Source organism: Crassostrea angulata, chromosome 6, assembly GCF_025612915.1.
Source record: "Crassostrea angulata isolate pt1a10 chromosome 6, ASM2561291v2, whole genome shotgun sequence".
NCBI classification, from domain to species: domain Eukaryota; kingdom Metazoa; phylum Mollusca; class Bivalvia; order Ostreida; family Ostreidae; genus Magallana; species Magallana angulata.
The window spans coordinates 30306501-30450679 of NC_069116.1; the positions used below are offsets into that span (position 1 = coordinate 30306501).

At 33.7% G+C, this 144179-nt stretch overlaps 13 protein-coding genes and 1 long non-coding RNA gene across 17 annotated transcripts in view; 4 read left to right on the forward strand and 10 right to left on the reverse strand.

The window, feature by feature from the left end:
• The window catches only part of LOC128189507 (opsin-5-like), a 14470-nt gene extending 4686 nt beyond the window's left edge, over nt 1-9784 (reverse strand). Inside the window, exons 1-3 of the mRNA XM_052861143.1 lie at nt 9528-9784; nt 7289-7471; nt 6356-6463 (exon numbers count right to left, since the gene is read on the reverse strand). Of these exons, the coding sequence (XP_052717103.1) occupies nt 6356-6463; nt 7289-7471; nt 9528-9681 (445 nt within the window). The 5' untranslated portion in view covers nt 9682-9784. The remainder of the gene's footprint in view (nt 1-6355; nt 6464-7288; nt 7472-9527) is intronic.
• Nucleotides 9785-27658: 17874 nt separating this feature from the next.
• LOC128186484 (uncharacterized) lies at nt 27659-35062 on the reverse strand. The gene is made up of 5 exons (XM_052856261.1): nt 34924-35062; nt 34067-34208; nt 33704-33777; nt 32707-32851; nt 27659-28197 (listed from the first exon to the last, which is right to left on the reverse strand). Exons 1-5 carry the CDS (start codon nt 34945-34947, stop codon nt 27788-27790), a joined length of 795 nt encoding a protein of 264 aa, XP_052712221.1. The 5' UTR covers nt 34948-35062; the 3' UTR covers nt 27659-27787.
• A 1306-nt stretch (nt 35063-36368) lies between these two features.
• On the reverse strand, nt 36369-45116 carry LOC128189062 (sialin-like). The gene is made up of 11 exons (XM_052860492.1): nt 45000-45116; nt 43857-44080; nt 43275-43508; nt 42826-42913; nt 42551-42646; nt 41394-41524; nt 41076-41225; nt 38932-39064; nt 38572-38722; nt 37590-37680; nt 36369-37023 (listed from the first exon to the last, which is right to left on the reverse strand). The coding sequence occupies exons 1-11, from the start codon at nt 45028-45030 to the stop codon at nt 36721-36723; spliced, it is 1632 nt and encodes a 543-aa protein (XP_052716452.1). The 5' UTR covers nt 45031-45116; the 3' UTR covers nt 36369-36720.
• A 7837-nt stretch (nt 45117-52953) lies between these two features.
• Nucleotides 52954-76889, reverse strand: LOC128187713 (26S proteasome regulatory subunit 7). Of its 2 annotated transcripts, none has more exons than XM_052858200.1 (11): nt 76739-76889; nt 69468-69505; nt 68982-69063; nt 68368-68442; nt 67686-67842; nt 67108-67276; nt 64495-64659; nt 64232-64319; nt 63210-63412; nt 62547-62643; nt 52954-53311 (listed from the first exon to the last, which is right to left on the reverse strand). In XM_052858200.1, exons 1-11 carry the CDS (start codon nt 76806-76808, stop codon nt 53154-53156), a joined length of 1302 nt encoding a protein of 433 aa, XP_052714160.1. In that variant the 5' UTR covers nt 76809-76889; the 3' UTR covers nt 52954-53153. The 2 variants fall into 2 exon arrangements, with proteins under 2 accessions (XP_052714160.1, XP_052714159.1); XM_052858199.1 differs by lacking the exon at nt 52954-53311 and adding an exon at nt 61829-62181 and having other exon boundaries at nt 76739-76888.
• Nucleotides 56951-58681, reverse strand: LOC128187714 (26S proteasome regulatory subunit 7-like). Its single transcript, XM_052858201.1, has 3 exons — nt 58326-58681; nt 57828-57996; nt 56951-57110 (listed from the first exon to the last, which is right to left on the reverse strand). Exons 1-3 carry the CDS (start codon nt 58334-58336, stop codon nt 56955-56957), a joined length of 336 nt encoding a protein of 111 aa, XP_052714161.1. The 5' UTR covers nt 58337-58681; the 3' UTR covers nt 56951-56954.
• Nucleotides 76890-77033: 144 nt separating the features above from the next.
• Nucleotides 77034-87536, forward strand: LOC128187712 (uncharacterized). Its single transcript, XM_052858197.1, has 16 exons — nt 77034-77174; nt 78441-78653; nt 79535-79678; nt 79785-79939; nt 80320-80413; nt 80836-80979; nt 81087-81163; nt 81270-81359; nt 81599-81698; nt 82567-82715; nt 83116-83243; nt 84035-84144; nt 84988-85092; nt 85478-85608; nt 86072-86163; nt 86622-87536. The coding sequence occupies exons 1-16, from the start codon at nt 77142-77144 to the stop codon at nt 86801-86803; spliced, it is 1947 nt and encodes a 648-aa protein (XP_052714157.1). The 5' UTR covers nt 77034-77141; the 3' UTR covers nt 86804-87536.
• A 412-nt stretch (nt 87537-87948) lies between these two features.
• On the reverse strand, nt 87949-91284 carry LOC128188409 (protein-S-isoprenylcysteine O-methyltransferase-like). The gene is made up of 4 exons (XM_052859449.1): nt 91020-91284; nt 90601-90859; nt 89979-90196; nt 87949-89271 (listed from the first exon to the last, which is right to left on the reverse strand). The coding sequence occupies exons 1-4, from the start codon at nt 91239-91241 to the stop codon at nt 89083-89085; spliced, it is 888 nt and encodes a 295-aa protein (XP_052715409.1). The 5' UTR covers nt 91242-91284; the 3' UTR covers nt 87949-89082.
• Nucleotides 91285-104926: 13642 nt separating this feature from the next.
• On the forward strand, nt 104927-117142 carry LOC128187353 (ficolin-1-like). Of its 2 annotated transcripts, none has more exons than XM_052857769.1 (5): nt 104927-105051; nt 107360-108151; nt 113912-114034; nt 114235-114372; nt 115901-117142. In XM_052857769.1, exons 2-5 carry the CDS (start codon nt 107695-107697, stop codon nt 116326-116328), a joined length of 1146 nt encoding a protein of 381 aa, XP_052713729.1. In that variant the 5' UTR covers nt 104927-105051; nt 107360-107694; the 3' UTR covers nt 116329-117142. The 2 variants fall into 2 exon arrangements, with proteins under 2 accessions (XP_052713729.1, XP_052713728.1); XM_052857768.1 differs by lacking the exon at nt 104927-105051 and adding an exon at nt 105763-105979.
• On the reverse strand, nt 114361-124368 carry LOC128187354 (uncharacterized). 2 transcript variants are annotated; one of them, XM_052857770.1, is made up of 3 exons: nt 124221-124368; nt 114734-115436; nt 114361-114652 (listed from the first exon to the last, which is right to left on the reverse strand). In XM_052857770.1, the coding sequence occupies exons 2-3, from the start codon at nt 115404-115406 to the stop codon at nt 114546-114548; spliced, it is 780 nt and encodes a 259-aa protein (XP_052713730.1). In that variant the 5' UTR covers nt 115407-115436; nt 124221-124368; the 3' UTR covers nt 114361-114545. The 2 variants fall into 2 exon arrangements, with proteins under 2 accessions (XP_052713730.1, XP_052713731.1); XM_052857771.1 differs by lacking the exon at nt 124221-124368 and adding an exon at nt 115525-115860.
• Nucleotides 124369-124792: 424 nt separating this feature from the next.
• LOC128187361 (uncharacterized) lies at nt 124793-136598 on the forward strand. The gene is made up of 2 exons (XR_008244068.1): nt 124793-124927; nt 136399-136598. It is a non-coding gene; the product is annotated as an uncharacterized LOC128187361 (long non-coding RNA).
• Nucleotides 124980-127488, reverse strand: LOC128187349 (myb-like protein AA). Its single transcript, XM_052857761.1, has 2 exons — nt 125459-127488; nt 124980-125235 (listed from the first exon to the last, which is right to left on the reverse strand). The coding sequence occupies exons 1-2, from the start codon at nt 127248-127250 to the stop codon at nt 125039-125041; spliced, it is 1989 nt and encodes a 662-aa protein (XP_052713721.1). The 5' UTR covers nt 127251-127488; the 3' UTR covers nt 124980-125038.
• Nucleotides 130543-139431, reverse strand: LOC128187357 (NADH dehydrogenase [ubiquinone] 1 beta subcomplex subunit 5, mitochondrial-like). Its single transcript, XM_052857773.1, has 6 exons — nt 139217-139431; nt 136851-136978; nt 136599-136662; nt 135796-135857; nt 132707-132813; nt 130543-130773 (listed from the first exon to the last, which is right to left on the reverse strand). The coding sequence occupies exons 1-6, from the start codon at nt 139335-139337 to the stop codon at nt 130581-130583; spliced, it is 675 nt and encodes a 224-aa protein (XP_052713733.1). The 5' UTR covers nt 139338-139431; the 3' UTR covers nt 130543-130580.
• A 187-nt stretch (nt 139432-139618) lies between these two features.
• On the forward strand, nt 139619-144018 carry LOC128187356 (sperm-associated antigen 7 homolog). Its single transcript, XM_052857772.1, has 7 exons — nt 139619-139808; nt 139943-140010; nt 140238-140326; nt 141472-141556; nt 141976-142065; nt 142382-142535; nt 143307-144018. Exons 1-7 carry the CDS (start codon nt 139730-139732, stop codon nt 143492-143494), a joined length of 753 nt encoding a protein of 250 aa, XP_052713732.1. The 5' UTR covers nt 139619-139729; the 3' UTR covers nt 143495-144018.
• A 44-nt stretch (nt 144019-144062) lies between these two features.
• The window catches only part of LOC128187360 (uncharacterized), a 1402-nt gene continuing 1285 nt past the window's right edge, over nt 144063-144179 (reverse strand). The window contains exon 3 of the mRNA XM_052857777.1: nt 144063-144179. This exon is cut by the window's right edge and continues 127 nt beyond it. Coding sequence (XP_052713737.1) covers nt 144086-144179 — 94 coding nt within the window. The 3' untranslated portion in view covers nt 144063-144085.

Genomic DNA, 144179 nt, shown 5'->3' on the forward strand with positions numbered 1-144179 from the left:
ATACAAGTACCCTTCTCTACAGCTAATAGATGATTTTAAGACATCAAACGCTACAGGTTTCTTTACACATATATATTAGCGAAGATTTGGATTTCTGGGCATACAATTACATGTAGCTGTAAGTTAACATATTTTTTTTTTTGCATCGATGTCTCGTTGTTATAAAAACTTTGAGTAATTGAAAAAAAAATTTGTTACTTTTTACTTTTTATCGCTGCAAGATAATTTTTTAGCCTTTTTCTGAAAACCAGCTGCTTTCCTCTTGTATAAAGCAAGCCGAGGTTAGCATTGTTGAGAAGCCCGATGTCTATCACACAATGTATACGTAGATAAATCTAACTACGACCGAGCTATTTTTCAAAAATAAGTCTTCATTTTCATGATAATTCAAGTGAAAAAAAAAATTCCAAGCAATCAACAAAATTATTCATGAATTGTTAAAATCATCATTTGCATCCACATTTCCACACATATACTAACAAATATTTTCGGTAACGAAATTTGAATTTATTTCCATATTTTTTCCTTCCGCTCTAGAGAAACGAAAAAAAAGTGTCAGTTGACATTAAATGGAGCGTTTTTATGAAGATGGAATGGTCTTTTTTTTTCCAAACAACTTAAAGAGCTGACGCATTTAGAAACAATTGACAAAATTTTTTCATAAACTATGAAACAGAACATTGCATGTTAACGCCCCCCCCCCCTCCCCCTTCTCGTCTGTCTTGATCTTTTAATCTTTAGAAGAATGTTTATCACAGAATTCTATCAGTCTGATGCTCCTAAGCATGCGTCACCTTAGTGATTCATAATTTCTAATTCCCTTGCGAATTATAAATTGCGTGTCCTCATAATTCATTCAATTACCTTAGTTTTAGCCCAGTAATAAACTCGGTTTCTTTTTATTATAACCAACTGATCGAGTTACCTTTAAAGCAGAGTTTGTTGAACGTGTAAAGATTAAGCACAGTTCAAGGTGGATTGTACATGTAGTAATTCTGTGTAATCATAATTCCTGAAATAATCATTCGCCCCCCCCCCCCAAAAAAATTGCCACCCTTTATTTTAACGATTACACAGTAAGTATGCCTTTTGTCGGGGGTATGAATAATAGATGGAACACCAATAAAACATACCATTCACAGCACTTCTGTCGTTAAACATATGGCGCCAGAAACTTTGCCGGGAAGGTACGATATACTAATACATGTATAATGATTTAACGGTTGTTTTTGATAAGTACAAATCAAATTGCATGGTCAGGTAGGTTTAAACGTGACATAAAACCTGACGGTAACATAATTGTGCTTCCGTATATGAACCTATGGAAAAGCAAAACGTTCAATGGACGTTTAAGTTTTTAAAATAGCTATAACGTTCAATTCTATGCGAACATTTCCATGACGTCACAATGACTAACGCAACCGCTTATCGCTTGACGGTTGCATTATTGTAAACATCAAAACACGGTTATTTTAATAATTCTAAACGGTTTGCCTTTTTCAAACGTAAATATACGTAATAAACAGCAAAGTTAAATAGGTGATCAAATATTCCGTGAAGCCCTTCGATCGGGCTTCGCATGATTTTATCACGTGAGCAACCAAGTTCATATCCCAGTGAACTTTCTGACTTGCTGTTCAAGGTTCTTAAAAGATTCTTTTTAATCTACAGTGTATTAATTTCGAAGGTGAACTTTAAACTCAAACGGGACCCTTCCTGACGCCTGGTCACTATTGTATTTGCTGTATGTGGGATTTATACTCGGTCCCAGGATATCCTCATTCTACATTTTGCTTAATAACTCAATATTTATAAAAACATCAGAGTTCAAGCGATGTTCATTCAAAAGTATGAACAATTTATTAGATTTCTTCTTTAAAACGCCCCCATTTGCTTATAAAATTAAATACACGACTAATAAGGAAGCCTACAGGGGTGACACATTACTAAGGAGGATTGAACAATTCTTATTGATAACAATCGATGTTTAACGAATGTTAAGATTCTTATAATAAAGACTTTCGATACAACTTATTGTTGCTCTCAGGCACAAACTTGACTTTTTATGATCTGTCTCCTTTCTTTTGATATTTATGTACATACATGTAACTTATTTTACTTTGTACATGTTTTTTATAGTGCCTTTTGTTCATTGTCATTTATTGCATCATTCAATAAATGACCATTTCTATTCTCTAAAGAGGAGTTATGTTTTATATCGATGGTGGTGGTAAGGCAAGCAGACATAAAGACACGTTAAAATTAGAATCGGAGCATTGTTCGTAGACTCACTAAATTGAGCATTTTCCACTGGACACTTTCTACAACCGTTTTAACAAGAGTTTGGACTTTCGGTGGGAAGTAACCTCCTAGTTTGCATGTCAAAACAAGCTGTCAAATGTTGACCTTCTTTCTTCTTATTCACTTAGAGAACTAAGGGCGGCTCATTAATATTCATATTTGACTGTCAAAATTGAAAGGTTATCTGCTCTAAACACTTCACCATGAGTAGACTCCACCCTCATCAAATCGGAGTTTGACACGTACATGAACTGTCTAAACGTCATACTCTTTTTTATAAACGGTTCTAGTTTTTTTTTGGACATTCTAAACACAGATATTCACTGCAAGGAAATCAATTTATTAAGGAACGATTTTTTTGTTTGGAAAACCACACATATTTAGAAAATATGCTTCCTATTTATCTGCAATGTGAACTTCATTTGCTTTAATAAAAGAAAATTAAAATGTTAAATTCTAATCTTTTAAAACCCTTAAAATTCAGATGAAGATTTTTGCAACCAAATACATGAACCATTGTAGCTAAACATGTCCTTGTGTATTACCGTCTTTATTACTGACGATGAAAACCCTTTCACTTCATTAAGGGCCGGTTGATTTGTAGCAAGTTTGGTTGACATTGGCTAAGGTGTCAAAGAGAAGTAGATAATAAAAAGCTTACGAGAACTGTCACCAGTTGTTTAAGTAATGTTTTATCTTAAGGTGTATAGTGTTGACGTTACGTCATCAAATTTTAAGGAAAGCTAAAGACTGGAGGAGGTAAACAACGCGCCATTAATGGATGTTAATTTGTTGAAAACTTTGTAGCCTATCCTTGTTGATAATTAATGAATAAATTATTTTTCATAACATACACACCCTGAAAAACACACGCCAACCATCACCTTTTAGCACAAATAAAAACCAAAATAAAAGAATACATAATGTAATCTTTTCATCTCAACATAGTTTATTGTGTGCAAGACATAACTGGACTATTTAGGTAGCAAGACTAGTGATCTATTCGCCTTAGAACCATTTTAACAAGAGCTTGGACTTTGGGTAGTTGTGTCAAACAGCACTGTGACGTAGGCCTGTCTATTTCTTTGCTGGCCATTCAGCTATGGCTCCTTGAAATCAACAAGATTTGTCTGGCTCTTGAGCAAATACTACGCAATCTGTGTATATTTCACTTGAAACCAGCGTCATTTTCAACTTGTTTTGACGCAAAAAAGATAGTTACATCCTACCGAAAGTCCAAGGTCTTGTTAAAATGGTTCTAAAACGATTCTATCTTTACCATAGGGATGTCATTTATTTTTTTCAAGTCGTCTGTTGTAAATGCACGTATAATAAACAACAAAGCGTGGAATACTAGGGCAATTGATTTGACATAGAGCTTTATCATTTACTTGTTATTTGATATTTCGATTTTGATAGTAAAATTACATTACTAGTATTACCAAGCACTTAATTTGAAAGGGTTGGCAATCACACGAACATGTTGACCTATCATCAAAACTATAATTTTGAAATTTGATATAACAATTTCCTTAAGTCCTTACAAAGAATTTAATTTGTTTAAAACATTTTGAAGGATTCGTCCTCACGAACAAGCTGTTTATTTCGTTATGACGATTTACAAAGAACACAAATTCTTCCACATTCATCAAGATTGCATTTTTTGTTCGCAGGCATACTATGGTCTGTCCCATATTATTGTTTCCGTCATTTTTCACGTTTTTTAATGAAAATACACATACCTGTCAAAGATGTACAATTAAAAACGATAAAAGGGATGAGTTCTAAGATTTCTTCATTGACAACTAAATCAATTTTCACTCAGAGAAATTCATGTGAAAGAAAAAACAAATCCCCTTACGGGTATTTACAATAGTCCTCGTCAAATGTCATTCAGAAATCACTCGGAACATCTCGCACAATTTTTTAAACGTTTTTTTATGTCGCTTGCAATGCAAAATCCCAAAAGACTGTTTATTTTTAGCTGAGTATTAAAATCTGACACAGTGACTCTCTAGAGGGGTCGTTTCAAAGGGAAAAATCTAGGGATTTTTCGATAGTATTGAATGAACGTTGTTTGAACCCTGAGACATCAATGAATATTGAATAATTTAAGAAAATGCGCTGCATGAATGTCTTGAGACAGAACACAGGACTATACCATTAATTTGCATTCTTTTTTTAAATCGAAATGTCAATTTTAAAACTGGCCTTTCTAAATCTAATAGTTGGTCTTTCCAGCTCCACTCTAGATATTTCCAGTTTAAACTTTCCGACGCTTTATCTACTTAGTTTTGTTACAAGCGTCTTCATTAAAATTTCTCTTAATTATACTTAATACATAACAAATATACTATAATTAAAGACATTAAAAATCATAATAAATTTCAATGGACAATAGTATTTGGAATAAAACGTTCTCTAACGTTATTTTTGCAACACATATTGTTTAACGAATGATTGGAGTTGTCAAACATTTTTAATTTTGTGACGTTGGTTGTCTCTCGAAATTATGAACGAAATAAATTATAATAACACTGCGTCTGTTTTCTTTCTTAATATAGTCGTCTGACACCATTGCTACAACTGTTGCGATTTGTGGTTAATGACTTATTAAATTTGTATTGGGTTTTTCCAACTTATACCTTTACAAAAAAAAAAATTATTGCATTTTTTTTTAAGTCGAACAAAAATAGTTTTCAAAACGGTGATTTATATCTTTTATAAAATGTTTTAATAAATTTTCAAAGTGTTCGATCCAAACCAAAGAAAAATTTGAGACTCGTTAGAAATATGTTAGGAGATTCAATTTACCTAGGTTGTCGAGATTACATCATGTAAATAAAGTTGGGAGTTCTTTACAAATGACCATGCCGAAGTTAGTCACTATGCCTAATATTTAAAAGTTTGTGATGGGGAGGGGGGCAACTTACAATAAATATTGACCCCACAACAAAAAAGCAAAGAAAAACACCAGACCTCTCATGTAAAAATCATCATCATCATTCTTATTCTCGGCAGGATGGGGATGTGCCAATCTTTTAAAGTTTAGCCGATGTTTTTACTTTTGGTTGAATCAAACTTTCCTTATACAGCTTTACACTGCCAGATCAAAAGTGAAGAAGGCTAGGGAGATAGGGGGTGATTCAGGATAGCAAAAATAAAAAATTAGAAACCCAAAGATTTCGAAATAAGTACATTTATTATAGTATTAGCGAATAGATTTTGTAAATGAATAATATGGTGATATACATGAAACAGTTTTGTTCCATAATCAATTCATTTCTTGCGGACAAAGATTTATTTACCTATGATTTGAATTATTTTGATCCCGACCACCAAAGACAAAAATAAGCCGAAAATAAAATAACATGGGATTAAAACTGATAAACTAAAGCAACGTAAGCACTTTTTCAGTTCCTACATGTATATATCATTGCATGAAGTATAATGACGTAATTCGCACGGGGCCATATAAGGAAATAACATTTTTAAAAAAACCTAAAAAGTGTTCTTCAACTAATACTCGTATATTGATTTAATATTTTATCAACCTGGGACCAATTGCAAATTTAAATTTTTCATTGATATTTAAGCGTACGATTTTGGTCTCTGGGCTGAGGATTGCAAAGTGCGAGTGAGTGGTAAATATTCACTGATTAATTCAACTCTAGTTTAATTCATATGCACCGTAAAGTAGCACAGAGCATACAGATGACAAAACAGCTAGCCCCCCCCCCCCCCCCCCCCAAAAAAAAAGAAAAAAACACGAACACTCCTGACAAAAGCTCATACACATTTTTTTATGTAACATGCATGAAATCAACCTTTATCTCTTTAACCACATCTTTGCTAATACAGTCGATCATTAGATATTTTTTTAAAAAATGCCTTTTTTATAATTCTTATCATTCATTTTTTTAAAGAAATATACACGGGAAAAAATGTTTTCATACCAAGAGTAACATTTGCGTGTAAAAAATGTAAAATTTACTACCACAACGAGAATGCGCGACACAAATTCGGATCTAAATATTAGAAAAAAAGCCCTTACATTTACTGGACTTGCACACATGGATATATCTTGAAAAACTCATTAAGGCTAGGGTGGAAATACTGACTACCCCACAGAAGAATCCGAGACATCCGTATATTCTACAGCCTAGAAACAAGATGGAAGCCATTAAGGGAGTTCAACCAGTTTTCGTTCAGCACCAACTTTCGTGGATTTCGTTGTTAGGTCGATCCGCGTTATACGCTTTTTTAATGATATAAGCTTCATGATGGAAAAAGCCGATAAAAATGGACTCTTGTTTTCTTTTATATATCGTCTTAGGAGGACTGGATGGTCGCCGTCATTTTTTAAAAGTATATTTTTTTCCTTGATAATTAAAAAAAAAGAGTTTCCTCTACACATTTAGAATAAAATTTTCAAACCTGAAATTTATGAAAACTTTCTGTACAAAAATAGTCTCCGATGGTAAGTTTGTTAGCCATTTAGCCCCCTGATCTGCGAGTTTTACCAAATCCATGAAAATCGATGCTGACGTGGAATTAAAAGTTCACATACATGAAATACAGGTACATCATTGCAAAGCCTGGTTATTGCATTATATTCAGATTAAAACAAAACAATATGAAACATCAGTACAGTTTAAAGTTTTACACTTTTATCAGATTTTAGCAATAGCAATGAGCTGTTTTCTATGGTGTTTTCTTTTTTCTTAATCCCATTATTATTAGTACAAGTACGGTGTAAATCTATATTTATTTATAAAGAATAAAGCAACTTTGGAATAACTTGGCTCTCGTCAAAGGAAAAGTCTTGATGAGAGTACCAAGGAACTTAGATGAAGAAATTTAATATTAAGAAAAAAAGATGCTCACTGACAAGAAAAAAATAATAGCCCAAACAAATAATGCTAAACATCCTTACCCTCAACCCCCCCCCCCCCCCCTCCAAAATAAAAGACATTTTCAGGCTTACCGCCAGAACCAAACGTCCATCGATGTAAAAAAGACGAGGATATTCCGAAAGGAAGCCCAACAACGGACAGAATTAAATCACTCACTGCAAGGTTCACTATGAAATAGTCAGCGGGAACCAGGCTGCTGCGTTTTCGCACACAAACGATGATAACGAAGATATTCAGAACGAATGCTGAAAAGGCTGAAAAGAATCAAAGTAGTGAAAGTAGTGATGGGAGCCTGTTTTTTGGTTAATGTTTTTTTGCAGGATTATTGTTTGACCAATTTCTGAAATAAATAATCGAAACAATCTTCTAAATTTGTCAAAGAACTACTTTATGTTGCGGATTCATGAATCTAGTAAGTTAGAGACACGCACAATTTCCGGTTAGAGTGATTTCATAAAGGAGTTAGTCAATCAACTCCCAAACGCTTATATTTTGTTTTAAAAACGTTATTTTGGTACTGTAATGGTTTTGACCCTGGTTCATACAAATTTCTCTGGTTTGAATAACAACAATTTACATTGTATGTTGAAAACTTTGCATATATACTTGTGTTAATAAAAAATTGAATTAGCCCTTTCTCATTGGCTTTCTTATTTTTTTTTTTACACAACACTCAAAGTTTGTACAATTTCCTATAAACTAGGATGTTATAGCTATAAAAATCGTTGTATTTAATATAAGTTGTATATACACGCAACATCTCATGTGATAATATTTGTACTATTGTTTGTATTAAATAAAATAATTACTATAATGACTTGTGGTTTGGCTAGTTACAAACCAAATATAAATACAAAAATATGTATTTTGATTGAATTAATTGTACCTGCTCATACTTTTGTACTTATAATCTACACTTTTATTGATTTTTACTAAGGAGGCCTTAGCTATTGAAAATATTATCTTTTAAAATTCATTTTTGACCACGACTATGCTTGAGACCAAACTTGAGACCACACAGTGGCTTTCCTAGTTGACTAGGTAAACACGTAATAATTGAAAATGACTGAAGAAATTTTGATACCGCATCCCGTTCAACTTCATACTTATGAAATGTAAATTAATCATATAAAAGCATCGCGTGTCTTTTGATCGTCTTGTCTTCCATGAATCCAAAGACAGGAACGCCGCGGGAAAAAAAGCTCGATCGAAGGTAACGTATATATTCAAAGCCAGTGTCAATAGGCTTTTTATTTATTCACGTACTTGTATAAGCTTTAAATGAAATGTTGATAAATTTGATAATGAAATCTGTTTTCTTTTGAACCTCTTGAACACCACATGCAAACATAATATGAATTTTTTTTTATCTATATCTGTTCTTAACCCAACCCCTCCTCATCCTTGCTCCAACCCCCGGAGAAAATTTCGTTCATCAAGTCGGATCAATCTCTTATAGATTTACACATTTGCTCCCCCATTTTCAACTCATGGGTATTCGTAGTAATCACTGTCGATCTTTTTGTAGTCATTGATATTTATTCCGGAAATTATCATCATATCAGTGAAGAACAGCTTCATAAACTTAGATGCTCTATCAAGTCTACCATTATAAATGCACAATTTAACAAAAGCGACTCACAACTGAAATCTACAGTTATAATCACGAGTTTTTTTATGTTTGCAATATGTTCAACATTCCTCGAAGCAATTAATTAAAGCAGTCTACCTGTAACGCCATTTTATACGTATTCAAATTTATTGTTTTGTACATACCGGCTGCTCAAAACGACGGTGTCAACAATCAATCCATGATTCATTGAATTTGCTTTTAAATTTCATATTTTAGACGAAATGCTTTGTTTTTTAACGATATCCAGCGTGTTTTAAGGGGGCTTGATGGCTGTGGTAAATTTTTTACACTATATTGATCTCCTTGAGAAGAAGAGCTCTGTATAAGAAATATAAAAAATACTCAATTTTAACGGCCAAAATGTTTAGCTTTTTTAGTTACTGAGTAACAATTTATAAGTTAATAAATCATACCTTAAATCTTAGGTAGATCGGATTGGCAATTTTACATCTTATGTCAACAAAAAAAAAATTTAACTCGTCCACAAATAATTCAATTCACAATTCAACTCAAACCAGTTTTCGCTAACATAATACCTTTATGCAATTCATCCATCGTTTAGAATACCATGAATTGTTTTTTACATTAATTTTAAAACAAATCAATTAAAGCATTTTACATTTGGAAATTCTTAAAATCATTTTGCATGTCGTTAACATAAAATTTCCAAATCTTACCTGTAAGAAGTAACTGAATTCCAACAAGATAATCTTCCCACACCGTTAACTTCGAATCAAATATGTCGAGTTTGCGAAACTCTGTAAAATTGTCCAAATGCAACGAAGTTTTAATTGAGAATTCACTCTTGTACGTTGTGTGTACCTGTGTCATCGAAGAAACAGAAACCTTGCCTCCGTAAAATGTAGCAGAAGTTGTAGCCGTCGAAGCAAAACATGGGAAACTAATAATAAAACGTCAGCCTGCATTCACTTTTATTCCGGTCATTGTCCAGAATTTTCTATAAATATATGTATATATTTTTTTTCCCACCTGACTAGCGCCATGTGACTGTATGCATCTTGCCAGTTGTAAATTGAGGAACGAAACGAGAAGTTCTCTGTTTGTATACCCACTCTGATCTCTGTGAATGATAAAATCAATATAACTATACAGTCACGTCATAGAGTCAAAACATTGCTGATTAAATGAAGACATTTAATTAACGCTCCTCCTATCATGAACTTTAAGTAAAGTCTTGTCTAAAGCTTGTAGTCTGGGTGACCTCCCCACCCCACCCAAAAGATTAAAATTTCCCCGTTGACACGTGCCGGTAAATAACGATAAAAATCAAAATAATTTATCCACACTTTTTACAGATTAGTTAAGCAAAATGATGCACTTATTTTCTACACAGTGTTTGTAAAGTATATTTCAACAGCTGGATTAAATAATTCAATCATTATTATTTTTAATTCAAAATGCAGAGATTTTAGCATTAAAAGCGGAATATATTTTATTGAAAACTGAAGCGATGAGGATGTCAGGGTCATCAAGTACGAAGTTGGACTGTGTTAATCCAGGCCACATGGACCAAGTCCGTTTAAACATTAATTTCAATGTAACTATAAATAAAGAAAGGGGTCGAACTCTGACCCAGATAAAATCTACCAGCTCGCTTCAAAAGCCTAATAAATCGGTTAATTTTTAAAACATTCACAATATGCATCTAGTTTTCATAAAAGTGATGTCTAAGATATACTCATGCCGAATTTCAAATTAATGGGTCTTAAAATAGCGGAGATATACGTCATTATTCTCTTGAAGTCGCCAGTTTATTTTTATTCGGACATTTACCGGTCCAGGTCTCACGATGGGATTTTGCCTATGACAACAACAGTTTTCCAACAAGTCGAGAAACATTCCCACTAATCTTTAAAAATCACACATCAGCCACACGCTACTTACATTCTCAAATTCCGATAAAATTCCTAAAATACTCTCCAAACTGAACTTTTATTCTTCAGCCACATCAACTTCTGACCAGGTCGGCCATTGTGATAGCTAATGTTAAACTCAATTTCATTGGTTAGTATTCCTGATGGTCCAATGAGAATCAGTCTTTCTCGAAGCCGTCAAAATGGCTGGCCCTGTAAGAAGTCAATGTGGTTGCTGAATAAAAGTTCAGTAGGGGAGTATTTAAGGAATTTTATCTGAGAAAAATAAAACATTTTACTTAAAAAAAAACCACATGCAATTTAATTTTTATTTCAAAAAATACAATCTCGCTTAGTAATTGATTGAGTTAAAAGAGAGCGTTTTGGTCTTGCTTAGAAGATCGAAGACGTCTGAATGGTGGGAGAGACGTTATGCAGAGGCACACCTAATTAGTAGTGTAATATTATATTAGTACCCGGTTTAAACCGTAGAATTCGTATGTCACTCGATATAATTCACAATGAGCGACGCTCTAAAAGAGCCAGAGCCACAACACCATAAACGAATGACCCTCTGTACAAAACATATTATATTTTGACAATAGATCCTATCGACATTAAGCTTCTAATAGCCGTTTTTCTCTTTTTTGGTATTTATATATATTTTTTTGGTATATAGATTTTTTTTCTAAAAATTATATTATGCTGTATTGAAAGAAAATTAACGTCACCAAAGGATAAAAGAACACATGAATTGATTTTGAAACAGTTGAGACAAGTCATCGTGCCTCAATTACGAACAAATAACTAAAATATTTTTCAAGTCTATTATATGTACACTGTTGTTTAAGAGAATTTTTTTTCTATGTCAGTGCTATTAATGCCAAACTACAAAATAGGTTTCCATTAGGCTGTTCAAAGTTAATTCTATGTTTAACGTTACCCGTACGCGTAGGTTCAGGAGAAATTGGCCTAAAAATATACCTCCTTACTCGATAGGATTATCAGGAAAGATCACTATTAAAATGTACCCTATATGTAGTTTGTTTGAATACTAACCGTATTTGTATTAATGTAAATGAACACAAATCATATGTTAGAATATTATGTTTCTTTTAGTTTTTTTTCGCCCTCTGTCATAGGTTTGGTATTTTGAACTTACGTTAAACGTAGAATTAATTTTGGGTGGCCTTAAAGAATGAATACGATACACGTATCTGATAACTGTCAGAAATAATTCAAATTAACGGGCTGATGTACAAAGATTTTCAAATGTATCTACATGTATAATGTTAAACAAATTAATGATATAAACAGACCAATTTCAAATGTCTTTTACGCGCAAAGATAATATCAAGATGAAAAATATTATACAATCATCATTTTCGAATCAAGAAGTAGTTAGATCAGGAAATGAATTCGGCTGCTTTCAATGTATATTCTCTATTATAATAGTCTATACACACAGTTAGTGCAATTTATTTGCACTTGATTTGAGTAAGACTTAGCCTTATATGACTGGTCCCACCATCGCAAACTTTCCTCACGTCAATACTCAACCTCAAGTCTGAGATTTTACCTCAAATGTTTATACTTTCTTTTAAGAATTTGAGTTGAGGACTGAGTTGAGTGCCTTGAAAATGTTTGTGACGGTGACAGTGGCTGGACTCATTCTTTTAGCATTTTAAGGGGATAATTTTGGTCGGGAAGCCGTCAAATAAAATAAAGTGGTTAATGATAGATTTGATCACGCCCCTACAAAAATTATCACCTCAAAATATTCAAAGAATGGTTCCTTATTACGTATATTTATATAATTTTTAGCAGTTGTACGAATTAATATTAGAATATTACTTATATAAGTCCTGCTTGCGCACAAACAATACGCTATTTGAGTTTATTGGACTGCACATTACAAAATCGATTCGTACTTAGTCTGTTAGTCTTAGTATCACAGGCAAAAACGTTGGAATATGTAAATATATAGTGTTTATTTCCACATTTTGTGATATTTTAGTCTTTGGTGAAAATTTATCGTCTTCGGATTATTCGTGGTCTTTTCAAACTATCTCTAATTTATTAATTCAGCAAAGTTATAAAATACAACCGCGGTGTTTTAACATTGATATCAATTGTTTAAGTTGCTGTATTTTCGAATGCTTACTTCTTTTGTCTTGTTTTCGAACAATACAATCAGAGAAATATGTCAGGTAGAGTAAAGAGATACGGTAATTATATTATCAAACAAATAAAGAGATAACGAGTATCGAATAAATAAACTTCTGCAAAATTTATTGGGTATGGGTGTTTTATCCAGGTTTTGCACGATGACATTTGACCACTTTAATATCAACAAGATATTGAAATTATTTTTTTTTTCAATGAAGGCTTTACATTAATGTGTGACGTCACAATCGATATAAGAATGTTTGTGACGTCACTTGATTGGTCGCTTTGTGACGACATCATAATTCCCAAACAAAAAATCAGAACGGCACGATGATTGTGGCAAGTCATCTAGTCTTTTTAACTGTGAAGTGGGCATACAACCGGTTAACGGAAAAGTTCATGGGTAAGACGTCTTAGATTTTTACTAAATTATATCGATCTTTGGATTTTTTAACACAGTCAAATATGGTAAAAAGATACTATTTATTCGTATTTTCAGGCCTTGCACCACCAGGCATGCAACATCAACCTCCCTTTCCTCCTCCCCCTCCAGCGCCTGCACCCGGACTGATAATAAACCCTCATGACGCGGGTAGTTCGGTCGACCCCCCAAATTATCACGCTCAGCAACCTGCCTCTCGATCCTCGGTCCGACGACTACGTTTAAGCAGCGGGGACCAAATAAATGCTGGTCGGTTGTGATGCCGGGCTAGAGTTTGGAAAAGCAAAGGGTAAGTGTAAGTTTTTATTTTATTTCGGGGGGGGGGGGGTTGTTTGTCCATTTGTTTTCGATACTAGGTGCTGGTGACCGAGCTTGATCAAATTTTACGCAATAGGAGACAATGCATTTTATGCATCAGCTATGAATATAAAAAATGCAGTCCTTATTTTCATGATTTTGGTCATAAAGCACTTCATCTTAATTTCTATGCAAAACTTCATTCACAATTTTCCTTTATTAAAAAAACAATCCCATTAAATGATGAATATATGTCTTATCATTATGATTGATCCTGTTTGGAACGAAAATGCTACGTTTTTGTTGTTTAGACCTTCAACGCAATGACAATGCAGTTTGGTCCTTGTATTCTGAAAGGAAACATGGCTCAATACATGAGAAGATAAAGCGACAACCCCGTCTAGTACCACCTTATATATATATATATATATAAGAAGAGCGCAAAAGCTTCAGGCAAGCCTCCGTATGTTTATACGGGTGTGCAAATGCCTTGGCCTTGCTATTCACGAATAATAACCCAAAATAAATTGTTTATAAAATGTTTGTACAAATTTGCGTGCATTTTTTATAATGGAGCTTTTTTCTGAATACATGTATTTTGTAAAGGTCATTTACCTGTAAACTTGTATACTAGTATTTTCCGGGGGGGGGGGGATAGAATATGATTTAAAAAACATTTAATATCTCAGTTGTTTCATGGTGAGATGGCAAGGGGGTGTAATATGACACGGAATCAAAATGATTTGAACATATATTTATTGTTTGCTAGTATGAACAAAAGGATTGGGCACAAGTTCTTCAAAATTAAAACGCCTTTAAAAGGCTTCCCTACATTGTTAAATTATTGCTGACACAAAATGATATTCATTAAAAATCACATGTGTCAAAGGTCAGATATATATATACGTTATAATGGTTGAAATTATAACAGTTTATATATATATATATATATATATATATATATATATATATCAGGCTTGGGGCGAATTACATTGTAAAGTAATGCATTACATTACCATTACTTCATGAATTTGGGCATTAAATTACCATTACCATTACTTGATTTTCTTGAAGTAATGCATTACATTACCATTACATGAGTAAAGTAATGCATTACCATTACTTTTTTTTAAAAGTAAAGCTAATAAAGAGTTTTTGCAAATGTTTCAAATAAATACAACACTCTTTAACATATCTACAGCTTCATGCTCAGTATCAGGTTCAAATTCAATGAATAAACAAGAGTCATTCTTTATTTGCTCAATATATAATCATATTGTGGCAATATGAACAACATATTACATAAGTAAAATGATATTTATAGACATTTGGCATGATACAATATCAGATATGAAATAGAGACACAGGATAACATGCGTAACAAAAAACAATTTATGAAATAATGTTGCGGTTTTTAAAAGCTAAATATAGATATATCCCCAGATTACACAAATCTTTATAATTTTGGACACTTAATTTTATTAATTTATAAACAGATGATTTTTCCCAGTTATATTTCTTAATATATTTTAATTGTATTTCTTTTTATTGAGGACACTTTAAGACAAAAGATTGCTGTTGCACTTATGATCGAAGTTTCAAATGGTTCATCTTTTAAATGCATCCTGTTAGTTTGAAAATCTTCTGAGCTATACTAAATAAATGTTTTACAGGAAAAGTCGAAGCTTGGACTGAAAAGTACTGTTTGACGATCTTTATCTTTGGATATATTAAGTGCAATAATAGAAAAAATACATAAATCTTGTATTTTCTATCAGTCCAGACTAATGTACAGTGTAATTAATATACAAGAGAGAGAGAGAGAGACAGAGAGAAAGAGAGAGAAAATAAGTAAGATTATTTTCAAATTGGTTATTTTATTGGAAGTGATATTGATTTTCATCATGGATGGACAGTGCATTCATTTTGCTTTTAAAGGTGCATGTCTGTCTCCTATTCTATTGTGACATAGCGAAGGGAAGGGGATTGGGGTGTTTAGCACTTCTTATAACAATAGATTGTTTTGATACTTAGATTATCCTGGGGGCATATAGTGTGTTGTTGACACATTTCTTATTGAAGTGCAAACTAATTGGAGTAAATTGTTTAAATGATTAAAAACTCTTAATAACAACACTCTTAAAAATGTTATGAAATTGTGCTGTTATCTTTAGTAATATAAACAATTCAAAAATGAATTTTAAAAAACCTTTTTTAATAAAACATGTACAATTAAAACATTTTTTTCTTAATTAGAATTATTTCTTTCTTCTTTAAAAATAAATTTAATCAAATTCAATTTCAACTATTCATTTATTCATCACATTTTTTAAAGTGAACATGCATAAATATGCATAGTAATGCAAAGTAATGCCATGTAATGCCAGCATTACACTAGATTTTGGAAAGTAATGCATTGCATTAGCATTACTTGTAATGCTAATTTTGAGGCATTACACATTACTAGCATTACTTTGAAAACATGTAATGCATTGCAATGCATTACCATTACAATTAGCATTACCCCAAGCCTGATATATATATATATATATATATATATATATATATATATAGCCCAAGACATAATTCCAATAGCGTTCACCAAAAGAAAAATAAGATGATCGTGAAGTTCTCGTATGGGAGAAACTTTTACGAGCTTAAAGATGGGGACTTCCTAATTTCTATGGGTATTGCGTTCCATGTATCAATGGCTGTTGGTAGGAAAGATGATTTGTAAATATTAAGTGTACACTTAGAAAAGTTATAATTATGAGACTGTCTGGTAACATAATTAGATTCAAGCAAGCGATTATTAGGAAATATATGTGTAAGATGAGTAGGTACCATATTGTGATAATTTTCATACATACGTGTATGTAATTTTTCGTTTCTTCTATCATCAAGTGTTTCCCATTCAGTTTCATAATGTAAAGTCGTGTGATGCTAACACAGTCATAGAGAATCTAAATCTATGTAAAAGTACTGATGTCTATTTGTATGAAATATCGTGTATCGCCGCTATAAAGCCATTATTTGCGCTCGTAGTCAGGGATATGAAAAACGGGCACGTAGCATCAGGGGGGACCCGGGGGGGGGGGGGGGGTGGCTGGCCTCCCCACTTTTTTGCGCAGCAAAGATTTCTCTTAAATTTACATACAACAATGGAATTAACATGGAGTTGCCCCCCCCCTTTTATGGGACCATGTTGAAAATAAGGAACTAAACGTTAAAGGTATACTTGCCCCCCCCCCCCCCCTTCCCCCGGAATAGGATTTTCAGGATTTTGCAAAGTAACATTTTTTTTTCGCTTGTCAAGATTTTTTGGTTGAGTCTGCCCCCCCCTTTCAAAAATGATGCTACGTGCCTGAAACATACATGGAACAGCCATATTAACATATTATTTATTAAGCTTTCGCGACGAAAATATAGTGCCAGAGACTTTGTGGAGAAAAATTAGATTTTTTCTTTAGGAGTAGATATATATTTTAATGATTGTTTTTCAAAAGTACATATCAAATTGGTTATGTAAGATTGGAAGTTTAATTTAATCTTATAAAAATAAATACACCGGCTCAAAACACGGGAAGACGTTTGTATCTGTGCTCATGGCGCATAAGTGTATTCATAGAAAATTGAACGTCGCAGATTTCCAATGCAAACATAAGGGGAAATATACACTGAATGTAAATATATAGGTGTGGTGTGGTATATATAAACAATTGAGATCGAGGGCCTTTAATGACATTGCAAGTTAACATGTAACTATATTTCGACATACTGCCAGATTTTGCGGAAAGAGAAAACAGATTTTTGACGTACGGAAAATTATTATTTTGTAAATCAAAACTTCTGTACTAGTATAAATGTAAAATGCTATTTTATATATTACAAATATTTAAAGACATAGATTTGTGTCTATGTCTTAAAGATGACAGACCTAACTGCGCAACGCAGTTTAGTTCAGATTTTGTTAAGCAGACCCTGTGACGTCACCATGACATTGGTTATGGCCAATTCTTGACTTTTTGAAGATGGGGGAACAAGATGGCGCAATTGTCCATTTGGTTTAGTCGTAAAATGAAATATCAAATTTGATTTTTTCCAACTAAATTAACTAAAGTTTTGAATATTTTAAATGTCTTTCTTATTCAAATGGACAAGAAACACGAGGAAAATGAGACCACTTCTTACAATCTCTGTAAATCACGAAAACCCAGAAGGCTTGATCGAGATTCGAAATTCCTAAAAAAAATAATCGAAATCCCGCATTTTGAATTTTGAATCTTGAATCAACCTTCTAGGCTTTCATATTAAATAAGTAATGAAGTTTAAACAAAAAAACCCAGAAACGTTTAAAGGAATATAGTAAATATTTATATATCTAAATCTTTAAAACACATGTTAAAACGCCAAATTATTCTCAAAATTCTCCCTAAAGGTATAGAGAGGCATTGTCAAGATTTGGTCAAATTTTGTTTTTCTGTTCTTTAGTCTTTACAATAAATACCTTAGTAATGCAATTCTGATAATCAACCAAAATTTGAGTGTTAGTCGCAGAGTTATTAGTCAGCCTGCGAATTGACTAATAAGTTGAGATGAAACTTGCGTAAATTGGAATTCTGGGAAGGAAAGAAATTCGAAGAAGTTATGTAATTTCTTAATAAAAGTTATGGTCAGTTTCTAGGTCAAACTGCGCATCCTCGTATTGGAAAACTGTCCATTGGAATCGTCTGCAGACACGACCAGGAGTCGGCATATATATCTTCCCGACTCTTAACGAGGCTGGAGAGGAAATATATTGGCATGGCAGAGGTTTGCGACGGGACCATGACATTCGGAGAGCATAAAATCAATTTAAAACAGCATGCACAGATGATGTTGATTATAATAAGCAGGTTTTCAGCCATACATTGTGTAAAAGTACATCGCTACACACTTGTTTCGTTCATGTACAGCCATAGAAATAAATGTACATCCGCATATTATTATTGACATGGAAACCACATTGTATATATACATATACATTGTATCTTGTAAAATCATAAATTGTGAACTCTCTTAAAATAGTAACCTTAAATCAATGATCCACTAGCTGACTTTCTAAGCTTTTAAAAAAAAAAAGCTAACCTTGTAAGCAATATACAGAGCTTTATTTTCTATGTTACAAAGACAAGACTCAAATTATTTGTATAATATATTGTTGACATCGGTTCAATATACCGGTAAAATCTCCTTTTCAAGCAGATTTTACTCTCTGCTATTATAATATAATATTTAACATTAATAAACAGTTTCTAACGTTTGTTACTTTCAACTTGACACTGATTTGTATTCATCAATATTCTTATCTGGTACATGTCGTTGCTTATTTTGCTTTGCAAGATAACAACGGCAATCCCAGGCTTATTCATTGATCATTACCGTCTTCCTTGGAAGACGGTATAAAGAGTTGAAATAATTTACAGTCTCCGGGTTGTGCACTTCCTTTCCTTTGTGATTGGTTGAAAATACATGATGTGAAAATTTACATTTATTTCATTGGTTGAAATACTATTCGGCGCAAGGGAGATAATTTTCTGATGATCTTTTCCACGTACGACTTAACAAATTTCGTAGATTTCAAATCTTAAAAAGTGAGAAAACGAAAAAGCAATACAAATTGCTATGAATGAAATTCAGCCTTTGGTTTTCAGGTCCAACTAGTTGAAAGTAATATATATAATATCTATAATATCTATTGAAATTATTTGTTTTTCTTTTAGAATTGTTTATTCAAATATTTTATACAAAAATGTAAAAAAAATAAATAAATTGATGCGGTATGCCTAATATCGGTAAAGTTATTTGCACCTTACATAGATAAATGCTGTAGTATAACTTTGATTTTATCAAAATATACGAGTCTACGACCCTACCTAAGATCTCTTTCACCCTAAAGTCGATCTCAACTTACAAGCTCGGGTACACAGTTCTCAATTTTAGACACGCAGGCTTAAACGACACATGACACAAAAATGTTTGGATAAATCCACTCGCCATGCTATGTAGAGGAAGGTGACATTTATATAAAAAAGAGTTAAACTGTCTTTGATGACTAACAGTTGTTAGGGTTTGTTCTAAAGACGGTAAGCTTTTTAAAAAAAAGCTAAACTTGTTCTTCCTAAGAGGCCATTCGTTAACTAACTACATATGTAGCTATAGCAATCGCTTACTAACTAGCTATAGCAATATATTTCCACATTGAATTGCTATCCTATTACCAGGCATGTTAAATGACACCTCCAAAAACCCCACTCATTAAAATAGGGGTACATTCCACCCTTGCCTTTCTAATGAGGAGCAAAGACTATTGGCAAAACTGTAACTGAAGAGTCACTCAAGGTATTTTTGTCCACACTGTACGCAATCTATGCATTTTTTCTAATAATACAGAAGTTTGATACCCCTCTTTCACTGCTACGTGTATGCATCACTCGCTTCTCAAGGGTAGACACGATCAAAGTATAATGAATCAAGAGGCAATAAAATTTCTATAATCCAAGGACTGTCACTACATTAAACACAAACGTGTATATGACCGAAACATGTTCGATACCTATGGTTCATTTCTCGCAGCCCCAGCCAGGTATTGGGTTATTCACTGCCATGTTTTTTTTTGTGCGGGTACATGTATGAAAACATCCAGCATTACAGAAAAAAAGACACGTGAAAGCGGTTTTTTTTTAAATTACAATAATCGCCGACTTCATAGATCGTGTTCGCCACTGAAGCATTATTCTGTTATTTTTTTCCTATTGTCCTTTGGGTAAGATGGTCTTTTGTCTTTAAGGTTATTGACAAATTATCAACACGTATTTTATGAACCATACCACCGACTTTTATGAAAAACGAGAAACAAGAAATCGTGAAATTTTTATTAGTTTGACGAGATATTGACGCCTCTATTTCTTTGATACCTGCAACAATTAATTTTTTCTACCGGATCTACCTATCTCTACTGTTTCGATTTAACGAATCAAAAGCAATCGCGTGTATTTTTCTTTCGTTTTAAATTCAGCGGGTTTAGGTTTAAACTTTCTATTGTGTTTTATTCTTTAAATTCAGCTCAATAGCTCTGCATCAGCTGAAAGCACATCCATTTTAAATATATTGTTGCTGTTATTGTTTTGTTCTCATACGCACCCCTTCAGTTACATTATTTATATTTTTGATCAATGACACTTCACGTTTTATGATTTGAAAATGTTTTATTAAATGTTAAGAAATAAATTTAATGAACCTTCTGTTATTGATCGACTTATCAAAAGAAAAGTTGACCGGAAAACTTCATAAATACCCATAGCGCACTGATAGTGCGTTGAAAGTTCGGGAACAGTTCGTATCCTTTGCTAAGAGATGTTGTAAAATTGTAAAGCTTATGTGTATGCCTAAGGGAGCTCTAGTACGCTAAAGTGGACGTCTAACAAAAAAATAATAAAAACAATGAAAAATCCATTAACTTTAAAAAAAAATCTTTTTTGTTTGAAAGACTTGTACTACTATGTAGTAATGTAATATTATCTAGATCACTCTTAAAAGTTTTCTTAAAATGTGATTCTTTATTGTGTCGATCGGCCGGGAGTCTTGGCAAATACTGAGTACCTGTTTTAGTATTTGGTTTTGATTTGGAACCAAATCGCTACGTGCATTCTTTTCCTTTGAACTTATGTTGCTGATTAAAATGCAAAATGATATGTAAATTCGTTCTGCCAAAAAATAAGTCTTTTCTTAGATTTTCATTTTTTCACTATTTCCCCAGGAATAACGAAGTGTTTAAAACCTTGAATCAATGTAAAGCATTGCTATACTTAGTTTATCGTTATCAACTTCAGACATTATAATCATCTTTATTCCTCTTTTCCACTACAATACAGAATTGGGGGTTTTAAGTATATATTTTATATCATAAAGGTACTAAAGATAAACAACGGTCACCTATTGAAAAGGAATCTGAAATATGCTATTTGCCAGCTTTACGATATTCAAATGTCTTCACTTGGAAGTTTTATTAAGGCTGTGCCAACGCAAATCAATAACTACGCAATCTGTATAAATATTTCAACAAGAAAAATGAAATGTGGTCCCATTTTTACCACCAATTTCAAAAAAAACCCCGATCATTTCTAACACAAAACCGATTAATTTTCACAACTATGAATGATAACCTGTGAAAATATCAACCATCAGAGAAAAAAAAAAGATGTTCTGCTCTACGCTACAAATATTTCACTATTATTAAGAAATGCCAAACTCTGCTTTTTAAATTCGAATCACCTGATACCGAACTATCAAACATGAATCATATTTTTAAAAAACCCTAGTAATTATGTACACGTTTTGAAAATTATCAAAAAGGCGAATGCACATATATATGGTTGAAGTCTATAGAATCTCGTTGCGTTCACTTTTGGCCTGATTGGTATCATTAAAGTACATGTAATCGTTTGTCTTTTTTTAAGAAACTGTGACGAATGAATACCGGAGCCCACCTGGTGATGATGTCGTGGTGTGTGCTTAATTTTATTTACCTTAATAATCTACAAAAAAAATTAATACTGGTTTAATTCAATTTTACGTACCAATGAGATATACATGTACATGTATGGAAGTTGTATAATGGTGCATTTCAAATACACGTTGCAAGGTGGTTAATTGTCAATGAAAACAAATTACACATGGAATCATTATTCGTTAATCTGTTTTTGGCTTAACGCAAACTTTATTGCTTGAATCAATTTTTGTTGCATGACTCGACGGTCTGGAATTGAAAAAATGCACATTTTTAACGATTATTTCATTTGAGTTTGAATTTCATTTATTTCGATTATTTTAAATGTTCTGTGTGTGTGTGTGTGTGTGTGTGTGTGTGTGTGTGTGTGTGTGTGTGTGTGTGTGTATATATATATATATATATATATATATATATATATATATATATATATATATATATATATATATATATATATATATATATATATATATATATATATATATATATATATATATATATAATTTGTTATTCCTTAAAAGATGTATGACTACAAAAATATGATATTAGTTATTGCCAATCTTGTTAAGGTTAAGATGGCAGATGAACTCTCCATATCAATGCGTATATACAGTGTATATGTAAGGTCTATTCCTGCGAATGGTCTAAAACTTTGCTGCATAGTAATTTATTAGTCACAATTATATGGATACCTATGTGTGATATTAATAATGTTTTTGTATACATGTTGTTCCTAGAGTTATCGTCATTTTTTTTAAAGAAAAGGCGTATTTTTGACTTGTCCAAACACATCACATATTCTTTATGAGTTATATTGTGACTTTGACTATGGCATTATGTTTTGTGCAACGTTTTCAATAAATGACCTGTTCTATTCTCTATGAAAGAGTCGAGTTTTTCCTGTAATTGTATAAAAGTGGACAGTCCGGCAAAAAATACATATATATTTATGGGTTATTTTGTTGAATCTAATGTTACCATTGAACACGAATCCCTTTTCTTGGTCAAAGAGCGTTGAGAGGTTTTAACACTTGTTTTTCGAAATGGTCTCTCAATCAAATTCGCTTTTTGCTCTCACTTTTCTATAACTGGTGTTCTCAATGAATCAAAAACCTTTCAACACAATTGCCACTTTTTTTTTAAAAGCTATGATTAAATATTCATCAACTTGATAGCAACAAGCAAGGTGTTTGTGACAATGACTCAAATGCTGAAATGCTGGGAATTTTTAATCAACCTTTTTAAAACGTACACCAAATGGTACACTTGCTGGGGGTCATATTATATTTATAGTGATTACTTTTTCTATAGTTTGGAGCTGTTGACTTAGATACGTAATTGTTTTTTAGTTCAACTCCAGACTGACGAACTGACAATCAAATTAAGACATTGATACGTCAGACCGGTACCTCTAGTTATTTACATTCGGATTTGAGGTTCTTTTTTTTTCTTCTCCAGGATTTGCAAACGTCAATGAGTTTGAAATCCAGTTGCTACAATACATATAGGTTCTTTTTCCTCGAATACTTTCTACTAGTTTGAACCCGAATTGCTTCGAGCTGTTGAAATGATGTTAAGTTTGTTTTTTATAAGATTGGAACCTCAGATTTGCCTTTCCTTAATTAGTGTTTATGAAGCGTAATCTATTGTAAAATGTTCTCTCATGGCGTTTATCTTCGATAATTTGTCATTTCTAAAGTAATCCGTGGGATGAGTTATAGTTTTGCTTCCCGAGTAACTACTGTCGTGTGGAATCCCTTGATGATTTTAACTGAAAAGTAAATTACAACATTTTGAAAAATTGTTTATAATTTAAAATTCCAATTATTTTAATATCAACAAGTTATCAATTTGTCAGTTGAGAAAAAGATTATGGTTGTGCGGGTTTTCCAGTGTCTTAATAAAACGTTTTCAGAATGCACGTGTCTGTACAAACGTTTTGATTGACAATTAAATAAATGGAATTGTGAAAATTATCTTTAATAACCAAAAGGTCACAATAAGTGCAAAGTGAAAGTGCGAGTTTGGCGTGAAATAACAGCATGCAGACACTTGTCCAGAAGTGCATGCCAGTGGCTGAAAATATGGCGCTGTGATTTATTTATCACTCGCCGTTATTTGACTAGAGTGTCAATCCAGAGTATGGAATTGGACCCCATGACTCCATGGGTAGCTACATGCACTGAGACGGGTGGCCTTATCCGTTGGCAGCTTAATCATTTAATTCATAATTCTGTTTTCACGAAAGTATGCGATTTAGTCTCCATTATGACACCGGCCTGTAACAATGTACTCTGACTTACATGACTTGCACAATTTTTGTTCGCACGTGTTATAATAAATATTACATATCAACATGAAGATATCCATAATATGCTTAAAATAAAGAAAATGATAAAGCAAAGTCTATATTTCTTGAAATACATGCAAGTAGATTGTATACAGTAAAATGATATGAGTGTAAAATTGTATAATATCATACAAACATGTGTATATATGTGTAAATAATTTTTAAATCAAAGCTTTAACACATTGTTAAAGTAAAAATAGATTTTTTTTGAAAAGCAACTCCTGCTTTATTAGGAAATACCACTTCAGGTGTCGCCTATTGAAGTGCTTCATTAATTCACTCAATTTCAACTTGGGTTTAAATTGAGATTTTAGAGGGTCTCTGTAATTATCAATCATCATTATTTATTCCCTATTTTCATTTTCAAAAATGCATAAATAATGATAACAAAAATTTGAAGAAAAAAAATGAAAATTCTATCACGCACTTAAAAATCAAATTTGATCCCCTTGACATTGAATCATTAGATTCAAAAACTGTCTGTTTATGTCAGGACACTATTCTATATAACATTAAATGACAGAATTCTAACAGTAACGAATATTTAAACATTAGAACATCTCTTTAAAACCTGCTCCTGATTCCGGGGGAATCTGAGTGATAATTACATCAACGAATCAAATAGGTGCTACAGTGTAAAAGGAACACGGAAACAATATTGAATTCTGAAAAATAAATGTAACTCATGTAATTTTACCCTTAATCTTTATAGCGAGCGAAGCGAGCTTTAAGAATCAGTGTGCGCGGGAAAAGGAATGAGCTAAACCTACAGTTCATCAAACAAAATTTTTTGTCTACGTCCCATAATGCTCTCTAATGTTTTCGCCCGTGGTGCTATGCCAAAAATGGCCGACTTTTAACTCGTAATTTACAGTGACTTAAAGTTTGAAGACACGTTTTGAGTACCGCATATGCTTTGGCGAGACTCAAAAGATTCGTTACATGCTTCCATACCTCCGTATTGAGTCGAGAAACGTAAACACATACAAATTGAGTAACGCCCTATTGCGCGTTACTCAATAATCTAAAGTTTACAGCGTTCAACGTTTATGACGTCATAATAAAATTCGTCATTTTAATTTTAAATTTGTATGCAAACATCGCTGCAGTTATGAGACTGTATACTTCAAAAGTTCATGATTTAATGCTTAAATTTACATTATTTTAACTTCATGCCTTGTCTGCAAATGTGATTTATACCTTAATATTCCTATCTTATCCTAAGGGTAAGTTCATATTAATGGAAGAGCCACAGTAACAGCCGCAAGCGTGAACTTTGATTTTCGCTCGTGACGTTGCAGTTAACAGCGTTCAATGTTTGTGACGTCATAATAAAACTCATCATTTTAACCTTTGAGTACCCCGTGTGCATTACAGTGTTATAACTGCCGTAGTTTTCAACATACTTTACAAGCAAAAAATATGTGGAATGTAAATATAAGACCATAACACACACAGGGTACTCAAAGGTTAAAATAACGAGTTTTATTATGACGTCTCAAACGTTGTACGCTGTAAACTGCAACATCACAAGCGAAAATCATACTTCACGCTTGTGGCTGTTACAGTGGCTCTTCCATTTTGAACTTACCCTTCGGATAAAATAGGAATTTAAAGGTATACATCACATTTGCAGACGAGGCATTTTAAAAGTTGAATCAGGATACAAAATGATCTGTTGAAATGTGAGCTAGACTTCCTAAAAGTCAATGATATACCCTAGATACACCATAGAAGCGACATACAAGACTGTCCAGCTGATACTTATTTTAATGGAATGCGACTCCAATTTGTATAAAATTCTAACATCCGGTAATGTTAATACTTTTGAGGTGTTTTTCTGAGCACTGCGGAAAAATTCCGAGAAGCTGCGATTGTTCGGTATACCGTCTACCGGCCTCCATGAGACGGTATAACCGACTGCCTTCTGGCGGCCGGTAATAAACTGTTAAACAGAGGCAGATTCAGCAATTTGGAAAAGGGGGGGAAGGTTCTAACTGATGATAATCAATACATGCAAAATTCATTATTCATCAATAAACAAGGCCTTTTGAACGTTTTCCTTGCGTAAATTTAATTAACAGTTATCTGGTCAATATCTACATGTATTTCATACCTATTTTAATATCGAAGTGCTCTGCATTTATTAAGCGTTTTGGGTTAGGTAAGGAAGATTTACACAATTTCTAGCCTTAGAAAAAAACCCAAGTCTACAGCAATGAGAACGTGCGTCTATGCTCAATAGAAAGAAACACTAAAAAAATGATTCAGACTTATTACGACAAGCTATTATAAATATGAATTTTTTGGTAATTTTTTTTATGTCTTTGATGTTTAAATTCTGAACTATTTATCAATTTTTGATTTCTATCGATTGCCTTCTTAGATAAAGGTCTAAATGATATGATATGACAAAAAATGGGGATACTTTATCTGCTGAAAAGATGGTACGTGTGTAATACAATGGTACAAACAAGTCGCCCCAGGGAACTTGATGTGACCTCTGTAATGGGTGCGCAACATCACCCGGCACTAACTAGTACAGATGCGATCATATTCAAGAAAGTTTTGAAAAGTTGTGCATTTACATAATGGTTTACATATAAACCTCTTACACGGTATTTTTGTAACGTAATTTCCGATTCTTGGAAACAAAAAAAAAAAGGCTTCTTTCGTGATTCAGGTATGAAGGTAGCTAGCATTCCAAAAAAAATGGCATAACCCGCATAAGAAATTCTTTAAATGAGCAATTTTAAAAGCATTTATTTGAGATAATTAAAATATTTATAGTATAAATGGGAAAAATTGCCTTTAAATAGGCATTACAAGTTTTCCAAAAAATTCATATGTCCCAGAGAAAGGGGGGGGGGGCGTTCCGACTCCCGGAACCCCCCCCCCCCCCCCCCCCCGGATCCGCCAATGTTAAACCTAATGCTATGGGGGAAAGTCCTTTAGTACATGCACTAGAATGTTGAGCAAAACTCGTCTGAAATCAGTCGTAAAAATAAATAAATCAAAAACCAATCTTGTATTCCAACTGGATTTCAAAGTTAGAAACGTATAAAAAGTTAAAAAAAAAGCATCGCTTTACTGATGAGTCACACACTACACACACACGAAGTTATAAATGCTGTAAAATTGTTTAATAGACAAATAAAACAATCATAACAAGTTCAAAATACAAGATAATTCGACAGATTAGCAAATTTTGATTAAGATTTCATGTCACATATTGTACTACTCTGGTAGATCTCGTTTTACTGCTCTGCTTCGGTTTCATTGAATAATGCTTTGGAGGCTTCGACCACTTCTTTAAATGTTCGCTCTGTGTGTCTCTTTATGGTCCTTAGACTATTGTTCATTTTCCTCAGTTTGTGTATATTCTCATTACAAGCCTTCATTGTTTCTGGTCCGTCAGTTCCCGCCAAATCAGCTTTCGTCACTTCCTTCCTCATGTTATCCTCGTCGTCGATAAGAATTTTGGCCGAATTTTCCACTTCCGGTGCTCTTTCTAGAATTTTTTGAATGTTTTTATTGAAAGAATTAAACAATTGTAAACAATCCAGGACTTGTTGGGGATTTGTTGTGCTATTGCGCATGACATCTTGGTTTTCGTACCCTATGAGAACGCTATATTTTCGTCTTTCAACCTTGAGTTTGCAGCTTCCTGTAAAGATATAAAACAATAGTCCCTGTTTAAGAGCTTTATTCCGAAATATAAGGAGGTCTATTGATCAGCGAAACATACTATCTTATTAATATAAAACCTTCAGTTCTTCAAACAGTAAGGACATTGTAAATCATAAGGATGATTGATTGCATTAATATATAAAAGTAAGGATGTAAACGAGTAACTATTCTTTTGAAGAGATACAGTGACAATTATTTGATAGTGAATGTACAAATGTTTGACAAATTTGCATTTATATTTTTTTAAACAGATTTTTATCTTCAAAGTTAAATAATTTATTTGCAATTTGACATAGATGTTCATATGTATTAAATTTTATTAATTTCAATACTAATACTCGTATTGCTAATACGAGGAAAGTACGTTGTTTACTTTCATAATCTAAAGATATTCAGAAAATTAAAACTGCAGAGACATTCATCCGAGAAATATCGCTCAAAGCTTACTGTCATTTGATCTGGGTAGTGCAATTGGAGTTAACTCAAGCTGTGCTTTAAACATCGACTATCCTTAAAGATTAGGACCAATGTGAATTGATGGAATCTAATACATATATGTAGTTAACTGATAGCACGTTTCGTTGAGAGATTTAGACACAAACGAAGAAGAGGTCAAACAACGGTAAAACAATTATTACTGCATACAATCGCCATCATTACATGATGTGCAGCTAATGTCGTGATGCATTAGAAAATGCATGGCTTCTCTTCCATTTACCTCCCTCTTTTTTTTTTTTTTAAATATAACCGTTTCTTAAAATTTCTCAGTTGTTTGGCCTACAAATCAGATTCATTTATGAAAACATAACTCTCTATATATATGGCTTCTGGTGATTGCATTTATCTGCTTTGAAGAATTCAACTTTCATGAAAACAAAGCTATATACAACTCTTTGTTACTGCAAAATAAATCTAGATATATGAACGCATTTGAACTCATTATCCGCTTTGTATCATCAAACACTGTAATGACATATGATAGAAACTTCGTTACGTATCAAAGATGTAATTGGACGAGGCTCAACGAATGACGTCATAGAACGATTATGATTGGTTTATTTTTCAAATATTTTTTGTTCTATCAAACTTCGTCAGCTAATTAAAAATTTACACTCAAACCAGATTTCATTTTGTGGTATTCTTTTGGACAAACTCTTGTTTTATTTTTTACCCTCATACTGGATTTGTTTGTTACTCATTCTCTTTAACTGTTGTTACTTGGTAATTCAATTTTCGGGGACATTTGACAAGCCTTGAAAGTTAACCCTCAACATTTTTTTTTTTATTTATAAAAACGATAGCTTTAGAAAACTTGCTATTTTTTCAGTAAACGCGAGAGCACCGTGTCTGCTGAGTTTATCTCAAAAATTAAAACAAACAAACAGAATAAAAATTGATGACAAAACAAATTAACACCCTCCCCTAAACCCTCTAACAAACAGGAACCCCCCCCCCCCCCTCAAAGAAACACGTATTCCTTTTTAGAGCAATGGTCAGCATTTGATATCAGTTTTGAAAAAAAAAATTATGTGATAAATAGCGCTTTTTTGTTGCATTCTGAAATAGCAAGGAACGAATTAACTTTATGTTAACTTAAGGTGGCACGGGACAGTTTTTTTTTATATACATTTCATTGTAGCCAGGGGATGTGTGTCTTCAGAACTCTGTAACTAGAATTTCCTCGGTTCCCATCCAGCACAAATACCTTTAATTCACTCTTTATAAGGCCAATCACCAATTTCTGAAGAAAATTACCAGTCAAAACCTGTAAAATTTTCTACATACTGGTTTTTATGAAATTTTGACCCTTTCATATTTTGCTAATTTTTCATGATTTTTGAGCTTTTTAAACCTCCCCAAGCCAATTTCCTGCAGAGGGTTGACCTTCCGTACCGTGTGCATGTTGCACCATCACATGTCAGAAACTTACCGGTGTATATAGTTTACAATGTCCCATCCACCTACTTTTCGTGTTATTTACCCTCCTGTCTGTAACTTGCAATTTCACTGTGTAAAGTCAACACAACAGTCATAGCCGCATTTTTGCATTTTACTTCTGATTCTCATGTACCTAACATAAGGGACCTCCATATTGCATATTAATTTCAACAAGAGACATCCCTCTAACTAATGATAATCATTAAAAATAATTTCATGAATTTTAGCAACACTCATAAGCTTTAAAGAACAACAACTCTCAAGTTTACAAAAATATTGACGGTAATTTATGCGAAACTGTTCCTTGCTACCTTAGCAGGCGAAGTATACTTCCGATCGAAATTCTTGCGCATGTAAAGATAAACAAAACAGGAGGCAAAACTTCAGTTTCAGTTTTCATTGCGCATGATTTTGCGCAGTCAAATAAAATATAGCGGATTTGTACATTTTATGATTTTTTTTCGATACCATTCATTAAATTGAACTCAATAAACAAAATACGGATGAAAACTTTACATTTTTAAAGATGGTATCGGACGTATGTCGATATAATGTGAATTAACGTATAATGTTATTAAAAACTTTCACCGGTTTAGAATTTTCATATTTTACGACATTTAACCAATATTACGTTTTGCTATAATCGTAGTTTTTATGCAAAAAAACCAAATACTCCAAAGAGTGCGCTTCTGACCTTTATTCTGTGGTGTCATAATGACACGTTTATAGCGGCATCTGATATCATAAATCTTTCCTGTAATAAATAACTACATCGTTTGGAGATTAGTATATCTAATACATGTAATTACATGTAATTACATGTATATACATGAAATTACATGTATACCAAAAATAGGTAAAACTTATAGCAAGAAAGTGTCTGTAAGTAGTGTAACAAGAGGCCCAGGGGCCACATCGCTCACCTGAGCAATAATTGCCTTAATTCTGATCAAATTAGCATTACAGTATCAAAATATCTTGACAACTGAGTACAGTAGATCTTGCTAAAAAAAAAATTGAAAATCTGCCAATTTTTATCCACCTCTATTTTTTGGTAAATACCAAACCCCTTTTGTTGTTGTACCTGTAAGAAGATTTTTCTCTATTCCTATAAACCCCCCCCCCTCCCCATTTCGTGGCCCCACTATTCTCTAGGGAATCATGGTTTCATCAAACTTAAATCTACCTTTAATCTCATAACCTGTGCTTTCACACTAAGTACTGAGTTTTGGACCGAAAACTTTCCCAGAATATTTTTAAAGATTGTAAAACTTGATCCCCCAATTGTGGCCTCACCCTACCCCTGGGGACCATGATTTGAACAAACTTGAATCTACACTTCCTGAGGATGCTTCCACTCAAATTTGAGCTTTTCTGGCCTAATAGGTTTTGAGAAGAAGATTTTTAAAGATTTTCTCTATATATTCCTATGTAAAACTTGATCCCCCAATTGTGGCCCCATCCTACCCCCGGGGGCCATGATTTGAACAAACTTGAATCTACACTACATGAGGATGCTTCCACTCAAATGTTAGCTTTTCTGGCCTGATAGTTTTTGAGAAGAATATTTTTAAAGATTTTCTCTATATATTCCTATGTAAAACTTGATCCCCCTATTGTGCCCCCACCCTACCCCCGGGGACCATGATTTGAACAAACTTGAATCTTCCTTTTCTGATGATGCCTCCACTCAAAGTTGAGCTTTCCTGGCCGAATAGGTTTTGAGAAGAAAATTTTTAAAGATTTTCTCTATATATTCCTATGTAAAACTTGATCCCCCAATTGTGCCCCCACCCTACCCCCGGAGACCATGATTTGAACAAACTTGAATCTACACTACATGAGGATGCTCCCATTTTAATTTGAGTCTTTCTGGCCTGATAGTTTTTGAGAAGAAGATTTTTAAAGATGTTCTCTATATATTCCTATAAAAAACTTGATCCCCCTCTTGTGGCCCTTCCCTACCCCCGGGGACCATGATAAGAACAAACTTGAATCTACACTACCTGATGATGCCTCCACACAAGTTTAAGCTTTACCGGCCTAATAGTTTTTGAGAAGAAGATTTTTGAAAAATACCAACAAATTTTCAATAATTCTCAATTATCTCCCCTTTAAAAAGGGTGTGGCCCTTCATTTGAACAAACTTGAATTCTCTTCACCTAGTGGTGCTTTGTGCCAAATTTGGTTGAAATCTGCTCAGTGGTTCTTGAGAAGAAGATGAAAATGTGAAAAGTTTACAACGACGACGACGACGACAACGACAACGACGACGACGACAGATAACGGACAAATTGTGATCAGAAAAGCTCACTTGAGCCTTTGGTTCAGGTGAGCTAAAAATAAAAAGGTCACGATGTGATATCCAAAATGATATTGTCATAAACTACTCCAACCCCCCCCCCCCCCCCCCCCCAGAATAGTGAATAGTGTTAAAAAGCATGATCGTTTTCATCGTCAACTGTTTCTATTTTTTCGAAGGGAAATGCATGATTGATCTTTCAAATCAGCCCTGCTACAAGTTGTTCCCTGCTTTCCAATCACTCACCGCATCTGGTCGAGAGCAGCTGCATGCATTTTGACAGAACAGGGACACCTTCGGTCTCCATCGTGAAATGAGATTTGAAATCGTTGAGGCTTTCCTTCATCTCTTGGAATTGTCGAAAGATTTCGTCAAACACTTTTCCTTGGTCCTAATCCAAATACAATAGGATGATAATCTTTTGGAACAATGTCAGTTTTTTTTTTAAATCATTGTAATATTGCACATACATATAAATAGTTAATTCATATGCATAAAAGTTATCATTCATCTTTTATTTAATAAAATTTATGTATTATGTACATGTATGTAGGAACGTATGTGAAATAAATTGTCTAAATATTTTGGATTTTTCTTCCATACTACACGTATTTTTAAAAAAATATCCGTACACTTAAAACCGTTTTAATAGGAGCTTGGACTTTCGAAGGGGTGTTTCAATCTTATTTGCTCATCAAAACAAGTTGTCAAATATTGACCTCCTTTCTTCTCATTCGCTAAGAAAAACACATTAATATTCATAAACCGTCAAAAATTGTTCTAAGACCTAATCTGTTATGTGAAATTGATACTATTTCAAATGAAATATACAATCATCCCTGGATAAAATCGGACAAGTGTCATGATTACTTAGTATTTTTAATGTATTCATATTCATTAGCCAATCACAGGACAGTAAATCGTGGATAGACGCCGCCTTCCTCAAATTGGTCCTAAACACCGTCACATTGCCCAAAGTCCAAGCTTTTGTTAAAACGGTACATATATATAAAAAAGTGGTATAGGGTAAAAAATCTAAATCTACTTCCTTGCATGGTTAGGTACTTGTATATTTCTTGATTATTAAATAAATGCAAAACTTGGTTTAAGAGTGTTTACTTACATTTAAATCAACTATCAAGGTGTGAGTCAATTAATTTAATTTGCGGTTAGCAGCATTTTGTTTTGATAGAACGCTTAGTTCCAGTTTTTGTATTTTGTAAGATTAATAACTGTGATAAACCTGAAATGTCTTATTCAGCGAGGGAATCTTGATGTTTTTCATATCAGCTGTGGTCAACAAATCGACAGATGTTACTGCAAATACACGTACACTCATTTTTCACTGGCAAATACAATGCATAATTCTGGATCAAACCTTAAGTCTGTTGTAATCAAAAGGAAAGATATCGATATTATTTTCTTTAAACTGTCGAAGCACAGACACCCAATGTTTAAAACATTTCTGTTTTATATAATATGCTCACTAAATATTTTAATTTCCTGTACTGAAATACAATTAAGAATATTCTTACTACAAATAGAGAATTATTCTTTAAGTCAAGTGCATTTGTGTCAAATGTCTGCGTGCTTAAGTTGTATTTACAGAAATCCTTGTTTGGTGGCGGATCCAACGATTTTTGTTTCCTTGCGGACTGTGTTACGGTTTGCGTTGAATCAGAAGTGTACTGGGATCCGCCCGTAGCATTCCCCTTGATGAGTGGTGTCTTTGGGCTGGATTCCTCATTCTGAATAATTAACATTCTCTCATTAATTATTGGGAATGGGCTAGCTGGTGATAACCTTCCCGGTTTTAATAAAAAAAAAAAAAAAAAAAAAAAGAAGAAGAGGGAAGTAGAATACGTTAAACAGTAAATAAAACGACCCATTGTTTAAAATGTATATACATGATTGTATGAACCCAACATAATTTTCATTGAAGAACTTAACATCACGATTTTGATAGATTTTGTTTCTAAGATTATCAACTGCTGCTGTGCATACCAAAGAATTCATACACATTGGATTCTGATAAATCAAATAAATGTTCAGCTATTTACACTGTCTTTATATATATAGATCTATATATATTATTTGAAGAAGTCCAGAGATTGTGCGCCTTTTCTTTACCCCCCCCCCCCCCCCCCCGGGTAAAGAAATTTTAGGTAAAGTCTACCCTCCTCCCATTTAGATTTTTTTTTTACATGTTTTCATTACCGGTACATGTATATCAATACAGAAATTTATCTATATTTCTTTTAAAGAGGGGGTCACGATAAAAGATTTTTTTTTTTTATTCATCGATTATCTTCAGAATACTGGGGCCGGTTGGTAAGAACGATAATTACGATCTTTTGCCTTGTACATGTATGCATAGCGGCGTTTGTAAACAAAACAGGTGAAATCTCACCATTAAAATAAATAAACATAACAGTGAGGGTGTACACATTATAAGTTACTCACCTCGCCAGAGAAACAGCATCCCATCCTCGTGCATGTACCTACCTTACGCGATCGCAAGTCATGGATAGCCCACCTAGTGAAATTCGTCACATGATGGGGTACAATGTAAATCTATTTATAGACTCCGTTCAATGTCAACAATCCAAATACGGAAGGCCATTTCAGAGTTCGTGATTTACATTCGTGACTTATGTTCCATTTTTCTCCAGATTTTAATCAATGTAAAGGAAAAAGGTACAATAAAGAAAAAAACATATTTGATTTCTTAAAATTTTTTCAAGTCTTTTTTTATACTTTTATATTTAAAAATTGATTTACTACTGCAATATTATGAAATACATGTAACTGATTGCAGTGCAACGGGCAGCTTTCCATAGCTTTCTCATCACGTGTCTCATTATTGACCCTCGGTTTTTTTTCAATCCAATCCACTGTCAATGTACATGTATATATATAAATCCATGTAAGTCTCAAGACTCGTGAAAGACCTGGCTATATCCAAGGACATCTAAATTAGAATGATCAGTCCCATTATATAACTTTAAGGCTGTAACATGTCTAAATCATTTTATTTTATCTTCGGTTTTCAACAAAAGACTTGCGCTTCTGATTCGCAACTCCCCAGTCTTCATCATTGTTATAAAACGCTATTATTTTATGGGAATTTCACTCACTTTCCCTGTTTACTGTAATTTCTCAAGTATCTATTCTAATATCTTTTTTTTTTTAATTTTCGCGTAAATACATATTAATAGTGTTACATGAAAGCTTTGGCCTAGATTTTGAAGAATTCAAAACTATATCCATAACAATCTAAGAAAAGTACATGACTGTAAAAACAGGTGACGATGCATATGCAAATCCAGATTTTCTCCGGTGGATGGGAGTGGGTGGGTGATCAAGGGATATCTAAGTTTTTCGGGAGGACACCTATTTTTGATAATTTCACTATGTAAATTTTAGAAATTTGAATATTCCAAGAGAGAGAGAGGGGGATTCTAGACACCCCCTCCGACCTCCTTCAAGATTTGCGCATGCGTTGGGACCAGAAACTTAATCGTTTCATCGAATTCCTTTACAGATTCCTTTACAAAACAAATTCCAGCAAATTGAGATCGCGAGTTACGTGAAGGCCCAGAGAAAGAAATCGTTTCCAGCATCTATCTAATACATGTAAATTTAATGAAAAAGCCACATAGTTTAATATTTCAAAATATTGACGACACCATCTCCCCATTCTTGTGACAATCTCTTGGTCTATGATTGCAGTCAATGTAAAGTAAAATTTATCTATTTGTTTTTTAATTTTTGGTTCAACAAGTCTTTTATTTTTAATTTGAAAAAAAAAACTAATCTAAAATTTATGATCAAAATAAACAACAAATCGCAAACTATTTTTTTAAAAAAAGACAAAATTCTAAGGCAAATAATTTTTTTTTGTATTTTATTAAATTATGCCAAAAACACATCATGCAAGGTTTTAATCTAGAAAAATTAAAAGATATTCACTTAGTCACCACATTTCACTGATTTTTAACAGAAAAATAAAAAAAAAATATTTATGCTGTACACAACTGAGCAACATATTCATATGATGATTTTTAGTGAAATTTTCATTTTCAAATTCATCACATCTACAAAAATTACTATATCAAAATATAAAAACTGGAGGAATGGGTGCCTTTACAAGTCATTTTTCTTCTTAACAATTATTAAAAGTGATATATTAAGCAAATAAAACCAACATTTATTATCAAACTTAAAATCTTATTTACAGAATGTATCGAATTTTTGTGTTTAAAATTGAACCATCTTGACCATCTCATCAGAGGGATCTAAATCAACATGACGCTTTACGACAGTACTATACGTAACTTCTGGTTCCACGGACACCAACGTCTTTTCATTTTCAGCCTGTACCATTTCCATTTTCTTATCAGAATTAACTTCTACCTCTTTAGGTATTTTGACCTCAATTTCCACTTCGTCGCGAGCCCAATCTTGAATGGTTCCACTTGCAAACAAGCCAAACACAATGGCGCCAAACAGATCAAATCCGGCACACACGAAGAAAACGTATCGCCACTCCATTTGAGATTTCTAAAGCAAATATCACATGTTGATTTACATCTTTGTGAATAAATCGAGTCATTCCGAAATGCAGTAGAGTTAAAAAAGAAAAAAAACCAATAACATTAGAACCATTTTAACAAGACCTTTTAGTTTCAGTAGGATGTATTTCTTGCACCAAGACAAGTTAAAAATGACGCTGGGGCGTCGAGTGAAATAAGCATAGATTGCGTAGCCAGACAAATCTTGTTGATTTCAAAGAGCCATGACTGAGTAATCAGCAATGGAATTGACAGGTCTACGTTACATTGCTGTTTGACACAACTACCTTAAGTCCATACTCTCGTTGAAATGGTTCTATCAAGTTTTCAATAATTGCAAAGTTGAACGACAAAAAACAAACAGCCTATCAAATGATGCCTGTTTCTGAGTATTCGTGCAAAATGAAAAAAAAAAGTTCTTTGTGTATAATTATGTATATGGAAATTCTAAGTCTAACAGGCTACGTTTACAAACAGATTTTGTTTTTATATCATTTTCATGTACCAAGTGGTAAACTATTGGGATTAATAGTTGGTTCAAATGAAGTTGCTCACATTTGGAGTGAGTGCTCCTGCAACAATCGGCGCAACCATGCCAGGTACAGTAGCAAGAGTGTTGGTGATTCCATACAAAACCCCAGCATACCTAAACAAAGGTTTGGAAAAAAAAACAGAAAATTATAGATTCAATTGCTCAATTGCTTCAAATATAAAACAAATCAACGTAGAAAAGTGTTAAGAAGTCGAAATACAATGTACTTATATAGCCAGACTAAATTTTTCATCTACTTTAGAGTAGAAGCGTTTAGTATACATGTTTGTTATACTTTCATGTTAAATACTGAAATCTGATTGGTTAAGACGCAGTTAATAATATTTACTATTACCCTCAGCGTTAGCAACGCACTTGGCAACGGGTAACATTAAAAAATGTTACATGCGCGAAAATTATGCGCGTACGGTTCGCTGTAGAATTCACGTTATTCCTATATAAAAGCAGTAAAATTTTCTTAAAAATTTTAAAAAAGACATTCAGTATAACAAAATAAATAGTGCCTGTTTGGGAGGATAACAGTTGAAATTGACACCCCTCGAAAACCATTGTCAACCTCCGCTTCGCGTCGGTTGACAATGGTTTTCTCGGGGTGTCAATTTCAACTGTTACCCTCCCAAACAGGCACTATTTATATAAAGTCGAAATGTATCCGGTTATTTCGCGATGGTCTAATCTTCGCTTTTTTTGCAATCTCTTTAAAATCGCAAACTATTGAATACGCAGAAATTATATCCTTTATTGTTTTCTAATAGGAAGCTTTTGAAATAGTAAAAAATGACTCACGCAAATTAAAAATATTACACATTTTCCCCATTTTCGCAAATTTTGTGACACGCGAAAAACCGGATATAGTCGGTGTAGCGTATTTATTGTGACTATCAGACTGAATTTTACATCTACATACAGTAGTACAATATCTTTTGGTTTATGTTAGTTGAAACATAATGTTATATGTACTAATATGTTTAAACTGAAATTTACCTTGGAGCAAAGTCTATGTGATTAACGATATAACCAGCCCTAGAGAGACCAGTAAACATGACAGCTAGGGACAACAATACCACGGCCACGTCTCGTTTGTCACAAGTGCTGTACCCTACCGCTACCAGAAGGGCTCCGGCTCCGAGAAACGCTGAAAAACAAAACCTCCAATAGCAATATGTTCGCAACTTCTCGGGTCTTAAAAGTTTCCGCAAATCGAACAAAATTATTCCGAGCTCTACCGGAAAAACCCGAGAAGTTGTGGTTGCGTTCAATTGCCAAAATTGTAAAGAAACCAATTTATGGATTTTCAATGGTTTTAATTATTAAGACTGCAATAATTGTTTGATTTCTTCATACACGACACTTGGTAAAGTTTTCTTGTGTGTGTGGTATTAAGGACCCTTTTTGATCGAAGGATGTCCGCTGTTTGACCGGCAAGGAATCCAGACACCGCTTGACAGATGTAAGGAACTGCAGACAGTGCTCCATTCTAAATGAAATAACGATGAGAATCAAAACGTTGATGGGCAATTTGATTCGGAAAATGCATGATTTTACTTTATTCATTCTACACATGTGCACATACATAAAAAGCATGCCCCGTTCTTGTACATAGATTTTACACGTGAAGTCGCAGTTTGTACGTTGTGAGAGAAGGCAGTTATTGATGCAAAAGCCTGTTAAACACCTCCCTTTTTGATAACTTAAAAAAATAATAATAACTTTAATAACTTTATTAACTTTTTAATAATCGTGGTGCTATAAACTTTTTTTGTTTACTGCACGTATATACACATTGTAGCATATATGAAACCGGAAAACGTCCAGCCTATACGAAAGGCAATAAATAACAATAAATACAATAAATAACATAATACGAAACGATTTATCCAAGCTTTGAAAGAGTTAATATAATGTTTTTTTGGGAATGGTATTCAAGTACTGATAAATGGCAGAGCCCAAAACATTCCTTGAAGCATATCTTCTTCCTGACAAGTCCTTTTTAATCAAGGAAAAAGAAAAAAGTCACGGGGGGGGGGGGGGGGCAACTCAGTTGAGTAGGGAGGATAGGGCTGATCATGAGCCTTTTCTTTTTCCAAAAATGATCTCACAATCTGGGGTTTATATGCTGGGGCGTTGTCATGAAGAAGTCGAATGTTGCGAATTCCAGATTTAAGTCTCTTCCTTTCGTAATGTTTCTGGGCTTTCTTCAGCACATTTTGTATATATGTCCGGTGATTGATCGGCCTTTTGGAATAGCAACTTGAACTACAGGACCTTCATTATTAAAATAAAATTGCGTATTATGATAATACTTTCCTTGTACTTTGGCATCGTTTTGCTATAACGGGCGTTTTGCCTTTCTTAGTCAACCACATCTTGTTATCAATTTTCTTCTGAGGTTCAAAATAATATATCCATGTTTCATCACCTGTGACAATTTCCGATAAACGTCGTTCACTGCAATTTTTGTAGATTTTAAGTACTGTAGTTGCAACATATTTCAACCTGCACCCGTTTTTTAATTTGTTTTTCTGTTCATAGATGAGGTATCCTTCTTGCACTAACCTTTCGAAGGCCAATGTATTTCTTTAAATTCATATTTTTATATTTGCTATTTGTTAAATGGATAATCGACCATTATTAGTACGGATATCGGTTATTTTTACAAATATTGCATCCGTTGAAGCCATACGAGGTGCTCCATGACTTTGCTTGTCCATAAGGTCTGTTTGGTCAGTTTTTGAATATGCTGACCCACTTGGAAACTTGTCTCAATGACACACACTTGTTTCTGTGCACATCACACAGTTCTTTGAAAATTTCTTTCGAATCTCTACATAATCTGTCACATGCTTTTATGAGCCTCTAATTTCAGCTTGATTGGATGATTACTTACCAGTCATACAAGTATTTTCGTACAGTGTCTCGAGCAGGGGTTATTTATCTGCTTCTCAAGGAGTACTAGTATTCGATAATGAAATGTGGTAAGATAAACGGCCATAAATAGAAAATGAACCAAATCATACGTGAAAATAAATTCAAAGGTTAATTGAACCTTGTATTTTATGTTATCTGATTAGTGACATTATTAATTGAACGCCCCACGTATTGTGAAAAAAAATTATTGAAAAATTAAGTAGTACAGGTATGTACTACTTACGTTTTCAATTTATTTAATTTCTTTGGTCATTTAATATAGGTATTTTAATGGGTTAAATTGCGTTTATCGGGTTATGAGCGCAACTGGTGTTTATAAAGAAAATGTATGCAATTGTTCGTGTTTATCTGCAGGGCTTGTCAAAGTCATGTGCGCTATTTATCAAGATATTTTGATAAAAAGGATTCCTAATGTTACGTTTATGTGGTTTCGGTTAGCATAATGGACACGTGACTTCCGGTTTTTCACTCTGAATGAATGATTTCTAATGAAATAGAACCAGCATACCTATATGATGACCATATACCAATTTTTCTTTTACCTTGATTGAAACACTTACGTTTTTAATATTAAACTTGAGGACTTCTTTCATGAATGTCGGCAGACTTGTCAACAGAGTATAGTTAGTCCAGTTGTTGCACACGTGCGCAGTCAAACAGGCCCATACAGCAGACGACATTGCAATGGATTTCCAAGGTGTCTTCAATGTCTAATTTGAAGAAAATGTTCACAAGCTACATCCTTACAGATGTTTTTCGAAAGTTATCTTTTTTTGTTTTTGTTTAATTGATTCTCTTTAGAATTTAGATTTTTCATACAATTAATGCACTTGATATCAATGTAAACTATAAATGACTTGGATAAACCGAGGGAATACCCTCATATTGGTGTTGTATTCAATCGACGAAGTAATGTACTTTCTCTCCGCCTCTGTAATCCGGGGGTGTTGGTCTGGGGTATCGGCTGTTATGTAAAACCACGCACAAACCCACAGAAGTGTGAGGCCACCTACCAGCAAAACAGATCACATATACAGTGACGCAGATATCACGTGACACGCTCTATACGTCATAAAATGCGATACTGTTCTGATTGAAGGAGCGAATCATGTGCAAGGGATACACGTTTTTGGTCTACCCATTTATGTAATGAGTATTAGTGTAAACTGTTAGGTATTTAAGTTATTAAGTGCCAAATTGTTTTAATTTTAACCAAAATGATACAATGTAGGAGTTTTCTTACATAAAATCCATGCAAAACAAACGTGATAGTTAACAACTCTAACGTTTTACATGATAACTTATGACACTGTTTCGGATAATAATGCCAGTGCCAAGGTGAATTTTTTGCACCCGCTTAAGAGGCAGTTTCGGAAAAATTCATACATACAATATCATAGACCATTGTCTAGAAAGTATATAACCACTTTTTTTTAGTGTGTTTCACCTGACAGGTGAGATATTTACCTTTAAAAATTAATATCCCATAGGAAAATTATAATTCCCATAGAAGAAATGATTCTCCTACAGAAAATATTGACAATCCTATAGGATTTTCTAAAAATCCTAGAGGAATTATATTTCCTGTAGGAGAATTGTATTTCCTGTTGAAATTTGATTCAGACAGGCAGTTTTCCTATAGGAAACTAATATCTCCTATCGGATTTAATCAAATCCTGTCGGAATTGAAATTCCTGTAGTAAGTTCTTGTATTCCGATAGGAAATTTCAAATTTCCTGTAGGAATATTGTTTTTTCTATGGAAAAAATTGTTTCTGTAGGAATTTATTTTTGAAAGGTAAATATCTCACCTGACAGGTGAATTACGATGATTACAAAGGTGGTTGTAAACTCTTTAAGCAATGATATATCATGTGGCATATTTGAATTGTTCGATATATGCAGCTTAGACGGGTGCAAAAATGCCACCTTGGTACTGGCATAAATATCCGGCACAGTGTTTTATATTTAAGTTTTTTGTTCGTAAAGATAAATGATGATGAGAAGAAAAATAAATAGTGATCAAACAAAATAACCAGTGATGTAGAATATGGATCCCCATCCGTTGTCAAACCCGTACTGACACAAGAGACCTGACGTAGAAAACGTTCCCACCATTCCAAACATGGTCCCTGCAAGAACAGTAAAAAATACAATATGTGTTAATATGTAAAAAAAAAAAACCCAACATATTTCTATTAAAATACAAACCCTAAATACTGTGCTTATATGTAAACAAAAAAGAAAACATATTTCGATCAGAATGTTGGAAAAGGCGTAAGTCTATAATGAGGAGTAATTACAAGTGTACCTAAATAGGTAAAGGAAACCAGTTTGCTTCTTTCTAATGGAGGCGCCCATCTGCCCCATAATGACTGCACCGCGGGAAAAGAAACTGCCTGCAAAAAAGTTACGTGACATTCCGAAAAGCGTAAGAAAAACAACCTCAGATGTATTACGTAAGCATCTATGACAACCCCATCTTTTAATGAAACTTGGCTTAAGTAAAAAACAGTGTCTATTATATTTTAATTGATGGGAAGCTAGTTATTCATTTTGAGTCATCTTCTAAAATTCGGTTATGTTGATTCATTACATTCGAGTTGTTTATTCGAGCTTTGCGGGAAAGGCCGAAGATGTGTCTAACTCGTGTTTAAACTCTTTATAATTGTTTTTATTTTGGGGAGGGGGGAGAAATAGTTTATTTTATATTTTTAATTTTATTTGATGATATTTTGATATAATAATTTTTTTTCTTACTGTTGATAGTCCAAGAAGAACTCGCAAAGCGTACACCAAGTTTACCGAAATGCGTGCGCATACCGGAAATACAAGTGTGCAAATGGATGCAATAAGCATTCCAATACCAAACACCCTTCTTCCACCAAATCTGTCGGCCAGCCAGCCAGCAGGGATTTGTGTGACGATATAACCATAGAAAAATGATGCCAAAATGGTAGATTGTGTCGTTTTAGACCAGTCAAACTCCGCATGCTGAAAATAGTTTAAAAATAATATAAACTGATGGTACACGAAGTTCCAACGAAATGATTTAATTGTAAAATATGTAAACAGTTACATCTTCATTTTAGATGTTCTTGATAATAATTGTACAGTCATCGGATCTATTCATGTCTGATTTTTAAAAGTCGTCACTTTTCGGTCATTTATGTACATTAGATAAATGTACTTTTTGAATGTGAAAAATAACATTAAATCTTGGTTAAAAAATAAAAAGATGACTGTATCAAATGATGTGTATGTGTATCAGTTTGTTCCACCTATCCCTATGAAGATTCTGACAGAAAGACACATGAGACGTGACACTGCCCCTCAGTTTACCTCGTATACAGAGCTACTCTCAGCTTCCGCCCTGCAGGGGCCCTGATAGATGATGGTGCCATTTTCCTCGGTACCGCCGGTCGTCAAGTTCTGGGATTTCACCATACATACGATGGCCACGCTCAGATTCACGCGCACGGCGTACACACAAATGAAGCCAAAGAATCCGACGTACGCCGTCTTCCATCGTTGCGAAAGGCAACATGGCACCTCGTCATCAATTTCTATTCATAGAATAGTTTCATTGTACATCTACATGTATTATTTCAAATTGTAGATCTCTTTCGTCCGTATATAGTTTCATTTTGATAACACCCCTCCCTTTTTAGGACTGAATTCGCTTATTTTCTGCAGTTTAGTACGTTCGGGGTTTTTTTTTTTTTGTGTGGGTGATGTGTCAAGTTTCGTTTATTTTGAAGATTAATTAAGCAGAGCACATTTTATGCCTAAAGTCACTGAGTTCAACTTGTTGCAATATTTCATTTTACTGAATAGAACCAATTAGCGTAGGTGGTGAATAAAAAAAGTAAAACCAAACTCAGTTTATCTTCAATGTAAAATCATTAGGAAATTTTTCTTCGAACAATGGATACTAAATATTGCAAATGACTGCTTTCAGTGAATGAAAAGTAGTCACTCCCGAAATAATTGAAATTTCATTTATTTTTCTGCTTTTCTTGTAACAAAAAAAGAATTAAGAAGACAAATGACAAAATTCGTTTGATGTTCCATGTTTTTTTTTAAATCTTGACAATTGTAGCCTTTATTTGTTCTTCTTTCATTCAGATAGAATGACAGAAATTCAAATCAAAATACGGATTTCTCTGTGTCGTCAAAACAATTCACATTTGACTTTTTGCGATGTGACACATATTTGATTTATGCACGTAGTGATGTGACATCGATCATTTCATATTATAATCAAGACTGGAATATACAAATATATGCATCTTATATAATTGTGTGAAGTATAAAAAGTAAAACTATCATTATCGCACCTCAGAAATGGGTTTTTTTTTATTACAGGACATGTATCAATTAATCTAGCTTCTCAATTTCCCAATTATATATATTTTACCAAAATTGGGAATCGTGGTTTTAGTAACGATAAAAAAAAATCTGCTGTTAAAAACAAAATCTTACCTTCTTCTGGCTGGATATTCTTTTCCTTCATTTTGCCATAACTGTTACCCAGGCCTAGTGACCTTCGCCCCCACCATCCGTGGTTAATGGGGTCCCTATCTCCCCTGGAATCCTCTCCTACTCAGAGATGTAATACAAACATGCAGGTAGAATAAATAACCGTCCCAATTCCATGGTTTCTACATGCTAAACAATTGTGCCTGTTTTACTACTTGTGATTTACGTGATATGCATTTTGTTTATCTATTTCCTAAAATAACGAATAAGAATTTTGATTTTTCGTGGGTTTTTTTCTTCAAAATATATTTAACGAAATTAACTGCTGGAATTTTTGTTGTCATCATTTGGATGAAGGTCACGGAGCCAAGAAACTCTCAGTGCATTATCAAAACAAGGGATTCACCAGTTAGGATGGAATAAAACTGCATATGGTATTTGAAATAAACTTATTGGTCTAGTCAATTTATTATTCCTCAGTCGTCGTCAAACAAATTGCAACTTAAATTATTTTATGGAAAAACTAACAAAATATATGTGATAGCAAGAAACCGACTAGGAACGAAAAAAAAAAAATTTTTGTTATTATTGATATTAGGAAGAATATTTTATTACATTTCTACCTTAAAATTTGGAGGTTAGATATTATATTCAGAATTGCAGTTATAAGATTATAAGAAATTCATTCAGATGGGACCTTTTTTGGAACGTGTTCCTAATCTAAAAGAAATAAAAAATTCATTGCCAGAGGTTTACAGATAATAGGTCAAGGCCCTCGAAAATAAGTCAAGGTCATCCTTTAAAAAAACGGTTAAGGTCCTCCTCAAGAATCATTCAAGGTGCTCGTTTTTATTCACCCCATATTAATAGTTTGAGTCTAGGCCTAAAATTTTGTCAGATTGATTAAAATAAATCCTACTTAAAATCAATCTATTTAACTTCGCCAAACTATGCAACAATCCTCTTCATCAGGACAACGCTTATGGACGTTTTACAACTGTATGAATACTTTCAAGATTTAAAGAAACCTCTGTCAACATACAAGATTTTAACATGTTTTGGTTTAAATTCCAACTGATAAGATGTCCCCCATGTTGACTGGAGGGGTGAATTGAGTTAGCATCATACCCCCGCCTGACAACATGGTTGATAGTGCTTCAATAATTAAAATTGAAGAATTTGATAAAGTCTTGATGACCTTGGCATTTGAATTTTTTTTCAAAACAAATGGCCAAATCGATCGGTTTATTGAACGATTCTCTCTATTTTTCATTTTTGCATAAGTTAGAAATTATTCATTTTAATTGGTTATACTTATGGTCATTTTTAGACATGACTTTTACTGCTATTTATATAATAGTGGAAACAAAAGAATTTAGAAAAAAGAAATGTATTTCTGTACTAAAGTCGTGTGATTGTAATGATGTAGAACAATAAAATGTTTTCTTTGGGGATTCATGCGGGTATGAAGGTAATGACATTGCAAAACAATTAAAATCTCGTTAGCAGTTTGCATGGCATTTTTAAAAACGGTAGGGGTTGTTTGAAGTTCAAGTAGCCGTGCCCTGAGTGAAATGAGGATACGAAACTCAGACCACTACCATGGGTTGTAAAAAAAAATCATCTTGCTATTTATTTGTGGAAATTCGCTCATTTCAGGATAAAGCATTTTTTTTTTGGGGGGGGGGGGGTCACCTCTTATTAAAGCTTGAACATCTGAAGGACCGAATGGGTCAACAACAATGGGTTAAACTGAGATTATTCAAGACAATAGACATGTATGTACAACATTAATGAGACGACATGCGCACCAACGGAAAACTCTAAATTATCTCCTTTTTGTGGCTATTTCTGAGTGTAAATACTTTAATAGTAAGAAAAAAAATATCCAAAGTATGATAGAATGAAGACATTTTAGCTATCAAAATGTCTTTCAGTAATATCTCAAAGAAATAAATATCTCGATATGATAATATTGATGTTGTTTAGGGAGAAAAACCTTGGGCATACCTCAATTTTATCCTTAAGCTTATTCAACTGATAAAAATTCCCGTTGGCTTACATATGTGTCAAGTTAAAGCAAACGCAGCATTTTAAAAATATACGTCAAATACAATGTAAATTTGATAAGACATGAATGTTTGCGCCCAGTAACAAGAGGCCCATGGGCCTTGACGGTCACCTGAGTACCATAGCCCTTCTTTGCATTTTAAACTTCATTTTGAGTCTAAACCCAAATCCGAGACTCCACTGACTTACACCCTCTTTTATTATTTGATATTTGCAAACATTAATTTATATTTACATTTACTGTCTTAGTCTGTGATAAAACTACAAATCGATATTGTAATGAATATTCCAATACGTTTCATCAATACTTTTTAGTACATAAAAAGTAATCTTCATTTTTTGAATACTAGTATTATGTGATGATCAAATACGGTCGTGTTGATCAAATCTATCATAAAGCCTTTCAAGCTTTCTTGGATTAGAGCATCCCCGAAAGTATATGATCAACTCATAATACTCAAAGATTGATTCCATTTTCCTTAATGAAAAGGGAGGGGGAGGAGCAAGAGTCAGAGGAATCTTGGATTAACTATACCCTAGGTCCAGGGGCCTAAAATTGTAAACTTTTGGTAAAAAGGGACCTGAAAGCCTTTTAAAATATTCGGACCCAATCCCCCCTCCCGTTGGGTATGGTATTTTAGTATGTATTCGATTTAAGAAAATGACAGGGGAAAATACACCTTTGGGTAAAATCATAATTTCAAAACATTTGTGCAATGCATGTATACAAAACAAACCCGGGATCTGCGTTTCAAAAAAACAAATTATGATCATGACATATCGATATACACTATGCTACACAGTTTGATGAGTAGCAGATGTCGATATAAAAAATTTGCCAATGTATTATTGAATCTAAATGTTGTGACTTACTTTCATAAAAGTATCTATAATTCAGTTTCATTTACATGTAACAAACAAATGAAAAGCATGTTATTACGTCAGAATTCCTTTTATGGATGCAGTACTTTATTCGAAAAAAAACTCAATTGTCAATTAATGTAACCTATTTATTGACAACATTGCCATACCGTGAATATTACACGGTTTTTTTTTTACTTTATAAGAATAATCTTTTTTAAAAAGCACAAAACTTAATTTTATGTTTTAAAATTTTTTTTAACTTGTAATGATATTCTCACTTGAATTTTGAGCATCGGATGCAAATTTTAACACATACGGAACTGTAGTAGCCAAGTCGTCTATCTGATTTTTTTTTCAGGTCGAAAGCTACAGACCTGCAGCTTCAAATTACCATCAGAGCTCTCTTAATTTTTAAGATACTATTTTTACGATATGATTTTTTATGCTATAAACTATAATGTAGTAAAGAAAATGTTCTACCCTTTAAATTTGGGTTGTTTCCTATATTTCTATGGAGCTCCTTTTTTAAAGGAGATCAATACAGTCTAAAAATGGCCACTTTGATTGAATCCTCTTAAGAAATAGACGAGAAAATATTCGGTATATGTATATATGCCTCGTTAACTTATACTTCGTCTAGAACTAAATTATTATTAAATAAAGCCAAAAAAAAAAAATGAAATTACGCAATAAAACGTGTTTTAGCGTTCTTCACCATAGAACGTTTCCAAAAAAACCCGTCCCAGACACTGGCTAAGAAGATACAACAATACGAGCAATTAGAGGTCTTGCTACCTTATTTTTAATTTTTTTTGTTTTTGTTTACGGTGAGTCACAGAATGTATAGCAGCTTGCTTAATAATGTATACAATTTGGTCAGCCAGCTATCACAATTAGGTCTGTATTTAGGTCATGTGATTACTTAGGTATGACGTCATTAAAGTGAACTATTTCTAGTGTAAACACTTGTACTTTGACATTATACTTTTCACCACTTCTCCTGAAAACTACCGACCCATTACGTTACTAAGTTGTTTGGGTAAATTATTTACGTCCATTTTAAGTAAGCGTTTAGAATTGTATTCGGAAGAGATAGAACTGATCCATAATAACCAAGCGGGTTTCAGGAAAGGTTTTTCTACTTTAGACCACATTCTTACTTTACAATTTTTATCCAATACGTTGATGAAATGTAAGAAAAAACTGTTCTGTGCTTTTATAGATTTCAAACAGGCGTTTGACACAGTTTGGAGAAATGGTTTATGGTGCAAGCTCTTAAATTATGGTATTAATGGTAAATGTTTTAAATATATTACAGATATGTATAAAGGTATTAAATCACTCATCAAGATGAATGGCACGGTATCCGACTTTTTGTTGTTGTACTGTTGGAGTCCGCCAAGGCGAAAATTTGTCACCATTTTTGTTTTCATTATACATAAATGATTTAGAAAATTATCTTGTTGAAAAAAATATTGCTGGTCTGCAAAGTTTTACCACATCAATAGAAAATAAAATTATATATATATATATATATATATATATATATATATATATATATATATATATATATATATATATATATATATATATATATATAATCCAAAATAAGTAAAGTTAATCCACACAAGTAATAAATAATAAAAAATAACAGAAAGCCGATTCAAAACTCTACCGGTTTCATTAAAATCTTCAGGAGTTTTTTTTTTTTTTTTTTTTTTTTTTTTTTTTTTTTTTTTTTTTGAAGATTTTAATGAAACCGGTAGAGTTTTGAATCGGCTTTCTGTTATTTTTTATTATATATATATATATATATATATAAAAAACTGCTTGTACTTCTTTATGCAGACGATACTGTTATCTTGGCAGAATCTGGCGTTGATTAGCAAAACGCACTGAATGAGTTTGAATGTTATTGTAAAGAGTGGAAATTAAATGTTAATATAGATAAAACAAAAGTATTAATTTTTTCCAAAGGACGAATGTGTAAAGGAGTTTTTTATTTTAACGATAGAGTTTTAGAAATTGTTAAAGAATTTAAGTACCTTGGCATTATATTCTCAAGAACTGGCTCTTTTTTAAAAGCTAAAAAACATTTATGTGACCAAGCCCAAAAGGCAATGTATGGTGTCATTAGAAAAATTAGACAATTTAATTTACCAGTTACATGTCAGTTAGAACTCTTTGATAAAATGGTTGTACCTTTATTGCTGTATGGTTGCGAGCGAAGTATGGGGTTTTGAAAAACTTAATAGTATTGAACGTGTTCACCGAAAGTTTTTAAAGCACATTTTATGTTTAAAAAGTAGTACTCCAAACTATATGGTTTACGGAGAAACAGTTCGTTTTCCTTTATCTGTAATTGTATTTACTAGAATGGTATCATACTGGTGTAAATTAATTTCTAGGACTAATTCTAGCATTACAAATATATTATACCGGTACTTGTTGAATCAGACTGAAAATACACCCAGTACTAACCCTTGGATTGATTGTATTCGTCATGTTTTTAACTCATGTGGTTTATCAAATGTTTGGCAAAGTCAGTTTTTAAATATTGTTAACCAAAAATGGGTTTCAACGGCAGTTAAACAGAGATTACAAGATCAATTTATTCAAAAGTGGCATGCTGATATAAATAATTCATCAAAAGGAGTAATATATAAAAATTTTAAAACAAATTTTGGATATGAAAAATATTTAGATATTTTACCCATGAAACTCAGAAAAATTCTTGGTAAATTTCGTACTTCAAATCACCATCTACCAGTTGAACTGGGAAGATGGGAGGGTATCCCATTAAATGAAAGATTTTGTCCTCTCTGTAATACAAAACGTATAGCCGATGAATTTCATTATATTTTAGAATGTGATGCAATATCACAAGTCCGGAACAAGTTTATAGACAAAAGATTTTCAGCTAGACCTAATGTGTTAAAATTTTCGTATCAACATGAAATTGCTGAGAAAATTGTGCATTTTTATAACAAAGATATACGAGGTAGTCTGTCCTCCATGAGTTTCACTTTGTATAACTTTTCCTAACTCTATAACCTTTATATTAAAGCTGACATGAATTGATAAAAGCATTTGGTCGCCATATTAGTTTCGATCGCTCCTCTACTGCCACTTGGGTATATATATCGGTTGAGAAAGTTACGGTCGGTTGCTTTCCGATCGAGGCATTCAGGTTGCACGGACTTATAAATGCATGAACTACACATTGTAGTAAAGAATAAAGAAAACAACAATCAATGAAATACAAAATATGTTCATTCTGTGAAATCCATACGATCATTGACATTGCTCGATCTGCCGCAGTGTGTTGTTTGCGCATGTGCGATGTTATAACATACACAGGAAAACGGTCCACAAGTATCGAGGAATTTTATAACTATCTGCGCCTGGATTTCAGCCTGTCTTGTTTCATCGTGTATTGGATATATCTTGCCAGTGCAGTGGTTGTCATTTTATTTTTCTACAAAACGCGTTTCTACACGTCTTTTCGTCCAAGGCAACGTGTTCGGGTGCATGAAATACCTGAATGCGGTGAAGCATGAATAGTGCTCTCAGCTTATACAGGGGGTGTGTAGCGATGAGCAGAACAATAGAATTCGACAACAAATATGGCGGTAGTCGGAGATAAAAGGGAAATAATGCGTATTTATGAATTCATGTCAGCTTTAATATATCTTTACCTCTGACCAGTTTATATGTATATTTTAATGTTATTTTTGTCCTCATGTACCATATGTTTGAAATGGTTTTGAGCGAATAAATGAACTTGAACCATATTTTAGAACCATTTTAACAAGACCTTGGGCTTTTAGTAGAGCGTAGCGATCTATTTATTGCGTCAAAAAAAGTTAAAATGACGCGGTTTCAAGCAAAATATGCACATATTGCATAGTCGTAGTTCAAAAGCCAGACAAATGTTGTTGATTTCAAAGAGCCGTGGCTGAGTGACCAGCCCTGAAATAGATAGGCCTACGTCACAGTGCTGTTTGACACAACTACCCAAAGCTCTTGTAAAAAAAATTTCCATCAAACATTGTTGCTATAGTTTCTATCAAACATTGTTGCTATAGTCCAAGCTCTTGTAAAAAATTTTCCATCAAACATTGTTGCTATAGTTACTATCAAACATTGTTGCTATAGTTTGAACTTAGTCTATTAAAAAGTAACAGCTCAAAAATAAATGTATCATTATACTTGTGATGTATGTCGCATTAGGAATTGAAGAAACCACAAAGCCTTCTCAAAGGGCAATGACTTTGTACGTTCTAGGATCATATAGTATCATTACCTTAATAACCAGTTAATTAAAGTTTTAATTGTTTGGATGAATCTAATAACAAAAAAGTCACCCAAGGAGAAAAATAGAAAAAATGAGAAGAATAACAAGAGGCCCATGGGCCACAGTGCTCATCGGAGCAACAATAGCCATAATGAAATCAGATATATGGAGTCATATATGAAATATCTGGACAATGTAGCAGGTTAGATTCTGTATCAAAAGATTTTTAAAATTGTTCTCCAGATTTTCTTATGTTAAACATTAGGCCCCTTTTGTAACAGGATGATTTCATAATCATTTCATAAAATATTGAGCATTGCAGTTCTCAAGAATTTTAAACAATTGTTCATGTATCTATAAACCTACATAAAACTTTCAGCACCTCGAGGAGTTCAAAAATTGTCCGGGGGGGGGGGGGCATATTCTTAAAATTAGAGAATCAATAATATGTTTAGATGCTCGTATATAAGTAATACCATGTATTATTAGATTTGAGTTTTTGAGAATTGAAATTTCTTTCCAATGTAAAAATTTGTCCTCCTTCATCAATTCAGCAAACCTCTTCTATAAGGTATGGAGTCACTGAGGTGTGCGCTTTGCATAATTATACAGACAAATTTTTTGTTCCTCCTATGCAACACAGTGTTCAGTTTATGTATTATCACTCATTTTAAATGAACAATTGAAAAATTTGGAAAATGGTTACAATAAAGACATGTAAATATAAATAGTTAATGGCTTGCTTCCTTTAGTTTTTCATGTGGGCTGATCGTTGCAGAACCACATGAAAAACTAAAGAATCATTTTATTGATAAAGATGAAAACTTATGCATCATGTACTTGCACATATTGTTCAAATAAACAAGTTAGAGGTCATTTTAAACTATTGATTTCACAAATTATTTTCAGAGATAGATGTTCATTTTTTAATTGTAGGTCATGTATCGGGGTGTAGAACTGAATTTAGCGTAAGCCTTAATCACTTTGTTGACAGCTTCCAAAAAGTCTTTTTCAGTTGCCATTTTCCTTTGTGCTCTGATGGCAAACATTCCAGCTTCTGTGCATACACTTCGAATTTCTGCACCTGTGAACAGGACAAACATTCCAGAATTGGTATTGTATCAAATAAAGCATCTGTCTTTTGACGACAGTGGTGCTAATAATAGATTTTCTAAATGAACAATGCATACAGTGAGTATAGTTACTGAAATAAATATACAGTGTATATATGACTACAGATCCATTATAATATATGTAGCTCTGAAATCATGAAAATTTGGGTTGATATTTTGGAAAGCTACTTTTTGTACATGCAAGCTAAAAACTTTAATTTATAGGAAAAAAGTTTTGTACGTTTTTTTAACTTCCTCACAAAAACTGATATTTTTTGTACAGTTCTAGTTCTGCAGGTAGTTAATTGATTTCAGACAGACTTACCTGTGCTGTTGGGACAAAAGTCTTGCCAGTAATTCATATCGGATGTCTTTTTCAACACTCATTGACCTTGCATGGATCTTAAAAATGTGAGATCTTCCCTGCAGGAGAAAAAAACCCAATCATTTATTGGTATTTAAATATTCATGATCTCATCCAAAAAACAGACCAACCTGTTATACCTTTGAAGAATCAAAGCACAAAAAATTGACAATGAGAATGGCTTTTATTCAGCTTAAACATTTTCCATTTAACCTTAATGGACTCAAATACAAAAGTTTAAAAAACATTTCTGTGAGACCTACATAGTACATTAATGTGTGAACAGTGTTCACATCCTCCGACTTGATTCCATGGAAAAAATAGACAATAAGCCTATGGGTCTTAATGGTAACATACAACAAGATCCATAGAAATGTCCTTCAATCATTATAAATGATGGCCTGTGCATTATTTAATCGGTTATAACACAAGTATATAAACATACTAAAAAATGGATAAGTTGACAGAGCTAAATAGTATTCAGGTGATAAGTTACTAATGACGTGCGAATTATAGTAATGGACAACCATAACATTTACAACCCTGTGCAAGCACTATGAATTCTAAAATTCAGACATTTCAAACAATCTAACTTTTAGTTCTTCTTTCTAAGTTATAATGTACCTCCAAGTCTGGGAGGCCGAACTCGATTTTCCTGTCAAGACGCCCCGGCCTCATCAGAGCAGGGTCTAAAGTGTCGGGTCTGTTGGTGGCCATCAAAACTTTGATGTTACCGCGGGGGTCAAAGCCGTCAAGTTGGTTAATTAGCTCCAACATTGTCCTCTGTACTTCGTTATCTCCACCTGCTCCATCGTCAAAGCGGGCACCTGTCCATCAAAAACACCAAATTGATTATCCAGATTTTTAGACAATGCATTACAACAGCATATTTACATATTTTTGATACACTGGTGTGTGTGTGTGTGTATATATATATATATATATATATATTTTTACATATTTACATCAAAAACACCATCAGAGCATATATATATATATATATATATATATATATATATATATATATATATATATATATATATATATATATAAATCAGATTTATACAAGGGCTGTTTAATAAGTGTGCAGGCATATTTTGGTTTTGACCACTCCATCTACCTGGCAAGAATGAAATTTAAATACCATACTGGCACTGTACCAGTTATCGGCTATAATTTTACGTTTTCTTTTCGTGTTTCCTTATTTCTTGATATATTGGAATAAAACTTTTCATACTTTAAATTGTGAACTCCTTCTTTATCCATCGGTTAAATTATATCATCATTCAGAACCCAAAACATATTGTTTCTGTGCTTTTTAGCAAGCCCCGAATTTGCCAGGGTTTTATGATTTACTGTACCAGTTAACGGCTTCGTGATAATAACATAGCAAAATCCTTGTACATGTTGATTTTATATTCTGCAAAATGTTGATTGAATTATGTCCCTTGCGGGGTCAGCCTCGTAGGGGTTATTATACATAAATTAAACTCATAAAATTATTCTTTTATCATCATACGGTAATACACACAATCGTACGCTAATCAATGCATAATTATACAATCAGGCGTTCAACTGCGCCATGAAGATCTCGGAATTTAGTGAGTTCCTTTTCTTTATAAATGTTATATGTATTGATATTATATGTCAAATCAAAGAAGAAATATAATTATGTATCACAAAGAGGTCATATTCCATTTTTAACTTATTACGTCACTTCCCCCACAGCTGAAAGTGCAAAGATGTAAATCAGCTGTAAACAATGATTGTTAAAGCTCATGTTTAAAACATATTGAAGTAAGTTTTCAAGCAAACTTACTTTTCTTTATTAGAAACAGATGACTGAATTAAAAAATCTCGGATATTCGCGTGCTATAGACCCGAACCCTCAGTTTAGCCGATAACTGGTCTTAGCCGATAACAGGTACAGTACCAGTATAATGGTAATCTCAGTAAAGCCACATTTTAAAATTTTTTTTTCTGAATTATTTAAAATTCTGAATTTATAAATGAATGTTTGCAGTGCAGCTAAAAATTCCAAACATCCTATAGTCTGTCCCAAGATATTTATGCTGCATATTTGAACGATTTTTAATAAAAATACACATACCTGTGACTGAAGTGCAATTAAAATCGATGAAAGGGAAAATTCCCAAGATAACTTCATTCACACATTATCATTTTTCCCTCGTAAAAATTCACAGGAACGAAAACAGATTTCCTACGGAGATTTATAATGGGGAATGTTGACATCTTTTCTCCATTCGGAAATACTCGGGACACCTCGCGCAATTTTTCAACGTTATCATCCGGGCGTCTTCATCTCCTTGGCAATGGAAAAACCTCGTAGACTTTTTATTCTTAGCCGTGTACTGATACCCGACAGGCTAGAGGGGGCGTTTCAAAGGGGAAATCTTGGGATTTTTTCATACTATTGAATGAACATCGTCTGAACCAAGAGGTATTTATAAATATTGAATAATTTAAGAAAATATGCGGCAAAAATATCTTGGGACAGACTATAATATTCAAAGTTGCCATTTTCGATTCAAATGCTCTTTAATTTTGAATTGAACTTTTATCTGATATATTACACATGGTGTCACTGACAATAGATTTATCTGAGACATGTGGAAGTTCTCAGTCATTTTTCCAGAATATAAATCCTACACACAAAGGCAATGGAATTTTTGGCCCCACTTCAACTTGAACTTTCAGCTCAGGTGAGCTAAAATGTTGAAATGTTTATGATTGACATTTGCCACACAACATATGTTTTACAAGTCACAATGACAGGCAAAAAGAAAACAGTCATAACATGACTTGGATAAAATGAAGATTTAAAATAATCCATACTTAACCTAATTTTTATTGAGAAAATTCCTCTATCTAAGTAAGAAAACAACATGACCTATGTGTACTGTTTCAAATTATATATTGCTATAGAAATGTTTCTGAATGTTTCTAAGCATACCTCCAACTGCATCAATTTCATCAAAGAAAATAATACAAGCTTTCTTATTTCTGGCCATTTCAAACAGTTCTCGTACCATTCGGGCGCTCTACATTTCAAGAAAAAAGAGAGAATAAATGCAAATCCTTAAGCAAGGATAAATCAAAATCATTGACATTTATCAAACTCTGTAGAACTACATGCATACGTTGGTATAATGATATCACTGACATTCATTGTATGTTATTTTGAACAATTAACAGATACATGTACTTTAAGAGTCTCATACCTCGCCAACTTATTTTTGTACCAATTCTGATCCAATCACACGAATGAAGCAGGCATCTGTTCTATTTGCCAACGCACGGGCACAGAGTGTTTTTCCAGTCCCTGGAGGTCCAAACAACAGGACTCCTTTCGGAGGCTCGATACCAAGGTTCACAAAACGCTCGGGCTGAAATATAGAGACCAAGATTTTGCATGATAGAGAATATGTATTGCATTTACTGTGTTGAGCTACTTACATATGTATGTCTTATAGGTATTAACAGTTTTTCATAGTTTATTTTTGACTTTTGTGAAGACAAACAATTCAATGTTCTGTGCTGCCCCCAGTGGTGGTCAAAAATGAAATACTAAGGAGTGAATGTATTTTTACATGTTCAAAGTTGATAATATGAAACCACCTTAAATAACATTTAACTTTGAAAATAATTGTTACAAGTTTGAGTAAAAAGACCCACAATACACTTCAAGTTAATTTCATGCTAATTTTGTTCAAAGAGAGATCTGTCATTTAAGGGCCTCCACCACTTCTTGGTAGGAGTGTAACTTACATATAGGAGAGAGGTCTCCACTACTTCTTGGCAGAAGTGTAACTTACATATAGGAGAGAGGTCTCATCACTACTCCTCGGTAGGATTGTAACTTACATATAGGAGAGAGGTCTCCACTACTTCTTGGCAGAAGTGTAACTTACATATAGGAGAGAGGTCTCATCACTACTCCTCGGTAGGATTGTAACTTACATATAGGAGAGAGGTCTCCACTACTTCTTGGCAGAAGTGTAACTTACATATAGGAGAGAGGTCTCATCACTACTCCTCGGTAGGATTGTAACTTACATATAGGAGAGAAGTCTCCACTACTTCTTGGTAGGAGTGTAACTTACATGTAGGAGAGGGGTCTCCACCACTTCACGTAACTTTTCGATCTGTTCCTTACACCCTCCCACATCACTGTACGTCACGTCCGGCTTCTCCTCTACCTGCATCATGGTCACTGAGGGGTCAATCTTTGGGGGCAAGGGAATATGAATCTGGTATTTGTTTCTGTCAACCCTGTTATCACCACAACCAATAATATTTGTTGCATTAAAACGGGAATATTTATTTTTAAATTGACAACATCTTACATTTGTAATGTCATCTACAAATTAGGACATTTGGATAGAAATATATAGTAAAATGTAATATTATTCCTAGTTCAGATCTTCATATTGTTCAATGTTCTCTGTTTCTATAACCAACATAAATAAATATTGAATATACAGTATTTTTCTTATTTCTGGCAATCCATTTTCTATTCAAATTATTATTTTATCATTTACGGTCATCCTACTTCTGTACAAAGAATTATTGCCAAGGTAAAAATCTTGTTGCAAAGTTACCCCACTCTCATCCCCTCCTCTATGTCGGTGGGGGCCACCTGGTCTCCCAAGTCCACCACAAACTTGGCAAATTGTTTGACATTGATAATGTATTTAGGGTCGTCGGAATCAGCGTTAATGATCTTAGTACACCTTGCTACTTGCAGAGGCTGTTCGTCTGTAAAAGGAAAAAAAAAACATGTTACACCTGTTCAAACAAAGTCATCAAATGTATTTTTTTTTTAAGTTCTAAGAGGATATCTGAAGCCGATCGAATTTTTATACGTTCTCTTGATAAAATATACACCAATCTCATAATTTAATTTTCCGAAAAATAATACTTTCTAAGAAATGTTGTTATTCAGAGATAATATGATTATACATAGGCCTACCTAATATTTTTTTTTATTTACTCCGTCCCTTTTCCGGCGATTACGGCATGCCTTTACCTGCAGCTAGCCTTTTTCTAACAGTGGCGTGACGTCACTGTTTCTATATATGGTCATGTCAAAATTCGACAATCTTGTAGACTTTACATTTGTCAATTTGTAACATGTCAGCCGTGATATTTCAGAAAAAGGAAATACAAATGCAGGAATTACAGATGGAAAGTGTGTATTATAGTAGCAGGTTAAATGTAAATGACAAACAGCATTTTACAGCTGCAAAAAATTAGATTGAAGGCCTGTGGGGTCAACTCTAAAGTGTTTATCCTTGAGTTTTTTAGGTTATACGATCAAAATTACACTCATTCATACTCAGGTGCACACATCAACACGATTGCATATTCGGATTTACAAGTTTACATGTTTGGATTTTTGAACATGATTACCCTCCACACTTTTGTAACAGGATGATTTCATAGTCATATCATAAAATATTGAGCATTGCAGTTCTCAAGAAGATTTTAAACAATTGTTCGTGTATCTATAAACCTACATAAAACTTTCAGCACCCCGAGGAGTCCAAAAATTGTCCGGGGGGGGGGGGCATATTCTTAATCAAAGGCCTGAAGGGCCACAATGGCGTCGAGTTAAAGTTAATTTGAAGAATAAAAATCTAAATATTTTTTTTAAAAGTCAGAATAATCTCCACTATTACAAAAATGCATATATTTTTTTTTATTTTTGTTATTTATGGTTCTCCTTCATTGATCAAATGCACACTTAGGTACTGTAGATTAAAAAAAAAATCCTGAAAACAAAGTATGATTTTGTAACTCTTAGTAATGTGTGTACTTAACATGAGACCAACTTTTCTTGTTGTTTGCTGGAGATTAATTTTATAAAAATTGAGTTGGGCGGTCAATTTAACAAAAATGAAATTTAATATAGATTTTACGCAGTCAACTAAAATAGTAGAAATATTAAAATTAAGTGTGATTTTTTTTATATTTTCAAAAATCAATCTGATTTGGTTATTGACCATTCATTTAGAAATTGGTATCAATTATACCTACTTTTTAAAAACAAATACATAAGTCAACTTTCAAAAATAAAAAAAAAAAATTATGTTTTTATCACATAACTAATTAAATTACAATTCATTACAAACTGACTCACCTAATTCTTAAAAAATTTTGAATGTTAATAAAAAATCTAAGTTTAGAAATATCTTAGGAGTTAAAATTTTTTTCTCTCTATTCATATAGAATTAAATATTTAAATTATGGTTGTGCTTAATTCTATATATTGTAATTTGTATACTGCTGATAAACACACTGTCTCTTATTATCAATTTGATTTAAGATTCACATGGGTCCAAATGACACGGGCCGAAAAGATCAGGGGTAGATAAAAGAAAGCACCCATTCACATTTTTTACAAAGTGAAAGTAGTTCACTAGTTGGTTTAAGGTATCTCACTCCTCATGTTTTGATTTCATTGCGCAGATGATCATTCTATTTAAAATGAATATAATTTTATTTATTTAGTCATCACAGATAGATTATTATTTCATAATTACACAACATTCATAAAGAAAATCCATTTGAATTCAAGAAACAAACAAGTTTTATGGGGAACTATTTTTTCGTGCGGAACGCTTTTTAAACGAAAATGACAGAAACAAGCAATTTTATGAATTTTCGATATACTTTTCTTTTTATTATACTTTAATCATTATTCACATTTTTAACATTTGATAAGTTTGTAACATATTTTATAGGTTCTGTGTGACATGTACAAAATCAAATCTTGAGAATGTGATAGCCGTTTAGCATAAAATCATGCAAATATATAGAACATGTCTGAATTTTCAAAGCCAAATTTTGCGAGAATTTTACCTTTGAAGCCCTCTATCTAAAATTTGACATCACTGACCCCCATATTATATTATGTCAAAATGATACTGAATACATATTTAGACAAACTGGATTAATCTTATAAAATTCTTGATATTCAAAAAGTTTTTATTTCAAATCAAATTGTAACTATTATAGAAATTGTCTATTTTAAGTGCAAAAAGGTCACGCACAAAATTATGCAGCTTTGTACAATTTTTTTTCGTAATCCCTCTATTCAGTGTGACCATTGTGCATAATTAAAAACAATATTTGAAGAAAAAAGTTTGCTTAATCAAAAATACTGACAAATCCTAATCAGGATGAAATTGCATTTTAGGTGCAAAAAGGTCAAATTAAATGGGCCATAACTCAGAGGGATGGATACTGATCCCCCATTATCTTTGTATTTTTGAAGTTTGTTTTGTCTACAGATTTCAATGATATACTTCTCAAGAAAATCTTGATACAACAACATTGAGGAGTGGGATACCTTAAAATAACTTTTGGTTGTAGATATACTTATCGTTCAATGTAGGAAGTTTTGTTTCTAAAAGCTCAAACTTTTGTGCATTGTCAATATTCGATAGGGATACAAAATAATCTGTTTTGCAGGCTGGTATATTTTTATAACCAAATTGAGTATGTAGGCCTAACTATCGTATGTGTCTCCGTGCAAGTGTATTCATCCGCTGAACTGCTGAAACCCAGACATATTGTTTACAATAAAATATGAACATTTTCAAAGACATCAACCATTTCGTATCTGCCAACTCGTTTTGTTGACGTACAGTTCTGCTCGAAGTTGAAGTATGTCATCTGTTTTTCTTCAAACACATAAGAAAACTTTGCACTCATTTGAGTTGTTTGGCTCCTTAAAAATTTGCAAACTTCCAGACGAACGATCCCTAGATGGCTTTCGAACTTCGCTTGACGCCATAAAAATGGAGATCAACAATATGTTAAGATGCTCGTATATAAGTAATACCATGTATTATAAGATTTGAGTTTTTGAGAATTGAAATTTCTTTCCAATGTAAAAATTGGTCCTCCTTCATCAATTCAGCGAACCTCTTCTATAAGGTATGGAGTCACTGAGGTGTGCGCTTTGCATAATTATACAGACACATTTGCTGTTCCTCCTATGCAACACAGTGTTCAGTTTATGTATTATCACTCATTTTAAATGAACAATTGAAAAAATTAGAAAATGGTTACAATAAAGGCAAGTAAATATAAATGGTTAATGGCTTGTTTCCTTTAGCTTTTCATGTGGGCTGATCGTTTCAGAACCACATGAAAAACTAAAGAATCATTTTATTGATAAAGATGAAAACTAATGCATCATGTTCTTGCAAATATTGTTCAAATAAACAAGTTAGAGGTCATTTTTAACTATTAAATTCACAAATTATTTTGAGAGACAGATGTTCATTTTTTAATTGTAGGTCATGTATCGGGGTGTAGAACTGAATTTAGCGTAAGCCTTAATCACTTTGTTGACAGCTTCCAAAAAGTCTTTTTCAGTTGCCATTTTCCTTCGTGCTCTGATGGCAAACATTCCAGCTTCTGTGCATACACTTCGAATTTCCGCACCTGTGAAAAGTACAAACATTCCAGAATTGGTATTGTATCAAATAAAGCATCTGTCTTTTGACAACAGTGGTGCTACTGATTGATTTTCTAAATGAACAATGCATACAGTTAGTATAGTTACTGAAATAAACATACAGTGTATATATATATATATATGACTACAGATCTATTATAATATATGTAGCTCTGAAATCATGAAAATTTGGGTTGATATTTTGGAGAGCTACTTTTTGTACATGCAAGCTAAAAACTTTGATTTATAGGAAAAAAGTTTTGTACTCGTTTCTTTAACTTCCTCACAAAAACTGATATTTTTTGTACAGTTCTAGTTCTGCAGGTAATTAATTGATTTCAGACAGACTTACCTGTGCTGTTGGGACAAAGTCTTGCCAGTAATTCATATCGGATGTCTTTTTCAACACTCATTGACCTTGCATGGATCTTAAAAATGTGAGATCTTCCCTGCAGGAGAAAAAAACCCCCAATCATTTATTGGTATTTAAATATTCATGATCTCATCCAAAAAACAGACCAACCTGTTATACCTTTGAAGAATCAAAGCACAAAAAATTGACAATGAGAATGGCTTTTATTCAGCTTAAACATTTTCCATTTAACCTTAATGGACTCAAATACAAAAGTTTAAAAAACATTTCTGTGAGACCTACATAGTACATTAATGTGTGAACAGTGTTCACATCCTCCGACTTGGTTCCATGGAAAAAATAAACAATAAGCCTATGGGTCTTAATGGTAACATACAACAAGATCCATAGAAATGTCCTTCAATCATTATAAATGATGGCCTGTGCATTATTTAATCGGTTATAACACAAGTATATAAAGATACTAAAAAATGGATAAGTGTCAGAGCTAAATAGTATTCAGGTGATAGGTTACTAATGACGCGCGAATTATAGTAATGGACAACCATAACATTTACAACCCTGTGCAAGCACTATGAATTCTAAAATTCAGACATTTCAAACAATCTAACTTTTAGTTCTTCTTTCTAAGTTATAATGTACCTCCAAGTCTGGGAGGCCGAACTCGATTTTCCTGTCAAGACGCCCCGGCCTCATCAGAGCAGGGTCTAAGGTGTCGGGTCTGTTGGTGGCCATCAAAACTTTGATGTTACCGCGGGGGTCAAAGCCGTCAAGTTGGTTAATTAGCTCCAACATTGTCCTCTGGACTTCGTTATCTCCACCTGCTCCATCGTCAAAGCGGGCACCTGTCCATCAAAACACCAAATTGATTATCCAGATTTTTAGACAATGCATTACAACAGCATATTTACATATTTTTGATACACTGGTACATATATATAAATATATATATATATATATATATATATATATATATATATATATATATATATATATTGGAAATCAGATTTATACAAAGGCTGTGTAATAAGTGTGCAGGCATGTTTTGGTTTTGACCACTCCATCTACCCGGCAGGAATGAAATTTAAATACCATATGGTGGTAATCCCAGTAACGACACATTTTTAAAGTTTTTTTTCTGAATTATTTAAAATTCTGAATTGATAAATGAATGTTTGCAGTGCGGCTAAAAATTCTAAACATCTTAGTATTCAAAGTTGCCATTTTCGATTGAAATGCTCTTTAATTTTGAATTGAACTTTTATCTGATATTTTAAACATGGTGTCACTGACAATAGAATTTATCTGAGACATGTGGAAGTTCTCAGTCATTTTTTCCAGAATATAAATCCTACACACAAAGGCAATGGAATTTTTGGCCCCACTTCAACTTGAACTTTCAGCTCAGGTGAGCTAAAACGTTAAAATGTTTTTGATTGACATTTGCCACACAACATATGTTTTACAAAGTCACAATGACAGGCAAAAAGAAAACAGTCATAACATGACTCAGATAAAATGAAGATTTAAAATAATCCATACTTAACCTAATTTTTATTGAGATAATTCCTCTATCTAAGTATTAAAGAAAACAACATGACCTATGTGTACTGTTTCAAATTATATATTGCTATAGAAATGTTTCTGAATGTTTCTAAGCATACCTCCAACTGCATCAATTTCATCAAAGAAAATAATACAAGCTTTCTTATTTCTGGCCATTTCAAACAGTTCTCGTACCATTCGGGCGCCCTACAGTTCAAGAAAAAAGAGAGAATAAATGAAAATCCTTAAGAAAGAATAAATCAAAATCGTTTACATTTATCAATCTTTTGAAGAACTACATGCATATGTTGGTATAATGATGTCACTGACATTCATTGTATGTTATTTAGAACAATTAACAGATACTTTAAGAGTCTCATACCTCGCCAACATATTTTTGCACCAATTCCGATCCAATCACACGAATGAAGCAGGCATCTGTTCTATTTGCCACTGCTCGGGCACAGAGTGTTTTTCCAGTCCCCGGAGGTCCAAACAACAGGACTCCTTTCGGAGGCTCGATACCAAGGTTCACAAAACGCTCGGGCTGAAACATAGAGACCAAGATTTTGCATGACAGAGAATATGTATTGCATTTACTGTGTTGAGCTACAATGTACTTAAATAAGTATGTCTTATAGGTATTAGCAGTTTTTCATAGTTTATTTTTGCCTTTTGTGAAGACAAAGAATTCAACATTCTGTGCTGCCCCTGGGCCCAGTGGTGGTCAAAAATAAAATACTAAGGGGTGAATGTATCTTTACATGTTCATAATTGATAATATGAAACCACCTTAAATAACATTTAACTTTGAAAATAATTGTTACAAGTTTGAGTAAAAGTGGTGCTTAAGGCCCACAATACACTGCAAGATGATTTCATGCTAGTTTTGTTCAAAGAGAGATCTGCCATTTAAGTGCAACTTACAGATAAAAGAGGGGTCTCCATCACTTCTTGGTAGGAGTGTAACTTACATAAAGGAGAGAGGTCTCCACTACTTCTTGGTAGGAGGGTAACTTACATATAGGAGAGAGGTCTCCACTACTTCTTGGTAGGAGTGTAACTTACATATAGGAGAGAGGTCTCAACTAATTCTTGGTAGGAGTGTAACTTACATATAGGAGAGGAGTCTCCACCACATCTTGGCAGGAGTGTAACTTACATAAAGGAGAGAGGTCTCCACTACTTCTTTGTAGGAGTGTAACTTACATATAGGAGAGAGGTATCAACTAATTCTTGGTAGGAGTGTAACTTACATATAGGAGGGGGGTCTCCATCACTTCTTGGCAGGAGTGTAACTTACATATAGGAGAGGGATCTCCACTACTTCTTGGTAGGAGTGCAACTTACAGATAGGAGGGAGGTCTCCACAACTTCTTGGTTGGAGTGTAACTTACATATAGGAGAAAGGTATCAACTATTTCTTGGTAGGAGGGTAACTTACATATAGGAGAGGAGTCTCCACCACTTCTTTGCAGGAGTGTAACTAACATACAGGAGAGAGGTCTCCACTACTTCTTTGTAGGAGTGTAACTTACATATAGGAGAGTGGTATCAACTAATTCTTGGTAGGAGTGTAATTTACATATAGGAGAGGGGTCTCCACCACTTCTTGGCAGGAGTGTAACTTACATATAGGAGGGGGGTCTCCATCACTTCTTGGCAGGAGTGTAACTTACATATAGGAGAGGGATCTCCACTACTTCTTGGTAGGAGTGCAACTTACAGATAGGAGGGAGGTCTCCACAACTTCTTGGTTGGAGTGTAACTTACATATAGGAGAAAGGTATCAACTATTTCTTGGTAGGAGGGTAACTTACATATAGGAGAGGAGTCTCCACCACTTCTTTGCAGGAGTGTAACTAACATACAGGAGAGAGGTCTCCACTACTTCTTTGTAGGAGTGTAACTTACATATAGGAGAGTGGTATCAACTAATTCTTGGTAGGAGTGTAATTTACATATAGGAGAGGGATCTCCACTACTTCTTGGTAGGAGTGCAACTTACAGAAAGGAGGGAGGTCTCCACAACTTCTTGGTTTGAGTTTAACTTACATATAGAAGAGAGGTATCAACTAATTCTTGGTAGGAGTGTAACTAACATACAGCAGAGAGGTCTCCACTACTTCTTTGTAGGAGTGTAACTTACATATAGGAGAGTGGTATCAACTAATTCTTGGTAGGAGTGTAACTTACATATAGGAGAGGGGTCTCCACCACTTCTTGGCAGGAGTGTAACTTACATACAGGAGAGAGGTCTCCACTACTTCTTTGTAGGAGTGTAACTTACATACAGGAGAGAGGTCTCCACTACTTCTTTGTAGGAGTGTAACTTACATATAGGAGAGTGGTATCAACTAATTCTTGGTAGGAGTGTAACTTACATATAGGAGAGGGGTCTCCACCACTTCTTGGCAGGAGTGTAACTTACATATAGGAGAGGGATCTCCACTACTTCTTGGTAGGAGTGCAACTTACAGATAGGAGGGAGGTCTCCACAACTTCTTGGTTGGAGTGTAACTTACATATAGGAGAGAGGTATCAACTAATTCTTGGTAGGAGTGTAACTTACATATAGGAGAGGAGTCTCCACCACTTCTTCGCAGGAGTGTAACTTACATAAAGGAGAGAGGTCTCCACTACTTCTTTGTAGGAGTGTAACTTACATAAAGGAGAGTGGTATCAACTAATTCTTGGTAGGAGTGTAACTTACATATAGGAGAGGGGTCTCCACCACTTCTTGGCAGGAGTGTAACTTACATAAAGGAGAGAGGTCTCCACTACTTCTTGGTAGGAGGGTAACTTACATATAGGAGAGAGGTCTCAACTACTTCTTGGTAGGAGTGTAACTTATATATAGGAGAGGGATCTCCACTACTTCTTTGTAGGAGTGTAACTTACATATAGGAGAGAGGTCTCAACTACTTCGTGGTAGGAGTGAAACTTACATACAGGAGAGACGTCTCCACTACTTCTTTGTAGGAGTGTAACTTACATGTAGGAGAGGGGTCTCCACCACTTCGCGTAACTTTTCGATCTGTTCCTTACACCCTCCAACGTCACTGTACGTCACGTCCGGCTTCTCCTCTACCTGCATCATGGTCACTGAGGGGTCGATCTTTGGGGGCAAGGGAATATGAATCTGGTATTTGTTTCTGTCAACCCTGTTATCATCACAACCAATAATATTTGTTGAATTAAAACAGGAATATTTATTTTTTACATTGACAACATCTTGCATTTTGAATTCTATCTACAAATTAAGACATTTGGATAGGAAAATATAATAAAATGTAATATTCTTCCTAGTTCAGATCTTCATATTGTTCAGTGTTCCCTGTTTCTATAATCAACATAAATATATATTAATTACCGTATTCAGTACTTTTCTTATTTCTGGCTATCCAATTTCTATTCAAATTATAATTATTTTTTCTGGCCATCCATAATCTATTCAAGTTTTAACTATCATTTCTGGCCATCCATATTCTATTCAAATTATTTTATTTTTTATGGCCATCCTACTTCTGTTCAAAGAATTATTGCCAAGGTAAAAATCTTGTTGCTAGTTACCCCACTCTCATCCCCTCCTCTATGTCGGTGGGGGCCACCTGGTCTCCCAAGTCCACCACAAACTTGGCAAATTGTTTGACATTGATAATGTATTTAGGGTCGTCGGAATCAGCGTTAATGATCTTAGTACACCTTGCTACTTGCAGAGGCTGTTCGTCTGTAAAAGGAAAATAACATGTTACACCTGTAAAGTGACCTGTTAACAAGATGAAGGTTCTTGATTGCTACTCACGATATATTTTTTTTTAAATAAACAGAGGAAATGGATTCACTTTTTCATGAAGACAAGTTTGATTTTTGTTTTATATTACATAACATACAATAAATACCAATAATTTTGAGATCCATTTATTTAATAAGTTAAAAACCTTAACTAGATACAATATTTACAAACATATCTAGTATATAGAACCAAGCCATGATCAGTACAGACTACTGTATACAGGGTTATTTTCGTCTCATGTAATTTTCACCTTTCTATACTTGCAAACAGTTTCGCCCAGTCTTGATTCGCCCAGCAATTGGTGTTAAAATGGATAGAATAGGAGACATTGGAATTCGAACAATCTTAAATTCGCCCACTGACAACCAGTGTGAAAGGGACGAAAACAAAACAGGGCCGAATATTTCCCTGTATACAGTAGCTGTTACACTGATTACATTCCTCGTTGTTAGTACTCACTTTGAAGTGTCTGTTTGTCTGCAGCCAAATCCCACAATGCAGGGGGAGCTAACCCTGTGTCAGACTCCTTGATTCCTGTTGTAGAAATCAACGAAATACAAAATAGTTCCCATTGATTTTATTTTGTTAAATCCTACAAATTTGTTGGAGTCAACCAAACTAATAAATTAACAACAAATAAATTGTATTCTCAAGAGGCCTTTAAGTTTAGTTTTAATTGGTATATCACAATACCTATTTACTGACTTCCAGTTATTCAAACGATAGGAAGTTTATTGTCCCCCTCGCCAGCAACTTTTTCTCTCAGTTTCACCTCGTGAAAAAGCTGCTGTCTCAGTGGACAATAAACTTGCAATCATCCTCAAAGCCAGTAAATATGGGAACATAATATGTAAAAAAAAAATTCTCTTAAAATGTTATTAACTTTCACAAAATTACAACCACAAAACTGGCCTATTATTCCATAATATAATTTTAAAGTAAAGAAATATAACTTTTATTGGGTTACACAAAAGTCAAAAGCACACGTGCAATGGAAGTGTAATAAAAAGAATCTGATGGATTTTGTCCCCATTGTTTCCAGATGGAATCACATTAGGTTACTTTTAACATACCTGCCAACTCATTTACTTTCTTGACTCCATTTTGAATGTCTTCTTCAACACTTTTAATGGCTTTACTGTACTGACCAACACCCTGTAAACGATCAATCAAACTGAGCACAGCAAAATAACAAAATTGTGACTTCACTATCAGCTATCAGGATTTAGATGGAAAGGTGTTGCTTTATAAGATGTATCTAACTCAAAAGTATGCAGTACATGTATTAAAAATTCAAATTATTTCACACGCGCATTGTTGAAGTTTTCCTATCAATTTTTCCTTTGATAAGCTGATCAATAGAAAAATTATTAAATTCATTTCTTTAATAAATATTATTCTTTTAAAATGTACATGTATGTAGTCTGCAAATACAATTGCTGGTAGTCTTTGTTATGCTTGACAATTTTGATATTTATAAAAAAATATTTTAACAGCTAAAGAACAACTTTAATTTTCTTATTTCGTCTAAACAATGTACATATATAATATATACTTACATATGTTTTTAACAAGGCAATATCCCCTTCATCCAATGCTAAAAAAAAGAAGAAGAAAACATAAGTGGCAAAATGCATTGTGTATATTAACTTATTTTTGTCTTACTCTGTTTCTTGATACATGTATTTCAATAAACAAATGCATGATTTTTCATTGCCTATATAAGGACTTGGAATTAAAGAATATTTTTTTTAAAAAGTAACGTTTATCATTTTAATCTGCATATGTTGTTGAAAGAAAAGGATTTAAAGATACAAAGAAATATATATGATTACAGATTTGCCCCAAAATTCAATATTTTTAAAAGTGTTTCAGGGATATTAGATTGTTTTGTAGATGATTTGCAATTACTAGTTATATTTCAATTATTTGTCTCATTCTATAGTTGCACTTAACAGCAGTAAATGACATCAGAAATGAACTTTTTTTTAAAAATTTGATCGATATCGAACAAAAAAGTGTATCCAAACAAAAAAGTGTATTTTTCTTTTTGATGTTACATGTATTAATCTTGTAGAGATAAATCTTAAAGGTCAATTGTAAGAACCAGGTAAAATGCCATTTTGTTAAAAAGGAAATTTGGGTGGGGGATGCAAATGCATGTCTGTACATGTACAAAGTAATTTAGTGCCGTGTATTAATGATTTCAAGGGGTCATTTTAGTCCCTACTGCACAATACTAACTCACACTTTACCAGATGAATTACATTATAATGTTATATGTGAGAAGAGGAAAGTGCATGCATCATTTTGTTAATAACATCAATGCTAAATTTATCTACCTTTATGTCTCAAACCCATGAATAATTATAATGAAGTTTATCCTCAGACCCTTAAACCCATGATTATAATGAAGTTTATCGTCAGTCCCTCAAACCCATGAATATAATGAAGTTTATCCCCAGTCCCTCAAACCCATGAATATAATGAAGTTTATCCTCAGACCCTTAAACCCATGAATATAATGAAGTTTATCCCCAGTCCCTCAAACCCATGAATATAATGAAGTTTATCCCCAGTCCCTCAAACCCATGAATATAATGAAGTTTATCCCCAGTCCCTCAAACCCATAAATATAATGAAGTTTATCCTCAGACCCTCAAAGTCCTAGACAAGAATAGCTTTAAGCAATTATCAAAATTGACTGCAGGGAAAACAATTCATTCAATCGCTGTACTCACTTGGTAAAAGTAAAAAAGAATTCTACATTTTTTTAGGAGTCTTCAATAGGATTCCCTTATATTATCAACAAATATGTGATTTTGATTTTGCCATGTGTGATCGAGGCATAAGAGAAATAAAATGCTACAAAAACATATATAATTCTTGTATTCTATTGCTTCAAAATTTCTTCTTTTTTTTATTTGCAATTTTTTGTAATTACATTTTTCACATTCATACATACACAAACACACCATAGATCATAAGTAATTATACTATAAAGTTGATACAATCAGGAAAAAGAAACTATATGACTTCTGCTCTAGATCTTGTATATATTAAACATTACAGAAAAGATTTTTCCATGCAGACCGTATTGTAATATGCTTGTAAAAAAAAGAATTTCTAATTGCTAGACAACTTTCAATTTCATATCTAAAATGTAAATGACACATTAGTCCAGCAATGTTTGGGGGTTTTTTTATTACAAAGACATTGAAAAATATACTGTTTGGGAAATAAAATTAGACAGTTAATGACTAAATTTGACTATGAGAGAGGAGCCTCTCCGAATAATATATTGATTATATTAAAACCAACTCTCTTTGAGACAGTATTGTAAATATGCATACTCAAACTATTCCAGATAGCAAGTACAGTAAGACAAGATGTGAAAATATGTTCAATGGTTTCGACTTCACTCTTGCAGAAAGTACAAGTGTCATTATCAACTAATTTTAGCTTTTCCAAGTAAGCTTTAACTGGAAGAAGTCTATGTAATGTTCTATATTGTAACCATTGTATAGAAGAGTCTTTAGTGACCTTGAAACATATTTTAAACACATCCTGTAAAATTAATTCAGGGTATCCTCTTTGTACAATAGTGGAATTCCATCTTATAATTGATGTTGGTAAAATACCTACTGTATTAGTATTAATTAGCTTGTAAATAAGCTTGGTACATTTCTTGTATGAAAGAATTTGAACACAATGATAAGGAACAAAAGGACCAATGCTATGGCTGTAGGTTTCCTTACAGAACTTTGAACCTTTTACAAACTTTGCTACAGCACTGATCATACTGTTGTATTGCATAAAACATATTTCAAAATTGAATTTCTTTTCAAAATCAGATTTTGATAGAAATGATCCATTTTCATATAAAAAGTCTTTCACAATTTTAACACCTCTTCTGTACCATTCTTTATAAAACACAGGCTTTTTATCCACCTTAATTTTAGAATTAAACCAAACTGGAGCATATGTTATGTTATCATTTGAAATTCGACTTTGGTTAAAATGTGTATTCAATACAATAAGCTATGACTTCAGAACATCTCTCCAAAAAGTGTTGGTACAGTTGTTCAAAAGATTTTCAATAAAAGCATCACCAAAATCCAGACACAGTATCTCCAAACACTGCTTTAAAAATAGTACTCAACCAAGATTGTCCCCCCTGCACTAGTCTTTGTATCCAAGAACACTTTAAAGAAGTCATAAAATTATACAAGTTCACCATATTCAGACCTCTTGCAAAGAGGTTTTGTGTCACGACTGAGCGTTTAATTTTATCACACTTGGATTTCCAAATAAATCTAAAAAAATCATTGTTCAAAAAATTGTTTCTATTCTTAGATTTGGTAATGAAATGAGTAAATGGTTTATTTTTGGAATAATAAGACTATTAAGTACAGTAAGTCTTCCTATGGGAGTAAGAATTCGCCTTTCCCATTGTTGGATGAGTGCAGATTTTTCGGAATTTGAATATTATAATTTAATTCTGGAATTTGTTCCAAGTCAGCACAAAAATGAATACCTAATAATACAAATTCAGTGGCTCCCCAATCTAATTTCCATCTAGAGTGATGAAAGACTTCAGATGAATTTTTTTTTGAGCCAAACCATATAATTTTTGTTTTTGAGCTATTAACTTTCAACCCTGATATTTTTGAAAATAATTCTAAAGTTTCGAGAGCATTAAATAAAGATGAAGCAGAACCGTCAAGGATGAGGGATGTATCATCTGCATACTGGGATATTTTATGTTCTCTATCATACACAAAAATGCCTCTCATATCTTTATTTTGTTTAATTAGTATAGCTAATATTTCAGCTCAAAGAATGAAAAGATATGGGGCTACAGGGTCACCCTGACGACATCCTCGCTGTATTTCAAACTGTTGTGACAGAAAGCCGTTTTGGTGAACAGCCGCTTTAAAATTTGTATTGAGAATTTTTACCCATTTGATGATATGATTTCCGAATCCAAAAAAAAGTAACACCTTATAAATGAATGACCATGAAATTGAATCGAAGGCTTTTTCAAAGTCAATAAGCATGAGTAATCCAGGGATATTTTTTACTTCTGTATAAGACATAAGATCATAAATAAATCATGTATTTTCACCAATGTATCTACCCTGTATAAAACCAGTCTGAGTATCAGAAATAAGTAAATCCAGAGTAGATTTTATCCTAAGACTGACACATCCAGATATTAACTTGTAAAAAACATTCAATAGTGTAATTGGTTGCCTGTTTTTTTAGGAATTGCCTAGGTTTGTCACCTTTAGGTAGGCATGATATAACTCCTAACCTCTGAGACACTGGCAATTCTCCATGTAAAAATATTTGGTTAATTGCTTTTGTTATATAGTTTTTAAGATCATCCCAAAAGAACTTTAAGAATTCAGCTGTGAAACCATCACTTCCAGGCGACTTATTATTTTTCATGCTTTTTAAAGCACTTAATATTTCACCTTCACTGAAGTTTTTATCTAAAATTTTAGATGTTGATTTATCTAATTTTGGAATATCATGAGGCTGGATAGTTGATTCTAAATCTATATCAGAAAGCTCATAGTATGCATTTTTAAAAAGCTTCTCATAAAAAGATTTCACCTCATCCATGATTTCTAACTGATTATATAAAGTCTTCTCTTCTGATACTACAACTTTTTTAATAATTTTATCAAGAAAATTTCTTGACTCTAAATGACAGAAATATTTAGTAGGTATTTCTCCTTCATCTTCCCATTTTGCACGAGAGCGTATAAAGTGTCCTCGTAATTTTTCTTTTCTCAAATTTTCAAGAGCTGCTTGTTTTTCCTCTAACAATGAAAGATCAACTACATTACTATTTTCTAGCTCATTAATATGATATCAGTTGCTTTTCTATCTTGTCATTGTTCTTCTTCCTATAAGATGAATATGAAATTGTCAAGCCCCTTATTTCCATGAGAAGAATTTCCAAAAATGCAGACTCATCTATGGAGTTTTTATATTGATCTTTAGCTGACTGAATGACTTCTTTAACTTTTTCAACATACATTCTATCCCGAAGTAAATTCTCATTAAATTTCCATAGCCCTCTACCTCTTAAAAAAGTATTAAATTTAAATTCAAATACAACAGCAGAGTGATCTGACCTATACCCAGATTTGATCGAGACATTCTCAACAATATTTGAAAGATTTTCTGAAATCAATATATAGTCAAGTCTCCCTTGTTTTAATGGATTTCTCTTTCTCCATGTGTAAGCTTTTTTATCAGGGTTAAGAATACGATAGTAGTCAATCAGACCTAAGTCGCTCATAATTTCTAGCAATTTTTCTTTAGCTTTTGGATTATTAACATGTGAATAATTCTGAGTGTCAAGAGTTTGAATGAGGGCTATATTAAAATCCCCACAAAGAATATAATAGTCATTGTCAAACTCTAAAAACATTCCCGTACTTCTTCAAAAAAATCTGGACAGTCAGTGTTGGGTCCATAAATATTAATCATTGTAACTCTATTGTCATCAATACTTAAATCCAAAGCTAATAAATTGCCATCACTGTCTTTCTTTTCTTTATGTAACTTTAATTCAAAATTAATGTTAAAAAAAAAAACAGCAACACCTCGTGAATTTGAAAAGAGAGAATTAAAAATGCACCTATAACCCCATATTGAGTTTCAACAATAGTCTCAAGATCGGACGTAAAATGGGTGTCCTGAAAGCATATAATTGAATACTCTTTTAAATTTGTAAAAATTCAACACATCTAGTCTTTTGGATGGAGTGCCGAGTCCTTGACAGTTTACTGTTGCAATTTTGATTGTATCAACCATGATCTGATATGGAGACTAAAGACATTCATACTACACATTCATACAAAAAGGCCTAAAGAAAAAAATACAATGGTATAAAATACAAGAATGGTTTAAACAGCACTAGTTTTAATAACACAAAACCGTTCCTGGTAGGTTCATGTACTCACGCCCCATTGAAAAGAGTTGACTGAAAAACAGCACAGGCTTGCACGACATCGGAAGTCAACATAGAGGAACATACAATACAATTGTGATCGGACAGCAAGAAAAGTTCTGGAAATTTTTTTTGACGCATTGTATTCATCAGCGTCCCTTCAGGTTGCTCTGCACTTTCGCGTCAATGTCATTGAATATGTCAAATTTTACGCGTCGTTCGTTGCTCAGCTTCCCATAAACAGATCCATTGAAATACCAAGCAAATGTAATTTCTGGATGTTGTAATAAAGCCGTGATGAGTTCTGTGTTTGGTCTAGTCACGTCATCAACTAACTTCAGTCCGTGTCCAAGCTTTTTTACATCTGACCTCTTTTTCATAACCCTTGCCTTGATGTTTGTGTTCAGGACTTTAACAAGAATGGGTCTGGGTTGATCTTTTCTACCTGGTATTCTATGTGCGGCAATTATTTCTTGATCGTCTAATTCAACATTTGCCTTTTCTTTGAGGAATTTTTTTTACCAATTTCCAAGTATTTTCTTCATCATTTTCGGTAACTTCCACAATTTTAATATTATATTTTCTTGAGTATTGCTCGTTTTGATTGCTGAGTTTCATAGCTTCTCTTGATACAATTTCTGTTTTATGTAATACTTGCTTCGATTCACGCAGTTCTTTGTTAGTACTGGCTAGCTTTGTCACCTTTAGGTAGGCATGATATAACTCCTAACCTCTGAGACACTGGCAATTCTCCATGTAAAAATATTTGGTTAATTGCTTTTGTTATATAGTTTTTAAGATCAGCCCAAAAGAACTTTAAAAATTCAGCTGTGAAACCATCACTTTCAGGCGACTTGTTATTTTTCATGCTTTTTAAAACACTTAATATTTCACCTTCACTGAAGTTTTTATCTAAAATTTTAGATGTTGCAATCTCCGAGAGCTTCGACATCTTTTTCAAGGTTTTCAATGTTGTTTTCCATTCTCACAATTTTTGTGTTGTAACATTTTTCTAGTTCTTCACATCTTTTGTTTATTTTGTCTTTAATTTTTTTTGTATTTTTGTTTTGTTTTGTTCAACGATCCGTTTAACAATCGAAGAGACCAAAGATTCCAGCTTATCGTCTTCAATTGTTTTTTGAAGTTCCATTTTGATCTCTTTGATGTCCTGTTGTATGAGAATTAGAGGTTTGTTTACCTCGGACATAGTGCTGTTATCACAGGTCTGCTCTAGGGTATTTTCAGGACCGATTTCATCTGTTTTTTTAGTAGATTTTTTTGTGGCATTTTTTTAACAAATCTATCCAGTGTATTCATATACAATAACACAGCCTAGGATAAGTTCAGGATAAATGTAAACACAAGTAAACACAGTAACCCATGTATATATGTTAAGTATCGATTGTCCACAGCACTACTCACCATTAGTCAGAGAATAAACAGTTTTTTCTTCAAAATTTTTTAATATTCTTAATAATCGGCCCCGAATCGGAGAGGGGGTTAAAAAGTTGTTGCATACCTGGTGTATTTATATATAGTAAGGGTATATATCTCTTTCTTCCCCTAAATTTATCGGCTTATTGATAGAAATTTAGAGGCCTTTGGTCTGAAGTTGTCCACTTTCCTTCATGGTGATTAAATAAAAAGCAAACATTTTTCAAAGGAACACAACTGAAATTGATTCAAGGGAAAAATATTGAATTTCTTCATTTAAGCATCATCGCTTTTTGGGTCCATAACTGATAAGAACTATAAGCTTCAAACATTAAAAATTGTAATTATGAGAAAATTCGGCCTACATAACCAAATCATTAAACGGTGTATTCCAAACGTTACAAATCTTAAGGAAATTGTGTTAACCTTGTATAGGTTTATCTTCTTCTTTATCTTCCTTAGTTTTTCTTTGGTCAGCTCCTAAGTGGTCCGGCATTTTAATTTTAAATGTTAATAAAGAAAAAAATGTCTATTCATATAAAGGAATTCTTCAATAATTGAAGGTTAGAAAAGTCTTTAGATTTAGGCAAGCCGATAATATTTTGTTCGGACGGCAAACAATGTAAAATATTTCAAAAGAATCAAAGTTTCAAATCACTCGATTAAAAACAAAAAACAAGATCTTGAATAGCAGTTTCTAAGGTATAGAAAGTGGAAATATCACGATATACAAGTAATTTGCAATTTGATGTACGATTTATCAAATCTTAATCGACGCCATTTTAGAATCTCCAATGTAAACAAATGTGAATGTGGTTCTCTCTAAAACATGATTATCTATGTTGAAAGTAAAGCCTTTCCGGTAAGAATAATTCAACATTATAATAATATTTTCAGATGGTAAACAGACCTAATTTTAACCAAATATATGTTCGTTTATTATCATTTTTTTCGTGTTCAAATATCACTGTATATTGTGTGAATTAACGTTATAGTAATGGGGAAATAGTACTATAATATGGAAGAAACTTAAGAACAAAAGTCCATGTATCTTGCTTTTATTCTCATTTTGCTTAAATTTTAATTCTTCAGTACATTTACACGTATTTGTCATTTTATTAATTTCATAGGATTCATGATTTGTATTTTTTTTATTCTTTCTGTTGGGCCCAATTCTTCTCTTCTTTGCATTATTCTTTTCTTTTCCATATAGATTTTTGCTTCTCTCTTTTGTATTTATTTTAGTTTTAAACTATATACTACATTATTATACTTATCTCTATATTGCATACCTGAATCACACAAATCATGAAGTGTTTCAATGAAGATGAATACAAATTGTGTGAAATTAATGCTGCATTATAATACTAGGCAGCAGTGTGAGCACTTGTGATATGACACAAAACAACAGAATTATGGATGAACGTAAACTTGGTAAAATTAATATTAAGGAATCTAAAATATCAGCGATGTTTCACATTATGTCGGCGGCCCTTATGTCGGACCACGTACAGACACCTGATTTTTAAAGTTTTCTTTTATTTTAAATAATTTCATATAATAGGCCTTAATTTATTAAAAGGAAATATTTTTAATGTCAGGCGCCTCTTAATCAATAGTCAAGGGTTTACGGGTGTTAATCTTGAAAAAAATTGTGCAGATCTAGAAGTGAGGGGTGGGAGTCCATAAACCCCTCGGCCGTCAAAAATTCAAACTTTTGAATTCATATTACAAAATTACTGTAAAGAAATAACTGTAAAGATAGGCATTTGACTCCGGCCATAATAAAATAAAAAATAAAAGTAAGAACTTACACGGATATAAGAAGAGAAAATGCAACATAGAATTAAGCACAGCTAGCAGAAGAACATGAAAAGAATCAAAATGAAATATGATATCCATGGATATGAAAACAATAAAGTGGCATTCATGTGTACTAGTAATGTAATGAACAATAAAGAAGTAAGCAGAATAAGTATATTTTATGACTGAAAAACCCAGGATCATTTCAACAAGAATAGTTTTTCAAATAAACAATTACTCCTTTAGACAAGAGAGTCAAAAGTTTATTGATAAGAAATGGAGTTTTTCTGAAGTCATAAATCACTACAGTCATATTTATTTGTAGCACCGAACCTTTGTTGTCGTTGTCAACCAGAATGACAAAATTGCTCGAATTCGAGCCCGCATGCTGCATAAGCTGTTCGAGATTGGCTATCCGGATCACCAGTTCCGACTCCGGTACAAGGGGCAGTTCCTCAGGGATGCGTTTACCATAAGGGATTATGAAATCATTGACAATTCAGTCATCAAGATGATTTCCATTTCAAAGAAAGTTAATGTATGAATTATTTCTTTATTATTATGATGTCATGCAGTGTCAATGTTTTTGAATTTTTTTTTGTTCAACATATATCAATCATGCATATTTTTTTTTAAAATAAGAATACAATTGAGATAGCTTATATATCAAGAATAACTAATTACTGTAAACCAACATTTATTCGCGGCGACTTTATTTCGCGATTAACTGCCGATAAACTGGTTCATGACGACTAATATTCGCGACCATTGAGCCTTATCCAGACCTGTTTTATTATAAAATCTGTAGACAAAGGATTGGTTCGCAGCGAAAAATATTTGCAACGACAAGGCTCTAACTAACCTCCTGAAAATTTCTCGCACACAAATAAATATTGGTTTACAGTAATATCATAGAATAATTTTAAGATGTTTGAATATAGTTATAGTCCAAAAAAAGTGCATTTTTTTGTGCACCAGAAATTGTGAGTTTTTAGAATGAAAAGAACTATAGGTAGCTCTATGACATGTCCAAAGAAAATTCCAATAGAGCTACAACAGTTTTTATGGTATACATAGTATTACTGTAAACTGACTTATTCTTGTGCAAGAAATTTTCACAAGGTTCGCAAAAGCGTTCCGTTAATTGTAAATATTTATCGCTGCAAACTAGTCCTTGTTGTATGGTTGTTTGAACAACACAAAATTTGATAAAGCTTTGTCGCGTTGAATATTAGTCATCGCAAACTAGTTTATCGGAGGTAGATCATGATATAAAGTCACTGTGAATCAAAGTTGGTTTACTATTTTTTTGTTTTCATGAAATGTACAATTAAGCTAAAGTTATGAGTAATTTCCATTTAAGTACCTTAATATTCTTAATGACACTAAACTATATTTTAATTTACTTGTGTTACATAGTCGGTGTCAGACTTGCAGTCCATAGCAGGATCTTCCACTGTTAACCTGGATCTGAATGCAAATGAAACAACAGATGTCAAGGCACCGCTGTACAAAGAAATCAAAGCATTCACCACGAGGGAGAAACTCCTGAAAGACTTCAACGTAGGTCAATTCCTTAAACCATCCAGGCTCCTCGAATTGCAACTTTTTAATTTTTTGGAAGCAGAATGATTAAAATTTGATTAAAAACTTCTAATAATTTATTTAGGGATTGTTGTACATGCACTTCCTGACCACCTGTCTGACTTTGATGACCATCTACTACTACTCCTTTCTGTGGACGTTCCCCATGTTTATTTTCGCTGTCTTGTTCCGTCCTCAGTACACAAGAGTCGGGGGATACGTAGGAAATAACACCCACTTGTGAGTATAATCCTCAGAGGTAAAAAATTCTTTATGGAATGTTACATGCATTTATGGTTTGAGAAAAAATGAGATTCACAGAAATAGGATAATTAATGCTGCACCTGCCCAGAGTGTATTGATACATGACATAAAAGCTAAATATAAATGTTCTTTTTTACCTCAGTCAAAAAATTCAAAATAATTGCCAAAAATGTAAAGACATGTACATGTATTATGTTTTTGATATGAATGCAATATTTCCAAAGGGAAAAGACTCATCCCCTCCCCCTTTTTTTTTTCAATGAATCAGCTTTTGACCTATTGCAGTCTAAAGTTCTAAACTGAGAAACAAATAATTAATTGTTTTTTCCTAACTCAATTTTTATTGTTAATTTTAGGAGGTTTATTTTCTGCATCGCTTACTTTGTGGCTGCCCTTGGAACCCTGGGTGCTGCAATCTACATGTCTGCCGTTTCATGGATGACAGTTGTAGTAAGTAACACTTTGCTTGAATATCTGTAACATTGAAGTGTGGTATATACATGTATTAGCTTTCTTTTCATGTATTTCATAAATTGTACATGTGTAAATTTTTACCGAAAATATGCATTGTTCTATCAATGAAATGTTGAGCACTTGTATTCTGTGTGCAGGCACGACCCTATTTTGGAAAGGACATAGATATGGATACATGTGTATATACATGTATTTATTTGTAACAGAGGATTTTAAAGAATTGATGATCAAAATAATTGGATATTTGTTGATTTTTATTCACAAGAAATTTGAAAAAGTAGTAAAAAAAAAATATCAAAATATTTTTAGTACGCTTAAAATTATTAAATTGTGAAGTAACTTGCATGTATGTATGGAAATAAGATTTTATAAAAAGTGAATTACTGATATTTTTGTAGAACCATGGGTGTAAAGACTGGGAGTTTGTTGCAGAATGCTCTCACAAGAATGTCTTCTCTGCGATATTTTTTGCTATGCAGTCTCTGCTGCTGCTTCTGTCAGCCATTGTTGTTGGAGCCCTGTTCTTCAGCTTCAGATTAGAGGTAAACCGTGTAGCATGTGACTTTCAGAAAATTGTGATATTTAAGATTGTCTAAAAGGCTTAAGACACTGTCAATCAGTATAGTACTTTGATTTGTATTTATTGCAGATTGGAGATTACATTGAAGAATTTTTGGTTCAGGAGAGGGATATTGAAATGGTGATGAGAGCAGCCCGTAATGGAAGGTAAGTAATTCTTGCTTTAAAATAAAATATGACCTACCAATTTCAGAATATGAAAGTCAGTGAAAATTATTGGAAAAAAAAACTAAAATGTATTCTAATTTTTCAGACTGAAGGATAAGAGAACAGCAGCCTATGAACTGGCGGCAATGGCGGCATCAGGAGATGACAACAAATTCAGAATTGTTGCAGAAGGCGGGTTAGTATTACAGTTGTTGAATTGAAAGATAAAAGTGCCATGCAGATACCAGCTAGAAAGTTTCATCACTGTATTTTAATTTGCAGCTACTCAAAAATCTGTTAATATATACCCAACCGGGCATGTATAAAGACTATGCTGATATTGCTATTGTTTCAAAAACATGAATTGCTTTCTGACCACTACTAGGTATCTGCTTTTAAGTATAATGTCTTCTCTAATGATGTATATTCCTTTAGCTTGGAGGTTCTCCTGGCTTTAGCTATGAGTACGGATGAGAACACACAGGAACATGCCGTTGAAGCACTGGATGAACTCATCACCATTCCCTCAATCCAGGTACAGTTACCTGACAGCTTGATTTAGAGTTTTTCACAGGTTCTAGGTCTAGACTTGCTCAAGTTTCAGATATGTTTGATTAACCATTAATCTCTTAAATACTTTTTAATGAACCCAAACATGGATATTTAATGACTTTAGCAAGTCTGTTTATAGCTAGCTTACGTTATTAATAATTCAATAACTTTATTAAGCACTGGGCTATTATGATTTTCAAACAAATTGATGGATACAAACAATCTCACATACATAACTTTCATCTTAATCACCATCTTGTGACGTAGTGTCATAAAAAGTATTTGCCTTGATGTAGTGAGCTACCTTAATTTTGCCAGCTGCTCCCTATCACAACTGAATCCGTTACATCTCTTATTGGTTGCTGTGGCGGAGTTGCATAAACACAAGTGCAATGACTAGAAAAGGCCTATCAAATGAGGTTGCACCAAAATTGTTGTAAGATGGTGCTAATTCGAGGGCCATGATGTCATTTTTAGAAATAATGAAGAAATGTCAATTTTCTCTTAATACTTCATGTTCCAAGATATCTTTATTTAATAATTGTTATACTATAATTATCAAATTATTTGGGGGATTATTATTTTGGGGGGGTTAGATAGCATAATTTCAGGAGGATTAACAGTGTTATTCATTCTTGTAATTTATCGACAAATGTCAAATTTTCTTCTCATATACATCAATCATTACATATGTATGTTAATTTGAAGGAGTGTTGGGTAAATTTCTGTTATTGACATTATTTCAAAACAGCTTTGCCATAGGTAGAATTTTGGCTTAAATATCAATTTGTTTTTCAATTTATGATGGTACAATTGTTCTATTTATTAATCAACTGTCATCTTTCTTTAAGGATAATTTCGTAGAGATGGGAGGTGTGAAAGCTTTGACAGCTCTTCTGCACTCGGAGAATTCACGCATCATGCAGGAAGCAGCTAATGCCATATATGGAATTGTATCAGAATCAGATGAACACAAGAGCGCTGTGGTTATGGATCATGGGTAAAATCTCATTTAATAGATATTTATTGTTTTAACAAGTAATTTCTCCATCCACTCCTTTATGATTATACGATTCTAAAAGATATAGGATTATTTGAATTCATTTGGAAATTTGGATTGCACGGAAAGTTGCCTACTACTGAAGATTCCTTATTTTATGCGAGTACTTAATTCCCCGATAGGTATAAAATTAGTGATTGCTTATGAGAGAGAGAGAGAGAGAGAGAGAGAGAGGCTATTTGCAATACAATATTCAGTAATGCTAATGGAGTTTTAGTTTTTCAATTCACAAACTATATAGAAATGAATACCTTTAGTGTATGAGACCAGAAGGATCATTAGCATATGAAATAATTAACACTCATAAGAAAGACTTCTGACTTGCTTTGTTTTCCACTAGCTTGGATGACCTGGCTCATGCTGCCTATCAAGGTACTATTACTTGTCAGAGAACCGTAGCCAGCATATTCCTGGATCTAGCATTCAACCGAGACATCAGGATCCAGATAACATCCCGAAATATTCCAGGTCAGATAAAAGAAGAAATTGTTCACTTTTAATTTATCTTACTATAGAGCTACTGTACATGTTTGTACACATAAATTTACCTGGTAAAGGAAAAAGTTAAGATTTTTAATTCACTCATTTATAAACTTCCTTCGAAAGAAAATAAGGTTCTTGCAAAGTAATTTCATTCCACAGTGCAAAACGTTGTAATGTACTACTGTAGATGATTTTCTTTAAGAAATTTTAAATAAGAAAGTCAGTTCAGGAGTGAAGATGAAAATGAATACTTTTTTCTTGAGTATTTCATTATGTAAATTTATTGTTTAATCCATGTGCCAAATATTTCTTATATACAGAACACATGCTTATGATAAACAGTTGAACTTTGATATCTCAAACACTGATATCTCGAATACAATGGATATGTCGAAGTGATTTGTAAGTCCCAACCATTTATTTTTTAAGTATTTTACCCTCGATACTGTAAATTCCTAATTAAACGCGAGGAATAATATCTGCGTAAAATTGCGAGAAGCATCCTTTGCGTATTTTAAATCTCGCCATTATTTTCTGAGAGTTGAAAACTATAAGAAATAAAGAGAAAAGTTCAACGTTCACGATTTTATATTCTCGCGATTTGATACAAACCAGTGGGATCGCAGAATTAAGTACTCGTGTAATATAAGGAATTTACAGTATCTCGAATGCTCGGATATCTCGAAGTTTTTAAACAGTCCCATCTAATATGAGATAACAAAGTTTGACTGGATATGAAACATGAAGTGCTGAATGTCTGTTTATTTTCAATACAGCCCAGGCACTGATTCATCTGTGTAGAAGCAATGATGTGGAGACCCAGAGATACGCACTACAGACCCTGGAACTACTAGCTATAGAAAGTTCCGACATGATTTGTGCTCAGGTGCGTCAATATTCCTATCATTCATTTAATGTGTGCAAGTTATACATGTACAAGTATTAATAATCCATCAGTACATTACATAAAAGAAAGAGCAAATCCTTCTTTGTATTTAAAATACAACAACTATATTTGGAATGTGAGGATAGTCCTTTGTAGCATGAAATAATCCATGCATTGTAAACCTCAAACTGCAGTAATTCATTATTTAATAATGTAAACATATTTAATATATTGACTCTTGAATAAAAATTCCACATACACTTGTAATACTGGCTAGTACATGTTACTAAATAATGTATAATGTTTGAAGGGGGTTTAAAAAGTTCACAAGAAACTTATGCATGTATTGTATACATGCAAATTTAAAACACATATTTTGATTATTTTTAAACAAATAGGGATGGATGTTATGCAACATTGATCGCATAAATATACACAGAGTGAAAATAAATCTGTATAAGATAATCACATTATATGCATGGACAAATTGGTCATTCTCTCTCTCTCTCTCTCTCTCTCTCTCTCTCTCTCTCTCTCTCTCTCTCTCTCTCTCAATTGTGACCCACAAGAAATAGAAGAAATAGTAAATGTAAATATTTGAGCATGAAAATGCTTTCTTTGGTGGTATGAAGGTAGCGAGCATTGTGAAAAAAGAATGCAAAAACTGCATTAACAGGTTGGATAAAAATTTCCACAAAAGATTGCTACCTTCATATCCTGTATGGACCACCAAAGAAACCATTTAACTGTGGTTACAAGAGCAGGGTTAGATTTCTTACGAAACAAAGAAGGAAATATACTCATTTGATGTAAATATATTCATTTATATGTAATATGTTACAGGAAAATCTGCTGGAGGTTCTTCTGGAGCTTCCTATGAACACCATGGATGAGAAGCTGTACTTACTGGCTGGAAAGATACTCCTATACTATGCAGAGAATAGACCAGTATGTTACCGTTTGAACACGTACTCTATACAGGGAAATATTTGCCCCCTTTTTATTTTTGCCTCTTTTGCCCTTGTTGTCAGCTGACAAATTTATAAAGACTGGGCAAATTCAAAACAATTCCTGTGTTAATTAGAGAGAGAATCTATTTTAAAATGTGTCTAGGAGAATTCAAGACAGGGCAAAACTATTTGCAAGTGTAGAAGGGTGAAAAAAAAAACATGGAATGAAAATAACCCAATTACAGTATTAATTTATTTTCCTGTAGCAAATAAACAGTCACTGAGAAAAAATTTTCTCTGTCGAATTGAAATTAATTAGATACCGGTTATGAAAAATATATTCATCTCAAAATGCATGATTGATCTGGGTTTTTTTTTTCCAGACCTGTGAACTACTAATGGATCACACCATGCTGAAAGAGTCCCTTGGAATGTTTGCTAGAACCAAGGACCCCATGCTACAAAAGGTGGTGGCTAAAATCATCTTCTTTATGCTGGAGCCGAAAGATCTACGGTCAGTTGCAAAAACTTTCTAAAAATATTCCCTTATAAGTTGTAGCCGTTTAAAATTGTGCAGTATTGAGTTACTACTAGCCAGAGGCGTGTTCAACAGAAAGAGAGCTCGCAATTAAGCGCTCGCCAAAATTCCCCATGCCAAAATTCCCCATATCTGCAACACAAATTTTGGCGAGCGCTTAATTGCTCTGTTGAACACACCTTTGTTGGTAGCTAGATTCATTATGTGAATGAGAAATTATCATTGATGAAGAAGCCCCTGATGTGCTGTATAGCTAGGTACGGGTACATGTATATATAAATGATAATAGAGAGTGTATTTTGGTAAACAGTGGACAGATGCTTGTATAGAATTAAAATTGATAAATCTAGCACTAACTGTTCTGTAGATACATGTATATGTACTACTGTCTTTTGAGACTGTTAATAAGTTAACGTAACTTTTTGCTGGTGTGTTACAGTGTAATTGCTCGGCGGCTGAAGTTGGACCGGGTTCTGGAGTACATGATGGATAATGCAGCAGACCGCGAGGTGTGGGATATGGCTGACCAAGGTAAAAAGAAAAAAAAACTAACAGCAATCTCAAGAAACATGAATGAGCTCTCAAATCCAGAATTCAGAGAGATTTATCTCAGAAAACATTTTCACACTGAAAAAGCATTGGGGTACACTGGGGTAAATTGGACACTTTGCATAAGAGTCAATTAAGATAATAAAATAATTTGTTACCGGTATTTATATATGTGTATATTTTACTGAAAATATTATAATTAAAAGTAAAACTTGTATATAAGGAATTTTGATATATTTAGGAAATCTCAGTTTGATAATGTTTGAAAGTTATATATATTTTTTCCTTCCATTTCCATTGATGTAAAGAATCTCAGATCTAGGAAACTGAAAATTTGTGTGAAATAACAGTATGATAATCACAAGGTATCCATCTATTTATTAATTACCCAGTAAACCATCAATCATTTCTAATATCGCAATAATAATTTAAACCTGCAGGATTACAAGTGATGAACTCCAAAGATGACCACACCCCTATCCCAGCCCTACCGTCCCTCAGTACCCTGGAGAAACTCAACAAGATGGGGGCCAAAGACTCGTTCGGCTCACGAGCCTCACTGCGCTCAGACCTAGGATCGTCGAGCAGTTCTTCTGATGACGTGAAGAAAGGACTCAAATAAAACTTTTGTAGTTACTTTGAAAATTACCATCAAATTTCACATTGTTTTCAAGATTGATTGAATTAAGTGAAATGCATTTTATCTTAACAGAAGTTAAGATGCAATTTTTTTTGAAAATACAGTAATATGAACGAATCTAAATTTTGGTAATATAAAAATCGTGACAATGAAATTAAGATAATTCCTTTATTGTTATTTTTTAAAAGGATATATCTAAATTTCTTCTAAAAATTTGTAAAATATTTACCATATGTACTAAATGTACAAGTTAAGTATACAAGTATAAAATAAGGTTGTTTATATAGAATGTTATCTTCTTACATTTTCTATTTCTTTTAATGATGATGTACAGAATTGTTATATTAAGTTTCATTCCGTGATAATTTCAGTCTGTGATAACAGTTTATTGTTTTCCTTTTCTTCGTATTTTATCAGTCAACAAATAATTTTAACACATTGATAATATTTTTTATTTTACTTTAAATTCATGCAACTTGTACATAGCTTATATGTACATATATATATGTAGTTTTAACTCGGTGCTTAGATGTTCATTTCATATACCTATAGTTTGATCTTTTTAATGTACCTTAAACAATTGAATTTTGTATTCATGTATTTGAATTCCTTCCTTACAATTTATCTTTGTTTTATGATCACTTCAAGGGGCTGGTCCTCTTCTTAAATATATTTGTTAACAGTTGATTATAACAATAAACTGGTATATATACACTATGATTAGTATTTCATTTTTGTCCACTATATATTAAAAGCTTGAGAATTTAGCTTTCTAAGTACACATGCGTATTACCCATTTAACTGTTTAATACACAAAAGAGTACAATCCATATTCAGAAACTAGCAATATGTGCTATTTTTATAATTTTAGAGATAAACCTTATCTTGAAAAAGCAAATTCAAAACTTAAATCTAGTAGTTTACATGTACCAGTACCATCAGGAAGCAGATATAAAAGTTTTATTATCATAGGCTGTTTGGTTCTTGATAAGATTTTCAAAACATTCAGTCTTCCCTTTGAACATGTTGAAAAGCCTGGCACTGCATTTGAATAAACATAAAAGCTATTCACACTTTTTGCCAAGTTTGGTTGAAATCAGTCTTATGTTTCTGGAAGAAGTTGAAAATGTGAAGAGTTTAAAGACAGATTGACATTTGTACAAGAAGTGATCAGAAAAGACTTTCAGCTCAGATGAGCTAATAAAAAAACCCAAGGATATATAGTAGAGTAGGGAGAAAGGCTGAGGGTTCCCAATGATACTGGAGTCATTTCATGTAGAGCATCTTCACGCCAACCATATAAATTAATAACACAACAAAATACCACTTGTATGTTTTTAGCATTTCAAGAATGCTTTATTAAAATGTTCAAATAAAAATCAAATTCTATTAAAATAAATGTATCATGCCTTCTTCATAATTCATCGTGTTAATTATAATCCCCAAAATGAAAGACAAATGCAGACAGCAGACTAAATGTTCAAGAATATGGTACACAAACAAGTGGCCCCATGTTTAATACTGTGGAATCATTAAAATTTGTGGGGGCCAATTTTCGTGGATTGCTTTAAAAATTTTACAGGTTCGTGGGGACTTAATTTTGTGTATTCTCGTTTACCTACAAAAGGAAATATGACTTTATTGCCATAATTTATTAATTCGTGGAGAATGTTATTTCGTGGAAGAGAGGTACCCACGAATTCCGAGAAAATTGAGCCACCACGAAATCTAATGATTCCACAGTATATCATCAAACATATCATGTACAAAAGAAAACACTCAATAATAAAGGTTTCAATACCGTAACTTAAAATAAAGTTTTTTCAATTTAAGTGTATTTTCTATTAAAACTTTAATTTTCTTGTAGAAATTTACCAGTTTGTTGGTAACTCTTATGCACAATAAAATAGATTGGTAAAAATCAGAGGCTGACCATGTGTTTTTCTTCATGATTTAGTACACAATTCAATAGAAATGTCAAAATAAGCTGGGATAAAACATGGATTGACAATCTGAGTATTCTTTTTATGTATAAAACTCTGGTTTTGTAGTTATTGATAAAAATATAAATGTCACGCCTAAAAATGCACCAAGGGTGCTGAAAATTTGAAAACAATTCTTGTAAAAATAGGTAACCCTGACATTTTTTGAGTGCATTGCATGTCAACACTTAGTTTGAAGGAATATATTTTATTAATAATTCACTAGAAAGTTCGGAACCATTGGATTTAACTGCTAAATGGCTACAAGACGAGTAAATCCTAAAGTGCTGAGTAACCCGTGTATCCGACAATGAATGGTAATCCAGTCCCAACGGATTTCTGGTAGTCTAAATAATCCTCACCGAAAAAGTTCAAAAGATAGATTTCTTCTTCGTAAATCCTCTCCCGGAAAAATCTCCATGACACTATTGTGTAGGCTATTAGGCAAAAGGGATTGCATAATATCAACTGAAAAAGAAAATCAATTTTTTTTCCAATCTTCATTCATACATCATGTATATAACATTAAGTCATTTAATATTAACACTTGATTATTTCTCTGAATGAATATTGCCTTTGGTACAATTTTAATATGCACTTTCAATGCAATAATTCTGCTAATTATCTTCCATTTTTTCTTTATCAGTTGTGTTTTATTATTCAATAATCTGATATGCTGATAAGAGCACAATACTAGTATGTCCTTAATATCAACATGTCTAATCTATATCTAAAACATCTTCCCAAGTCAAGGGTTTCAAGGAGAGGTGTGTATCAGAAACTCTTGACTTGGGAAGATGTATTTAAAGATAGAAATATACTTTAATTAAAGCAAAATGCTATTCTCAGCTTAAAAAATGATTAATTTTTTTTTTTTAATTTCTAATTTATAAAAATATTCTACAACACACTGACACTTAAAATCAACAAGCTATCATGAACTAGCTGAGATAGTAAAATGACAAATGTGTATCTAAAGTAGCTCTAGTCACATTTTTTTATGACAGCTTCAAAACAGCATGAAAAGCATAAACACTGATAAAAACTACAGTTTATTGCATGTTTAATCTCTAACATGATTTAATCTTGCTTTTATCTTCGAAAGATGGTGCAGCCCTACATATTGTGAATTATAGGTCGTTTAAATCTTCCAAAAACCCAAGAGCACTAAATACCTGTGTTCCAATACTCCAGTAAAACCAACCCACGTAGGACGGATGTCGGCACCAAGAGTACACTCCCTTGGTGACCAGCTGATGGCCGGGACGTTTGACGTACTGTACATAATGGTTAAAGTTCGTAGAGGCTGTTATCATACTGGCTTTCCTCAGAGATTCTCCAAACAGGACTAGTAGCACACCACAGACTGATAAATAAAAGTACTGCTTTAAACCTGAAAAACAAAATAATTCAGAGTTACCGTAATTATTAATTAAAGAAAGTATGGAAAAATACTGAAAACAAGATTTTGAATTTTTAATGAGATGTGAAGATTATTCGGGTAAAATTAATTGTAGAACTGGCCTGTCAATGTAATTTATATGAATGAAAAGTCATTATTTTTAATATTTTACATCGGTACTATTTAAGAAAATCAATTTGAAGTTTTGTAACAAATTTTGGTTTACATTTCAAAAAAATAAGTGGTATGAAAACTATTAATGTTACTTTTGCCAAATTATACATTCTTCCTGAAACTTGCAAATAAGGTTGATGCATATATCATTACATTGCTTTTTACTTAAAACTAACTGACTAAGTGAAATGCGTATAGTACTGTAATCAGAAGAGCATTACCTGGTGCTATATACCACTCTACAAAGAACTCTAGCCAGCTGGCCACTGCTGCCATCTTGTACTCCCTGCTGTGGTCCAGCAGGTAGGAGTCAAGGGTTAGGGAGGAGGGGTTGGTAGCCGCTGTGGTGAGATACTCAGAGAAATGGAAGAAACTGAGACCCATCAAGTACCAACCGAAATGGTTCAGAGTTGTGTGTGAGCAACTGATGAGATAGCCGATTCCAAAAGTCAGTCCCAGGAAACCCCCTCGAACAGCCACCTGTCAAAATATGCATGTAAAGTAAAATGCAGAACTTTACTATGTGTAAGAATAGGTTCATCACAACAGCTAACTTAGACTTGTTGCTGCATGTCACATGGCAGAACAGCTGGGTTTTTTTCGAGAACTGTTTGTTTTCAGAATTCAAAATACAAAATACCTTGTAGAATTCAGACTGGATGCCACCTGTTGTAATGAAACTAAAGAGCACCAAGCCGCCATTGTACAAAATTATATATAATAGTAGCAAGTATAACCAAAAGTCTGTGTAGAGATATTGCAAGCTAGATCCTAGGTGTGATATCCATGGCACAAAAACTATGCAAGCCCCACCAACAAAACTTTTCAAACTTATTCTTCCGTTCTTGATGAGAAACGCCATTGTTGATACATGTCGCGATTCTCTCCCCTTTGGTTGACGATGTAGTAACTTTATCGACTATACAAAAGTTTTGTCTTTTGATCCCGACCAAATTTATTTTTTTTTAATCAATAAATCAGAACTTGACAGGATCTACCCTACGATATTGAACGCCATCACATCCTACCTCCGGAATTTTCAATTCTTGATTCTTAATTTTTTTTTAAATTCTTGATTTTGATTTTTTTAAACCATAATTTTGATTCCTATATTTTTGGGATATTTCAAAATACTAATAAACGACATGAAAATATTACTTTTGCAATATCAATATTTATTTCTTCAACCCGCGCCACTATCTCATTTATTTTGCCAACACAGATTAGTATCACGAGCAATAAAACAGAGAACCAACCTCGCCAAACCTTGTATATCTGTCAAAATTTAATAAAAAATATCTTATGTATATTAACTGAAAAACATTTTTGAATAAAATAAAATGCATACATTCAGAATGCTGGTTGAAAAAAAATTCACATGTATAAGGTATCCACGACCACTACTCTATAGTCCGCACAAGAAACACATAGATACTTTACATTTACGTTCAGAAAGCAATCATACCTCACCCATGGCTGCATGCTGGGCGGGCCCGAGCATCGTCCACCCACAGGGCCATGCGCGGATCCAGAAAATAATTTTTCCAAGGGGATGGGGTACATTTTCTTTCCATGTTTACGAGGAGGTCCGAGGATCTAGTAAATTTAACAAATTTGAATTTTTCGGGGGGGGGGGCAGACCCCCACCCCCACCGAGGTATCCTCTAGATCTGCGCATGTGGACAGAATCACCCTGCGATATTGAACAGAAAATTTTCCCTTTTTTGAAAGACATATTTCTGATCAAATTGATTAAGTTTTAAATGTAAGCAATAATAAATCCCGGGGGAACTATCGCACGGAGGGGGGGGGGGGGGGCGAGTCGGCCTAGTCCACTTGTACTTATGATCAGAAATTGACGAGCCGAAATGAAATTTATTTTCATAATGTATCATGTACGAATACACAAGAGGGAAACCCCAACGTCAAGAATTATTGCACAAAGCGCCACTGATATTGTTTGCAGAAATCACAGACAATTTTGTTTGCAGGAATCGCAGACAAATAGGACGGCAAGAAAACAAACATCGTCGTAAATCGAAACTAAATCGACCAAGCAATTATTTGTAAAAGTCAAGGGCTGCACAGAATCCACAAATCATGCACATATATGACACAATGATTTCATCCTTAACAAAACGGCGTTATTCAATCGACCATTAATCTTCCCCATTCATTGTTTGTCGTGACTTCAAACTGTCATTTTTCTCTTCGTTTTCAACAGATTATTTTTTTAATTCTTAACTTTGTATAATACATTACTTCGTTAAATTCCTATATTTTGCACCATAACTGGTTTTAGATAGTCCTGATTTGAACGTGATATGTTTAATTGAAAAAAGATTATGAACTGTGCATGTATTGAATTTTTGAATTGTTGATATTCTTTTAAAAGATGAATTCAATGGCTAAAAATCTGGATGTTTTTGATTTTATGTTATGGATTTTTTTACTACAAAAGAAGGCAAATTAACTGGCGTGGGCAATGTCAATTTAACTTAATTCAACTCGATTTAAAATATGACATTGTATAGATACACAAAAAATATAGAAAGAATGGAAGTTAATTTGGTAATAGATTTTAAAGATTTTTTTTAGACAAATTATTATGAGAAGGTTCGCTTCAGTCTAGTATGTGAAATTTCCCCGATGAGAGCAAATCGCATCCAGCAATTCATAATGTGACTATTTCCCTTATTTTGAAATTGGTTTGTAGATTATATACCTCATTTCATATGATCTTATTCTTATAATACAATAGTGAAATTATACGAATTCATCAGTATATACACTATAACTAAGAAGATAGTTATTGAAAATCTTACATTTTTAATAGACTTACAGATAAATATTATTTTTTTTAGATTTATTATTTTCCTCACCAGACATCGAGGATTAAATAAACACCTATCAATAACCCAACGGTCATTCTCATCGTTCAGCCTTGCTTAAAATGTTATTTTTATCTACTTTGTAATTAACTTAACCTTGAACAGTTATACCAAAACATTTTTTTTCTTTAAAAAAAAATTAAATAACCTTATCCCCCACTACAAAGCTATGGATCATATTTCATCTGCCAAAAAATAGCGTCATTAACATATAGATCGTAATATTAGCTATCCTGCGCGATATAGCTAACTAAAGAGTAACCCGTTTGAGAATTCGGGTGCGTTCAGTGATGAATAAGGCGAGTTGCTGACGGTGGGTGGCGCACTTGATTGTCTGAAACACGCAATGCGTTGACTCTTTTATCTTATCTTGCTCCTCCTAGACACCGAGTCAATAATTTGTTTTTATGAAAAAGAGGTCAATTACACGCAATGTACTCATTATTTATGACCTTCCCGAGGAATTAGTTTCGAAAAAGTTTTGAGTCGAAGGGGTTATCCTTTAAATCAACAAAAAGCCCACTATCTTTCAGCGACAGTGTCATGATAATCTGTACTTACACGTATATAGGTCATGATGAATTATAGAGGTAGGACATAACAATTAATAAGCATGACAGGTATGAAAAATTGCAAAAGATTATTCATTTTATTACCACTGAGAACTTTTCAAACAATGAAAACAACGCTTCAACTGCATACAATTTTTCTAATAAGCTGCATTTTTTTTAAAATATCTGTTATTCCAAATATTATGCTTTATGTGAAAATTGAAGGCAATATGATACAGAAAACACCTTGCGAGTTCTGCGGCACCACTTATTTCGCCCCAAAATCATCTGCTATCTTAATCTACGAAGCTTTATATACCTTTTTTAAGCCCCTCGTATTCGTGCCTAAAAGATAAACTTCTCCAGCTCAAAAACGATTGATATAAGCGATATGACATACGATATGACGAGGAGATCATTAAATATTAAGAGATTTTGATCTGCTGAGAAAATCGAGTGAAGTTTGAGCCAAGACAAGCTATTTTACCGAAATTTGAAAGTGTGCCATGAAAACTAGTCAGGTGAGGGGAACTTCTTTCCGTTTGGCTAATTACCGCTAACTTATCAAGTCGAGATCGTTACGTAACACACAGGGGAAAAAAATAAAGCAGCGATTAGAGTCATCTTCACGAACAGCTTTTTCATCTGTTGGAAACAAACTTTGCCATCCCCCATGTCATTATGAACCAAGGGTTTTCTTTATTTTAATTGGAACGATTTTTTGGGGGAAGGAAAAGTTTATTTTTAGATTTGATTTAAAGTATTAATGAAAACCCCCGGAACCTAAGTTTGCAAGCGTTTCTGCGGGTTAAAAAATAAATCTCAAATGTTTCAAATTAATGGAAAGATGAATGGTAGCATAAAGGCAAGCAGACAAATTTGAAACCATGCGTCTGTGCTAGTTTTTAAGTCGATGCATTCCAGATACTAGTATATAGAATATTGATGAATTTGCATTCTAGTAATTGTATTCTGAAAAAAAAATGACCGTCGAAAATCCGGTGGGTCATGGACCACACAAACGGCAAAGTTCTTAAACATGGTCCATTTGCAAAAGATTTCGACAGAATCGATGAGAGTCGATAGAAGCATGATGGACGTCTTGTAAGAGATAAACGACTGGTCGGCCATCTTCTGAAGGAAAACCAGTTACAATCGCTGTCTCCAGTGTCAAACTCGGGAGACAATAAGCGAAAAAGACAATGGTACTCGTGCAGAAACTGTCTGGGGGGAAGATACGTTCTCAAAGAGTTTGGGTCTTGCATCAAGGTCGTATCTTGGAATCTAGGGAATTACAGCCAATAAGCCAGGGCCCAAATTCCAGGGGCCATTGTTCCCGCCCTTATTGTTTGCTCCACAAGAACTAGGCAGATGGCAGGATTAAATACCATCTATTCAACGCTGGATTGACACTTTGCAGATTAAGTCAGCTCTGAAATGGTGTTAGAACTAATTAGTGGGAATTAATTATTTTTATCAACTGTTAATTGTTGTCATCCGAACTGATATTTATAGGCTGTACAAGGGGCCCTCGTCCGTATTGTATCGAGTGATCGATATTCGATACAGAGCGGTTCAAGAATACATTCATAATGTAATTAAGATTCCATTCCATATCCCGAAGTTAGTTTTCTTTCCTTTCCTTTTCAATATTACTATGTAATAGTTGACAAGATTGTAAAACTTTTACAACCAACTGAAAAATCCATTCATATTATCTACGTCTTCCTTTGAGATACATTTACATGTCAGCGTTTATTACACAGTAAATTGAATGTTTGTAAACTTTCATACATTCACTCCACCATCTTCATTCATTCGATACTTCATTCATTTTTTCTCCAATATTTTTTCTTTAATTTCCCCCTCCAAGCAATTAGATGTTATCAAAATTGCTGATAATCCCCTCAAAAACTAAAAAAAATATGCCGTCTGCACCGACCGAAATTTTAAGCTATGAAAGCAGAACAAGCATTGGTGACAAAATAAGAAAAGAGGGTGTTTTTAGAAAAAAACGCCTTGCTATACTTTTTCACTTGGCATTGTATATCTACCGGAGGGGGGCAAAGTGTGCTTCTTCACACTTTTGCGTCGCAACTGAACTGTTAGATGAAATAATGATAATCCAAAGAAAAATTAGTTCGGTTGTTACCTGATGCAACTTGCGCTTACAAAATGCTGTATAATGCAAAAACAAAACAAAAGCATTGCGTGCAAACATTATTTTGGCCGACCATTTGTCTGTCTGCAAAACAAAATAAAAAATTAAGTGTTCCTTTTTTGCCATTGACCTTGAATGAGAGAAACATGGCAAATTCTCCAATTTCAACTAAGTGCCGGGGTAAGAACTATAATCTCTGTTTCAGATCTGATTACTGTTTTGTAAAATAAACGTATGGTAATTATTTTATTACAAAATAGAATCAAAGGTTTAACTGGAAAAGGGGCGTTGAATATATTGGGCGGTATTCGAGGAAGTTGTTGAATAATGGTTTTTGAAAAGGGCAAATATATTAAAAGAGTGAGATTCCACCCTTTCTGCTGAAATTATTCCGCCCAAAAATCCGGATATGTACATTCACGTAATACAATTACCAGAAAATGTCCCTTTTCAAAAATTAAAGTACCTTATTAAGAAATATAGAAACTCCTTTGATGGGCATATTTATACATACAATGCACATGTTTTGTGTCTGCAACAGTTCCGTTCGTTTTCGCTATGCGATCTTCGATAAGCCAAACATATATAAATGTATACACCTTGCATATAATTGAAATGAAGGGTGGAGGCACATAAAAAGACAGCTATTGTGCATGTACCCTTTGCATTTACCTTTATTTAGTGAACTCAAAATTTACAATATATATGACACATCAATTTAATTTGACTGGTATTTTTTAAAATAAAAATTGTTCCACACTAATTGGTATATTCCGGTATACCTGCAAGACTTGCTGTTAGAGAGAGAGAGAGAGAGAGAGAGAGAGAGAGAGAGAGAGAGAGAGAGAGAGAGAGAGAGAGAGAGAGAGAGAGTGTTATATAACGCCAAATCAACAGGAAATGTTTGTCAACGCCACGAAAAGTTTTTGAGTTCAACTGCATTCTTTACAGATATCTAATTTTCAAGGGTCTTTTTTTCTATCAATTTTTTCAATGTGTTCCATACATAAAGGTCGCAGATCCAACTTTGGCACTCATCAATCATCGTTACTATATTTTTGACACACATTCCTCATTGAATGAAAATTCTTACTCAACAAGAATGTTCCAAACACACTTTGCCCTACCCTTTGCAAAAGATCACGCTTTTACTGAAAATGGTCCCTAAAATACTCTAGCTGCCACATGAAAGTTCACGCTCTCATTGATATAGATATTCGTACATCTGTTTGTATTATTCGAGTATTTAATATGGGTGTGATATCGTTTTTATAACCCATGCATCCTTTTTTATCATCATTATGTTTTCCATATACACGGAGGTATCAGACGATAGGTCGAAGGGCTTAATCGGTCTGGGCGCGTTCAGTTCGGATGCAAGACATGCCCCAGACACCGGAAAAGAGTGAGGCGTCCGGCGGCATTTCCTTACTATGTGAATAATGCGGGGTTTCTCCTCTTTTTGCCTATTGTTACTCAGCTTATTAAGGGTATAGTGTTATGCCGTACGATGTATGAGAGACGGATCGGAGTCGATTAAACCTCAACACGGTCTTCTGCTGGGGTGCGTTTGAATAAACACGAAACATGACACTGACGATTATTTTTATATCAAACGCTTATTTTGTCCGCGGAACAGGGTATATCATATTCGTCTTATGTGGTAAACACAGGTTTACGTTTGTTTTATCATAGACAGCGGGTATACACATGACCACCCCACGCCATCGGTCGGTGACTGACAGCCAGGCATTGTTTTGGCTGACCCCGTGTGTCTTTGCGGTTTTTCTTTGCGACCGGCGGGACGCCACAAACAAACACACAGAGTCTAAGTCCATAATTGAATGTTGTTGACATTATATTAACTCTTTCTCTGTTTCCTGATAAGGTTTCCCGGTGCATCTGACCAAAGAGTCGTTTGTTATGCTTATTGATATACAACGTACGTAATACCGGCTGAAGTCAATAACTTTCTTATGGACAGTAACGTGCATGACTAAGGTCTTCCCCTACAAACGTAAACGAGTACATGCAGAAATGTCATCGAGTTTATAAGATATATATTCGAACTTTATTGATGGGGTTTTCTATTTGTAATGCCTTTTATCATTTCATTTCTTGTTCAGTACGAAACCATTTTTAGATTCTCATTGTTTATGTTGAATGCGTACAAAGGACATGTTGAATACGAAGATTCTGTGATTCTTTCAAAGAAAAAATAAATAAATCTTCATCAGCAAAATTTTGTAACAAAAATATATGTAGCCCGCCTTTGAATAATATAACTGTCACAAAACGCCAAAAAACCTTGATTAATTCCAAAGATATTCACACACAGGCAAAAATCTTGGAGCAGGTATATGGCATAAAATGCCAGAGTGAATTAAAACAAATCAACTTAATCACAGGAAGGAACACGTCATGGTGCATGCCAAAGAAATAAAGCTACAGCAGAGCCCATGTCAGTTCTCAGAATGGGTGTGCAGCGAGCAGACATCACTCTCTCTCTCTCTGTCTATCACACATTTTTAGTTGTTTTTTGTTCATGTTGTCAAGTCTAACATTGACAACATTGAGATAGCATTAGTTGTAGTGGAAGGGGAGGGTGATCATTTGGTTATCTCATTCTCGGAAGTTATGATGTGATGGGTTTTTATCCCCTTTAAATGCAATGACAAAAACATTGCTTATTCGAACTATGCTGATGTCTGCGTTTCGTTCTTGAAAGAATTTTGCATTGTGGTATCATAATTTTCCCGCCATGCAGCAGACTTGGTACATATCAGAATGACTGATATCAGAACCAGGAAGTGGTTGTAAAAATAAAAATATAAAAAAGAAACTGCTCGAATAGAGGTAAAAAGTTTAAATCTGATTGATAAAAATTGTATGAAACAGATAAGAAGCAAGGTTTTAAAAAAATATAGAGAAATCGTAGAGAGAAACAAAGTTGGCATATTACAATAATGAACATGTTAGACTCTAGTTGTATATCTGTTGTATTCATAGGAATTAGAACACTTTGCTCGCATGCATTCTATACTGCAATTCAACCAGGACAACTAAATTCAAACAAATAAAGCAATTAATAGAAATAAATTAAAAATTAAGTAAGTATAAGAGAAAGATCGCGGCATCCACCTGGTATAGATTGTAAAGATGCGCAAAAAGAAAGAGCAAAGATTTTCAAGACATTATAGCAGGTGCTACTTGCCAAGTTTTGTAATGTTGTTTTGAAAATGAAACATTAGATCAATGATTGATATGAAATTCCGGCTTATTTCAGCATTCTATACTTGAAATACTAAGATATATGATGTTGTTAAAATGGTCTTTCTCGTTCTCTTTCTTCGCGTTTATAACGATGCATGCATAACACTACTAGCTACATTAGATCGAGAGGAGAAAATGGTGAGGATATAGGTTAAGAGAGCTCAACGTTCATGGCAATTTTTCAGGCTATTTTAAACTCCTTCAAAAGAAGAGTTCTGTATAAAGATATAGGAATACATTCAAAATTTAAAGCTTCTACATTTGAAATTTGTCTTTACTGAATAACAGTTTATAACTATAAAACTCATATCTTAACAAAGAAGGTAGATTTGATTGGTAATTTGTTGCCCATTCAGCCTCCTTAAAAACTGAGGAGGTACGCTGCCATTGTCTCTTGTTGAATTCGAGTTTGTGAACAGCAATTAAGGGTTTTGGTATGATGCGTCAATTATGGTAAATCAGCCAATATTTTTTTTCTGTGTGGTAGTCTATTGTCACTATAATAATCACACCATGCCCTATACATGTACGTGCATTATGCACCCTCCATAAGAGACTACGACCGCTTATTAAGAAGCCAATATCCTTAGTTTTATTATTACAACATAAGTAAACTTTTATTTCTAGATGCAGGTTCAAAGCAATCAAGATACGACCACACGGTAATCTAAGTTCGTCGTGAATTACATATACATGTATTTAATATCAATATTGATTGAGAAAACAGCAATATCATTGAAGGTCTTTAGGTACAGTAATGTCTATGTCTTCATATGAAACGTAACGTTAACCCGGAGTAAATGGCGTTTCGAAGGTTCATTAAGTTAAAAGGATAGCGCTGCATTGGGGAGACATGGATTAAATCTGATAGTCAAACAGATATTTATTAATGTTTGTAGATATATTCAAAGGGTATCTTAGTTCAAACATTTTCATTAAGAGAAAAGAGTCGAAACAAGCACCGGAAATCTTAATATTCAATGCTTATGAAGGTGAGTTATAGTTTGTGGGTAATTCTCCAGAAAAATAATTATATTTCCATTAACATGTTGTTCTTCTCAAAACTGATAAGTAATGATTATAAGAATAACGAAGTACATGTAACAATTTTGATAGAGGGGGTGTACTAATAAATAAGTCCGACGCTCCCGTGTTATCATTTTGAAGAATTGTTTGAATCAAAATATTTATAGTTACTATTCATCTTATTAAGTCAATATAACTGGCAAAGTTCCAGAAATGAATTAACTAGTTTGTCAAAACAGGATAAGTGTATGTTACTCGAAATTGACAATGTTTCGTTCCACTGCAAGAATAACTATATGTAACAACTATTAAGAGGGCTCGATAGTTGTGGTAATTTTTTAGGCTATTTTTATCTCATTGAGAAGAAGAGTTCTGTATATAGATACAGGAAAATATCCAAATTTTAAAGCTTACATATTTGAAATATGTTCACTGAATAAAATTTTATAAATAGAAAATTAATATCTAAAGAAACAAGATAAATTTGATGGGTAATTTGTAACAACCCAACCTTCTTGAAAATGGTGAGATGGAAAATAAGAAATTCAATTCAACCGCTGTACACGCCTCTTCAGATGACTGATAGATTAAAATTTAAAATCAAAATTAAATCAGAGAAATTCCGAGCATTTTGGCGAGATAAAAGAGAAGCTTCAGTGGTGTTGTTCAGCAAACTTTGCGCCTCCCATATCGTAACCATAACGGAATTTTTCCCAGCAACTTCGTCAGAAAGTAGTTTGAACTGTGTAATCGTTAAGTGAAGTTGACCTGACTTAATGTTACCCAAGTACAAAACCAATGAGAGATCTGTGAACGAACCATGGTGAACTTGTTGCCTTCTACTGGCCCATTCATATCTCCTCATGCAGTATGGATAATACCTAGTTACTTTCGAATGATTTGAACACGTAGGAATTCTTACTGTCAAATCCAATAAAAACAAACAGACAGATGCGTAATGCACCAAGAAAAAACTATAGAACAACATGTTTTAACCTTACAAAATTCAACTTAATTTGAAAAAAAATTTTGGAATCATATTCATAGGACTGAAATTCACAAGAGACACTCTACATGAATAGCGGCACTTCTTTCACTTTGAAGTTTTACATAATTAAGATAATGATGCATCAGGTGCTTCAAGATTCTTCCATTTTCATTTCAACATAATCATCATCTAATTTTCTTGCTAATAGAGTAAAGTATAAGTAAAGCGCAATTGCACTTTTACATTATAAGGGTTTTCTGTTGTAAAAGTACTCTGTAAACGATATGCAATTACAACGATTTTGTAAGAAAACTGCACCATCATGAATTGTTTGTTAGAGAACGGCGTTTTCAATAATCCCAAGTAATACATCATTTTACCCCCTAGCTTCATATATCGTCTCTGATGAATGCATAGCTCTCACAAGGTAACAACTTGTTCCTATTATATACACTTCAAACATACCCCAGGAGCCAGAGGGAATATAGCACAAACAATAAAACTAGGGGGGAAAAGGTTCCCTTTATTTACATGTCTGAAAATATTTTTCTTAAAACCGTGATGACTTCACAACATTATAATGAGATTTTGTCTGAATCAGCCCCATAAAACCGAGGCTTTTACGCGTGGGTGGAATTTTACCCGGGGTCAAGGGGGCAATAAAACATAACGCCAGCCTTACTTATGATTCCAATTACGGTTATCGAAGCTTCTTTAGCCAGAAATGACACTGGATATTGCTCGCACAGCCAAATTTCCCAGATGATTTACATGACGTGGCCAAACGAGAGAGCCGAAAAGAACCTATGTGATCATAGCATCACCAACCGCGAAGATTTTTGTGGTTAACACCTGTAAACATTTCAATTTATTAAGTCTTCCTTGTCATAAAGATCGAGGAAATTGGAAGTGTGTGGCCAAATGATTGCTATCTGGGGGTACCAATTTAAAAAACCTTTTTTGTAGCAAATTTGCCAACACTGAGTCAAAGGAGGGCGAGCGGAGAGCCGGTGGTAATGAGATCGAGTTCGATGAACACATCTAGCGATTAGTTATTGAGACGAGAGCCCATAAATCTAAAGGCATTATTCTTGGATGACAAGACCCTAAATGCTAACGATTATCAATGATACTCTGTATATTTTTGGAGGTCTTAAGGTTATCCAGTGAGGGCTTATGCATCGACTCGCTGCGTTTTAACGTTATGCTCTAGTCGGTTGCACGGAAGATTTTTTTGATCGATTTTTTAATTTGAAACTTTTTTTTTGCACGAAATTGGCTGGGGTGGGGGCATATGGAAGTAATTATGAATAAATTGCCTGTTGTTATTTCTTGAACTTAAATATATAGAAAAGCCCCCCCCCTCTCTCTCTCTCTCTCTCTCTCTCTCTCTCTCATATACAATACTTTTAGCTCAAAGACTCATACGACACGTTAAATATTCATTATCCGTAGATAATCCAATATCAAATATCCCAAGAATACATAATTTTAACTAGATTTGTTATCTTTCCAACGTGATCAACAACAGTTGTCTCAACTCAAGTTTTTCGGTGTTTTTATATTACAGACCAATCAAAGGCCTGATACGCTTTGATGTGATCGTTTATCAGTTAACCAAATGCATTTTGCTGTTAGGGGTCAAATGCCGTCTGATATTGCTGTGATGAACTCCTTCAAAGATCACTGAATATAACTCAGATTGGGACACATTAAAACGGAACCTAATCCTGTCGATGTATATACTAGTATATTAACCTGTGTCAAACTATGTGAAGAATTTTTAAAGTGCACATCATTCAAGGGTAACTATATGATGGCATTCTTTTAATAGAACGGTATATCATTCCGTTTAAATATGACATTTCATAGCGTATATATGGGACGTTACTTTGTTTGAATAAGGCGCTTAAGATTTTCATAATCCCTGTGTGGCCAGGTGTATGAAGAAATTATATGCCGAAGAATGCTGGCAAACTACATGTTGTAAATTCTTACATTTCTTTTCACGCCATTTGCTGTATGCATGCAATTGACAGAAAAATGAAAAAAATTACACAATTTCATCGTATGCGTATGAACACCTAAAGATTGCTGTCGGCAATTAAAAGACATCAAAAGATGGCATGAAGTAGTTGTATCAAGTTATACCTTTGTTATCAACTTCAACAATATACGCATTTCGGTGAAAATATCACAAAGGTTGTCTATGATTCAAATCCCCCGTTGGGGAGAAATCGTCAAAAACTTCATTATTCGTGAAATAGAGTTGCAATCCCCATAACCATTCCCAGGCGCTTAGGTTTCCTTTGTCACTTAAAATATGGTAAAATAGAATTGAAGTTGGGTTTTTTTTTGTGGCGACCGCAGATCGCTGATTTGTAAGCTTTATCAATACCTTTATCACTTGCATGCATAAATCAAACGGCTTCTTAAGAAAACAACTTCATTCAAGTAAAAGCTTTACGTGGGGGTCAAATCCGCGGGGTACGAATTCTGATCATTGTATTTAGAGCCAGACCTCGGAACTTTTTCGTCCCTCTGGTTTCGGGTTCGTCCAATTCGTGTTATCTTACCTAATCTCTTCCCAACATAGCGACAATCTGGTAACCATTGTGCAGAAAATTTATTACGTAGAGTGAGAAAATTTCTCTTAACCATTTTTATCAATGAATGAAAGCGTATGTTTTTACCTGGGTATAAAACTATGCACCTGCATGCATCCACGTTTCCCTATATATACCAACTTCCAAATATTCTCTCATTCATTCTCTCTGTTTGCGCTTTATTTAACTTGAATAACCCATGTAATTACGAGCTGACCACAAAACAAGATAGCTCATTACTACTCTAAATCGATTTATCGGAAAACTATGTTGTATGGTAAATATCTAAAAATTTAATCTACATTTTTGCGGCAAATCCCCGCTACCCCTCTCTCAATGAAAACTGTGACTTATTTGGCATGTCTCTGTCGGCGAGCTTTTGATGTGCGTGAGTCATTATATTGGTACACAGTATATTGCATAATGAATAATAATATGGATTGTCTAAAATCATTTCCGTTCTCGAAAGTTGGCTGATTCACCCATAATTTACGTTTACAAAAAATACCTTTAAACCCATTCACAATTCTTAGCCAAAAAATTATTCTTACTTTATTTTTTTTCTTTCTTAAGTTTAAGTGTGAATGGATTTTTTGGTTGTAAAAGTTAATTATACACAATCAAGTAGACCACGAAGCATTCTGTACTCAAAAGTTTTTTTTATAACTGTGAAAACTTCAAATTAGGTTTTAAAACATAAAAAGTGTACTGGATTAAATACCCCAAGCAATAAATGATTTATAAAAAGGTTCACAATTTTGCTTTGAGCATAAAAAAAATGTTTTAACTTGTTGAAAATTTTAAAAATTGTCGTTCAATTGATCTATCTGTTTGCATATCTTAATTATGAGTCAAGTTGATAGCGACAAAAAAACCACCAGCGGAGAGAGAGAAACGAAGCATTTGACAATGTGTTTTGAATTGCACAAAGTGGCTGTTATTTTGACAGACATTACAGATCAAGTTTTGATTTTTATCTTCGGTCTGTTGTAATTAGCTTATTCTTTAAGTCATTGTCCCTATTGTTTATCACTAAAATTCCAAAGATTTCTTAAGCTTGCACAAATTTGATTATTTCGGTGCCTTATGCAACACAAGGTTGCACAAGATATTTCATTCGAGTTAGTTTTAGACCGGTCTATTGAACGAAACGGAATAAAAGCAAATTCACGTTAGGTAAGTATTTTTTCCGTAAGTTTCATGCGCTAAATTTGTTTGTCCAAATATTCAAAGTTGGCACTTTATTCTTTCTTCTTTAACCGTAACATTAGAATTTCATGAAAATATAAATAATCTTATATTTTTCAAATTCGAAGATTTTTCAATTCATGCGATTTATATACTGTCACGGTAAAAAGTTGGGAAAATTTTCCCACACAAATTTATTTATATGATAAGACAGTTTTGAGTATACATGGCATGTTTCAAATACCACTGATGCACTGAGTATACATGGCGGTGTTGAGTAAAAAATCCCTGCTGAGACAGAACCCCCGGTAGAGAGGGTGTGTTTGATTACTAGACAACAGCGGACCCCCGCGGTTCATCAAGCATATTTCCAACCGTAACCTAATTGACGTGGTAAAACGAACACTTCTAATGAAAAAAACCCTCACAAATCTTCACACCCTAATTTCGTCTCAAAACAGACGCAAATTTTATCTAATCTTTTAATTTTCAATTAATTCCCTTAAATCTCTGTGTTAATTAATTTGTATATATATATATAAAAACACACAAAAACGAAAGCGTTCCCCCGCACACACAGAATAAAAAGGTTCGGTGTCCTATTACAAGACGGATGCTTGGTAGAGTATTGATAAGAGCGCCCAGTTCTTTTTGTATCCGCTAGCTAGCTAGCTAGCGTTTGTAATAAGTTCGTGAGTCACAGAAATACGCTCTCATCTCTTACGAAGGCTACGAGCAGAGAACACATCGGTGATATAGTAACTTGAACAGATGTTCTCGCTGCTCGCACGGCGATAGTACACTGAACACATTTTGTGAATTCTCTCATCTTTCCGTGTCGGCTTTACACTATTTTGGATTTTTTGGATAATACCTTTAACGCACAGATTCTGCTTTAGTAGTTTTTTTTCAAAAGGTAAGAAAAAAAATTGTGCTACAAAACTATATAAAGTTTTGAACTTGTACACTTATTCCCGTTAGTACATGCTTTTATTTTTGGCTTTGACATAATTTAGTACATTTTTTTAATGAAAATTAATTCATAAAAATAATTTGCAGTTTAAACAAAAGCTTCTGTTAATGCAAAGTATGCACGATACAATTAATCTACTACATATTTTATTTTATTCTATTGCTCAACTGGCTTGAAGTTGTAGGTTGTAATTAAAAGTGACACCTTATGTCCGTTTTCTTTGATAATTAAGATAATGTATTGGCTCTCAGACGTTTTTACAATTTGTATCGGTAATTTATGACTTTTTTCGCACCCGCGGTGTTACGAGGGTGTGTAGGCGCTAGTCTGTAAAAGAAGTGGGGCGAATTAGTGAACTAATGACCCGTATATTCCCCTCGCGGCCAATGTCACAGCCAATATAATTCAACACAAAATCTAAACAACTCAGGACAATAGATTGCTCCTCACTTATAAGAATACAAATATCAAATTCATATCTATTTCCGAGGAATGTCGCAGGTATCATTTGCATGCCGAATCGTAACTCAATACATTTTCAGGTTTGTACGAAATTGTGTAAATGAACAGTCAAAACTTAGTTAATTTTGAATTGTTAAACCAAATCAAGTTGACAAAAAATAGAAATTTAACTTTTATTGTCCAGTTTTTGGCTGGGATTTGAAATAATATTGACAGTGTTTCGTCGAGAAAAGAGGCCGAAAAGAAAGCTTTATTCCGAGGCCCAGATAGAAACCTTATACCCGAGTGTTTCATTTCTCATTGATTATGTTTAAATCTCGGTATTATTTATTTATGTTTCATGTTTAAATTGAATAGCAAACATTAACTGCAAGCTTAAAAATTTAACAGGTATATGTGGTAGATAAAGTCTTCTTTCTGTTATACAAATCGGCGAAATTGAGCTAATAAATATTCCCAAAATATTTTGTTTTTACAACCGGCGTATCCGTTGCGGTTGCCAGAATTCGTTCGTGCTCTAAGCCTCATTTTACCAGTTGAACCTTTTTTTTCTCTTCTTAATGTGTTAAAATGGGGGTTAAAATGGAGGCAGAAAAACTAATATGTGGAATTGACAATAGCCAGTGAAATCAATATTTGGGGATGAGTCCGCATTCGGCACGAAAAGGTTTAAAACGGATTACAGGTGCTAACGGACAACAAAAAATAAAGTCACTGTCTCTTATTGACAGTTCAGACAGGGGACCTGGGTAGGTCTTGCTGACGGTTTGGAACAATAGATTGTATTAGCGTTTAAAAGACCGCCCTCTATCGGCAAGCCTAGCCTTCTAGTTCTATTTTCTTTCTCTCTCTTATTTACAGACCGGCAACTGCCCCGCATTACTCCAGTTGATACAGACCCACGACGAGCAAGATCAGCTGTTGTTTTTTTTCTCCTTTTAAAAAGGTTGGTCTACCCCCAATATACCTGACATGGAGCAAGATACCTGATACATTATATGTTTTCCATCCGAGTGACAAAGACGTGATTTATAACGGGGCTGTCCTCTCCTGATTATAGTGAAAAGGCATCTCTCCACACAAAAGAAAATCCTGCATTGAAGACGGATATATTCATTTCTCGAAATTCTTTTTGTGTGTGCAATCGCATGAATCTGTTTGACTGTGCAATTCGTCGGGACTGATTCCAAAAGAAAATGAATCTGAATAACTTGATTCGCGTGTTGTCCATCGTCTGTGTTTGTATTTTCGTAGAGCCCAAAGCTCACAAGGGCAATAGATGTCGGAAGTTTTACAAACAATTGTCAGCAGAATTTGATAAAAGATTCAGGTCGCTTGAAAAGAAACTCATCTTGCAACAAGACGTAACCCCCAATTCTACAAGGTCATATAGAGATCTTGTCTTGAACTCAAATGAATCTTTGGAGAGACTGAAGAATCAAATTCGTTCTCAGAAGAGAAGCATGGACAATTTAAATGGACATTTTGGAGTTTTAGAAAATGTTGTTAAGAATTTAACAGAGGCGATAGACAGACTTGGAAACATGTCCCCGCCAAAGACTGTGCAACCTGCTGCACAAGAAGTTGTGACGACGCCGGCGATAACTGTATCCGCGAAGACAACACCGGAACCAAAGAGAGGATTCCCCAAACGTAAGTTTTTCTATTTTTTTTTTTTTTTTTTTTTTTTTTAGAAAAAGTCAAATATTTTATAACGCACAAAGGCATGATGGCATGGTTAATGCAATTGCTTCCATATTCAAATGTCATCTACGTTTGGTACCCTTTCTTCTCTTGGTGGTTAAAATCACTCTCTATGCTATTGATAGTGTAGACTGTTTGTTTATTTATGATCAATTCATTTATATATTAATTTTTGTAAAGTTGAAAAGTTATTTCAATTGTTCAGAGTGACAAAATGCCTTAGAAATTTGTGAACACTAAGGTGCCAGTTTAAGTTAAAATGGGTCTAGTGCCATAAAGTTGTCAGAAATTCAAGAATGCAAAGAATCTTGTATTTTGTCATTTTGACGTCCTTGCAAGCGAGTGTAGAATGCCTGCTATCATATTTGATGTACTTAAATGCTATTGGTTAAATATAATTGGTATGAGCAGGTGGCACATTGGTATTTTACAGATCATGTACAAATATCTGTGTAATATGAGATTACAAGAAATAAAGTAAGGCATAAATCTGAATCTTAAGTAATCTTTGATAATGAATACGAAAAATGGTATGCGTGGGGGTAACTTCTAAGAGATATTTTTTCAATAACGTTGAAATATAGGTGAATAAATCAATTTAAGCTCCCATTTTTCTTGGACATATACTAAATTAGTAGTGACATTATTTCTCTGGTAGGATGTCAGTAATTTAAGTTATGGCCGACCAGTGTATTAATACAGCCCCCGGTAGAAATAAATAAAAATTAATTTTGACATTTGGTGACCTATTCCCTGTTTCTTCGACCTCGCGGATATTTGTCACTATACAATAATCTCTTGCCAACAAACAGATTAACTCGATTTATAGATGATCCCGGCCAGATGATTGTGTGAGATGCATTTGTCTTCGCTCAAATCTCGTTAATCCAATGATCTCGATAACATCGCTTGTGCATTCGCGCCCACCCAGTAAAAGTGCAAAAAGTGAAACATTTTCTCTGAAACTTTAGAAAGGAGATGTTAGATAAAAATGCCTTCCCATAGCGCCGCTTTATTTTAGTTTTACAAGGCTTGTTTAAAGAGAAAAAAAAATTGTAAATTACGAGTAAATTAAAATTGGTTCTATTTACTAGAGTTCTTCTTTAAAATAAAAATAATTTTGGATAATTTGATCAAATATGAATGTCAAGGATGAGGGAAATTAGAGAAAAAAATCATGTGGCGACCTAGAAAGTCTGAAGTCTGAGTGTGTCGATGGCTCTGAACGAACGGTATAATTCAAAACAGACAGTGCTGCTAATCACTGGATGGCGAGCCGAAACAACCAAGAGGAAATCAGTCGAAACATCTCGACAAGCGAGATTGAATGTGAACTAAACCAAGATAAATATTTAAGAAAAATCAAAAAGAGAAGCAAGACACCACACTCTGCTTCTCGGTTAAGACAGTTAATGCAGGTAGTTTCTTTTGCTATGCCGAAGTTTGTGCACTCGGGAATCCCGAGCTCACTATATGTTGTTGTTATTATGTTATTGACATATCTTGTGGATTTCTGCTATGCTGATTAATATATCAGAGATCTTGTTTGGAGAAGGCGGAAAAGGCGTCAACATATGCAGTGAATATAGTCGGTTATCATACAACAAACAATCTCCTCATTATGACCTATCTTACTAGTAACCACAGAATTAAGAATTAGCTGGGTAAAGGACTCGATGTCGGGGGGTCAGTTGGTGCCCACAGCAGATAAAGGGCCACAAGAACAGCTGGCCCAAAACCTCCAATATTTGTTTTTCGAGTTATAGTATTTGCACCCCCTGTAGAAAAGAACAATCCATTTAAAACATGTTTAAAATATCTGTCTTTATCTTCTTGTTTAACTTTTTACTTTCGCCGGAATTTGTGTCGAACCTCTCTTAACAAGGCCGAATTATGCACGGTTGGTTGGCGTGAAATGCAATACATAGAAACACGCAAGAAAGCACAATTAATGCTTTATGATTGTTTGCTCAATTAATAAAGAGCAACCTTATTTTTACGCCGATGAATATACATCATTATTTTTTATTTCTCTTTCGTTTTTTTAATTTCTATTAGTCAGCAGTTCTATTCTGTCTGTACCCAATGCTTCTCCCCATTTAACCACGCTGACCCTGAGCGCTGACGGTGTGATATTCCCTCAAATGTTCACAAGTTCTCGCATACCATGAGTATTTATTCTGCGATATGATTCTGTAAAGTCAATTCCATTATCATGTAGATTCTGGTCCAATTCCTGCGATTGTTGGCTATAGCGGACATTTTTGAAATATTTCGTCCATATAAACAAGCAACCCCTACTGTTACATGTGCATACCTAATCCAGGTTTGAATTGTCCGACTTTTTAAAAACTGATTTGGGTGTTGAAAGAACAGTGGCTATTAAATAAAATAGCAGAATTTTCCGCATCTCATAATATGTGCAATTTACAAACGTGGTACAGTAAAAAACTTTAATGTTATTTTATATATAGTTAGCAATATTATTGGGCAATTCCGAAATTGCAAATTTCTATGTTGATGCACACCCAATGTATTTCTTTGGCATTCTCTCGAAATTGTTCTTTTTTCGTTTTTCTTATTTTCTCTTATTATCTACGGCTACCTGATTCTTTTGTTACCGAAGTATTATTGATAGGAAATGCCCTTTAAGGTGGGAACAAGCAAGATATATGAGATAAGTTTTCACAAAGATCAGAATTCTGCATTTGAGTCTTGTTGTGCCTTTGTTTAGAGAGAGATTTAAGATATGCACCACATATATCAGATACATCAAATCAGTGGATTAAATACTGTGATACACTCAAATGTGAAGAAAACTCTATGACGGGCAGGTCTTTAAGCCTATCTGCCCATGACTCACCCATCAAGAAAGATCAAAAGATACTATAGGACCGGGTAAATTTGTGAACAATCCGTGAAACTTGACCCTATATTTTGTCGACATAGAACTCATTGTTTGCGTCCAATCATCAGTTTTGGACCATGTAATAGAGACAGAAAACCGACCCCTAATCCAAACGACAATGGCAAAATCATGCATCCTTGTTTTACACCTGGGACGGCTTAATATAGAGTCAACAGCAGATAAGTAATGTTACATTGTGACAAGCCTGAAATCTCTTTAACGAGATCAGCGATTGAATCATCGTGTTTGTCGACACTATGCTAGAGATAGCGATTTCTCAATGGAGTAATCTTTTTAGCGAAATCGCTGATCGTAGAGAACGGGTGGGAGCAGACTTTACTCTAAGCTTCGTGTGCCTATTAAACAACGCAGGTCAGCATGAGAGAGAGAGAGAGAGAGAGAGAGAGAGAGAGAGAGAGAGAGAGAGAGAGAGAGAGAGAGAGAGAGAGATCATCCACTCTTAGAATTTTAAGAACACGGTACAGAATCTTTTGTTATTGATATCATTTTAAAATTTATGAATGAATTGATTTGAACGCCCCTTTTTGAAAAAGTTAAAAAAAAGAAAAGAAACAAAATATATCCGAAGATGAAATTCTTTTCCGTATTCTGAATCGTAGCTAGATCTTTGGTTCCTGACAATTGAGAACAGACAGCGACAACTAATGGATCAATCAGCATGTTAAATGAAACACTAGATCAGGGAAATTAGTTACTTTGAAGTCAACCAAGTTAAGCCTTTGGGATGATAAGATTAGGAGAGGGCAACAGATGTGATAAAAGTGGGGGAAAATTATCTAGTAGTCGAGATGATTTAACGTCAAAAAGTTACAATAGAATAACTATTATATCGAAACTCCTTGTTGGCGATATTGGTGCCAAAATGTTCATATTCTCGCATTGAAAACATAACGACAACCATAAATTGGTGCTTGGCAAAATACAATACGGTTCTACTAATTGACGGTAAATTGTGTTGATTGTCTTTTTGACTGAAGATTTTTACTGTAGTAGTTTAAAGGGCGACATGAAAAAGAAAATTTCACAGACTATCGAGGAAAAAAAGGGGAGTTTTTTGGGGGGGGTTTTGAAACCATTTTGATAGATCAATGAATAATTGCAAAAAATAAGTTGCTTCTTTGCTGCACTTCTAATTGATAACAGCTTTTATTGTGTATATAGGTAAAGATTAATCACATGCAAAAGAGCTTAGCATCAATGATTGCAACGACTTCGCAAAGCTTTTTCTTTTTGATTTTGAATTAACTAATCATTTCTTGTGATAGCTTAGCTTAAATATGAAGTCTTTCGAAGATAATAACGAAACTTTGAAGAACTATTGCTTCAATGCGTAGATACGAAAAAATTATTTTTCAATGCATGGTTCAAAAGGATAACCCCGGCTCTAATATCAACCTATTTTAAAAATGTTTCATCTATTTATCCAGCAAAACAATTTTTTACGGCGGACTCGACCGTAGAGTTCTCTAAAGATACATATTATGTACGATTTCTCTTTTTAAAATTTCACTTCTTTTGAAAATGTGTGATTTGAATAGTTTAACATAATACTTGTATCCGAATTAAAAATAAATCTGCAGGTATATTCTTTTTTGGATGATAAGATAGGGGCATTATCCTTTTTATCTTATGCTTCTCAAAAAATTTAGCTGTTAGTAATCTTGTAGCGGGCCATAAAACGGAAGAGAAGCGTTCTGTAATATTTTTGATAGATGGGCAAAATCTGATATAATTCGTCTGTCTGCAATCAGCAGTGTTAACATATTTTAACTACAATATATCTGAAGCGTGATTTCTCGCTGTTAACTATGCACCATGCCTATAATATGGCACTCAATGTGTCAATATTCTATGAAGATAAAACAAATGCCTTAAACGATTTCCCGCAAGTATCTCTGTAGAAGTGCAAGCCACTTGCAGCATTAGCGCTTTGTGACGTCATCTAATTTTCTTTCCATAACCAAAACAAACCTCTTAAAGATCCCCAAATCGTGATTCCATTACTACTTATTGCATATTTTGTACTCGTGTTACCGTGTTGGTATCCGAACATTTTCACTCAAACTAAAAAGACATTTTTGGGGTATTTTCAATTTATTTTAAAATCCAGAAACTCATCAAACGCAGTTAATTATCTCTTGGTGAGTCAAAACTCAGTGAGGTGCTGACTTTGTTCATCATGTGCATTACCTAACTTTGTATTGATCATGGGTTACACGTGTACACTCTAACACAAAACCTGGTCTTCTAAACGAACCGTCTCGCTCATTTTTTTCAAGGCAAATTTAACTTCAAAGACATTAATTGAACAATATAAATGGAGGGTTAAATTAAAACAAAAGTGGGAGTTGTTTATCTTTACTTTAAAAAAAAATCAGGAATGGCTTTATTGCAATGAACTGATTCCTTATCCAAAAAGAATGTTCAAAGTGCAGAAAACACAGTTTTGGAGAGTCAACAGAGGGAAATCCTGCCGTGATTTAGCACTGGTCGAAGGTTCTTGCACTGGGCGGCTCTTGTTTTCATATTGATAAATGGTCGGATTCATTTTGGCATCCGACTTTTAAACTTCTAAACTCTATAACAACGAAACCGCTTCTTCCTTAAGGACTCTCACATGTAATCTTTCAAGCCACACCAATAAACTTTTGGTCGACTCTTTTTTTTTATTGGGGTTCATTCGGTGCTTACAAGTGCCTGTTCTTTTGCGTTTACATACTTTTGATAAACAATTATGTTTATTAACCTGATTATTAACATAAATACCCTTGTTTTTACAGATTGTCATGACGTATACAAACATGGCGGGCTCCGTTTCGATGGAGACTACTACATAAAGATTCAGCCACGGAAGTCCAAGGAACCCTTCAAGGTCGTTTGTAAATCCATTGACAACACCGGAGGTAATTTCATTTTCTTTAAAAAATGTGTTTTGACCTACAATTCGTTTGCATACAGTACGAAATCTAGAGAAGTGTAATTTTGTATTTACATTTATATGCATCATCACCATCAATTGGTTTATCTAAACGGGACGAATAATTACCATTTGATGTTTACTTGCACAAACGATAAAGACATGTATAAACTTAACTATTTACAGGATGGACTGTGTTTCAAAGACGCCAAGATGGCTCCGTAAATTTTTATCGAGATTGGAATACATACAAAAAAGGATTCGGAGATCCCTCCGGTGAATTCTGGATGGGAAATGACAAGCTCCATGAAATAACTAACCAAGGTGATTTATTCATACAATATTATACATCATGCACAAATCACACAGAACAATAAATTAATATTACATATTTACACATAAATGTACATTTATTTACAAATTCAAGTGAAAGACAAAAGTTATATTCAGCTGTACCCAAAGTCCCCGTAAAAAGGGTATTTGAGTGGTTTTCTATCTTAGTTGTACTCTTCCGGTTCCTCCCTTATTGTGTCATCCTGCTTGCGATCAGCTTCGATCTCCTTCTTGCCGTATTTTACTCTAAATTTGTAAACCTGCCCATCCTCTAAACAATTAAAAACAGAGATTATTTAATACTGAACCGTCAGAAAATAATTATTGCTATGGGAATTAAGATAAGTCTTACTTGGGTCTATGTAGCGTCCATCAAATTGTCTGTCACGAATAGAGACGGGCCTTCTGTTGTAGTTAGTGACGTATGGAGTGCTGATATTGGGGTTTGGATCTTCGTATTGTCTGGGTGTTCTTGGTTGATTATACCCTGTTAGGGAGGGGACACTTTGAGCGCGTGGCACATCTTTACCACCGTGGCTCTCCCATCTTGAATAGGCTGGGGCGGTGAACGGGGGTTCCCCTTTGCTTTCCATAAACACGGATGGATTAGCAAATGGAGGAGCAGTTTTGATGACGAATGGAGTCCGCGGCTCTTCCTCGATTAGGCTTAGCTTGTCGGACACCAGCGAGTCAGCTGCTGGGGAACGAGGTTTCCTCCCTCCCCCTCCCACTGTCTGTCGGCGTTTATTGGTCGCCGCTGTCCATGGATATGCAAACACTTGCGCTTGAGCAGGCTGAATATGTTTGGTGTTGTGATGAGGACAGTTGATGTGGTCGTAGAGCATTGACGGAATATGAAGACTGCTGGTGTTCGGAAAACAGTGACAGACATTTGGGTCAAAGTCCTCGTCATACAAGCTGTTTCCATCCTCGTCCAGTCGGAGAACGTTAAGTTCTATCCGTGCTTGTTGACCTCTTTGTTTTGGCAAATGGGCGGGGAGCGGCCGACGCATGGGCGACGCCATAGTGTCCGAATCTTAAGTCTTCACTTTATCCTGAAATAATGCAATATATCCATTAGCCTTGGTCCAGTAATTAACGGGTTTTGTGCAATCGTAACAGATATCACAGTCCCTCTCTTACCCACTCGATACTTTAGTTGCCCATGAACTGGACCGAAATATTGATGTCAAAATGTCTATTTGCTAAGTGAAACCTCCTGGCTCTAGTGATGAATGACAGTTTGAAAGGTTTCAATGTTAGCTTATCAGTATTATAACATACCAACACATTGTAAAGTATTTCATTGAAAGGAAACTTGATAATTTCTTGACTTATCGCGGCTGAGTTTGGTCTATGGCTTCATGTTGCTGATACGAGCCAATGGACCCAAAAGATTTCTTACACAAACACTCACACAATACCCAAATTCAGATTTTTTAGGTGAAGTCAAATCCCTTTTTTATGTTTTAAGGGTTTATTAAAAACTTGTATTCATTTTTTCTAAATTTTGATCTAGGTCCTTTCCAGTTGCGAGTGGACTTGGAAGACTTCAAAGGACAGAAATACTACGCAGTCTATAACTACTTCCGAATCGGCAACGAGACAGAAAATTACAAGCTACACGTTCGTGGTTACCATGGCAACGCTGGAGATTCCATGACATCAGTTCGTGACAACCACAATGGAAACATGTTCAGTACACACGACCGCGACAACGACAGAAGGGGATACAATAACTGCGCGCAACACTTCCGGGGAGGATGGTGGTATTCGGATTGCTACGATTCCAATCTAAACGGACAGTACTACCCACAGGGTAAACACGTGAATTTCTTCAACCGTGATGGGATCCATTGGAAGTCTATCAACGAAATGTTATCTTTGAAATTCGTTGAGATGTCAGTTAGACCCGCCGACGACCTATCGTCCGAAAACAGTTTGTAAATGCCAAAGGTTTTAAAGCATATACCGACGGCCTTTCTCTGAGGTGCTTATATGGAAAAACGTGATTGCTAGTCAGATTTTGTTGTGAAAGTTTTCCATGAATAAACTAATATATAAAAATTCATGAAAAGACATGGGGTAACAGTTGTAATACTCAAAGAAAGGAAATTCTTTAGAGTTTGACTTATTGTGATAATCGAGTTATTCTAAGAACCATAATGGTTTCTTTAACAGAATGATCAAACGCATCTTCAAAAGACTTAGACGAAATCTCGAAGGATTCGAGAAAGTCCGAGATGAACTTTTTTCACTGCCAGTCTCACTAAACAGTGAATTTGCAAAACTTACATTGTTTCGAAGTTAACGTTGTAAATAATAAGAGTTTCTTTTAATTGTTTGTCACTCATCTTCATTATTTTTCGTTATTTATTTGTATAGATCTGATCATATTTACATGTACATATTCATCCAAGATTTTACTCTGTACATGACAAAGGGATGTAAATTTGTAATGTTAGTGCTAGTCAATAGATTGGCACTAATTGACACGTTGTAACAGATTCTATATATCTAGTTCAGCCACATGAACCACATGTATTGTAAACACGTATAGTTCATTGTTAAACTAAACTATAGCAATGACGTCACGGTAGCTTGTTAATTTATTAACAATGTGATTTCGTTTTGCGTCTTTTTCGATTTTTATTTTTATATAAAATGTGGGGTATGAGATAAAGATGCTACATGTCTGTGCCTTTCCCTAATCGTGATATGTACGGGTATAGATTGAAATAAAGAAGCTCCCAGAAATCTATTAATTTTTTGTCTTTTTATATTCTCCGACTGGTTTATCTAATGAGGTATAGGTTAAGATTAAGGGAACGGTATTAAAATAGAGTAAAAGTTGAATTGCTTACACTCTATTTATGCATTAAAAGAGTCTCTCTCTCTCTCTCTCTCTCTCTCTCTCTCTCTCTCTCTCTCTCTGATATAACACGCTGGCTCTGGCCTGGGACATATGACAACTATTTACTTCTTTCTTGCCAAAATCATAACATTAGTCTGATGTCCATTGGCAAAAACACTTGTCAGCTGTTAGACAATAAACACAAAACCTGAACTCTGATCCCCATATCGTGCTCTCTCGAACACACCGTATAATTAACAAAATACGGTATGTATATACTCGCGTGGTTATACGAGTGACTTTTCCCCCTTCTTTCTTTTTTTATTTGAAGTGGCAGGGTTTGGAAATAAAGAAACCTTGTCTTGTTTCAACCTTGCATGTTATAAATAGCTAGATACTTCAACACAATTAATCATGTGTTCGTAATTATAGACTGATCGTTACGGATATATACACGATGCTACTCCTTACACTTTCTCAATATCTCATGTTTTCAACTGGACGCGGTGCATGTCGCCGTCCTTGGCCCCACAAAGGATGCACGTGTATAATTCACACTGTGTGAATGTTGTATTAGGTGCTAATGAGTATTGGCCAAAGGTTGATGAGCACTGATCAAATCTTATCCCTGGAGATGTTACTGGCCATCTATACACAATAGTGTACCGTTGTTCCCGCGGGACGTCTGCCAAAGTTAACAAGCATATGATTTTACTTTATGCATTATCTGCTCTTTTTTTATGTCTCATGATAAGTGGAAAATGAAAAACTAGTACAAGATCATAGTTTTGCTGTCTCCTACTTGTAGACAAAAAAAAAAAATCCCCAGTGACGTCACAAGAAAACCACTCGAGTCTTAGAACTAAGTGATGCTTTGCTTAAATCTATGAGACATCGGGGAAATATTCGGCAAGTACATGCAATACTGAGCTAAATCTTGAAAGCCGTGTGTCCTCGGACGGTTTATGTAAACTGACTTCATTTTTCTCTGCCATTGGGGTCAAATTGGGCTTCCGTGAGAAGGGATCCTTTAAATAAAATATAATGTAAACTATTTACGCGAACAGGGAAATGGTTGTCTTAAATAGCAAAGAGGCTTTTTAACGATGTGTGTGTATTTACATTAATACATTCCTGCTGATCGTTTGATGGAAACATGTCTCGCTTTGAGTGCAGCCAGTCTCCATTACGGGTGTAAAAACCCCGGGCCGGTAGTTACAAGAAGGAACATCAAGAGTGGCCATCACCCAGTGCCGCAAACAGGACCCCCGAATGATCAACCAGAAATCCCAGTCATCGAGCTAGACTTGATAAACACATTAGAATATATATACATACATAATGTACTCGGTAATCTGTGGTATATTACATTCATTTGAATTATATAACCAATGGTTGTTAAATTAATGGACGGTTTATTCGGTGCTTTGTATCTGATTTTCGGCAGCAAATGGTTACGACATCTATACATACATGTAAATATCTCTGAATTTTTCCAAAGGCTTTGATTCTAACGCATACGACGGTCAAGCTTCAAAGAGGTTGTGACTTTTATCATATAAAATGATAGCAACATAATTTGCTTTCATGTATGTGATTTATCATTGCAGAACTGCTCGTAATAAGTAGTGTTCATGAAATACACTGTTTGTTACTTATTGTTTGGTTTTGTATAAGTTAAGGGCATTCAGAAATGAAATTTCTCGGTAAAGTTATAAGGGATATACCTATTTGACAAAGTCTCTTTAAGGTGAGGAGGTTGAGTGGTTAACAAATTAACCATTATATAAGATCTTCCCTAAATTTTCAGATATGATTTGTTTAGTTATAAACTATCATGATGTAAAGAAAAAAAATCCATGTTTAGATTTAAAAAAAATGAATATTTTGCTCTATTTTTATACATAGCTCTTTTTTAAGGAGATTAATATAGTCTGAAAATAGACATGATCATTCAGCCCTCTTTAACTTTAAGTATAAATAGTAGTCGTTTTTTTTCTAAATGATTATTGCACAAAAACGCATACTCTTATCTTTAATAAGACACAGGGATAAGGGAAATACAGCCATAAGCTTGCTTTTTATGATTAATTTTGGATAGTTCTCTCTTAGGCATGTAGCATTCGTGTTGGGTTATTCTGTTCGAACATATTTCAAACATTTTGCACTGTGTCATGTTGTAAATTTAGAGTTTAACGGGTAGCAGTAAATACAAAATTTACAACAGGACAACTAAATTCGAAATTTACAACATGACAACTAAATTTGAAATTTACAACATGACAACTAAATTCGAAATTTATGTTTCAAATTGAATATTACAATCCTAACCTCGGATACAATACTAAATTTTATAGCGTACATTTCGGATAATGCAACACTTAAGCCGTATGAAGCATCGCTTGCATTGATGATAGTAGTCATAAATCTGTAAAAGTAGTATATATAGTACAGAATTATGGAGAGCACACTTTTAGTTTTAGAGCATATAGAGAACGTTAACGCCCTAGAATTGCCGTAAGTCATTGGATGAAAAAACTTTTAAGCAAATCTCTGTCAAATTACACTCTGGCAAGTGCACACTGCCATGTTGTATATTTTCTGCCATCCGGTAAATTCTAAATTTACAGAACGACAACTCTATAGCCTTTAGAACGTTATTTAAAATTACGACATAATCTCATAGCCTCGTATGATATGACATCAAACAGAGTTCACACAGAGCCTTCAGAATCACAATTATAGAATACATTTACAACAATGTACCGAGAAAACCAATAGTACATGTACATTTATTCCCAGATTAGATCGAACTCTCTCAATAACACAATCACTCCAGACGTCACGATTACGTACCCTTTTACAACGATGTTCTATTTCATGACAGCACACTTTCAACTAAATAAATCCTATTGATTATTATATTCCCATGCATCAGTTTATGTAATTTTGTTATCATAATTCAGAAACCACTATTATAATTTTTATTCCATGTCAAATTAACAGCATTTTGGAACAGATCTCTAGAGCTATATATATACTAGTTTATAATGGGTATACTGGAGTTTGTGTTAGAAATACATTTTAGGGCCTCCATGAAGCAAAATAATGTATGTATTTATCTCTTCCTTGCTAAACTGATCTAAAAACTAATCATCAGGGTAAAACTAAATGCTACCTTAAAATTCAAATTCTAGCAAAACGTCGACTTGTTTAATTTACAACTTAATCACGTGTTCAAAAACGTTTCATGGCTAGTTTGTGCCATGTAGCTGTACATATATTTGGAAATTCGACAAGAGCAGACAAGACAGCATAATAATTTTACACGTAAAAACTTAATAAACTTTTTGAATTTTCAACTACATCTAAAAATGCACAGATTTAGCAATTTAAAAATGTATACCACAGAATCATTATTATTCGTGGAGGCTTAAATTTCGTGGATGCTCTGGGTACCACTCACAAACGAATTAAATTCCTCAGCAAATTGTAAAGAGTTACGTTCCCGCGAACCTATAAAAACATTTGGGTATCCTCAAAAATTGGTCCATGAAATTCAGATTCCACGGTATGTATTCGCTAAGATTGCAAGAAAGAAAATGGATCATCACATTAGCAGCATAATTCTTTGTTTAGGAGACATTTCTGACAGAATGAAGTAAGAGGTATTGCATCCGTAGTTTCGATCGGGGAAACATCATGGTGTTTGTAGTATATGTTAAAACTATACATTACACAAATGTCTTAAAAAAGAGATTGAAATATTTGTAAATATTATTTCATGCTAAAAATGTTGGCTTGTTCAAGGTTTGGATGTACATCAAGAATGTTTGCTCTCTTTCACTCTCTGTAAACTTCTCGACTTTCGCCGAAAAAAATAGATATATATATCTTTCACATATAGGCGATTAAAGAGTTTTAGGTGTATCTCTCTTTTAACACTATCAGTCGATAAGGTTTTAAACATGCTTTTCGTTTACTATTTTTGCTTTTTCCTTGAGTCTACGCTTAATCGAAAATGTTTATGCGGCTAAAAAGTGTACATAAAAAAGCTACCACAAGCATGTTGTATTTAGATTCGCTCGATAAAAATACCACAGGTCTATTAGAAGTGATCTTTTTGGGGATTAAACGTTTGAATCATTTATTACCTGCCAAAAACGTGAATTCTTGCAATCATTTTCATAAGTTTTATTGCGTTTTTAACGGTAAAATTTTCCATTCCTTTGATTTATGGAAACCGCTTAACTCGGAGATTATATTTTTCAATTACCAAGAGATTATATTTTTCAATTATGGCGTTGTACTCTGGTCAAATAAAGGCATGTCGACTACATGTTTTACATTCGCAACCTTAAATTCAATTTTTAAGCAAAATATAGTGTTGATTGACTAAACCACCTAGCCTGAGAGAATCAAACAGCCTTGTTAGATACGACAAGAAACGAAAAATACCGATGCTTCAGATTTCAATATATATTTTCATCGTCTCTCTTTGCTTCCTACGCTTTCGTATTAAAGATTATCTTGCTATAACTTTAAGCCTTTAAGAAAATATGTTACAGACACTAAAAATTACACACCCTAGTCGATCTTTTATGAAATGAGTTGGTGATCTACACATTTTCCTGGCGGAGCAAGAAAAGATTTGGTGAGTGTAAGTCATCGACCATTCTCTCGGAAAAAAACCTACTCATCATTTCATGAAAACAGACGAATTCGCACCAATATTAGATGAAAATGTACATATCAATAGACGGTCAATTGAACGTTTTAAACTGAAAAATATTGGCGAAAGGGACTGAAGATAAAAATGAACAAGGAAAGCAGAGGACAATTTTAGTTCAGGGACTTAATTCTGTCCATTCCTTTTGCAATACACGAATGTTCAATTTACTTCAACAGTGATCCATCTTTGAAATTAGACGATATAAAAAGCCTCACAATCGACATAACTGCTATTACGAAGATATCAAAAGCCGTTAAAATATTAATATGATGTTCTTCATATGTGTGTGCTTGCTCTTGATCTCGTTATAAATACGCGGTGTACATTATAAGCGATTTATTTTTATACTTATTAAGTGGTGCTCTTATACCGTACAAAATGCAATAAAAGCGCAATTGCTTCAACATAGAACAAGATTGCATGATATATCGTTATTTTACTAACTAGCTCAAACATTTTTGTAAGTGGATATGAAGAGTGGAGATAAGATCAGCACCAAAAAGACCTTCGGGGGCAGACACTAGCAGTGAACTTCCGTTACTTCAAGAATAAGCGGGATGTTGGCAGTGTGGTAAAAGAATTCCTTGGTTTAATCATCAACTGAATATTATCTAGATAACTTACTGATAATGCGAAGATTTTATTTTGAAATATGCGGAAAGCTTATATCCAATAATTTTTTTTTTTTCAAAGGAAGACCAACCTGTTAATTCGTCCGAATTTATACGGGTCACTTGTGTGTTTAAAAACAGGAGAGAAGAATGAGAGAGAGAGAGAGAGAGAGAGAGAGAGAGTACAGGAAAAGTGCCATAACTCTAACACAGAAATTCAATGTAAAATCTTATACAGGATTCCTCGACACGCCGATTTTATTAATAATTCTTGATGGATCGATGAAGAATCTTCAGTGCAATAGGGAAAATTGTTTTGATTGCAAACAGAGTATTTTTAGTGCTTAAAACGTTTGTCTCAATTGATGCCAAATGCCAAAGATGGTTTGGTAATGTATATAATTTTTTATTGAAAAAAAAAACTTCCTAAAAATTAATATTGTTATATTTTTATATCTTTTACATCTCTGGATAAAATCTAAAAAAATAAAAAATGACAAATGACAAATAGTCACATAAAGCACATATCAAACAATAATATTTTACGAAGAAATTGAAACTTGCAAATTTATCAAATTTGAACCAATCCAGATTTTAAAAAAAAGAACTGTTCCCGATCAGAATTATTCTAAAATTGAAATTTTACAAAATTTATTTTCACGGCAGTTTATTACAAGTAATTGATATGCATTATGAGATCAACTGTAATTTTTTCCAACTTTACGTGATTTTGTTCAATATCAATTTGATTATATCCGGATCGGTTCGAATTAAAGATTTCCCAATTGTCCTTGGTTTTCACTATTTCGTTTCAATTTCTTGTTGAATGAATTTATAGCAATTGTTTAATGCGAGTGACAGTTGATTTGTAGTTTTTATACATAGGTTTAAAAATATCTACAATAATTTATTTCCGTTAACATAATTATTTTTTCAAAAATATCATAAAGTTTATTTGACCGTCTTTGATATGAATTTGACCGTCTTTGATATGAATGATAGATACATTGTTATTGTATTGAGCATAAATTGATTCCAAAGGTTTTGCTCTAAATTATCCTGTTCGTAGCCAAAACAATATTTCCGATTTTTATTACCAAAAAAAAAATCATATTATAATTGAAGGCCGATATCGGTCTCATTTTTGTAAAATCATTTTCCAAAAATGATTCTTTATCGATCCATCAAATAATACACTGGTGTGTTGAGCCACTTTACTTTAAAATTAAAGACACATTAATTGTGCCTTGAAAAACTTCCCATTTCCAGTAGTGAATTCCATTAAAGAATAAGGTAGACAGTCTTTTTATGGTTGTTCAAGTGTGGCCAAAATAGTTGTCCAATTAACATGCTTATTTTAATGGAGATATACACATGTAGAAATTCTATTCAATAAAAAAAATTGACGAATTGTTGGATCAGACCAATATCTCTTATATTAAGTTTCTATTTCATATGACGAAGCAGGCCCTATTATGAACTATATCAATTACTAGTATGTTTCTTAAAATGAAACCACCGTGAATTCAACATACATAGTTCTACACGAACTAGAATCCGATGTCGCCCTATACGACATAATATTAACGAATGCCGAAACAAAAACATTTAGGAATGTTTACATTATCACCTTCTCACTTACCTGTTTTTTCTGTCGTTATTTATTCCTAGTTCCTCACCGCAAAATAACGGGTCGTGCATTTGCGTTCTGCAATTTAAGGTAAATAAACTTCATATGACGTCTCTCGGAAAGAAAACCAACTGCGACTAAAGGTCGGCACATCCGTGAAAGGCCCTTTTATTCTCAAATTTCTTTGGAAATAAATTTTCCCTTTTGATGAGCATGAATAGATATTATGTAGACCAAGCCATCTAATTCAAAGATTTTCAATAACTTTTAAAGTAATAGAGAATTTAAATTTTTTTGTGTGAAGTGCGTTGTAAATATAACCTGATCGGTGGTTGTATTTACCTTGTAACCGAGAAGAACAGGAAATTGCTATTCATGAACAACTTGTCGTAAAATTTTTAATAGGGATTTAACGAAAGTCGAGAACTGGCTTCGTTATTATTTTCGCAATTACGCCGAAAAGATATAGACCCATGTTCCTCCAAGACAAATCTACGCTCCTAGGTGTTTAGCCCTTGACCCAGTGATTGTAACTTTTGTGCACCAGGTGTAATGGAGATTACGCTTCCAGCCACTTGACTCTTCAACTTCATGTACCGGACTCAAAACAGTGTTCATGATGAGTGTTTTAACAAACTCTTAGCTCTTCTGAAAACATTTTAATAACAGACCTAATCAACGAGTGCCCAGATCCTGGACCTAAATAACAACCATAGCAGGTATACTTGCCATGCTGCGTCACATTTTGAAAAAAAAATATCAACTACTAAGGCCAGCTTAGTGCACTGTTATTGTATAGCCATGACAAAATATTGGGAACTTTGATATATTCATCGATTGTCTGCATATCCATAATCTTCATCGTCGTCGTCCTCGTCGTAATAATCATCATCTTCCTCGGGGATATCCGTCTTGCTATACCGACTACTACTTCTCATGCGATTGGGCATGCGCGAGGACATTCTTCCACCATTCTGATCGAGGTGCCCATTCCAAGATATGTCGTATGGAACGGCTCTTTTCCGAACTATAAAAGAAAAAAAAATGGCATGTTTAGTGCAAAATTCTCATAAACTTGCATGAGGTGGATTTGTTTTGTTCCAACGTACTTGGATTCAAGTTTATACCTTGGAACCAGAATTTTTGGAACGAATTTATTTTAAAAATCTTGCATGAAGCATGAACTATTTGCTTTGGAACAAACATTTAAAAATCTTGCATAATGCAAAATTTGTTTTGTTCCGACATACCTGGATCGAAGTAAACACCTTGGAACCGTCTAGTTTTCGTGATAGGTTTCTGTTGCCGGGGCGACGGTAGCGATCGCATATCTGGGGCCGAGTGTCTACCACTCTGGTACGAAACAGACGGGTCCCTGTGGTTTGAACGGACAGACTGCGTCGGTTTTATGGACGCTTTCTTGTTTTTGTTGGCTATAATGAAAGGACTTTCTGGAAGCGGCGGGAGAGCGTTCTGTGATCTCGTGGAGTAACGAGACTTCTCTCGCGACGGGGGCGGGGAGTGCCCGATCTGTGGGAGCGCCACCGGGTAATAAGCCTCTTCCCGCGTAAGCGCACCCTGAGGATTTTCCTCATCATCTTCATCATCATCGTAATCGTCTTCCATTTCTTCAACCCTAGAACCAAGATTATCTCTTTGCTTATGCTTCCTCTTTTTAGATGCTTTTTCTTTGTTTTTGGAACTTTGTGAACGTGCTTGATTTTTGCTCCTTGTGGATAAAGCATCTATGTCTTCATCAGACATGTCTTCATCATAATACTCATCATCGTCATCAGCCTCATCTTCCTCCTCTTCGTCTGAAACCGCAGGGAGGACTGGTTTGGGATAACCGTAAATGTACTTAATCTTTGGTCTATTAATTGTTTTTTGCTTTTTCTTGCCTTTCTTTCCACTCACGTTTTGTTCGTTGGCCGTTTGGACGTCTCTTTCGATCCAGTTGTCATCGAACCTGTAAACACCTGCGTGCGATTGACCTTTTAATCCGTTATGAACACACGTGATATTTTCATAAACCATGGAAGGAATGTTTTTATTTTTCCTTTTCGGAAAACAACTGCAGGTTTCGTAATTATCAGCAGTTTCCACTCTCGCCCCTTTTCGCTTCACTGAAGGGGGCGGGGCGTATTCAGGGTAATAGTCCACAAAGTCTCCATTATCACTTTCCTCGTCCTCGTCCTCTTCGTCTTCATCATACTCGTCCTCATCTTCTTCCCGATAAGAAGGAGCCACCGATCTTCTGGAACCGTTTGCCTGAGAGACCTGTGACGGCCTGGTCGATCCGCCCTCTCTCCGGGATGGACGTTGGGAATATGGGGTTACAACCTGCTGATACTCATCAGGCTGAGGGAGGAGGTCCTCTCTGTTGCTCCATCCCCCGGCAGACTGCATCACTGACCGGTTTCTGTTCTGTGTTCCAAGTCCCTCCTGGGTCCGTTGTCTAGATCTAGCGTCCAACTGACTAGGGAGCCGCTGACTTCCATGTCTGGACGTTATACCCTCATCACCTACATGATGGGATCGTGATTGGTTCAGATTTGGCTCCTGTCGGGATGTCTGTTGTCTAGATTGGTTCAAGTCGTGATTTTGTTGAGATCTTTGCCTGGATTGGTTCAAGTCATGATTTTGCCTGGATTGGTTCAAGTCATGATTTTGTTGAGATCTCTGCCTGGACTGGTTCAAGTCATGATTTTGTTGAGATCTCTGCCTGGACTGGTTCAAGTCATGATTTTGCCTGGATTGGTTCAAGTCATGATTTTGTTGAGATCTCTGCCTGGACTGGTTCAAGTCATGATTTTGCCTGGATTGGTTCAAGTCATGATTTTGTTGAGATCTCTGTCTGGATTGGTTGAGATTCTGGTCCTGAAGTGATCCCTGACGTGGCTGCCCGTGGGTTGGGTTCTCTCCCTGTTTTCCCTGCCGGGATTGGTTTTGGGACCCTCTTGTCTGTTGTTGGTTTGTCCCTACTCTTGAACCCTGTGAAGTGTGCTTCAACGCCTTCGCCGCATCGTTCATAGATGTCATACCGTCTAATCAACTTGGCACACACGCAGATAAAACAATTCCTATACAAATACAGTCAATCATACCAAAACATCGCTACAAATCAGTATATCCAATACAACACGGACTGTTTACAATCTAATACGATGAAAACTTGCCCAATGTTCAATGGCCGATCCAAACATTGGAATGGGTAATCCGGATTACGGATATTAAGTGATCCGGAACGAGGGAATCCTCGCCATAACACTAATACTAATGCCAAATAACGGTCGCAAACACGCGCTGTCAATGCTGGTCGCTGGTCAGTCCTGTGTAGAGTAAGGACGTTCAAAATCTTCTTTTTTCAGATTTGCCGAGATTAAGCTCGATCGAGAGTCAACCTTTTTCTTAAACCAAATAAGTTGCAAGTGAATTTCACATGTAGGTAATGTTTACTCTCACAACAGTTTTACAACTATTTAAATTTGCAACCTACTTATTTTGGACTTGTAAATGTATAATAACGCCGAGTTTTATTTACGTTTGGACACAGGTAGCACACATTTAAAACAATCAAAGAACATTTAAACTGAAATTTCGCATGTTATCAGGTTGGAATTAGGGATGTCCATCTGAATAATCTGGAGCTCTCCTCGGAACAAACAGTTAATTCATGCAAATGACTGAAAAGGGACTGTAGCCCGCTCAATTTGGAACAAGATAATTATAGAAAAGTTTTGATAAACAGTTGCTATCATTTTCGGCCTTTTTCTTGTGACTTTGCCTCAAATCAGCGAAGAAAATATAATGCTTTGTTTATGCAGAGAATTTGGGCGAGGGTTTCAAATGTTGCAATCCACGTTATCCAGGGGAGGACGGTCTGAGGGATAAGTCACTTGCCAGGGAGTCTATTTTTTGGTATTTTAACTTTTCATACTAATTATTAAGGATGAATTTTCCAAGTCCGGTCCACCCATCTCCGATCCTCTCTAGATCTAAATCGTAGGAAACTGAATCAGTCTTAAGGTCAGACGACACGTTCCTCAATTTTATATAACATTATCCAGGAATTTGTTAATGGTTTACTACTACTCTGACAAGCTTTCTTGCAAAAAATTAGGATACCTTACCAGGCATTTCTGCAAAATACTAGAGAATGCAATTTCCTATATAATCTTCTTGAAAATACACTTGAACTGCTGATATAAAAATAAATAAATAATACAGCACAGCGAAATTCACTATATTGGGCCGGGCTTTGAACTCACAACCTCTAGAACCTAGTAGACGCTCTTGGCAGAGAGTGGCCACAGCTCTAACCACTCGGCCATCTAGGCATATATCCATATTATACAAGTAAATTTTAATCATTTTAAAATCATTATAAAAACATTTTTTTTTTAAAACTCTTTATTACGAGGAGATACAAAAAAGATGATCGAGGAACGTGTCGTCTGTCACCTAAATTTCTCTGTTGATAAAAATAATCTATTGTATGTAAAAGAACTTAGATTGTAGTGTTGTAATTCATTTCAAATAAAAAAAAAGGTCAATTGCCTACTATTTCAGTAAGTGGCCTTGGAATACTTTTTGAAAAAGAAAAAAAGAAAAAAAAAAAAGAAAATAAATGAATAAAATAAAACAAATCCATCAATATTTTACACTATGATTAAGATTTTCTTAATTTTGAAAATATTAAACATAAATTATCTCTTTGAAAAACGATCCAGGGCAGATGATTTTTTTACATATATCATGCTATCTTTCAACATCAATGACTTAATACTATATCTACGTCATCCATTGACAATTTGCAGACAGCCCTGCAAGTGGCTGGTGACAGAGTTAAGTGAAAATCCCCTGCAGTTGCTTCATGCACCATTGGCACTGTCTCTGATATACATGTATAATTATGTATACGTATTTGTATGTCATGGAGGTAGGCAGAAAGCGTGTACAAGTAAGTTGAAGTAACTCATCTGACAACTTTAAAAACGTAAGTTTTCAGTAGTCCCCTCTTAGAAAACAAGTCATCTGTTTATAGATACAGTGCTCGTTTTAGATATGATAATGGTCATGCGCAGATCCCAAATTATTTCCGGCGGGAAAAGGGGGGTGTTCCGAAACATATATTATTCAGTAACTTTGACTGACATGTGATTTAAAAAAAAAAACAATTTTCTATGGGAATTCTAGATCTGCGTTTGTGGTATTTATTTAATGATTCTGCACTTTCTTATTAAGGAAGGAGTCTCCTCGTTATCAAACATACTTCTTATAATAAGAAATTAATGAAATTTTGACACAGTAAAGTAGGTCATTTAACCAAATGATTCTATCAGTTTAATCAAATTTGACCTTCTTGTTTTCGCATAAAGGTTAGGTCAAGTTCACTACCCTTTTCCTCAACTTAAAAAATAAATGTAGAACTTTCTTTTCAATTATGTAGACATCTGTTTAAGATATGAAGATTCTATTCTTCAATGAAATGATAGAATATCAGAATGTCTATCAGCTTATACTACAAAATGGGAATAAATATTGAAACTAAATTATTACTGATGTTGTTTAGTCCGCATTTCCTCTAATTTTCTTAAATTTTGAAGATATTTTGATTGTTTTTTATGCTTCCAATATTTAAATATTTCTTATTTTTACGTATTATGAAGACGATTAAAATCAACTCCCAAAAATCGATCAGTTTTACTTCCGGTTTGCCAGAGTTACTGCATAGGAGATTTTTTAATGGGGGGATAAAGACCAAAATGCTATGCCTCAGAATCAACTTTTGTTGCATATGCATGTATGAAACTCAATCATCATGCCATAGCAGCCATACAGAAAACCCAAAGAAATTTACACAGGGTATCAAATTTGTCCTTTTTTAAAAGCAATATGAGCTGCAATTTTCATGTTGAAATTTTTCTTTTATGAAAAGGTGGTTTTTTTTTTTCTAAAATGATAAAAAAAACCATGGTTTTAAATCTGTAACCTGTATTTTTGTGGGAAAAGTCGTTAAGAAGCCTTTATTGGAGCAAAAATGAATTATTGTCGTCCTATACAAAAACTGATTTGCTATATATTCCTTATAAGAGAAATCTTTCTTCTGACAAAATTGATGAATTTTTCAAACTTTATTCACCATAAAAGTTTAAGTCACATGCAGACTTATCATTCCAGCAAGTTTCTGCAGCAAAATAAAATTCTAAAAAATACAGCTCATACTGCTTTAAAAAGATAGAATATAATAGCTTTTACCTGACATTTAGCTTATTTATATATCATATGCATATTTGAGGATTGAGACCATTCCAAAAAGGCACTTGTATCATAGTTGTCAACAATACTTTAATCTTCACAAATTGTTTTTTACATATGACGATCTGTAGGGTTTGACCTATCCATAGGGGGTCGTCCGTAGAAATATTCTCTGAACATGCCATGCTTTTTCTCGAGTTCATCAAACATCAATACATCCTCAATTCTTCTATCGATTAGGTAGTACCATCCCTTGTATCTAAAGTTGTACCGCATGTGATTGCTTACAATCCAATATTTTTTCCTGACAAGGTAAAAAAAAAATGGTAAGAAGTTTTGATAAAAACAAGTTCTTAGTATTTATAGTACATTATACATGAATTAGAAAGAAGTACATGTACTTATAACAGTATCTTTACATCTACCGAGCATGTTTTTCCTATTTCTTAAGGAAAAATATAGCTAATTCATAGCTCTATAGAGCAGCGGTAGAAACTGACAGGACTAAAATCTACACGCCCCATTTATTGATTGGTCGAAACTTACAAATGACCTAAGAAAAATCACGGACTACATGAAATTATCAGGATGATGTCACACTCAAATTCCCATGAGAGACAATATAGCCGTTTCTTTTAGCTAACGTACTGATGCACATTAACAGTAATTTAGTTAACGTAAGGTCTTTCTATTGTCGCATGACGTCTTCCGGAGCATTTCGGATTATTTTACCGTTATCGGCTTTATTATTAGTGAAATGTAAATACATTGTATTGGTTTTGGCAATATTTCTTCAATTTTAGATGTTTTTCAGCACATTTGAAGTTATTTAATGTGAAATGACAATTATATTTAACAATTTAGATAGTTGTTTTTAATGGAATCGTGGAATTCAATGAAAAACTGACAAAACCATATAAAGCAGTCATGAACGTACACCATATTTCAATATTTTTAACCCTGCTTTGTATTTTTTTCTTTGCATACTTTCATAGGATACATAATAATTAACAAATGGGGCAATTTAGAGTGGGTTTGAACCATTATTTAAAAAATAATAGACATTTTGAGATGCCAACATGTATTTTTCAATTTAAAAAATTTGGCCTTAAATGCACTGCAAATACTATAATATATTTACATCTACCAAGTATTATTCCCTCTATTTCTTATGGAAAATATAGTTAATTCATAGCTGTATAGAAACAGCCAGATTGAAATCTACACGCCCCGTTTATTGATTGGTCGAAATCTACAGCGGCTGAAACTGACAAGAAAGTGACAGGACCAAACTTAACACGCCCAGTTTATGGATTGGTTGAGACCTACAACTACCTAGGAAAAATCACGGACTGCACGAAATAATCATGACGACGTCAGACTCAAAGTCTCACAGGAGACGATTTGGCTGTTTCTTTTAGTTAACGTACTTACGTACATTAACAGTAATTTAGTGAATTTTACTTACTTTTCATAATCAATTTATCAATTGGCTTAAAGAAAGATGTAAATATAAACAATAAATGCTTTCTTTGATGATTCATTCGGGTAATGAAGGTAGCGATCATTGCAGAAAAAATTTACATAACCCGCGTATTTTTTCTGCAATGTCGCTACCTTCATATCCCGAATGAATCACCAAAGAAAGCATTTTATTGTTTAAATACATACTTGCAAGTTTAAATGGCCTTAAATTGATAATAAAAACATAAATAAGGATTGTGATTAACTTCAGTAGGATTTACTTTTATACATGCATTGGAAATCAGATCGAAAATCAGTTAATAAGTTGGGAAGCAGTTGTCGCTGTAATTGCCCTGATAGTATACCGGTACCTGTGTTAGCTCCTACAGCATGAAAAATAAATTTGCAACATATCCATATTTTAGGTCAGTTTGATTGCTTACATATTGCTCTTCAAATTTAAACAACAAATACAAAGATTAAACCATAAAAACATCAAGGGTGGAGAAACCTTAACTTAATTTGACAATTTCACAAGAAAAATGATGCAATAATTTATACTTTCAAGTTTGCTCCATGCTAAAGTGCATTTAAATTCCATGTGTTTTAATGCATAAACTTAATTTGATTTTATCAATGATTCATCTTCAGATTTGGTTTAAAATTTGATTTCCTCTGTTCATTTGATGGTTTGTCAAATTAGGACTAGATGAGACTCGTTTTTTTTTACACACAGTGTTCACATTGTATGGGCAACAATAATGAGCACTCACTTCGATTCGGCCTTCCTATACTTAAGGTCAAGGATGTGGAGGTTTCTCTCATATGCTTGTTCATAAGATTGGTACAGCCACTTGTGCATAAATCTCTGAACAGGAGTCTGAAAGTGAAAATACAAATAACTGGAATTTTTATTTTCAGGTATGAAATAAGACAACTGTAACATACCTTGGAACACACATGATAATAATTCAGATATGCTTCAATTCTGAACTATCATTATTATTACTTCAAGGTATATGTGGGGTTTTTGGTGTAAATTTTTTTGACATGAGTTTGAGTAAAAATATACATCATGCTTCTTATTGACGTTTCACAAACTCTAAGCCTGTAAAACATGTTCTTTAGTTATTTGTCTCTAAACTTTGCTACACGTCTGATGAATATTAATGTGATCCGCCATTTGTAACGCCACAGCGCATGAGTGCGGGAAAACCTTGTATTGAAAACACGATGTAATAACAGTTTTTTAACAACCCAAAACATTATTATTCCGTTATTCATTAATGCAGAACGATATAAATTGCTAATTATGTGTAATAAAGATGAAACATGATTGAAGCGTCAACGACACAGTAAACACCCCCTCTCCCTCAGGGATGCATGTACTGAGAGTATTTTATTTATTCTTTATTCGAAAATTCCTGACCTCTAAATGAAAATCCACTTGTAGTTTATAACTTATAAAGTAAAAACATGGAACACATGGAGTAAGTACGAACCTGACTAGCAAAACCCCTACAACTTCATGATAAAAACTTATGCCTAATTTGGCTTTAATTCCTATTCCATCAATCTACATGGTCTCCAATGACAATATTCCTTTTGTTCCTATCCTTGTCAGTCTGTCTTTCTTTGCCAAATCCGTCAATTTGAAACTTAACGGTATACCTATTTTTCTCGTCGTCGCCATTGTTGTTGTGATAGACTGAGTGTGGAATCACGTGACCCATTTAAGGCAGGGTTTATTCAAATGCTGTATTTATTGTGGACTCCACAATAATTATAAAAATTATTTATTAATTTCTATATCTTTTTAACCCGATTGATATAAACCAGGTAATTTATTGTGAACATCTATCTTTATACAACTTATTTAAATAAACAAATCAATCATATAGTTCTTGGCATGAAAAAATACGCCACATATACTTTTAAAAGTTTGCATGCCCTTTATGATTTATCTTCAACATTTAGGGATATTGATCAGAAGATCTTACATGTATAGTAAAGGCAATGTAAAATGGCGTGAAATGAAAATGAAGTGTGGTGTGTAAGGCTTCTTCAAATAAACACATCTAATCTCCATGTCAATCAAAAATTACAAGGTCTCTCATCATGGACCTTGCCATCAAATACCGTACATGTAATTCTCTGTCTCCAGCTTTAAGGTGGCTCTATACACCACTTTTTGATGACGCAGTATGTAAAAAAGTAAATCTGGAAGCATGCAATTCTGGTACTAGCTGATTTAAACTGAGGCAAATTGTATGGGGACCGCTCTATTAAAAAATTTGTTAAATGAATAGTCTTATAGATTCAATTTGTTAATTGGAAAAATCATTACTTTAATACAAGTAATGTGACACCTTCACGTTGTATCGTATTATTTATCGTAAAAAACAATAAAATCAAGTATAATTTTTTAAATAGTTTCTTTCCGATTTTCAATATCTTACAGCGTAGCTCAGTGGGTTAGTGGGTTCACTACAAACCTGTAGGTCATGAGTTGGAATTCCGTTGAGGACAATAAAATTTTTAACTTTCCAAGATTTTCTAAAACGTATTTTTGTAAACCGGTGAAAGTATTTTAATTATAATATACTGAAATCCACATTAATATTGACAGATGTTCCTATTAACCATCATAAGGGGATGGGAGGGTGGCTTTGAATTTCTTTCAGGTTGGGATACATAAATCCTAATAGTTAATTTTCCCCTTTATTTACTTGACTTAGTTTTGCATTAAAGCAAATAAATTCACTTACATAGGCCTATAATGAAATATGTATGTATTTATCATTCCATCGTGATATTTAGGAAATTTTCTATAACTCAGAAATGAAAAGTCCTGAAGGTGTTTGGGCCTTGGGACTTAGGAACGATAACTCTTACCTGAGGAATTTTCATACCAAATAAAATTTAAAATATTTTTTGTGTTTATTTGCAATGATTTTCATTCAATTTTTTATGTCACATTTATTAAAATACATTTTCTTATAACATCAAGCAGCTTTTTCAGATGATTTGTCAACAGAGTAAGAAATTATGAAAAATTATGTTTTGGGAAAATACTTTAAAAAATTGCAATAATACAATTTTTGAATGTTAAGAAGTATTTTATTTATCTTTAGGTGTCCAAAGGAATTATCCATCATATGATAACAAAATTTCTCTCAATTTCTTACGTTAACTTTTTAAAAATAATTTTACAAAAACACAAAAAAACATTTGAAAATTCTTTAAAAATACGTAGAGTATCCCTATCATCATTTTAATATTTGATAAGTATATGTTTTGTGGTCTTCTATTGAAAATTGGAATAAACTGTGGGTGTATAGAGCCACCTTAAAGGGACATGGTCACGTGGAGAGTCAATAGTACAATTTAAAGCACAATAGAGGGCTCACAATTTTTGTAATGTGAACAAGGCTCGTGCCCTGTTTTTGTTTATATTAGTTCAATTTACCGGCTAAAGTTCTTTTCCAAGCTGATTTTTCCATCTCTTTATTCATTTTAAGCATGAATTAACAGATCCTGGCGTTTACAACATTCATTTTAGGTCTTAAACTGGAGTTTTGACTTCAACGTTCAAAATGTAAACAAAACTTTGTTTACATAGCAAAGAATTGTAAGCTCTGTAACTTGCTTGTAACTCAATGAATGACACTCAGATTTTGGTTGCCTATTAAAGATGTCTTAAGCATTGTAAACATTAAAATCAGAAAAAATAATTTTTAACCAAAATCGTGGCCATGCCCCTTTAAATCCAATCAACCCTGGATGTTGCTATCAAATAATTCTCTGTCTCTTACTTTAAATCCAAGCAACATGTGCACTGCCAAATGAATTTTCCACTTACTCTGTAATATTCCCAGTGACGGGGCTCGTAACCTTCAGGGATGTCTTTTAATTCAGCTGGACCTTAAAAATAATTAACATGCCATGAATAAAAAGAGACCCATGGGTCCTGAGGGTAACCTGAGTATAATACAGCCCTCTCTGAGAGTTCCATAGGAATGCATTAATGTTGTTTCATTAATATTGTCGAATAATATGCATTATTTGATGATGGATGAAAGGATATTTAGTAAATGGGTAGAAATGAACAGTATTCAAAATATTTTACAATCTTTAATTCATTGGGGGGAAGAAGTATTGCGATGGTCAATTAAGAAGTTATGAACTTAGAAATTAACCATTAATGTTCACCATAAGAACAAAAGTCCCATTCTAACACAAAGCACAACCCCTGACCACGGGCACCAGGTCATGAATTTCACAACTTCTACTAAAGTACCCTTATCATTAACATGCATTTAGTTTGTCTACTAGACTTCTAATAGCCCAGGAGTAGAGAAGATTTTTCAATTATTGCATCAATTTTTACTTTTTTTTTAACTTAATTAAGCCTTTGATGCATGGGGATCATGATTGTAACAATTTGTGTTTTCTTTACCTACAGGTGCATCAAACCAAATTTTCTCAAGATTGGCCTTGTAGTTTATGAGAAAAAAGCTGAAAATGATCAATGCATGACTAGAGACAAAAATGGAGAGCAACAGATCAACTGTGTGAGTGTGACCAAACCAACCATTGTATACCAATTCCATGTATGAATTTTATTGCATACAAGAACAGTTAACATGCAATACAAATACTAACCAATATACAGGCTGTAAAGCCCCATCAAGGCGACTGGAACTGCAGCAATCCATGCATACTGAAGCTGTAGATAAAAAGAAAATTTACTACTTTAATCATTTTCAATTTCAGTCAAAACGGTTTGATATCTAATGAATTTCAACACCGACTGATTTTGATTCATTACAACAATGGTTGACGTTTATCTTTTAAAGCAGGTATAGTGAAAAAATAAAATCCAGAAGTGGGTGATGGTCAATAACTGTCACTTACTATGTGATCATGAAAATGAAAATCCTTTAGTCTGGGTCCAAATCTTGGGACACCAATATGGCCGGGGCCCCAAAAACTAGGATAATCTCCATGTACCACTTTTGACAATGAAATCCTTCGTACCACTTCTGAAAATGAAATAAAATAAAAACCAACTGAATGGGTCTAAATGTATATCACTGTTGGTGTCCTGTTGGTTAATGGTTACAGCAATCATTTATGAGCATCTTATTACAAACATATAAAATAATACTTCCCATTAACGAAAAAAGTACAGTACCAATCAAACCCAACCTAACAGAAAGTAAACCCCAAATAAACCTGGGTTTACTTTCTGGGTTAATCTGGGTTTACAAGAGTGGACCCAGAGTAAACCCAGAGTGGACACAGAGAGTAAACCCAGTCAGAAGTATAACCCTGAAAGTAGACGCTAACTGTGTATTCGGAATATACTAGGAGCAGGAATTACAGGCAGTAGGATGGTACGGGTCTGCTTCACACTTCAGTGCGTACAATTGATCTTAAAAGCAATTTCCAAGTAAACTCAAAGTAATCCCTAAACAAACCCAAAGTAAACCCCCGAGTGGACCCAAATTTTCAAAAAGTAAACCCAAAGTGAACCCCAAAAGTAAACCAAGGGTTTAGTTGGGGTTTACTCTGGTGTTAGGTTGGGTCTGATCGGTACTGTACCTCTTTATGATTCTATGACTACCTTCCTGACATTTAACCCTGTTTAAATCACAAATATTCATGGATAGGACAATGTCCATTTGTCAGAATTTTAAAAACAATTTCAAAAATGAAAGAACACTGGGAAAATTTCTTTCTGAAAGAGAGGTGCAGTACATAAACTGTTGATGAAAGTAATGCATGATGAATAAAGATTGTAACAATTTTTTTCAATTATTGGACAGAAGTCAGCAAGCATTTATTTCAATGATCAATGTATTGGTTGTGTGTGACAAAATACATAACTCGCATCAAAAGTACATGTAATGTATAAGTATTTTGTTATAAATAGTTCTATTTTTCTTTGAAGGTGTAAAAGTTTAATAAAATGTTTCAACATTAAAAATTAATTTTCAAAATAAACTGTAATGTAATGGCGGCAGACAGTGGCAGGAATTTTTGAAATCATGGAAGCAATGGTTGACCATGTCATTATTTAGGCGAATTTGAATTTTTGATAGAAAAGACCAAACAGCAGTTTACAAAAGTTATGTCCCTTGGCCACCAAGATGGGGCAACCCACATACACATATCGAAGGAATAAATTACATTCAAAAAGATTTCATTACAGGACGCCAAAATACTTGGTAGTGTAAAGAAGGGAAAAGTTGTTTTTTTTTCCTTTTGATCTTTGGATTGATAAACAGGCAGACTTACAGGTCCAGCACAATCTCCTGATTTAGCTATATAGCTTGAAAAAGCTATATAGCTTTATAAAGCTATTCAGGAAAGCTTGATCTAGCTATTTTGTCATACATTTTTCTTAAATGTGTATTTTTTCAGCATGTAAACAAAATCACATTTTAGTGCAGTGATAGCTTTCAACTTTGAACTGTTCTGTGAACAATGCATGTAAAGATTACTCATCAATTTGTGTCTTCTCAGAGACTCTGCGCTTAAAGTTTTAAAAGTTAAAGAAAGTTTTAACATTGCAGCTTTTGCAAACTTTTAAGCAAACAATATATCTATATTATTTGGGTTACTGTCCACCACTTAGTGTGCAATGAAACGTGGATAAGTACAATCTGATTAAAATCAGCCGTTCTGATACGCTACCGCTTTCGAGAGCTGATTTTAATCAGATTGGGATAAGTATGATTTCTTCTCATTGTGCTGTGTAATTATTAATTATCTTTTTTACCATAACTGACCTCCTTTATATTTCATTCAAGAAGTAACTGTGTGGTAATAGATCAATTGCCAAGACACAAATGGATGACTAATATTTACATGCATTGTTTACAGAACAGTTTCAAAGTTGAAAACTATTACTGCACTAAAATGCAATTTTTTATACACATGCTGAAAAAATTACACATTGAAGAAAAATGTATGACAGAATAGCTAAATAAAGCTACTTTATATAGCTTAATAAAGCTATTTAGCTTATTCAAGCTATAAAGCTAGATATGGAGATTGTACTGGACCTGACAACAACAATTGTTAGTTACAGTAGTTAGAGACCTAAGTAGATATATAAAGCGATTAAGATGGCAACAACTACCATTACACGATAAAAATGCATCCTCATCTGCAAGATAAGTGCTTGTTAATCATGTACAATCAAAACTTGATTGTTTACAGTTTCCACAATTTCTGGTAAGGGAAATTTAATTCGAATTTCCTTAATATTTTACCTTTCAGAGCAGATTTAGATTTCAGTATTTCGCTTTTTGTCTGTGGTGTTTTTACCGCTAAGGTAAATACTTGTCTCGTCCCCTTTGCAGTGGACAGCCTCAAGCAGCTGAAGGAGATCATTTTGATCCCTTAGCCCATGAACTCCTTCAGGTTTTTCAGTTTTCACAAAGTTGTCTGTCTAGCAAGGTTGCAGCAGGTTCGCAGTAAATAGATTTTTACTATAAATAAAAATAAAACCAAGTAAGCTAAAGTTTCCGGACGGACTATATTGAAAAAAAAACACCATGCATATGAAATAGAATTATTTCATTAACCCATTTTGAATGATAGTAACCGTTATTTTGCATATACATGTATGTCTCTTTACATACGGTAAAAAACTGCATCGGATTCGCTTTTAATTTGAAGTAGGCGATAAAGTTATCGTGAAATTTAAGAATCGTGAATCGGTGCGGTGTTACTATAAAGTAATTACTTATTTCGGAACGTTTGAACCAAAAAGTAAAACCATCATGGATTTACTTGGTTCTATTCTTGGAACTATGCAAAAGCCACCTACCATGGGTGATGAGGAAAAGAAAAAGGCTAAAGGTTCACTCATCTTCATTTTTTGTAGTTCGAATTTGTTCAATCAATTATTGATTAAGGAGCATAATGAAGATTTGCACATTAAGATATTTCAAATTCTGTTTACATCAAGTTAATTTGAATTTTATAAACTGCAGCACAAAGGGCCTTACTTGAAAAACAACAAGAGAAAGAGAAGAAAAAATTGCAAGATTTTAGAGAAAAGGTAATTTAACCTAAATAAGTAACGTTGTGTATATTGGAATGAACCCCTGTAAAATAAACAGGTGACAGCTATCTGAAAATATCACTTTAATTTCAATATGTGGGGCTTTTTCTATTATGAGCATCACACAGTCTTTATTTCGACAACTACATCATTCAATGTTCTCCCCTTCAAAACTTTTCTTACATTATTTTTCCAGCATTTAAATTTAATTTATGATATTGTAGATACAAAAGAGAATCCACGACTTTATTAAAGATGGAGCCCTTCAGAAATTTAAGTTTGAGCCTATGGACAAAGGATGGCGAGCCATTGTGTAAGTAAACATGGTAAATCACTGCGGCTCTGATCAAGATAGGTGGTGCATATCTCCGTTGTTTACAAATTGTTATTGCTATTGTTTTAGATATCTAGGGGCAGGTGCTGTGTAATCATCAGGCAGTGGTCATGCAGCCGTGCATGTTTTGCTGAATGAGACACATGTTGAGACACATGGTCTTGTGGCATTCAGCAATTTATGGTTATTGAAATAATATTCTTCATGCTTCTGTTTTTGATATGTTGCTATGACATATCAAATATAGGAGTGTAAAGGTTTCATTTTAAATAGATTGGGCATTCAGTGGATAGTCAATGAAAACTTCTTTTGTACAATTAATACAGCAAATATGTATTTCCTGTTCCCACAATGGCTCTGATTATCAATAGAAAAGCATATATTTTAGCCACCTAAAATTTAAAGCAACGTACAAAATAAAAAAACAAAAAAGCAAAAAATTAACAACACCCCCCCCCCCAAAAAAAACAACAAAAACAAAAGCCAAGGTCACATGATGCAGTTCTATACATTTCATCAATAATTAATAAGCATTTTATCTATAATTGTAATTTTGATTTAAGTGCCAGTCTGCCAGATCATTTATGATCTTTGGGACAGAATTTGCAATATTCTGTGCAATGGATAGCAGTTTTTGTTCTTAAAGGGACTTGGACACGATTTGAGCTCAAAATTAATTTCATTTTCCATTTTTAATGTTTAGATGTTTAATATGGTATTTTGGAATCCCTGCAAAATTTGTAACAAAATCATTTTAAAATTTTACAGTTTAATATATTGATCTTGGTTATATGAAACACAGTTGAAAGAAACATGTTTTCACTATGTTTATTAATACGAATTGGTTATTCGGTTATAAAGAATTATGAATATACATGTTGCAAAAAAAATCCAATGGTCCCTTAGAATTCGCTACAACTGAGTTTCATCAACAGTAATTTCATCACCGCATTGTTAAAGTGCAAATTTTTAACGAATCTGATACACCAACATTCTACTATGACAAGTTTTCCAATGAAAATATTAACATATGCCCTTGGGTGACATTACTGTTCCATTGATTCAATGAATTTTTTTTATTACCTATCTTTCAGTATAAATTATATCATTTTTTTATCATCTAGTCATGAAGTTGCTGATGTTGCAGGCTTGACCTCCTTTTCGTTTGGAATTGAGGAGGAGGACAGATATGTTATGATTTGGAAGAAGGTACATGTAATACTGGCTATAGTGTATCAATTCTAAGTGAAAACAATATATTGTGTATATATGCTGTTTACAAATACATTGTTATGTGAGGTCAGAGTAAGTAATACGCTGTAATTTGTTGCAACTGTCCTTTCTGTTTGCCAGTGAATCTCACAACCGTATAATTGATAATTTATAATTCTCCCAAACAAAGTTTGGCAACCACACTGACAACTTTATAATTATCTGACTTACCCCAGAATCTTTTTTTTCTAATTTTCCAAGAATATTACATTATCTTTAATTTCCCCAATGATCCATTATGTCCTTCAAAACATGAGAGAAATTAAGTAAGTTAAAGAAAAAAAAGTACTTCAGTAAATATATCAAAATAATTATATGGATTTAGGATGGGTTTTTTTTTTTTTTTAATTTTGTAGGAGTTTGCTCCAACAGATGATGAAATTAATGCACTTAAGGCTGGTAAAGAGTGGAACCTTGAAATGGCCAAGGAGCTAGAGAAGCAAAGGGTGAGGCTTTTAAAAGTGATCGTAGTTTTATTCAGTCCATGACAAATCCCCTGCACTCTTCCCATCTTCCCGAAAAAGTAACAACAAAGCTACATGTACTTTAAGAACCCCAATAAAACTTTAACTCTAATTTCATTCATATCAACCTTTGGTACTTTATTTTCTCATGAAAAATTTAGATTTATTTTAAGGTAGTAGCAGTTTTGTAATATATTTTGGGGGATAAATTCATATTAGTATGCATATCCCATAAGAGTAGAATAAAAACAATGATTTAGAGAATACAGCATACAAATGTAATTCTCTTATATTTCAGGAACTAGAGAGATTGAGTGCAGAGGAAAATGTACCCACACAAAAGAAAATCATTCCAAATTCTAACTATAAAGATAAATACAAACATTTAATTGGAGACGAAGCTGCAAAGAAAGGGGCGAAACAGACGACAGCTAACCGGTCATATGGATTTGGTGAGTTATCAGAGTTGCTATTATAATAACAAAAGATGTCGGAACAAGTACCGTAATGTTTTTTTACCAATACCATTCATACCCCGCAGAACTTGTACCCATGTATTATAGTACAGGTTCTCTTGGAGAATTTGTACCCAGGTAAAGATTCTTTTTGAGAAATCGCATAAGTTCTCCGAAAGAACTTGTACCCAAATATTTATGCATCTAATGCATGCAGATATAGATTCTATCAATACATATGTATTACATGTAGAACTAATTTTGATTTGCAGTAAGGTTTTATTCACTATATCCTTATCCTGTCTTTTGATAAAAAAAAGCAAACAATAATAAATCGTAATTACATATACTTATCCCTTTATTGCTCCAGTCTGAATTTACAAATAAATTTCTCTAATGATTATTGTCAATTTTAATAAAATTGCTTCTTACCGGTATATGGAATGCGCTTCTTTGAATATAATAGTACAAAAAGGTGTAACCTGTCTATGAGATACTCTTACTTAAGTTATCAAATTTTATGAAAGTCTCAAATATATGAATGGATATCTATTATTTTTTTTGTACCACCTAGTCTTCAGGGTATGGTTTCTGTTATAGAAAAAATAATGTCGGGTACAAATTCTCTAAGAGAACTTGTATGCTACTACATGTATTTGAGTACTATAGTTCCCTAGGATATGGCTTCTCCTGTTACCCACAACTGTAAGCTGTGAAGTCCATCATTTTATTACTGCAGTAATGTTTTTTAATTTAATTTTTATCTAGTGCCAAGTGAAAACAAGCGAGATCACAGGACAATAGAAGAAGTTTTAGCAGAAACCAGAGCAAAGAAAAAGCTTAAAACAGAGACCCAGGCAAATCCTGTTGGCGGTTCACAGGGGGAGGGGCCAGTCACAGGGAGTTCTGTCAATCAAACCTCAGAAATCGGGAAAACTGTATCAGACAATAAATAACATATCACACAGATATTAATTATAAACAAAAGGTGTTGATTAACCTGATACTTAATTCTAAATATTATCCAATTTTATTAACATTTGATGATTTTTTTTTACATGTATAACTATGTTTGTAAGTCAATTCAAATGTGATGGATCCTATTTCAACACACAACTCTCACCTGAATTAACCCAGTTTGGAACTGATTTGTATTTGAGGGTAAAATTATAATTGAGATGTTAATGAATGTGTGTATTTTCTATGTCATAATGAATGAATTTCTATAATATCAAAATGAGCTTTAAATTAGCCAGTATTGTATCATAATAAGTTAATGTTGTATGAAGAATTATGTCCAAAAGTTGTAAAACTCCTGTTTGCTATAAATGCTGTTTACTTTTAAACTTGTATGAATTTAAAGTCGTATAAAAGTGTAAGCATTTGTTTGTACCAAATTTCATCCTATATGATTTTTTCCTAACAAGTGTGCTTTTGATATTTGTTGATTTTATATGAAAAATAAAAAAATAAATTACAATTTACTCTAAATGTTTTTTTTGAAAAAAGATACAAATGTCCACAAACTTTATAAGTAACTCTTTATTTCATAAAATGTATGATTCAAATGTTAAAGCACAAATCAAGCAAACTACAGTCAATGTAATAAGGTTACAGTGACTACTAAGTCCGGAGTTGCAT

Excerpts from the sequence above, each read along its gene's own strand:
- LOC128186484 (XM_052856261.1), bottom strand. The coding sequence starts at position 34,947 with ATGGGATGCTGTTTCTCTGGCGAG. Across the intron at positions 34,209-34,923 it reads GATGCTGTTTCTCTGGCGAG|AATGAGGAATCCAGCCCAAA; the intron begins GTGAGTAACTTA and ends TTAATTATTCAG. Across the intron at positions 28,198-32,706 it reads GCTGCTCTCGACCAGATGCG|GAAGCTGCAAACTCAAGGTT; the intron begins GTGAGTGATTGG and ends ATATCTTTACAG.
- LOC128189062 (XM_052860492.1), bottom strand. The coding sequence starts at position 45,030 with ATGAAGGAAAAGAATATCCAGCCAGAAGAAG. Across the intron at positions 42,647-42,825 it reads GGTTTCCTTTACCTATTTAG|GGACCATGTTTGGAATGGTG; the intron begins GTACACTTGTAA and ends CTGTTCTTGCAG. Across the intron at positions 41,226-41,393 it reads AATACAACACCAATATGAGG|ACATTGAAGACACCTTGGAA; the intron begins GTATTCCCTCGG and ends TCTTCAAATTAG.
- LOC128187714 (XM_052858201.1), bottom strand. Across the intron at positions 57,111-57,827 it reads TGGAGACCCCTCTCCTACAT|CCCGAGCGTTTTGTGAACCT; the intron begins GTAAGTTACACT and ends TCTATATTTCAG.
- LOC128187713 (XM_052858200.1), bottom strand. The coding sequence starts at position 76,808 with ATGCCGGACCACTTAGGAGCTGACCAAAGAAAAACTAAGGAAGATAAA. Across the intron at positions 69,064-69,467 it reads TTGCCTTGTTAAAAACATAT|GGTGTTGGTCAGTACAGTAA; the intron begins GTAAGTATATAT and ends GATCGTTTACAG. Across the intron at positions 67,843-68,367 it reads AGACAAACAGACACTTCAAA|ACGAACAGCCTCTGCAAGTA; the intron begins GTGAGTACTAAC and ends TTCCTTTTACAG.
- LOC128187712 (XM_052858197.1), top strand. The coding sequence starts at position 77,142 with ATGATTATCTATGTTGAAAGTAAAGCCTTTCCG. Across the intron at positions 79,679-79,784 it reads AACTCCTGAAAGACTTCAAC|GGATTGTTGTACATGCACTT; the intron begins GTAGGTCAATTC and ends TAATTTATTTAG. Across the intron at positions 80,980-81,086 it reads TCTTCAGCTTCAGATTAGAG|ATTGGAGATTACATTGAAGA; the intron begins GTAAACCGTGTA and ends TATTTATTGCAG.
- LOC128188409 (XM_052859449.1), bottom strand. The coding sequence starts at position 91,241 with ATGGCGTTTCTCATCAAGAACGGAAGAATAAGTTTGAAAAGTTTTGTT. Across the intron at positions 90,860-91,019 it reads TCCAGTCTGAATTCTACAAG|GTGGCTGTTCGAGGGGGTTT; the intron begins GTATTTTGTATT and ends ATATTTTGACAG. Across the intron at positions 90,197-90,600 it reads AGAGTGGTATATAGCACCAG|GTTTAAAGCAGTACTTTTAT; the intron begins GTAATGCTCTTC and ends TTTGTTTTTCAG.
- LOC128187353 (XM_052857769.1), top strand. The coding sequence starts at position 107,695 with ATGAATCTGAATAACTTGATTCGCGTGTTGTCCATCGTCTGTGTTTGT. Across the intron at positions 108,152-113,911 it reads AAAGAGAGGATTCCCCAAAC|ATTGTCATGACGTATACAAA; the intron begins GTAAGTTTTTCT and ends TTGTTTTTACAG. Across the intron at positions 114,373-115,900 it reads CCATGAAATAACTAACCAAG|GTCCTTTCCAGTTGCGAGTG; the intron begins GTGATTTATTCA and ends ATTTTGATCTAG.
- LOC128187354 (XM_052857770.1), bottom strand. The coding sequence starts at position 115,406 with ATGGCGTCGCCCATGCGTCGGCCGCTCCCCGCCCATTTGCCAAAACAA. Across the intron at positions 114,653-114,733 it reads TGGACGCTACATAGACCCAA|AGGATGGGCAGGTTTACAAA; the intron begins GTAAGACTTATC and ends TTAATTGTTTAG.
- LOC128187349 (XM_052857761.1), bottom strand. The coding sequence starts at position 127,250 with ATGACATCTATGAACGATGCGGCGAAGGCGTTGAAGCACACTTCACAG. Across the intron at positions 125,236-125,458 it reads AGGTGTTTACTTCGATCCAG|TTCGGAAAAGAGCCGTTCCA; the intron begins GTATGTCGGAAC and ends TTTCTTTTATAG.
- LOC128187357 (XM_052857773.1), bottom strand. The coding sequence starts at position 139,337 with ATGATCTCCTTCAGCTGCTTGAGGCTGTCCACTGCAAAGGGGACGAGA. Across the intron at positions 135,858-136,598 it reads GCTTTACAGCCTGTATATTG|GTCCAGCTGAATTAAAAGAC; the intron begins GTTAGTATTTGT and ends ATTATTTTTAAG. Across the intron at positions 132,814-135,795 it reads GTCACTGGGAATATTACAGA|ACTCCTGTTCAGAGATTTAT; the intron begins GTAAGTGGAAAA and ends TTTCACTTTCAG.
- LOC128187356 (XM_052857772.1), top strand. The coding sequence starts at position 139,730 with ATGGATTTACTTGGTTCTATTCTTGGAACTATGCAAAAGCCACCTACC. Across the intron at positions 140,011-140,237 it reads TGCAAGATTTTAGAGAAAAG|ATACAAAAGAGAATCCACGA; the intron begins GTAATTTAACCT and ends ATGATATTGTAG. Across the intron at positions 142,536-143,306 it reads TAACCGGTCATATGGATTTG|TGCCAAGTGAAAACAAGCGA; the intron begins GTGAGTTATCAG and ends ATTTTTATCTAG.